This window comes from Cynocephalus volans, chromosome 5 (genome assembly GCF_027409185.1).
Source record: "Cynocephalus volans isolate mCynVol1 chromosome 5, mCynVol1.pri, whole genome shotgun sequence".
Taxonomy (NCBI): domain Eukaryota; kingdom Metazoa; phylum Chordata; class Mammalia; order Dermoptera; family Cynocephalidae; genus Cynocephalus; species Cynocephalus volans.
In genome coordinates, this window is record NC_084464.1 from 24816028 (window position 1) to 24960206 (window position 144179).

The 144179-nt window shown below is 41.0% G+C and overlaps 1 protein-coding gene across 1 annotated transcript; it reads left to right on the plus strand.

Annotated features, from left to right (window-relative positions):
• Positions 1-38199: 38199 nt before the first annotated feature.
• Positions 38200-77938, plus strand: TMEM170B (transmembrane protein 170B). Its single transcript, XM_063097988.1, has 3 exons — positions 38200-38375; positions 65195-65365; positions 77081-77938. Exons 1-3 carry the CDS (start codon positions 38279-38281, stop codon positions 77209-77211), a joined length of 399 nt encoding a protein of 132 aa, XP_062954058.1. The 5' UTR covers positions 38200-38278; the 3' UTR covers positions 77212-77938.
• Positions 77939-144179: the final 66241 nt, after the last annotated feature.

A 144179-nucleotide genomic window follows, 5' to 3' on the forward strand; every position in this document is an offset into this window, starting at 1 on the left:
AACAAGTGTGTGTGTGTGTGTGTGTGTGTGTGTGTGTGTGTGTGTGTGTGTGTGTGTGTGTGTGTGTGTGTGTGTGTATGAATATATATATATATTCTTATGAATATAATTAACCAAGTACATGTTTCAAATTCCTGTAAGAAACTACTACAGAGCAGTATTATGAAAAGAGCCCTGGAAAGAAATCAGAACACCTGGATTCTGGCTCTGGATCATCCACTAGTCAACCTGAAACCTTAGGCAAGTCATAATACTTCCAGTTATATGAGACAACAAAGCTACTTCATTGAGGTTATTATGAAGGCTAAATAAAATAACATTAATAATAATATCAATAATAATAATAATAAGAGTAGATTACAGGTATTGGGGACTTACCAAATGCTAGGCACTCCAAATTTTTATTTAATTCTCAAAGAACCCCATGAGGCAGGTCTTATCATTACTCATTTTGAAAACTGAGGAAATGAGTTTAGAGAAATTAAGTAACTTGCTCAAGGTCACACAGTAAAGTGGTATAGCAAAGATTCAGATCCAGGTCTCTCGAATAAAAAAGTAAAATTGTAAGTGTATTTCTTCCCAAATGTATATAAAATGCCTAACAGAATGTCTGACATATATTAAATAATGAAGATGTGCTAGTTCCTTTCGTTTCTCACTTGATATCCTTGGAGGTATCTCAAAGATGCTAACAAATTTAACAACCACCTAAAACATATTATGCCATTAAATCTGCATTTCCAGCTCAAACTTCCCTTGTGAAGCTCAAGAATTATAAATCCAGCTTCCTTAAGTGTCCAATGGGATCTCAAATGCAATATGGTCCTAAACAAACTCATTACTTTCCAGTTAAATATGCTCCATATGTGGTCCTAAATCAGTGTTTGCTACTGCCATTCATCCAGATGCCTAAAATAGAAATAGGAAAGTCAGGAGTTTTCTTGTAGTTCCCTAATCTGTTTTAGGTCTTCATAGCTTATGGACGTGCTTTTCATATTTCCTGGGATGATTAATCAAATCTTTCTAATCATCAAAAATTCAGCTTAAATGTCAGCACCCGTTTGGATTTTTGTAATATCAATTAAGTATTATCACCTCTGTTCAGCTGCCTTACTTTGTATATAACTCTATTTTTTTATGTTATTATACTAGATTTTAGTGACAAATTTTCATACTCTTTTCTTCCCCTACATCAAAACAATCCAGTAGAACTTTTGGGATGATGGAAATGTTCTATATGTGTTTTGTCCATTACGGTAGTTAATAGCTATATGTGGCTATTTATTAAGCACTTGAAATGTGGCTGGTGTGACTGAGGAACTAACTTCTTATTTCATTTATTTTTAATTTCAATTTAATTTTAAATAGTCATGCATGGCTTGTAACTACTGTAATACATAGTGCAGCACTAGACTCTAAGCTTTATGATGGCAGAAACTACATCTTGTTTACTTTTATCCAATGCCTAGAAATGAGCAGATCCTCAATAAATAGATGGGGAATGAATGAATGAATAAAATATTTGACAGTGCTACAGTAGGGGAAAATCTACTTAACTCAGATACCAGGCAACTACTACATAAAGGTACCATGAAAACTAATAATGATTTCTCAGTGAATAAAAAGTTAATGCAAGTAGTATTCCAGTAATGAAGAAGTAGCTTCTATCATGTCAACCCTCTCTCTGGTAACAAATATAAACTATATGAAATATAAAATACAATAATCTGAAGGCACTCTAGAGGAACTAAAGGAAACTGGAAGTAAATCTGCACTTGAGGGAAGGAAATGGCATAGCATAATTTTCCTGTTTTGATACAGCTTTTTGTCTGAGGGTGGGCCCTAGTTGCAGCTTGTTTGGTGGGTAAAATTCTAATAGAAATCCACAGTATTACCGGCTTGGAGACAGAGTTTGGGAGACCATGGTAGCTAGAAAATGAGAAGGGAAATCCTGGAAACATGAAAGCCATGGGTAGAATAGGGAAAGGGGAATTCTGTATGTAAACCAGGCCATAATCTCTAGCTAATTCCTGTACTACATATGCATGGGGATGACTCCAAGTAGGCCAGCTAGGCCTAAAAGAACTGAACTGAGTTTTCAGCTGCTCCACTGGAGGAAAAATAGGGTTGGAATTTGAGTTTGAAGTTAGATTAATTGCTGGTTTAAAGACAAAAACAAAGAAAACATCTTTGGAGGAACACAACAGAATCCAGTGTCCCTATAATGTATTCTTCATGATGTCCAAGTGATCCAAAATTACTAGACTTATGAAGAAACAGTAAAATGTGACCTAAACTCTAGGTAAAAGACAAATAAATGGAGACTGACCTTGAGATGACACAGATGTTGGAATTAGCATTAAGGGATTTAAAACAGCTATTATAACCATCTCAAGGATTTAAGGGAAAACACAGTCATAATGAATGCATAGAAAAATCTTAGCAAGGGAATTGAAACCACAAAAGAGAAACAAATGGAAATCCAACAAGTGAAAAAACACAGTATCTGAAATTAAAGTTTCACAATATTGCTTTAATAGCAGATTGAAATGAGAAAGAGTTGGTAAATTTGAAGATAGAGCAATAAAAAGTATCCAATCTGAAAAACCAAGAGAAAAGATTGGGAAAAATGAGGAGTCTCGGTGAGCTATGGGGACAGTGTGGAAAGGTCCAACATATGTGTCATCATAGCCTCAGAAGAAGAGAAGAGAGAAAATTAATATTTGAGAAAATAATGGTGAAAAAAACCCCAAATTTGGTGAAAGGCATAAATTTACTGATATAACAAACCCAATGAACCCAAGCAGGAGAAAAAAAGAAAAGGAAAGAAAAAGAAAATCACATCTAGGCACATCAGAGTCAAACTTCTGAAATCACAGTAAAGAGGAACTCTTGAAAGCAACAGTGGATTAACATTACATGAAATGGAATAATATGAATTAACAATGATTTCTCGTTAGAAACAAGGGTCACAAGAAGACAGTGGAATGACATTTCTAAACCGGTGAAAGAAGGAAAAAAGTAAACTCAATGAGGTAAAAATAACATTTGAAAATGAAGGCAAAATTAAGACATTTTTAGATAAATAAAAGCAAAGAATTTTTATCACCAGATCTGCAGTACAAAAAAATGCAAGGGAAGTTCTTTAGGCAAAAGGAATTAAACACTCAAATCTTCAGAAAAGAATGAAGTGCCAAAAACTGTAAATATTTGGCTAAATATAAAAGATTGTGGGGTTTTTCTAACTTATTATGAATAAATGCGACTATATTTGCTTTAAACCCCACACTGTATTGTGGGATTTACGTGTAACAACTAAAAAAAAGAAAGTAATGAGTCTATATTTTCTGAAAGAGTCTCATACTTTACATGAAGTGGTTCAATATTAAATCTAAGCAGACTGTGAAAAATTAAGAATTTATATTGTGATCCCTAGAGCAACCACTTGAAACAATACAAAGTGGTATAATAAAAAAGGCAAAATATCCATTAAAAAGGTAGTCTCAAAATGATTCAATTAAACCAAAATAAATTAAGTAGGAACAGAATCAAAAAATCAAACAAAAACAGATGGGACCAACAGAAAATACTAGTAAAATGGGTGATCTAAATCATATCAATAACTGGACTAAATGTAAATGAACTAAACACTTCAACTTGAGGATAACCCAATGTAGTTGCTCCACAAGAGATGAACTTTGTGGTTACATTGACATCAGATATAATAGATGCCAAGACAAAGAATATGACCAGAGATAAAGACGGACATACTACTAATAATAAAAGGATAAATTTACAAAAAAAGACACAAAAATCATACATGCATATTTTCCTCATAAAAAGGTTCAAAATACCTGAGATGACAAAGTAACAAAGGGAGATAGAGACAAATCCACAATGATAGCTGGAGACTTTTAACACCACTTTCTCAGCAATTAATACAACAAATAGATAAAAGATCTGAATAACACTATCAATCTCCTTTACCTAATTGACATTTACAGAACACCAAACCCAACAACTGCAGAATAAACATTCTTTACAAGTGCACACATAAGGATTACTACAATAAACCACATGCTGGGTCATAAAACAAGTCTTAGTGCCTTTAAAAGGATTGAAATAATAGAGACAATGTTTTATGACCACAACGGAATTAAATTAGAAACCAAGAACAATACAAGATATCTAGGGGTAGAGAATCTACATATTTGGAAATTAAACAACATGCTTGTCAATTTATGGGTCAAAGAAATAAATCACAAGAAGCGTTAGAAAATAGTTCAAACTGAATGACAATAAAAATATACCAAAATTTGTGGGACACAGCTTAGTGCTTAGAAATTTATAACTTTTAAATGCTTACCATATGAAAAATGAAAGGTATTCAATCAGGACAGTTGAGACCTAGAGGAAAAACAGCAAAGTAAATCCACAGTAAGGAGAAGGAAGTAAATAATAAACATAAGAAGAGAAATGAAATAGAAAACAAAAATGATAGAAAAAATTAACACATATATATATAAAACACTTTTGGGGACTTTGGAAAAAGATCACAATGTTGATAAAACGTAGACAGACTAATCCAGAAAAAAAAAATTACCAATATCACGAATAAATATGTGAATATATTACAGATCCTACAGATATTATGACCAACTTTATGCTAGTTAATTAAATATCTTAGATGGAATGTACACATTTCCTAGCAATACAATTTACCAAAACTGACACAAGATGAGATAAAAAAAAAATTGACCAGTTCTATATCTATTAAGGAAATTGAATTTGTTATCAAAATATTCTCTCAAATACAACTTCAGGCACAGATGGTTTCACTGGTGAACTCTGTTAAAGATTTAAGTAAGAAAAGATAACAATCTTACACAAATGCTTTCAGAAACAGAGGAGGGGAAACACATTCCAATGCCTTTTATGAGGCCAACACAACCCTAATACTAAGTCTGACAAAGACATTTTAAAGAAAGAATATTAAAACACTAGTCATGTCAAGTTGGCCACCTAGTTTGGTTTCCTTTCTCCACTACCAACAGGCAGGCTGCCCTGAATTTGATGGAGGAGAGGGCTGGCTGGCTGGGTGGCTGGCTGGTGGGCTACAATATCAAGCTTTTATGTAGCCCCCAACTGCGCATGGTAGATAATGAAATCCAATCTAGCCTTCGTCAGGTTCCTGCAAGACCTAGACAGAGGCTCAAAGTGAGTGAAGGAGTGTAGAAAAACTGACATAGAAGATAAAACACCTCATTAGTTAAGTAAACATTATTGCTAAACACTTTGAACTCTATCATTTGTGCAACTAGTAATTACAGGAGAGTTGTTTGAGATTATGCTATGCCAGCAATAATTGATTTTACCAGTCATCTGAACAATCACATCGTAGACACTGAAAATGAATGAAATATACCCAGTGGAATACTACTCAGCCATAAAAAAGAATGAAATTCTGCCATTTGCAGCAGTATGGATGCTCAGCTGGAGGAAAATCATGTTAAGTGAAATAAGCCAGCAACAGAAAGAGAAATACTGCATGTTCTCATTCACAAATGGGAACTAAAACCAAAATGAAATAAAGTAAAATAAATAATGTAATAATAATAATAATAATAAGTTGAACTTTCAGAAGGAGAGAGCAGAACTGTGGTTACTAGAGGAGGGGAAGGAGAAGGGGGAGGTGGATAATGAGAGGCTGGTTAATGGACACAAAACAGCCATTTAGAAAAAATAAGTTCTACTGGTGTACAGTTGAGCTAGGCATCAATAATCAATAATCATTGATAATTTACTGCATATTAGCAAATGGCTAGAAGAGAGGAATCAAATATCCTCACCACAAAGTAATAATTAAGTTTGGTAATAATGAATCACACATTGTATACATTCACTGAAATTGAAATTCAGCTCTGTATCCCACCAATATGTATAATCAATATGTTTCAATAAAAAAAAGAGACTGGGGGAAAAAAAAAGAAAATGAATAAAATAACTGAGTGATAGTAAAATCAGGAGACAAAGAAAAAAATGATATAACTTCTGAACATTAAAATCTTTACGTGAAGTTTGATTACTACAAAACACACGTCTGGATGAACATGAGGCTGACAGAATCGGTTGCTTTGCTTCCCACAGATTTGTCACCCTTTTTCCCCTGGGTGACGGAACCACCAAAGATTACTCAAAGCCTATCTCTTCTGAGCAGTGAGAAGCCCCAAAAAGGGGTTAATCTCCCAGAACCCTCAAGAGAGAGGCGTTCCTTCCATTTGGGAAATTAACCCCAAATTCGGGTTCTCTTCCTGCATTTATTCTCCAGACCAGGAAGTTACAGAACGAGAACACAGGTGGAGTTTTTGCTAAGTATAGTTTAACAAGTTTAACAATAGAAGCTGGTAACATTCAGTAAGACAAGCAAGGTGATATTCTATAATGCAGTTAAGTGAGTCCACTAGCAAAAGCTTGATTTTAGCAAACATTCTCTTCTTACAGCAATTTCCCTTTACATATCAATCAGTAACCTGTCTGTCTTTGAGCCAGCAACCTTGCTGTGTTACAATTCTTTATCTTACAACAGAGTCTATAGCCTGGGGAAAATTTCCTGTACTTTGCAAGGTCAGTATTTGAAACTGCAAGGCTTTGGAAAACTGGGCCCTGTGAAGTACATTTGCTTTATGCATACTCCACAAGAATCCCCAAAGGTCTCTTTTCTCCTGGTAATGTTCGAGCACTGCAGATGTGCAGGCACACGCTGGTGAGGCAGTTCTGAGAAAGTGCTTTGAGGCAATAGCAGTCAGCACGTCAATCAGTTTGAAAACACAACAGAAACAGGTGCTGCATAGGGAAGAGACAGGGAAGCGAGAGATTCCCTTCTTTTCCACTACCACTGATGATATGGTGGACACAGCAGAGAAAGAGCAATCACCAGCACTGGTGAGGCATGTGGGATGAACGTCAAGATCCGAGAGAGGCATGTGGGATTTCTGCCTTCTTAAACTGAAGCAGGAATTTTGGCTGTGAAATTTCACAGTACAATAAATGAAAAATGGGGGAATGAACAGGGAGCGCTGCTGTGGTCTGACTTAGTTGATGTCGAGTGGACTTTCTTTCAAAATGAAAGTTATGGTAATTAGACTTTTAGAGAAATAACCCCGAGAAACCTACACACTCTGCTGTTCCTCTGCCTTAAATATGTATTTGCCAAAATCAGTTGTCCGTCGTGGGAGTATCTATTGCTTTGGGAGCAATCGATGCTGTTTGTTCTTTTCTTCTGTAGATCACAGCTGCTCTAGAACTCAACAGTACAATTTCTGTCTTTTTTCAGAACAATGAACAGAAAAGGCAAATGAACTGAAGGAAATTTGCCATTCTAAATGTACAGGCAGGCATGATGCTTTTGAAATTTTTGTGGAAGTCTTGCAAGCGCTTGTTTTATGTTTAGATGGTATAAATAATGACGCAAATGTTCGATGGAATAACTTTATAGCTGGTCGAGTTTTTATTCTCTGTAGTGCACTAACAGATTTTGATTTAATTATAATCACTGTTGTTCATAAAATCTCCTGTTTTAAAAACAGAGCCTTTGGAAAATATCTCCAGGGCCACACCTGTGAAGTCTTTTTGCAGCCGGCAGCTTAACTGCTGAGCTGCATTACATGAAGAGATGGAAAAGATTTTTGTTTATAATAAATTTTGATTTGAGGAAGCCATGAGTTGGGCAACCAAATTTGATGTTGAAATGAACCTTCCTGGGAAATTGCTCAGGGATCAGCAAGATAACCTAGAATCTCAACTAATCATTGAGAATTACTATAAAGAAATACTTAGTGTTCTAACAATAAGGCACATTATTTAGGAGCTTAAATCCATTTTTTTAGAACAGTACCTCATAGTTCTTAAAAGCTTATCTCTGGTAGCCCCAGTCATAGAACAGCTTACACTCAACACCACGCCAGCGTGTACTGAAGTGACTTACTGTTGGAGGATCAAGCCAAAAATAGAGGGAAAGACATAGAGCTTCCATCCACCATCTACAAAGCTCCCTATTTGTCTCCTTTCAAGTTTTTTTTCTTACTGTCTGTGCATTACTGAAGATCCTACGGGGGCTCTCCAGTTAGCTCGGCTGGTTACAACACAGTGTTAGAACACTAAGGTCAAGGGTTCGGAGCCCCATACTGGTCAACCACGAAAAAAAAAAAAAGATGAAATAAAGAAAATTATATCACAGATCAGGATTACAGATTAAGGTCCTATGTATTCTTCCTCAATGAAGTTTGAGAGTAAAAGCTATGAAATTGGATAAAAGCATCTCAAAACACAACTAAAATATTTCAACAACCAGAGGTCAAGTAACTTTGCTTAACATAAATGTTAATATAAAATATGATCTTAATTTAATGGTGGATACATCTATCAAACTATACATTTAAATCAGAGCTTACTACAAGTACTTCAGAAACCACTGAAAATACTGAAGAGAATTATTAAAAATAGGTTATCTCCTTATATTTGATATTTGGAGGAAAGGCTATAAGGTTTATATAGGCCATGTAATCACTGAATATTTGCCTACGGGTTGTCTGTTGAATATATACATTGATAGTCTACTCTTAAATGACCACTATTTGAACCTTCATTCTTTGAAGATCTCACTTTCAGAAGATAGCATTAAAAGAACATAAATTTCTGTGTAATTTCTGTGGTTGGCACTCTGGGGATATTTTAGTTCATAATTCCATGAATCTAATTATCAGGTATTAAGTTGCCAATTCTTTGAAGAAGTAAATGTTGGGGAAGTGTGGGAAGAAGAAATATATTTTATAAAGTAGTACAATAAAGGTGTTTTAGTATGTTGCTACGAATCTTTAATGGGCAGTTAAGGAAATTACCAACAAGTAGCAGAAACAGAGATCTCACCAAAAAGAGATTTCAGTGTAGATTTTGTCTCCTTTAAGTGAGTGTAAAGACATAATTATTTGACTAGAAGGCAATCCAAAGTTGTTCCACATCTGGTTGTTGTTTACATTAATTTGTTGAGTTGACACCTTAACTGATTCATAAGCTTTCTAGCAGTTATACATTGACTGGTTTCTTTCCATAACCACTTCCACTGCCTTGTCTTGATTTATAAGAATTACCTGGGAAAAGTGGGAATTTTGTTGTTTATGAAAATAATACAAAAAATTATTGCTGTTATTTTTAGTGTCAAAAAGAAATTTCATTCAAAGTATCTTAATCTAAATAAAATGTGTTTTATTTTTTAAAAGAAAAATACAAAGCAATATTCTTCATAACCATAGATGCAAAATTCCTTAACAAAATAATGGCAAATTAATTCTAGCAATGTATTAAAAGCATGATGATATACCATGACAAAGTAGAATTTATCCCAGGAATGCAAATTTGATTTTACATCAAAAAAGTCAATCAATATAATTTATCATACTGACAGAATAAAGGAGCAACATTAACACCATAGGATTTTCTCAATAGATGCATAAAAAGCACTTGACTAAATTAAAAACTCACTAATGAATTGAGAAAAACCACAAAACTCTAAGCAAACTAGGAATAGAAGGAAACTTCATTGACCTGATAAAGGACTAACTTTGAGACTGGACACAAGGCAAATATGTTACTTCTTAATGTTGTACTGGAGGTCATAGATGGTAGAATAGGGCACGAAATAAATAGCATAATTTTTTGTCGCTGTAGAAAATTCCAAGGAATCTACAAGCAACTACTAGAACTAATAAGCAAACTAAATAATGTTACAGGTTACATGATCAATGCCCTAAAATCAATTGCTTCTTTATGTACTAGCAGCAAACAACTGGAAAAAAATTTTTTTTTTTTTTTTGTCTTTTTGTGACCTGCTGTACCGCGCTCAGCACTGGCCGTCCTTATGTAGGATCCGAACCCGCGGCGGGAGTGCTGGTGGGCTCCCAGTGCTGCACTCTCCCGAGTGCGCCACCGGGTTGGCCCTGGAAAAAATTTTTTAAATTCCACTTACAACAGTAGTTAGAAAAACATAAAATACTTGGAAATAAATCAAACAGAAGCATGTAAGACCTGCAAATTAAAAATTACAAAACACAGGGGGAGTGACATCATCCAGATGGTGGAATAGATGGTCCCCAGCATCATTCTCCTCCACAACCAATCAATTTATAACTATTAAAAAGCAAAGACTGCCAATCCGGGACCATTGAAGCTCCAGGGAAAAGGAGAAGATACCTGTGGAGTTTGTGAAGGTGGGAGAAGCAGTGGCTAGAGGGAGATGGGATCACTCCAACTGTTTCGAGCCCCAGCTACTTCAGAGCCGGCCTGCTGGGCGGTAGGAAGAAGTGGCAGCACACAGAGCAGGAGCCAATGAAAGCCTCAGCTGAACCCTTTGTGTGAAGTTGTTTGGAGTCTGTAGGAGGGAATAGGTCCTCAGGGTGCACCATATCAGCTCCCAGGCCAGTGAGACCACTGACAGGGTTCCCATGGACCCACGTAAGAGTGAGAGACCACAGCCAACTAAAGAAAGAAGCCACCCAGAGGCTGGTGAGTCATCACAAGGGACCTGCCCACCGCACAGGAAGTGTTTGGAATGCAGGGGAAAGCTGGCCCACTGAGAACACTGGGGCACAACATGGGCAGCTGATCGGCTCTCTGATTGGCACAGGCCCACTCAGTAGAGACTGGTCAGGGTCATAGAACTGCAGGGGGCACATCGTGCTGGAAGGACTCAGTCCTGGGCCAGAATTTCAACATAGCTCAGGTGTATCTGAACTCACAAGGCCTGGAAGAGATTAAAAGGCCAACAATTAAAATTTGATCCTCACAAAAAGCCTTCCCCAGAGAATCAGCAGCAAAACAGCAATTTATTTCAACCACAGGGCTCAAGTGCTGGCCCCCACAGGAAGTTCCCCCAATTAGGAATTAACAAAAGGAAACAAATTAGTTCCAGTGCAGAGTTTAAGTGGTGGTGGTAGCTAAAAATCCAACATGGAACTGAAAAAACAAACAAATCCCCTACAGACCAGAGACAAAGATCTGATATTAATCAGTAAAGGTTGAACACCACCAAAGAACCTGGTAGCAACAAAGAACCTAGAGAGGTAGCATAAAACCCAGAAGAGGTAGCAGTTTCCTCAAATGCTCAGACACAAAGATTAAAAAAGAACAGACAAATATAACACCATCAAAGAAAACAAATGAAGCACCAGCAATGGATCCTGGGGAACAGCAGTTTCATGTAATATCTGATAGAGAATCAGAATAACCCTCTTAAGGATGTTCAGGGAGTCACAAGAAAATATAGATAGAAAATTAAATGATATCTGGAAAACATTTCAGGAACACAGTGAGAAACTTGACAAAGGAACTGAATCAATTAAAAAAAAAGGAGAAATTCTAGAAGTAAAGAATACAGTATCTGAACTGAAAATTTGATAGAAAACTCCAACAGCAGACTTAATCAAACTGAGGAAAGATTCAGTGAGCTCAAAGATATAATATATGAAATTACCAAATCAGAAGAGCAAAAAGAAAAAAGAATAAGAAAAAATGAAACAGAAATACAACAAACATGGGATTCCCACAAGCAAAATAACCTGTGCATAATTGACATACCTGAAGGAGAAGAAAAAGGAAGAGACTTAGAAAGCATAATGAAATAATGGTTAAAAATTTTTCAAAGAAATAATGGTTGAAAATTTCCCAAGAATGGAGAAAGATGACAGCATCCAGATACAGGAAGTTCAGTGGTCACCAATCACATTCAATAAAAGGAGGAAAACCCCAAGGGACATCATAATCAATTATCAAAAACCAAAGACAAAGAAAGAATATGGAAAGCAGCAAGAGAAAAGAAACATGTAATATTCAATAGAGCCCCAATATGTCTTGCAGATTTCTCAGTAGAAACCCTAGAGGCCAAAAGAGAATGGGATGATGTAGTCAGGTGCAGAAGGAAAATGTCAGCCAAGAATTCTCTATCCAGCAAAACTAATTTTCAAATACAAAGGAGAAATAAAGCCTTTCCCAGACAAAAAAAAAAGCTAAGGGAATTCATCAACATTAGACCAACCTTAAAAGATATGCTAGGCCAGCCCATGGCTCACTCGGTAGAGTGCAGTGCTGATAACACCAAGGCCACGGGTTCGGATCCTATATAGGGATGGCCGGTTTGCTCACTGGCTGAGCGTGGTGCTGACAACACCAAGCCAAGGATTGAGATCCCCTTACCGGTCATCTTTAAAAAAAAAAAAAAAAGATATGCTAAAGGGAGTTCTTCATTCTGAAAGAAGACAACACTAAGAAACAGCAAGAAAATATTTGAAAGTACTAACTCATTAACAAAGTAAGTTCACAGACATGCTCAGAATACCCCAGTGTCATAGGGGTGGTGAATAAACTGCTTATGTCTGTAACATGAAGACTAAAGGACAAATCTAAGACAATAATATATACAACAACCATATAAGAGATAGACATTATTAGTCTGGCAAGTTTGCTCGGTTGGTTGGAGCTCAGTTTTATAACACCAAGGTCAAAGGTTTGGATCCCCTTACTTGCTGCAAAAATAAAAAAAAAAAAGGAGAGAGAGAGAGAGGCAATACGAAAGATGTAAATTGCAACATTAAAAAGTGGGGAGAAATGACAGCAAAGCACGGAGTTGTCTTTGTTTTTTGGTTTTTTTTCTTTTTTCTTAGATATCAGAGCTAAATTGTTATTGCTCTAAAATAATCTGTTATAACTGTAATATTTTTTTGGTAAGCCTCATGGTAACCATAACAAAAACTTATGAGATATACTAAAAATAAATAGGGAGAAGTCAAAATATACTCCTAGAGAAAGCCACTCAATCACAAAGGAAGACAGTAAAATCAGAAAAAAGGAAAAAAGGATCAACTAGATGACCAGGAAAAAAGTAACAAGATCGCAGTAACAAGTTCCTATGTATCAATAATAACTCTACATGTAAATAGATTAAATGCCCCAATTAAAAGAAACAGAGTGGCTCAATGTACTATGAAACAAGAACCAATGATACACTGCCTACAAGAAACTCACTCCACCTATAAAGACACATGATAGTTTGGATATGTTGACCCCCAAAGCACATGTCGAAATCTGATCCCCAATGTGGCAGTGTTGGGAGTTGTTTGGGTCACGGAGGGGTGAATCCTTCAGAAATACATTAATGCCCTCCCTGGGAGTCAGGGGAGGCTGTAAGTGAGTTCTCACTCTATTTCATGTGAAAGCTGATTTTACAAAGAGCCTGGCACCTCTGCCCCCTTCCTCTTGCCATGTGATCTGCTTGCACCCACTGGCTGCCCTGCTGCTTTCCACAATGAGGAGAAGCAGCCTGAGGGCTGCACCAGATGCAGCTGTCCCAGAATTATGCACCAAATAAACCTCTTTTCTTTAAAAGTTACCCAGTTTTAGGTATTCTTCTACAGCCACACAAAAATGGGCTAGTAGAACACAAATTGTCTGAAAGTGAAGGGATGGAAAAACATACTTCATGCAAATGGAAACCAAAAAAGAGCATAAGTAGTACACTTACATCAGATAAAATAGACTTCAAGCCAAGGAATGTAAAAATAGATAAGGAAGGTCATTATATAATGATAAAGAGAAAAATTCAACAAGAGGATATTACAATTCTAAATATATATGCACCCAATTCCAGAGCACCCATTTATATAAAGCAATCACTATTAGATCCAGTGGGAGAAATAGTCTCCAACACAATAATAGTTGGGGACTTTAACACCTCATCTCAGCAAAGGACAGATCATCCAGACAGAAAATTAACCAGGAAACATCAGAATTAATCTCTACTCTAGGCCGATTGGACCTAAGAGACATATACAGAACATTTCATCCAAAAGCTGTAGGATTCACATTCTTTTCAGGCAGTACATATAATATTCTCTAGAACAGACCACATGGTAGGTCACAAAACAAGTCTCAACAAATTTTAAAAAACTGAAATCTTATCAACTACCTTATCCAACCACAACAGAATAAAACAAGAAATCAACAACAAAAGAGACACTAGAAATTGTACAAATACATGGGAATTAAACATTATGCTGCTAAATAATGAATGGGTCAAAGAAGAAATCAAGAGGGAAATTAAAAAATTCCTGGAGACAAATGAAAATTAAAACCCAACATACAAGAACCTATGGGTTATATCAAGAGTAATTCTAAAAGGGAAGTTTATAGCAGTAAATGCTCACATCAAAAAAGAAAAAAGACTTTCAAATAAAGAACCTAACATTATACCTCAAGGAACTAGAAAAATGAGAACAAACCAAACCTCAAATCAGTAGGAGAGAAATAACAAAGATCAGAGCAGCAATAAATGAATTAGAGATTAAAAAAAGTACAAAAAATCTATGAAACAGAGTTGTTCTTTCAAAAAGATAAACAAAATTGGTAAACCTTTAGCTAGAGTAATGAATAAAGGAAGAGACATGACTCAAATAAATAAAATAGTAAATGAAAAAGGAAACATTACAACTGATACCTTACAACATTACAACAACAGAAATACAAAGTATTTTGTATTTATAAGAGACTACTGTGAACAACTCTATGCAAACAAACTGGAAAACCTAGAAGAAATGGATGAATTCCTGGATACATACAACTTACCTAGGTTGAATCATGAAAATTAGAAAATTTAAACAGACCAATAATGAATAATGAGATTAAAGCAGTAATAAAAAGTCTCCCAACAAGGCAACCCCAGGACCACATGGCTTTACTGCTGAATTCTACTAAACATTTAAAGAAGAACTAATACCAATTCTTCCTAAACTCTTACAGAAAATTGAAGAGGAGGGAATACTCTCAAATTCATTCTACAAGGCCAACCATTCACCTTATACCAGAACTGGGAAAAAAGAAACACAACAAAAATAGACTACAGACCAATATCCCTAATGAACACAGATGCAAAGATCCTCAGTAAAATACCAGCAAAGAGAATCCAACAACACATTAAAAAGATCATTCACCATGATCAAGTGTGATTCATCCCAGGGATGCAGGGATGGTTCAACATACATAAATTAATAAAGGTAATACATCAATAGAATAGAATAGATCAATAGAATGAAGGAAAAAAATCATGATTATTTTGATAGATTCAGAAAAAGCATTTGATAAAATCCAACACCCCTTCATGATAAAAACACTCAACAAGCTAGGAATAAAAGGAATGTACCTCAACACAATAAGGGCTGTAGAGGAAAAACCCACAGCTAGTAACATACTGAATGGACAAAAATTGGAGGCTTTTCCTCTAAGACCTGGAACAAGACGAGGATGCCCGCTTTCCCCACTCTTATTCAACACAGTACTGGAAGTTCTAGCCAATGCAATGAGGCAAGAGAGAGCAATAAAGGGCATCCAAATTGGAAAGGAGAAAGTCAAAATATCCCTATTTACACATGACATGATCGTATACATAGAAAATCCTAAAGACTCTACCAAAACATTACTAGAACTAATAAATAAATTCAGTATAGTGGGAATATACAAACCAACACAAAAATCAATAGTCTTCTTATACAGCAATAATGAAATAGCCAAAGAAGAAATCAAGAAAGCAATCCCATTCATAATAGCTATCCAAGGGGGGGGGGGGGGATACGTAGTAATAAATTTCCATGGAGGTGAAAGATCTATACAATGAAAACTATAAGACATTGGTGAAAAAAATTGAAGAGTACACAAATAATTGGAAAGATATACCATGTTCGTGGGTTGGAAGAATTAGCGTCATCAAAATGTCTATATTACCCTCAGCAATCTACACATTCAACACAATCCTATCAAAATAACAGTGACGGGCCGAGCCTGTGGCGCACTTGGTAGAGTGCTGCGCTGGGAGCGCGGCACGCTCCCGCCGCGGGTTCGGATCCTATATAAGAATGACTGGTGCACTCACTGGCTGAGTGCTGGTCACGAAGAAAAAAAAAAATAAATAAAATAACAGTGACATTCTTCACAGAAATAGAAAAAACAATCTCAAAATTTGTGTGGAACCACAAAAGACCCCACAGAGCTAAAGCAACCTTGAACAAAAAGAATAAAGTCGGAGGCATCATACTTGGTGACTTCAAAATATATGATAAAGCTGTATGATGTCATACATTGGTTTCTTTTTTAAAAAAATTTTCTGATTGATGCTATAGAATTTGTATAATTCATTTTTTAACCTAATATTAATTTGTATGCAATTTTTCTTTTTCAAGATTCCTTGAGATTGTTATTTTTGTTTCCAGGTGATATATTAGCTTTCATTTCAATATATTTTTATGGCTTTTGTAACTGCAATTTTCTGAAGACATATATTTTATCTGTAAGCTATATCCAGATTGCACTTCCAATAGTATCTATTTCTGGAGTATCTGCCAAACTCAGAATTACTCTTCTTCTATGAAAATTGCCCATTTCACAATCTACTATCCAAAATGTAACTTTAATGTTGAACAAGCATGACCCAGGGAAGTTATCATGGAGCAAATTTATTTTTGTCTTCTACTGTCACTTAGAGTTTATTTTGTTATATTTAGGTCTCCCCTGGCCTCTGATGAAATTTAGGGCGGATCACAAAACTGAGCATTTCAAAATTACATTTACATATCCTGTTACAAGAAAACCACAGAAGCGGCCTCCAGACAGCCAAATTTACAGTAGCTAATCTGTTCCATTACCATAGCTGATGGCTCAAGTTCTGGAGATCTGACTTAAGTGGGCCAATGATGCTCTCACCCAGGAATTTCAAAAGTAAGTCCAAGAATAAAGTTTATCCCTTCACATGTCCTACAACCACAGCCCACTTTGTGGACAGAAGTCCAGAGAGAGGCAGTCTTCAGAGGAGAAGCAGAAAGGAGAAGCAGAGGCTGAGAGTACTTCCTCGATTCTGTCAGCTGCCGGTTGCTGGCTTCACTTCCTTCCAGAACTCCAGTTGCAGTCCTTCCTTCGGGTTTGGTGAACCCCCTTAATCACTGCAATACCCAACTCCCAAATTATTTATTTATTTATTTTTGACAAGCTGAGTTTCTGTTAAAGAGGGTCAAATAATACAAAAATTAATATGGCTGTATCTGGAAGGTTTTCTCCCATAACCAACCAACCAACCAGCCCCATTCATGATCCATATGTTCTTGGCTTTTCCCATGGATAGAGCCGTCCCCTTATTTATTACCTCAATCTAAGGGTCAATTTCAGTTGTAAACTTAGTGTTCTCTGCACTCTTGCCAAGGTGATGAATGTAGAACTACCCAGATCATCTCGTTCTCGGGAAGCTTCAGTGTCAATCTTTTATGTATATCTTCCTGACTAGAGAGACTAAATGGTCAGAAAATGCTTAGGATTTGACATTCAGTGACTGCTTCAGGTTAATTTTGAAAATTCTAATCCCCTCATGTTATTCTTGCAAAGAAAATCAAGTTTTGTATGCCTTACTATTATCGTAAATGTAGCCAATAATTTTAATATCGTAAGAATGGAGTTCTTCAGTATTTTTTGGCTTTTGAATATCAATGAGTTGTTTTCAGAAATTTGGCTTAAGTTCAGCATAAATTTATGTGACATTCACATTGCTAAATAAAAATTTTCCGGTATTACCAATATAATTTTTATTGGTTATTGTAGTTTTAAGGGTATGTCTAGGAAAACAAAGATAGCAGAGAATTAATACAACTCTAAACTATTTTGATAATTAAGTTTTGCTTTCTTGATTGAGAAAATCATCTTCACAATTCATAATGAGGACTCTGCCTACTTTGGGTGAAATATTTTTAGCTCAGAAAAACAGAATGTAGAACATATTAGATTTCAGAAATGTGGATTCTCTGAACTTCTGTAAGAAACTCCACTCTCAAACTTGCAAAACTTTATTAAGTGAATCAAACAAAAGTTATTCAATAAGTATTTACCATTGTGCTAGGTGCTGTAGGTGTTGTGGGGGGGGGGAGATGAGATGTGACTTTTGCCCTCATTTGTCATGTAAAGTACTTAGGGAGATATATAAAGCAACAGTAAATAAAACAGATAAGCTCAAAGTGATATGTATGCTGATTTTTAGAAGTTCTGAGATGGACGAGAGAGAAATGGAGCAAACATAAACACAGAAGCTAAGAAGAGAGGACACACACACACACACACACACACACACACACACGCATAGAGTATGGCCTGTATTTCTGACAACTTTTCTGTCTTTCTCTCCTCGGGGCTCCACTGAAATAAACAGAAGCTGAAATGGTACGAGAGAACTTTCTAGATAAGGTGGGATTTGATTTGGAGCCTGAAGGAAGAGGTAAGGTTTGAGAAGATAAAGGGCTGAGTAGACAACATGAACCAAAGCATGAAGATGAGAATACATTCAGCTTTGCAGAGAAGTAATTAGCCTTACTAGAGTACAAATGCATGTTGGAAGCCATGGAAAACTACACTGGGTGGGCACAGTGGATAAAGAGATGTCAGGAGTTTCAGTGTGAAGCAGCAGAGACTAGGGAATCACTGAGCAGAGGAATAACAAGATGACAATTGGGTTTGGGGAGATTAGTTGGGCAAGGTCATGCAAGATGCATCCAATGGGTGGAGACTGGAGCCGGGCAAGCTAACTAGGGCATTCCTGTAGTAATCCTTCCATGAGACACTAAGCACTTAGGCCAGGGCAGAGTCAGTGCAAATGGTGAGAAAGGATGAGAGCTTTTCAAGGAAGAAAAATATCTGGTCTCGAGCATGCTGAATTAGAGATGATGCTAGAACTTGTTGTCTAAAGGAGTCTGGAGGCATGAAGCTAGAGCTTAGGGGAGAGAACAACATGGAGAAGCAGACTAGCATTGACTGAGGAGTCAGTGGCATACAAGTTACAGCTGCAGTCAAGACAATGGAGATTTTGGAAAAAAGGACTGTGAAGGGAGGAACAAAGAAATGTGAATTGGAAAGCACCCATGTTTAGGGCTTAGAATGAGTAAGAAGATCCAGTGCAAGAGGGAATACATAGCCTGGGATGCGAGACTCCCAGGAGTGTTGCCTGAGAATTAAGGAAGGAGAGAGGTTAGGAGAAGGGTGTTGCCACTAGTGCTGGAAGAAGCTGAATGATCAAGAAGCTGAGGACCTTTAGGAGAAGAGTTTCAATAGCAACCTGGGACCAGAAACCAGATCACATGGATAAAGGAGGGAAGGAGCGGTGAGGCAATGGGCCAGCAAACACGGGCAGAATACTGAAGTAGTCACGAGGACTGGCTCTGATGGCCCCTCTACCTGAATCCTGGTTCCGATTTAACGTGCAGAAGTTTACTGGAGTCTCAGTGCAATGAGTTGAATAATGTCCCCCAATTCATGTACTTCCCAGACCTCAGGATGTGATCTTATTTGGAAATAAGGTCACTGCAGATATAACAAGTTAAGATGAGGTTTGACTGGAGAAGGGTGGACCCATAATCAATATGACTAATATCCTTATAAGAAGAGGAGAGACACAGAAAGAGACACACACAGGGAAGACACTTGTGTGAGGGAAGAGGCCAAGACAGGGGTTACACAGCTGCAAGCCAGAGAACACCAAGGGTGGCCAGCCAGAAACCAAGAGGAAGGCACGGGACCGACCCTCTCCTAGAGGCTTCAGAGGGAGTACGGCCCTGCCGACATCTTGATCTTGAACTTCTAGTCCTCGGGATGGTGTGAAAATAAATTTCTGTTGTTTTAAGCCACATGTTTGTGGTACTTTGTTACAGCAGCCCCAGGAAACTAATACACTTCATCCTTCATGAGGATAACACATTCCTCACAGGGAGAAAGAGCACCACGACGTGAGAAATGTTAAGCACAGCATCTGTCCTATAAAAACTCAGTTGAATGTGGGCAATATATTACGTCATTCTTTGAATAATTTTGTTCTAGAAAAAAAGGAAAAAGTGATCCTAGATAAACTATGTAGACAATAAAGTAAATGTTATTTTCATTTTTGTTTCTTTCTAAACAGGAATATTTGTACATATATAAACACAGAAAATAAAAAGATCTCCAGGGAGAGGGATGGGTAGAGAGTTTAGAGATGATACATATTTTCATCAAAAACCAAATTCAGTGCAAATGAAAGATTTCAAGAGATGTCATTATAAAGTTAAATACCACATAGTTCAATAATTTCTTATCATTTAAAACTCCGAATTGATATTACCTTTCAGAGAAGACATTCTGGAAGGTTAGACTCTTATTCTAATGGTGTTACCATTTGAATTTTCTTCAAAACCAGGTTATGAACTACTCAGACAAAGGTTTCACCTCTTATGACACATCTCATTTTGATCAAAAGGAACATTTTCAAGGCTGGTCACTTAACTGACATGACATCAAATGACTTCTGACCATTTCCAAATACCAAATTCACCCTCAAAATATAAACATCAGCACCATTGAAGACATCTTTAAAAAAGTGTGTCAAATATTTATCAAAGCTACTTTTAAATACTCAAACATGAAAAAAAAATTCTGATATTAAAGGGAAATTCAACCTTGTTGGCTTAAATTCTCTATGACTTCAAACCAGGCAAGCATTTCAATATAACTTCTAAAAATATCTATTATACATCAGTATTTTCCCAGATACTTCAACAGTTAGCTCTAACTGGCTACTGTCACTGAAGGAATGATGAAAATTTCAGGCGTGTCGCTCCAGTTGACGTCTACTCAGCAATCTCAAAGTGTCCCATTTAAAAAATGGATTTATTTTTTCCTCCTCATATCTTAGACCTCAGTATACATGAGAAGGAAATGGCCTTGCTTTTCAAAGGTTTACAAAGGATAGGAAGGAATAAACAGTGATTTGAAAATGCTTAATAATCTACTCACAGCATGTTCAGCCTTTCAGGAAGGAAGGAGGATGAACAGAGGGCAGAGTGCCTTTCTAATTTGTCCCTCTTTATGTAAATTTCCCAGAGTTTCGGCGTGGGATGGGTGGGGGGGCATCATTAACAAAAGGTCACAATGAGATTTCTAAGTAATTTTTTAAAAAAATTTTTGGTAAGAACACTTAACATGAGATCTGTCTTCTTAACAATGAGATCCTTTTAAATGGACCTCTAATTGCACATGAACTAAAAATTTGTCAGTGCCTAATCTTTACCTTGGAGTAAATTAAATTCTTTATTCATCCTTCTACTCACTCTGTGCATCATATTTCACAGTGAAATACTAATCTGTACTTTATTTGATGTCAGAAATCCAGGACAAATATAAGGAAGCTAAATAAAAGGGGAGGCTCCCCTGGCAGCCAGACTCTGAGAAGTGAGAAGTGCTCCCCAGCTGCAGGGAGGAAGCTGCACTTTGTTGTGCAGCTTGTTGGTTCCACAGAGCCCTTGGCCTAATTCTGAAAGATGACACCTGTTCAACTGCTGCCCCCCCTCAGTGTCTTGCTCAGTAACTATCTGTTAATTTGATTTTAAAACACTGTATTATTCCATTCCTTTGGTTATGAGGAAAGACGGAGAAACTGAGAGAGGGAGTTGACTGTCTGCTTTAGTGGAAATAACCATTTCTCAAATTTAGAACTGGGTCACATGACCATGACTATGAGGAAGGGCATTTATCTTGTACTATTTTTATAGTTCCTTAAGCATTTATGGAATATATCTGTGACTGAGTACAGACTTCTGCATAAGAGTACACACTGATATATATATTATATAATGTATGTAATATATTTACTGAGTGCACATTATACAAGGGTACTTCAAAAAGTTTATGGAAAATTGAATTAAAAGATAATATGAATCTTCCATGAAGAACCCTCAAATATATGTTATATATAAATACATATGTATTATTATGTATGTATAGTAACATATTTGTATATGAAATATTATACAAATAATACATAATACATATATAATATCATATACAATTATTATAATATAATACATGTTATAATATATATACATACATAATACCAATACATATGTTATATATACGTATGTGTTTCTAATGTATGCTTTATTCTCCCTTAAACAGATGCTAAGGTCTTCAAGGGTAGGAAAAATATCTTCTATATTTTAACACATATGATTAATAAAATAAAGGAAAAGTGATGAAAACTATAAACTTGTACTCAATTTCATACTTTTACAATGGGCCTGACGTTCTAATTATCTTCCTAGTTACTCCAGATATATTACATTGAAGAAGTTATAGTATCTAAGATGGCATTGGAATGGCCATTAGGAAAATTTATGTTCAGAGTTTCAGTTGTTTTTTTTTTTTTTTTTAAAAAGATGACCGGTAAGGGGATCTTAACCCTTGACTTGGTGTTGTCAGCACCACGCTCACCCAGTGAGCTAACCGGCCATCCCTATACGGGATCCGAACCCGTGGCCTTGGTGTTATCAGCACCACACTCTCCCGAGTGAGCCACAGGCCGGCCCAAGAGTTTCAGTTTTTTTAATGCAACTAAATATTTCCTGTTGAATTCAATTTATGGTAAATTGCATTATGTAACTTAAGTGGACTGACATTAAGATGAAGTAGAGTGGTAGGAAACCATCCATTCTGTATACAACATAAAAAATTAGAGTAAAATGAGTAAAGGAAGGTGGTCTGTATACATTTTCCAAAAAGTGACCTTTACCACCTGCAAGATTTTTGCTTGATGGCAGCAAGGATTTTGTGGAGAGACAAGATCCACTCAATTGTTTGGGTCTGATAATAAATTTGGATCATCTAGATTTGATCAGTAAACAAAATTCACCAATAGACTTCTAGAAAATAGAATCTCTGGAAACATCAAATAGAAAAGGATGCATTCCTATCAGAGCAGTACTGGAATATTAATTAGCCAAGTTAAGCTGCTGAAACAAAAGTCCCAAAATACAATAGCTCTACACAAAGAAAGCTCAAGGTAGGTTTCAGATTAGCTGGGGAGCTCTGTGCTCTGTTCCACACATCCTTTCAAAAATCCAAGCTGATGGTGGCTTTGGCAATGTCATATATGGCTTTCAAGGACACTTTGCTAATGCAATCCTAGTGAGTCAGACAAGTGAAGGAGTATGGAGGAATAATTATGGGAGGTTTTAACACACCAGGCCTGGAAGTATCATACATCACAGTGGGGCACATTCCATGGCCACACTTCACTGCAAGAGAGGCTGGGAAATATATCTGGCTGCATGCCTGGGAAGAAAAGAAGAGATTTTAATGAATAGCTAATATCCCTGCCATAAAAGTTATACAACAAGCGGGTCTTCTATGGTTTCTGAAGATTTTGAGCTTCATTAGTTTTTCTAAAACAAGGGGCAGTTTTGGGGAGTAAAGCTTAAAGTTTGAGGATTTGTAGTCAGACAGCACTGGGATATGTGACCTTGAAAGGTTACCAGCTGCTCAGAGCCACAATTTCCTCAGGTGAAAAGAGGAACTAGTAACTACACAACCTTAAAAGAGTGTTGTGAGGGTTAACTGAGTTTCTAGTCTGGTATATGAAAGATAGAAAGTATTAAATAAATGATAGCTTTTAAGTTGTTGATGACAATTCCATTTTTCGTTTCATAGCTTCTTTTAATAATATCAGGAATGCGTCTTCTGCTGAACATAGCGTATAACCCAGATGTCTTCAAGTCTCTGGAATTTCTTGGGTGACCCTTCTGTGATGGTTAATTTTATGTGTCAACTTGACTGAGCCATGGGGTGCCCAGATATTTGGTCAAATATTATTCTGGGTGCTTCCGGGAGGGTGTTTTTGGATGAGATTAACATCTAAATTGGTAGACTGAGTAAAGCAGTTGCTCTCCCTAATGTGGATGGGCCTCATCCATCGGGTGAATGCCTGAAAAGAACAAAAAAGCTCCCCTGAGGAAGAGAGAATTCTTCCTTCTTGACTGCCTTCAAACCAAAACATCAGCTCTCCTGGTTCTCAGGTCTTCAGACTTGAACTTGAACTACACCAGTGTCTCTCCTGGGTCCCCAGCTTGCCCACTCACTCTGCAGATTTGGGGTCTTGTCAGTCTCCATAATTATGTGGGCAAATTCCTTACAATAAATCTTCTATATGCATATACAACCTATTGGTTCTGTTTCTCTTAAAAACTCTGACTAGTATACCTTCCCTTCAATTTTAATTAAACTGCTCAGAGAGCTTCAGGGAACCCATGAAGCTTCTTTTATCACCAACATTTCTGTGAATGTTTCTGGGTTTGGGAGCAGAATGCGGCTATGTTTTTTAATGGCTATTTCTCACTAAACTTGTGTATTCTCCTCAATTCTCACTCTCCTCCTGAAACTACACTTCTTCTGCCCTTTACTAAAATTTCTTCATGCCCAAATATCCCTTTTCACATTTTCACCAAAGGAAACAGAAGGTATTTGTGGAACAGGAAAAGCAGGTAACTCCCAGGTGGCACAAACCTTAGGAAATCACCAGTCTTCCCCACAACAGGGCCATGTCTCTCCTTAGGCCCTGCCCATCACCATCTTGGTGAACTGCCCTCTATTTCCCAAATCTTGCCGCTTGTTTTCTTAACTCTCATGTAAGCTCCACAGTCCCAGACCCACTTTGTGGCCCACCATCTGAAAACTCAAGATATCTGTTACTTTATAGTACAAAGACATTTCGCTCTTTTGACTAAACCTCTACCATCTGGTCTGAAGCTATCTCCTTATTTAAGAGGGTTTTTTTTCTTAAATGTACATGAAGGAGTGAGCAAAGAACAAGTCAAACCAGACACTCACACTTAGCCACAGAAAGAACGAAGAAAAGGTTTTGAGAACGTAGTTTTTCAAGTTGTGGGGTTGGGGAGAGGGTAGTTAGAGGAACAGGGCTGCTTGATTTAAATGTTATCTGGCAGGTTGCTTCTGTTTTAAGATGGCAAATTAACAGTGTCTTCCACTATAGTTTAAATTCACCCTGAAGCAACAAGGAGAATGATAAATAGAAATGCAAACTTTATATTTGATGAAATGGCCAATCCTGAACCGCTGCACTACAGTATGTGAGGCTCACCATCCAAGCAGAGGGAATTTCCAACAAGGTTACAGGAAGACCCTTGATATGGATTGAATTGTGCCCTCAAAATTTAAGTCACTGAAACTTAATCCCCAATGTAACTGTTGAGAGTGGGAAATCCTATTATGGCAATTGAAAGGCTGGGCCTTGAAGAGGTGATTAGATTTTAGGACCATGCCTAGTGAATGGATTAATAATGGTGATCAAAAGAGTGGTTCTGATGGCTTTAAAAGGAGTGCACATGAGAGTCTCTCTCTCTTGCAATGTGATACCCTGTGTGCTGAGGCTACCACCAAAGACCCTTACCAGATGTGTTCCCTGGACTTTGGACTTCCCAGCCTCTGAGACTGTAAGCAATAAATATTGTTTCTTTATAAATTACCCAGTGCCAGGTATTTTGTTATAAGAAACAGAAAAGGACTAATACAACCCTAGAAAGGATATCTGAGGATGCACATCTCAGATACAGCTAGCAGGGCTCAGCTCTGCAAGTAGAGGCAAGTCCCACCACCTCTTGTTTGGAACACTGCCAATGGGGTAATCCAGGGGATAAGGAGAGAGAGCAGAGCCAGCCATCTTCTTAGGAAGCTGGATGTCACTAAGGCTAGATGGAGGAGAGGGAATATAAACCTGCAGCTGCTGCTCACTTTTGTCTGGGAGAAGTAAAGATAACAGCTACTTTCAAATTCCAAATCCTGAGGCACTTCATTGTAAACCAGGACAGATTCCTGAGGACCTAGAACATTCCCTCTCCCCCACAAGTCTCTTGCACATGGCTAGTCTGTAAAGAACTCCTCTCATTCAGATATAAATCTTTATCAAAAACGAACTGGTCTGTGTAATTCTTTCATTTCTCTCTACATTTGAAAACTTTCATAATGAAGTGTTGAGGACCCTCTTAGGATATATACAAAGACACTACAAGAAAAAAGAATAGAAACAGATCAAACAAGAGGCTGATGAAAAACCCACACCTGAGACTTTGTTACCACCAAGGAGATGACATTATTAATTTTATTCAACAAATATTTACTACGGTATCTATGTGCCAGGTGTGGTTATAGGTACTGGGGATAAATAAGACACAGTCCCTGATCCTGTGGGGGGACGTGGCAGATGCTGCTGTTTGCCTGCCCTTATCCATTCACCCCTCTGCCTTACCAAAAGAACACTTATTTTATTTGAAGTACAATATGTCTATTTTCTAAAAACCCCACTTCCCAGTACCCATTCCATCTAGAAGTGGTCATGTGACACCTACTTTGACTGATGACATGCAAATAGAAGATGCTGGGTGTGGCTTCGGGTATATTTCTTTAAGGGAAGTGGACTCAGCCAGCATCTCTCTTCTCTCCATTTCCTCTTTGTAATTACAGTTTCCAAGAACATGAACAGGACTCTGGGATATCATGAGCACAGGAGAGCAGGCAGGAGGTCAAAAACCACATTCTAAAAATGTCTGAATAGAAAGACCAATGTATGTAACTACAGAGAAATGCTGAGTGGGTGATAGATATACTAAGTATACTGATTGGATCATTCTATAGTGTGTGTATGTACTGAAACAACAAACTGTACCCCATAAGAATGTACAATATATAAAAAAAAAAAAACTAAAGGTAAAATTAAAAACAAAAATGAAAGACCAAAGTAATTTAGTGCCCTGAAGGCACTAATAAAGTCACTGTATCAGTCATGGATGACCTGATTTTGTATGTCTTGACACTATAGAAAAGTGACAAAGCTATTTAGTTAACCTTTAGTCATTTCATATCTGTTACACATACCCAACACAAATATGAGGGTACTTCAGAAAGTTCATGGGAAATTTGAATTAAAATATAAATCCTTCCATGAACTTTTTGAAGACCCCCCGTATGTCAATGAAACAAAGATGAAAAACAATTAAGTGATGATATATCTTGTGGTATGAGTGTTATGAAAAACAATGAGGTAGGGTGAGTGTAGGGAGGGTCTCTGGGAGTAGAAGGGTGTGAATGGACGCCATCTTCTATATGATGGCTTAATGAGCTCTCTCTGGTTAGCCACCAGGTGGACTAAGCATTGAATGAAGTGAGGAGGGAAAGCATGTGGATCTCTGGGGATGGAGCGTTGAAGGCAGAGAAGTCAGTGATTGCAAAGACCCTGAGAGGGCTGCACAGAGAGTGTGAGAACAGCAGGAAGGGCAGGTTTGCTGGGCTCAGTAGATGAAGAGGGAATGGAGTGGTGTTCAGAGAGAAAGAGGGTGACCAGACCATACGGTTCTTCCAGGCCATGGTAATACAGACCTCAACTCTACAAAACTGATAAAACAAACAAAGGGCTTAAAGTAGAGAATAAGAACTTGGAGGATATGTGTCAAGACAACATAAGTATATGACACATGAGCTGGCAGAATTTGGAAATGAGGAAGAGAGAGCCAAAATGAAGGTCCAATGGGGGCAGCATGAAGGACACGGGTCCTTCAAACTTAGAGAAGGGCATGGAGGACAGGATTAAAGTATGTGAGCACACTGAAGGGCAAATGACCCATACGAAAGAATCAAAAAGAAATGATAGCTAAGGAAGATGGGCAAGGAAAATTCATACTTAATGACTCTGAAGAAGAAACCCAAACAAATGGAATGGGGAAAATATTTTAAAAGACAATTGAAAGACCAACAAACTTCATAGGAGTAAAAGAAGATTTAAACCTATAATATGCCTTGGGACAGTACTGATTCAAAATGGTTAACCCCGAGATGTATGTTGGTAAAATTACATAACTTTAAAAACAACAACAACAACAACAAAAAAATTGGGGCACCCCGGCAAAAAATATCAAGCTTCTATAAAGTTAAAGAAGATGGATCCATCTCAGCCATAGCTAATGCCAGAACACATGGAGAAATATCTGAATCTTGTCAGTAAAGACATGACTCATTAATGTACGAATCTATACATGCATTAAAATTCATAAAACTGTACATCAAAAAAATTCAATTTTAGTGTATCTTAGTTTAAAATACAAAAATTTAAAAAATTTATGAGTCACGTCTTTAGCAACTGTACTTCAGGGTCAGATCCATGCATGTACAACCCAGGGAGTAAGTCCAGATATTCATCAACAACTTTATGGGGTCGCTTTTATGAGGTCTTTTTCTGTCATCTCCCCAACAGTTTCTGGTTCCATGGGCCTCCCCTATTCAGGCCTTTGGCCAAAGAGTGGAGCTTTATTTATCCCACTTTGCAGCATCCTTCCTGTGACTGTGCCTGCATCTCATGTTAAGTGGTGAGAGAACAGAGAGGAAAAAAAGCAACAGGGTATGTCCCATCTTCTTGGGACCACACTTCCTTCAACCAGAGAAGAAACTCCCTCAGAGGTATAGCTTTGTGTAGTCCCCTATGCGACTGCTATTGCTGCTGCCACAGCCATGGATTTACTTGGGGGCTGTGACTGAGAGCACCAAGAAAAGAAAATAATACAGGGGATTTGCCCCATTCTCTCTGGGTTTTGGGAGACCCTTTTTGTGCTCTTCAAGTCAAAACAAGAGGACTTCTCCTGGAGTTCTGTCTGTTAGCACTTGTATGCACATCCAGGTTTTGTGCTGTCTTCAGTTCAAACCAGGGGATACCAGAGAAGAAAAAACAGGAAACTCATAGCCTGTTTGGTGGCACACTGAATTCTCATCCTCTTGCCCAATCCACCTACTACTCTATAGTTTTCAAAGTCTCCCCAGGAAGCAAGCAAGACAGCACACCTGGGGTCACAGGCAAGGAGCCTTGGGTTGCAGTCTCCTCTGCCTGGAAGCAGGCAAGACAGCATGCCCAGAGTCCCAGGCAAGGAACTGAAGGTAGTACCCCCAAAACAGGCAAGAGAGCAGACCAAAAACACCACTTTCATGCAGGTGGCCCACCACAGCCACCACCACAGCCATGGCTGCTGAAAAAGTGGCTTGACACCACAGCACCAGCCACTGTCACCATGCAGACAGCCCGCCATTCAACAGCATTAACACAAGGAGAGTCACCAGCAGAGACTGGAAAAAGAAGAGGACATCTCTCTCCTGAAAGCCCATTACAGAGTAATTGAAGAAGCAGCTGCTCTACCAGATGAACAGACATCAACATAGAGATAACAGAAATATGAAAATTCAAGAAAATATGACAGCACCAAAACAATAGAGTCATTCTCAAATACCAGACCCTATACAGCAGGAACCCCTTGAAATGACTGAAAAGGAATTCCAAGCAACAATCTTAAGGAAACTCAATGAGATATGAGAAGACTCTCTTAGACAACATAATGAAATGAGAAAAAAAAACCAGGATATGAAGGAGGAAATTTACAAAGAGATTAATACCTTAAAAAAGAATGAAGTAGAACTCATGGAACTGAAGGAATCACTCAACCAAATAAAAAACACAACCAGTAGCTTAAGCAGCAGGTAGAAAAAGCAGGAGAAAGAATTTCTGATCTTGAGGATAGTCTTTTTGAAATAACCCAGATGGACCCAAAAAAAAGGAAAAAATAATTTTAAAAAATGAAGAAAATCTAAGAGAGCTAGTAGGCAACCTTAAGTGCACACACATTTCAATCATGGGTGTTACATTAGGGGAGGAGAAAAGAAAAGGCATGGAAAGCTATTCAATGAAATAATAATGGAAAACTTCCTAGGTATAGGGAGCGATATGGACCTTCAGATCCAGAAGGCTCAAAGAACCCAAATAAATTCAACCCAAAAAGATCCTCTCCAAGACACTTACAGTCAAACTGACAAAGCTCAAAGACAAAGAGAGAATCTTAAAAGAATTGAGAAAAAAATGTCAAGTCCCCTATAAGGGAGTCCCTATCAGACTAACAGCAGACTTCTCAACAGAAACTCTACAGGCCAGAAAAAAATGGGATGATATATTTAAAATACTAAAAGAAAAAAACTGCCAGCCAAGAATATAATATGCAACAAGGCCATCCTTCAGAAAGGAGGGGAAAGTAGTGTATTTTCCAGACAAACAAAAGCTTTGGGAACTCAGCACAACATCACCAGCCCTACAGGAAATCATGAAGGGAGTCCTGTATCTGGAATCTGAAAACCAATAATCACTACCACAGATACACAAGAAAGAACAGAATCCACTGGGAGAACAAAAATACAAATGAGAAAGAGAAAGAAACGAAATTGTACCACCACAAAAAGCCATAGTGACAATGTAATAATGCTCCTACTTTGTTTCTGATTTTAGCAATTTTGGTCTTCTGTTTTCTTGGGCAGTCTAGATAAAGGTTTTAAAATTATGTTCATCTTTTAAAAGACTCAATTTTTGGTTTGGTTGATTTTCTCTATTGTTTTATAATTTCCTATTTCATATAGTTCTGTGGTAATCTTTGTTATTTCCTACTCACATTTGCTTTGGGTTTAGTTTGCTCTTCTTTTTCCATTTTCCTAAGGTTTCTTGACATTACTGATTTGAGATTTTTCTTATTTTTAATATATGTGTTAACAAATATAAATTTTCCTCTAAGTACTACATGAGCCTTGTATCCTATAAATATTGAGATGTTGGGCTTTAATCTTTATCTTAAAGTACTCTCTAATTTCCCTGTGATTTTCCTTTTCACCCATTGTTTATCTAGGAGAGTGTTGTTTTATATCTACACATTTGTGAATTTTCTAAATTTCCTTGTGTTATTGTGGTCAGAGAACACATTTTCTCTTCTTCTTCTTTTTTTTTTAAAAAAGGAAAAATTTAAACAGACGAAAAAGTTTTATGGATTTTCATCATTTCTCAATTCTATTTTTCCATGAACTTTTTGAAGTGCCCTTGTGTCTATAGTCTGTTTTACTGATTTTTTATGAAATTTATGTTGTTAAACTTAGATATTTAATTTCTATTCTTGATCTCTTTTTATTAAAGGACTTGTTGATTTGTTTAGAAATTAATTTGCCTTTGAAAAGTTTATTCATCTTCCTCTGTTGAAATTAATATGATATTTGCATGCTTTTGGAAGATTTAGAGATCAATTTCAAATAATTGTAGAGATTATGAAATGAAATATGTAAATTTTAATGTTTTACATCTCCAGTTTTTGTGAAAATTAGAAGCCCTACTTTCTACAGAGTATTTTGTTACTTATCTGTTATTCTGTTTATGTGCTCACTTGGAGTGATAGAGATTACCACAAAATAAAGAAAACAAAAACTAGCCCTTATAAATTATAAGAAACACACTAGCAGGGCCGAGCCCATGGCGCACTCGGTAGAGTGCTGCGCTGGGAGCGCGGCAACGCTCCCGCCGCGGGTTCGGATCCTATATAGGAATGGCCGGTGCACTCACTGGCTGAGTGCCGGTCACGAAAAAACGACAAAAAAAAAAAAAAAAAAAAGAAACACACAAGCAAAGCAAAGCTTTCATACCAATGAAAAACTTGTTTAAAAGAAGCAATGAAAATAGAAATAATAATAGGATACAACTAATACCACATACCCATTGTATCAACAAATAGGAATGGTCTAAATTCTTCTATGAAAATGGAAATCTCATGCTGGATCACAAAGTCAAACTCAACAAAAGAACTCTTAAAACAAAGTGATTCAGAAAAGGTTAGGAATGGACAAAGATATACCAGGCAAATGCAAATAAAAGAAAAGCGGGAGTCATGACTGTAACATTAGACAAGATTAGATTAAATTTAAAAAGCATTTTATGATACAAATTAAGATTTTTTTAATTAAAAAATAAAATCATAATTAAAGTCTTACATACATGAATATCTGTTCATAGATATTCATAGAATAAACAAAAAACATAGAATAAAAATTCATAGGGCCAGCCCGTGGCTCACTCGGGAGAGTGCGGTGCTGATAACACCAAGGCCACGGGTTCGGATCCTGTATAGGGATGGCCGGTTGGCTCACTAGCTGAGCGTGGTGTTGACAACACCAAGCCAAGGGTTGAGATCCCCTTACCGGTCATCTTTAAAAAAATAAATAATAAATAAAAAATAAAAAATAAAAATAAAAATTCATAAAGCTCATACTACAAAAATAGTGGGAGAAGCAGGCAGAAATACATTACATGTAGAAGACTCATCTCACTCATCCTGTGTTAGACTGCATTATTTGTTCTCTATCTTTTGTTGCTCTCACCCATCCACTCTTGCCATCCTTCCCTGTAGGCAGAAGATACTTCTGTATCCTATTCACTTTGGGCTTATTAACCATACAAACACTGCTTCTGCCAAAGCAATGTGAGTAATGTGTGACATGGACCATATCTGAGCATAAAGTTTAAATGCACCTGCGTGGTTTGGCCCTGCCCCTCTTGTTCCTGCCAGAGCTGGGATAAAGGGGTAAGGAAGGGTCATGCATATGCAGGGTCAGATTATGTTTTGAATTAAAATTTTGCTATTTTACTCATCATAGATTTTTACAATAATTTAGAATTTTAAAATATTGCACTAGAATATTATTTATATTGATAACTGAGATTTTTGGAGTCCCATTAAATTTTGCAGGCAAGGCAAGTACCCCACTGTGGCCCTGGCTCCTTCTATCCCTTGCAAGTAGCAAGTACTCAGGGAGTGGCTACTTTTTCAGTCCTGGGTCTGAAACGGGAAGACCTGTGCAGGTGAACTGAGCTGAACACAGCAGATTGCAGCTGAACAGTGGCTGATCTGCAGTTCTCACACAGGACGAGCAAGGACTAAGACTTGTTGAAACTAATGGAATTTTGAGTTTCTTTGTTATACAGTATGGAATACTGAAACTTAATGTACAGCCTCTGACAGATCTAGTGGACAAAAATAAGTAAGATTATAGAGGACCTTAAGTAGCATAATAAATATGATAGATCTTCTTCATATATACCAATGCTATTCCCTAAAATATAGAATACACCTTATTTTTTATGCACCCACTTACCAAAATTAACCATATAATGGGCCACAAAGAAAACTTCAGTAAGTTCCAAAAGGTAGAAATAGTATGGATAATGGGCCGAGCCCGTGGCGCACTCGGGAGAGTGCAGCGCTGGGAGTGCGGTAGTGACGCTCCCGCCGCGGGTTCGGATCCTATATAGGAATGGTCGGTACACTCACTGGCTGAGTGCCGGTCACGAAAAAGACAAAAAAAAAAAAAAAAGAAATAGTATGGATAACAAAACTGTAATTAAACTATCAACTGCTAACAAATATAGAAACCTTTCTCCTCAAAAGCTGAAGATTAAAAAAGAAACTCTCTTTTAAATAACTTCAAAGTAGAAGTCAAAACTAAAACGGCAGCATTTCTAGAAGATAATAACAATATGAAATGTTAACAGAACACCACATATAAAAAGCTGTAGGATACAACTATAGCAATGCTCACTGTAAATTCAATCTCAAAAACTTATATTAAGAAACCGGAAAGAATAAAGATAAGTGAATCAAGCAGCTAACATAAAATTTACAGAAAATAACAACAAAGTAATTTGAAGAAAATCAGAAGAAATTGATGGTGATTAAAACAAAAAAAAGTGAACAAGTATACAAGGGTGCTTTAAAAAGTTCATAAAAAAATAGAATTAAAAGATAATATGAATCTTTCCATGAACTTTTTGAAGAACCCTCTTACAGAAAAAATGGAAAACTGATAAATCTAAGACCTAGTTAACTGGAAAAAGAAAAAATGATTAGCAAATATAATTAAAATAAAATCAGAGAAAATATAAATTCACAAAATAAGCGATGTGTTGAAGATGTTAAAAGAATTGCAAGAGGCATTGATCAAAAATGAAAATAATTTTTAAAAATGTATTAAATAGATAAAAATGGTTAAAAAAAATATGAAAAGAACCAAAGAAGAGAAAAAAAACCTAAATGAACCAACAGCCCAGGGGGCGGGGCGAGATACTAGATTAGAAAAGTTGGCAAAGAGCTGCCTTCTCCAAAGCATTGAGAACAGTTTCACAGTTGAATTTCACCAAACATTTAAGGAAAAGATAAATACAAATAAGAAAAGCTTCCTAATTATTTTGCATAAAGCCAATGCAACACTGACTGGAATAAAACCTAAATTACATAAGACTTTAAAGAGAAAACTACAGATCAATCTAACTCAGTATTGATGACAAAATTCTATTAAACAATTAAGATACAAAATTAAGTAGCATGTTAAAAGAATAAGAGATCATGACCAACTGGCATTAATTCCAGAAATTCACAAAAAGCGTCTTAAGAAATATATTGATATAATTCACTATGTACACAGAACCAAAGGAAAAATAACATGGTAATATCCACAGATACTAAAAAGACATATACATACAACCATTTAAAATAAAAATTCTTAATAAAAGAGGAATAGATTAAATCTTCTCAACTTCTCCTAAATTTACAAATTTAACATTATTCCAATGAAGATATAACCAATAATATTTTTTGGAATTAGGTAGCTAATTTTCAACTGCCTCTGGAATAATAAACATTCAAGATTAATAAGGAAAAATTATAAAATGGACTAAAAAGCGGGAATTATCTTAACAGATGATAAAGCATATTGTACAATTAAAAAAAATAAAAACAGTGTGTGCTAACACATGAACAGACAGTTAAATGGAACAGAAATGAAACTCCATAAATAAACCCAAGTATTTATAGGAATTTTGCATATGATATAGCAGGTATTTTAGGTCCGTGGAAAAATGATGGATGATTCAATAAATGTTTTGGGACAACTGTGTAACCTTCTAGAAAAAAATCAGGATCTCTACTGAACTCCTTAAATTAAAAAAAATTTGTTTCCCTTCCCCTCATCCCCCCCAAAAAAATTCCAGGTGGACCAAAGGTGTAAACATAAAAAAACAAACAAACAAACAAAAAAAAAAACAAAGAAAGCATAATATTTCTAGAAAATACATAGGCGACTATGTAGGGAATATATTTTAAAAGCATAAGAGAAGCCTCAGATATCATAAGATAAAGACTGACAACATAAACATCAGAAATTTCTGCATGACAAGAAAAACTTTGTTAAAAAAGTTAAAAGACAATTGACAAACTGAAAAGATTCATACTAAACATGTCACAAATGGTTCATTTGTTAAATATATAAAAGCGACTACACATATTTTTTTAAAAGATAAATTACCCAAAAGAAGAAAGAGCGAAATTCATAAAAAGTCTCTAGAAAAGGTAATCTAGTGTTCCTATACACATGAAAAAAATGTGTAATCTCACTTAAAATCAGTAAAATAGCATTTTCCCCATTTTGTTCTTAGAATACGTTTCCTTATTTTAGCTTAATAATTAAATAATTTATGAATCTAATCTAGTGTGGGTTATGTATCATGAATATTCAGGTGGTGTTTAATCAACCCTTACTTTGTTTGGCCTTCTAGCTGTAATACAACCAGGTTCGATGCAGGGTAATTTTTAGAGATGATTTTTTTAGGGGAGAAACTTAGTCTCCTATATTGCCAAATACAGGATTCTCTCTGTGTGTATGATTTTATCGGAATCTTTTTCTTTTTATCCTCACATTCCGACTTCAGAGTATAAATTCTCAGGATTCAAATGGCATTATGTATTCTCCCTTTTTAAGACCGTGGTAATGGGCAGGGAGCTATGTTGGGCAGAGGGAGTGGTAGCTGGCAGAAGATGGAAGGCTAGTGTCTTGCACCCACAGGTAGAGAGAGGGCACAAGAAGGAAGCGGAAAACGGAGGGAGAGGCACAAGCTGTCCTTCCGTCTCGAACATGCCCCTGATCCCTAAAAAATTTATGGAGAACAAGAAAAATGCTGACTTATCTATGAAGGGCATGTAATTATTCATTCAACAAATATTTACGGAGCATCCTGTGCCAGGCACTGTCCCAGGTTCTGAATGTTTAAAATGTATGCTATTATGTTTTAAATAATAGTGTGTAATCATCAGAACCCCAATCAACTCCATGTAAACTAACTAAACGTTCCTGACATGAGAGTTTAATGAGCTCCTGCTCAGAGAGTTTGCTATGAACCTTTCAATGACTATGGTCATATCCCCTAACATCACTAATCATATAATGCCAAATCCCTTAATGACACCATTAGATAAACTGCACCTCTCCATCCAGAATCTTAAAGTTAGGAAGTTAATAGTGAATTAAGAAAGATAGTATGGCTGCTAGAAAGAATAACAGACTAGGAATTCAGAAACTAGATTCTGAATTGCTATAGTATCTGTCAAGTCACTTAATTCCACAGTCAGTTTTCCTATTTGTAAAATAAAATGAATCAGAAAAATGTTAAATCCTCTTTTATGGCTGATATTCTATAATCTTTTTTATTGAAAAATAATTTATTATACATATTTGTGGGGTAGAGTTGAATATCAATACCAGAGTACAATGTGCGATGATCAAATCAGGATAATTAGCATCTTCTGATAATCTATAATCTTAAATTAACAAATCTAATTAAATCTAAATTATAGGAGGAAGACAAACTCTACATTATGAGTTTTGGCTCAGTTCCTATTAATGATGAAAACATTTCCCTTTCCTCTGCTGTGACATTAAAAAGACAACACATATAAATTTAAAAAGTATATAGTATGAGTGTGTAATTATTATTTTTTAAGTGATCACCAAAAGTACCATTTTACAGGAGATTCAACCCTTCAGTGCTTTGCCAAATATACTTGATGATATGGCTATAGGATGTATTTCTTCACTTCCCTTTGCAAATTTTCCTACCAGATGGCAGAAGATTTGAAAAAAGAGTTGGGGCGGGGCGGGGAGCCGCTGGCCAGTGCATACTTATGTTATCGCCAAAACTTAATTTTTGTTTCAAACTTCAAGCAGGAGTGTAACTTGCTGTAGCTGGATTTTAGACGCTTCCTCGGGCGTTGGACATAAAAGACAGCAAACCATGGGGGAAAGATGAGTTTAAATCCTGGGGTGGGGGAGCGGGGGAGATAAGATTTACAATTTAGATAAGAGGAAGACCACCCCAAAAGAGCTAGAGCCTGTGATGGCGCTGAGGATTGGGACACCGGCCCAGTCCTGCGTCAACAGACGATTTCAGACCCTGGAACCACGGGAGGCCCAAGTTCTTGCTCCGGGAAGAAGGACCGGTTGAATGGTAAGGTGAGTCCATTTCTGTTTTAGTGGCTTTAACATATATTCTGCAAGTAAGTGACCTATCCAGATCACTTGACTGACTTAGAAAAAAACTCGTAAATTAATACATCAAAAGGTTGAGATTTTTAAACCATTGAAAAAAGTTGTCTGCAAACATCCTTATCAAAAGCGAAATGCAAACATCGGGAAGGCAAATATCTGAACTGATACAACATGCACCTCACCACGGCGGGTCAGGACTGCCCCGCCAGCTTCGCCCCGGCACCGCCCCGCACCCAGGGAATCCAGCCGGCGGGGTGCTGGAGATCCAGGTTTCCAGGGCGCGCGCCCGGGGTCCGGGGGCGTGGGGCGTGGGGGTGGTTCCCTTGGAGAACCCAATCAGCAACGAGGCTCGGCGGTGGCGCCAGTGACGTAGGCCGCGCTTTCCTCCGCCCCACTGCGGGCCGACGCTTGGTGCCGTCAGCTTCGCGAGCTGGAGCGCGAGGGGAGAGGGAGGAGGGCTTTGGGGCTGGCCGGCTGTCGGAGGGCGGCGGGTCGCGGGAAGGGCGGGAGTGAGCATGCGCAGCAGCTCCGGGGAGGGCGGGGAAGGAGGGGCTGGGGAGGCGCGCGCGCGCGCGCACGAGTGGCCCGCCGGCGGCCGCGGGTGGAGGGGGCGGTTCCTCGAGTGTCGGCCACCCGAGGGCGGGCGGGCGGGCGGCCGGTGCCGCCGCGGCCCTCGCCGCAGCCTCCGGCCGGTCCCGCATCTCCTCGTCCTCGGGAGGCGATGACCCGGGCCCCGCAGGAGGCTGCACCTGCCGGCTGCCCGTCACCTTGGGCCTTCCGGCGTGACCTCGGCCTCCTAGAGTGTTCGGCCCCCGCGGCGTGGCGCTGCCCCTGAGAGGGAGCGGCGGCAGCGGCCTCCTCCGCCCCGAGTCCTCGCTGGGGGGCCGCGCGGGGACAGCGCCCGGCCCCCTCCCCTCCCCCGTCCGCTGTCCTCAATGTCTCCCCGGCGGGGAGGGGGCTGCCTGGGAGACACGCTGAGCGGCTCCCCCCTGGAGGCCCGTCGGCGACAGCAGCAGCGCCCAGCCCGGCGCCCCGCAGCCTCCCCCGGCGGCGGCGGTCTGGAGGAGCCGCGCAGCCGCCGCCGCCGCCCGGCGCCCGAGGAGAGGGCGGCGGGCGCCCCCCGGGGAAGATGAAGGCGGAGGGGGGCGACCACTCCATGATCAACCTGTCGGTGCAGCAGGTCCTGAGCCTCTGGGCCCACGGGACGGTGCTGAGGAACCTCACGGGTAATTGATGCGCCCGGGCTGGGGACCGGGGTGCGGTGCCGCCCCTTGCCTCCTTTCTCCGTGCAGAGGAGGGGAAGCGCTCCTCGCCGCTCCAGCCCCGTGCGCGCCCCGCTCGGGAGCTCACGGCCCCAGGTCCTGGCGAGGAAGGAGTTAATCGCCTCGACTGTGCGCGTGTTCCGGGGGCGCCGGCGCCCGCCACCCTCTTCCCTGAATCGCCGGGGGGATCGTCCACAACCCCTGCCTCCAGCCCTGCACGGGGAGGGCTCCAGGCGGCCCTGCCCCTGTAGTACGCGCGGAGTAGCCTCAGTGCTAGGACTTGAGCACAGTTAGCTTTTATTTCATTACACTCCTCCCCTCCCCCTTTCTCTCACACCGCTCCTGGCTGTTTATATATTTTACTGGTTTAGCTTTTTCTTTCTCACAAATCTGAAACCAAATGCAGGATTTACATTCCCTGCTCACAGTGATCGGTTTGCTTCGACAGTTATTTTTTTGGCAATAGAGGTGACTGCGTAGATTATAGTGGGTCAGGAGCTGGGCCAAGGTCTAGTTCATTCTAAGCATTTTAGCGTTATGTATCTCCTCCCCCTCCCATTTCCTTTTGTCTGTCTCCTGGTCTCAAGCTGCTGCTTCGGTGACATTTGATAATTTTGTGTATTTCCCTTCATTCGTCAAAGCTATCAGGAATTGGACTTAACTACATTATAGTAATATCAATTTCTGTTTATTAAAGTGAGCACTAATACATGTAATTTTTAAAAAATCTAATTTGTAGCTTTGCTTTGTGAAGTAACTTCTGGTTTTGTTAATGTGGAAATGCTCATATTATAGTCTTGAGTTCTGAATTTTAAAAATTTCTTCCAAAGTGTAGTATTTTCAAGAAAGAGATTCGGTTGCAATTTGGTGACTCCTCAGTGCCTGCTTTTCAGCAAAAATACTAAATATACTCAGAATTTAATTCTTGAAAATGTATAGGGCAGTTAATTTCAGTAGAACATTAATATTTCAAAATGCATTTTGTCTGACTGTTAGGAGTATTTTACAAATACAATCTGTGTTGACAGGATATACGAGTGCATATAAACTGTATGTATAAAATATGGCATGATACAGAATTCAGGTGTTCACAGAGAAAAATTTATGGAATTATATACCACAAGGACAACATTAAGGACACTGGTTTCCATGACTTTAGAAATTACAATTGAGGTAGATTCTAGATTGATTCATGGTATCTTCACTTTATGTGATGGTTGCAAGTCAGGGACATGTTTTTATAGTTGTGAAAAACTAAATATAAAGAAAATTTCATGATGTAGTTGAATTTAGAGATAGATTGCTTTATCTTACTTATGTATTTACTTATATTTATCCACTGTTTCATGTTTCAAAAATATGTTATGTTTGTTAGAGTGAAATGAAAAATAAGGACTTAATAAGAATATTTATTTGTGTATAGCTCGTCAAAGGTTTTTTAGAGAAAGTTAGCTTTGGGAGCCATAAAGTAAATGTAGCTTACTTTTTGGCCGGATTTAACAGTATTTTAATCATTATAATGGCTTACATTTCCACAAGTCAACCGTTACATTGATAATAGTTGTTATTGACCCAGAGTTAGCTCCAGTTATCTTCCATTATGATCTTACTACTTGTCAGTTGCTCATTGGACCTTGCCATTTCATAAAGGATATGCCAAACATTCAAAACTAGGACTGATGTAGGACTGCGGTAGGACTAAGGAACAAATAACTAGCATCTGAATATGCGAAATTCTATGTGTCAGGGTAAAGATACAGAAAGAAGCAGATTAGAAATACGCTTCCCCAGCAGGTGAGTGTACAACGTGAGGAACCACATCTTTTCTACAACGTAGCTGTCTAAGTGTTAATAATCTGATGTGGTTCACTGTGGCTTTATCCATCCAGTGACCTTAGTGATCCCATATGTAGCTTAATCATTAGTTAAGACATGCTACCTACAGTGCCATTTACATCTTAGTCTATTAAAAAATAAGCAAGCAAACACAACTCTTTCTAAAACAAGACAACTACTATATATTGAGGGCCTGCTATGTATTAGGCACTTTACATATATTGTTTCTCATATTCAGAATAACTCTTCAAAGTACATTTATAAAGAAGTTCAAAGAGACAATTAAGTTGCCCCAAATAATATAGCTAGCAAATGGCTAAGCTAGGTTTAGACTCAAGTCCTTGCCTGCAGAACTCCTTCTCTTTACTGTGCTACTTTAGCTACTTCCACTTTATTCTTACAGGTGGAATTAATTGTTTGCTTTATCCTGCTCCTTCTGCTTCTTGTACATACTTCTATTGTTATAGTTTTCAATTACATTAGAATTTTTATTTGTCTCCTAGAATGAGGGTGAGGCCATTGTCTTATGTTTGAATTCTTGCACCCTAGTATTATAGTACGTGGCACATAGGAAATACTCAATACATGTTTATTGAGTTGAATTTTTAAAATAATATTTAATAATTGCATGATTTAAATATGCATTTTTAATGCATATCACATTGTTTTTCAGCTATATCTCTTAGAGTGAATATGCTGTTAATGAGAAATGAGAAATGAGGTGTTTAATCATTGAAGCAGAGTATCTTGCTTAAATCTAATAGCTAATAAGTGAAAAACTCATTACCTTTTTTCACATTATAAAACATGCTATTAAGTCAGATGGCATTTTTGTCATCATAATAAACTTGCAAATGAAATAGTTAATAGAAGCATAGTATAGAACCAGACCAACTTGGATTTAAGAAATGACTGAAGGATTTGCAGAAATCTGGCTAATAGGAATTCTGGCTAATCAAGTACCAAATGAAATGGAAATGTGCTCTCATTTCTGTTTGTTTTTTAATACTAACGGGTGTGATATTATTCTTCTCTTTGTATCTTATCTCATAGGCAAAGTGGGAAAGTAGATGGACCTTTTTGTCTTAGAGACTGACCTTTAGAAAGTGGTCTTGTGTATGTATTACTTTGATAGAAATAAATTTTTTTAAAAGTAATAATGAGAACTAGAAACATCGCTACATTTTAGAGCTAGAACTGTCATTTTAGGAATACTGAAATATCACTCCATCAGTGAAATGACATGGCTGGGATCAAACAGTTATTTAATGACAGAAGCAGGACTGTCTCCTGACTCCGTTCTGTGCCTTTCCCTTCTATTTGCCCTAGCTTCTTAACGTATGTAGGTTTGAGAAATGGTAGATCTTAAGGTACTTAAGATTAGTCTGGTAAATATTTGCCCCAGTGACCTTGACAGTGAGAATGGGACTAATTTGTCTAGCAAATAAAAGATACTGAAAAATGTAAAATATTATTGAATGAGAATGCTTTCTAAAATTTTGAGTTACCATTACATTTGTAAAAGTTAGTGATCCATAATTTTATTATCCAGTTTTAGAAATCCTACCAAGTTTGGCCTGCTATTTTTCTTTCTCTTGTGTATTAGCCTGTTTCTGTTGCTTATAACAAAATACCTGGAACTGAGTACTTTGTAAGAAAACAAAATTCATTGCTTGCAGTTTCGGAGCCTGGGAAGTCCAAAGTCTAGGGAACATATCTGGTGAGGGTCTTTGGCAGTGGCTTTACAGCAATGCAAGTGTTTCACATGAAAGAAAATGGCAGAGCAGAGAGAGAGCTCCTCATGTGCTCTCCTTTTAAAGTCCGCAGAACCATGCCCATGAACCTTGTAACCATCAACTTAACCACCTCTTCAAAGCCCCACTTTGCAATTACCATAATAGGATTTCCCACTCTCAGCAGTTATAGTGGGCATTAAGTTTGGGGGAGACATTGAATCCAAGGCGTCTTAGAAGACACTAGTGTGAGGATTCCGTGTAAAGCAGATTAATCCCTGAGTCCCCATCTCTCTTGCTTAATAATCATTCCCAAAGTTCTCTTCTGTATCTGTCACTTCCCCAAATGTGTGACTCACATGATACCCAAATTGTTTAACTGTGTATAGGTTATATGCTTCTTTGGTTTACTAAATTTGAGCCATAAATAGTTTCTTTGTTTCTCAAATAGTTTTTCTTTCTTTGAATATGTTCTAAGTTCCCATCCCAAATATAAAATTATAGTCAATATTGTGTATACTTTTTCAGTTTTATAGGTAACTCGGCTTCTTAAAAAAAATCTACAATTAAATGTATTATTTTGCTTTATTTTTATTTTCTTCAACTACTTTGGCTCCCAACTTTATATTCTGACCCATTTACAGAATTTTTACTTAGAAAAAGGCAGGGTCCTTCAACGGTGGGTAGACATAGAGCCAGACTGGTGTTGGGAAAGGGATAATTGGTCCCTTGGAAAAAGGCAAAGGCTGCTTCAGGCTGGTTTCTTCTCTCAGTGTCAGAAGCAAAAGTAGGAGCAGATGATCCCCTCTTTCTATTGGTAATAAGCACTGGGAGGCTGGGAATTCAAACTGCAATGAAAGTTTAAAGTCTTTTCTGTATATGTGTGTGTGTGTGTGTGTCTATATGTGTGTATATATATGCTTATTTGTTTTTTAGGATATATGTACACATAATAATATGTTTCCTTTTTAGACTTCGATTGCTAAGCCATTTCAGTGTTGATATTGTGTCATAAAGAAAAGAGAAAGAAGGACAGGAGAGTTGGTGTCTAGTATACATATTTGGAATTGTTCACACTCACACAGGTAAAGCCAGTACCTTCCTTCAGTAGTGCTCCCAAAGAGGCGTGCTTCTGTCAGCATTACCTTGTGTTCTAGTTGACCATTAGGTTGAATTCCTCTTCCTAAATGCTCTATTATAGGAGGTGAGTTTATATAGATAGTTATTTCAAATCTCCACTTAGAGTTATTTGTGTTTTATAAATGTAGCCCTGAAAAAATATACTGCTTTTCAGTATTTGCACCAGAACCCTAAATTTACTTTTCCTGAAATGTATATGAAAAATTCCTTACCCTTTCGTGGTACAGAACCAATTAATAAGTGCTGATATGATTTGTACTTCATAGGATTTAACTTCCTAGGAGGCTTACCTGTATATCTTATTGAGAATGAAGGTGCTGTAATTTTTTGAAAATCAGAGTTGTCATCAGATTTTTACTTTCCTAATTCCCATCTCATTATCTTTCAATCAAATTCATATCCTGTGACAATACCAAGTCCAAGGTCTAGGTGACATTTCTTAAACAATGTAATTTGTGGACAAGTCTTGGGACTGCTTAAACTATGTGTTTGACCCTTTAATAGTTAACGGTTAGAATAAAAATTTATTTGTTTTTGCTTTGTTTAGTAATCTAAAGAAAGGTCCAGGAAGGTAGGATAATTTATGAAGACGAGTCAGAGTTACTAGGGACATTTTTTCTGTAGAAAAGAAACCTAAACAAAAGAGGAGGGAGGAAGAGGGGATGGCGATGAGGACGAGGAATTGGAACTAGGGAAGGAAACTGGAATTAAGAATGATCAGAGGTAAGAGGAGAGCCCAGAGAGTGTAGCATGTGGGACTTATCATAGTATCTGATGAATAATTTTAATGATGGCTGTCTTTATTGAACACTTACTATGTATCAGGTGCTGTGTAAGGCATTTTGCATGCATCTCACTTCCCATAATTAAAGTGACCATATAATTTATTATCTTATTTAATATATGTGATTATATCTGGTGTGACAGGCTTACCATGTATTTTCAATGACTAAGTATTTTAGGATTAAAAAGATCATAGAATAAATGGTGGCAGTAGCAACATTTAAAAGAGGTCTCATAAAATCCCATCTAGTAACCTTAGCAAAATAGATTAAACCTTGAAAGAAAAAGAGATTTTTCACCAAAGTTCTTGTAACGAGGAAGAACTAATTTTTTCCCCGAGTCTAACTGCTTGTGTTATAAATCTTGGAGTATAATCTAGGAGCATAAATGTATGTACTTATTGTAGTAGGACTTGGAAAAAATGAAAATAGTTTTGAAAAATGTAGATTACTAGATTAGCTTATTAACATATTCCATTATTGGCCTTCATTTGATGTGCTATCCTATGTATTTAAATGTACATCAGTTTTCTAAATTTGTTTTTCATAATTCCATTATGGTTTATATAATTCTTACATAAAACATTCATACCCAGGATTTTAATACTGAGGAAGGAGAGTGATACATTTCCTTTTTAGAAGTTTAGCTTTTAGTAGTTAACATTTCTAACACTCTTTAGTGTGTTGGGCATTGTTCTAAGAACATTACATGTATCGTTTTATTTGATCCTCACAGTACTCCCATGAGGAGGTACCATTATTAACTCCATTTTTAAAAGTGAAGAAATAGGCACAGAGAATATCTTGCCCCAGTTTACAGAGTGTGTAATTTGGGACTTAAAAAATGATCACTGTCAATCCAGTTTAACAAATATTTGAGTAACTACAATGGAAACGGTGCTGCTGTGGATACAAAGGTAAGTAACACATGGTGACTGTTTTCAAGAAGCTTGCATTCTAGTGAGTATTAACTTGTAAATCTATGAATTAGTTATCTATTGCTGAGTAATAAATTACCCTCAAAGTTATCAGTTTAAGAAACAATTATTTTCTAACAGTGTCTTATAGTTAGGAATGCTGGTTCTGACTCAGGGTCTTACAGTATTCCAGTCAGTCAGTCAGCCGGGAGTGTAGCTTTTGTAGACTTGACACAACTTCAAGCACATTCATGTAGCTGTTGGCAGGAGAGTGAGACCTTTCCATAGGGCTGCTCAAAACATGGTTTTCCCCAGATAGAGAGAAATCCAAACAGAAGCCACACAGTCAGGTTATCTTGGAAGTGATATACTGTTATGTCTGCTGCATTCTATTGGTCATGCAGACCAGCTCCGGTACATTGTGGGAGGGGACTGCACAGGTTGTAGTGGGGATCATTGGGGGCCTCCTAGAGGCTGTCTAAGACCATCTTAAAGGTGGTTATGGAGAGAAAGGAGTGAGCCTCTTAAGGGAAGACTAGAGGCAACATAGAGGGTGAGGGGATGAAATATCTGTAAGAAACAGGTGACTAGAAAAAACGTTGTATTGATACTTAGAGGAATTATATTAAATAGCAGTATCTAGCATTTTCAAGGGTTAATCTTGATATTTCTTGATTATTAGTCATGTGCCTGTCTCTGGTAAACACTAAAGAACCAAAATGAAAGTATCAGGCATGACCTATAAGGAGCTCAGTGGTCTAGAAAAACTAACTAATGTTTAGATTAAGTAGTTCTTTTATGGCTTGTTGAGTTCAGGGAGAAGCAGGCAATGGGATTTTGGAGACAGTAGTAGAGGAAGAACTTGTTTATGGGATGGTGGGTGAACTAGAGGACAGTCCTAAAAAGACTACCAGGACTTGATTAAGGTGCTGCTCTTGGATGTCTGTGTCTAGGCAAAGCTGTTTTCGTTAGTAATGTGAAACTGAATTTTCATTATAAAATTCTCTCCCTCTCTCATCCCCTACCATGAATTACTTTAATCTCTCATGGTTTCTAATCTTTGCTGCATATCAGAATCACCTGGGGCTGGTGATCCAAGGCCCTAGTCCATGTCTATGGAATTAGGATCTTTGAGATCAGGGTCTAGGAAGCTACATTTTAAACTAGATCCTCAGGTGATTTTCTTATTGAGAGCTCAGGGATTGGGAACACCTGATTTGGAAAACATTAAGTTTTTTTGTAACCAAATTTGTAGCTTATGTTGTATTGTTTAGTAAACATTAATATGGGGCTGGCCAGTTAGCTCAGTTGGTTAGTGCACAGCCTTATTATGCCAATGTCACGGGTTCGGATTCCCGTACTGGCCAGCTGCCAAAAAAAAAAACAAACAAAAAACAACTTAATATGGGATATTTAGAGTAGCTAAAGACTTATTAAAATTTCAATATAAATGACTCACTTATTTCTAAGAGGATGATTATGATAGCCCAGTTTCTTAAAAAGTGACCATCTTTTAACAGTAGAGGATCATACTAAATTTTTTTAAAACATGTTTTCTTCATCTATATGAGGTGTTAGCCATAGAGAATTATCCTGTTTAAATAATAGTATTTTAAAAATTCTAAATGGTTTAGTTATATTAAATCTGCAGTATATGGGAGAATTAAACTTTAAAGTTGTATATGTAAATGCATAAGTGAGCAATGATGGGGATTTCCTCACCTTGGATAATTGAGTTCTGCTAGATTTCTGTCTATAAATAGAGCATAAAGAAGCAATAGTATCCTTGAATTATGAGTCAAGAAACTGAGTTTTATTTTTGACTGTCACTAACTAGCTTTTTTACTGTAGACAAGTAACATATTTCCCAGGCCTCGGTTTCCTTATATATAATACATTCTAATGTCAGCAGTTTTCATATTGATGTTGCAGGTAAGCTAATCTAGGTATTTTACAAGTTAAGAAAAATGTTTTGAGATTTTACTAGGAGTTAAGAAAAATGTATTTATTTGCATATAAACTTTTTTTAATCTTTGAAGTTAAGCAATATTCTTTTTTTTTTTTTTTGCAGCTGGCCAGTATGGGGATCAGAACCCTTGACCTTGGTGTTATAACACCACTCTGTAATCAGTTGAGCTAACCATCTAGCTCCACAACTTTTATTTTTGTAAGTGGGGCATCTTCAAATCTTTAATGTGCTTGTTGGAGGGTGAGGTTTAGAACCAGGAAAATCTTTGTCTCTGATCACCTCTGACCTCTTAGAATTAGGCCTTCTTGAAAGTTGTTTTAGGAAACTGGATTTAATGCCTCAAGATCCCTTCTAGTTATGAAAGTATCTCTTTTTTTCAGTCCCAATGTGGCCTAATTGCTTCCTCAGGATTACTGTCTGAGTAATATTTAAGGCATGACTATTCTGACCTTGCTTTGCATTACTTGCTCAGTTTTCCTTGTTGTGCTTTTATTTCCTGATCTGTCATTCATTTGGTTCCTTATTTAATTTTAGGACTGCATTATATTGAGAGTTTTATAATAAATTATGCCCACTGATATAAAATGTTTGTTTTTCAGCATTCAATATAAATATCCCTTGGAAATAATAGATCATGAGCGTAGTGTATTGGATTATGTCCCCCTCAAAACTCATTGAAGCTTGAATTGTGTCCCCCAAGTTTTATGTATTAGAAACTTAGCCCCTACTGTGTTAAGAGGGTGGGAAATCCTATTATGGTAATTGAAAGGTGGAGCCTTGAAGAGGAGATTGGATTGTAGGATGGTGCAGTAGTGAATGGATTAATAATGGTGGTCAGGAGCATGGTTCTGAGGGCTTTGAAAGAAGAGGAGAGTCTGTCTCTCTCTCTGCTTCCACCATCTTACAGTGTGAGACCCCTGGGTCACTGTCACCACCCCAATAAATTTCATTTTCTTTACAAATTACCCACTTCCAAGTATTTCGTTATAAGCAACAAAAATGGACTAATACAATGAGATTATAAAATGTTTTACCCGTTCTTGAGAAGATTTATTAGGGTCAGTGATTCAAAAAAACATGTTACTGACTGTTACTATTGTTTTGCATGACATGTGTAATTTAAGATACTTGAGGGCTTAAAAGTATGTAATAAAAATTGAAACTATTGTATAATTACTCTGTTATAATTACATCATAGATTCAATTTTTGACATTTAACCTCTATACTTTTATGTCTGAGTAAAAATCACCTGAATCATCATTGATTAATTACTTAGTTAATCAATTAAGAGGAAGTACAAATTGAAAGGCATCTTTTAGGCAGATAGTGCAGTGGCTTAAATATAGAGGAGTTTTTGAACTATTTTAAGTAACTTTAATCTGATTTCTTTAAAACAAATGTATTGTGATTGTTTTAAATTAAAAACCTGTTTATTTAAAGAAATTTCTTTTATTCTTCAATGATGGGTATTATAATTTACAGTTTGAAATTATATAATTAGCAAGCAAAAGGGTAATTTAGTTTATGTGGATAATAAACAGTATTAACATAAGTTTTAAGAGAGGCAGTATGTTAAGCAGCTCTTGCTTAACGTTTAAGTTTAAAACTAGTGTTTTGACTCTCTTTTAAGAAGCAGAAGCAGACAACTGATAAATAAGAGTGTCTACAATAGCTTTAACTTATATGTTCAGTAAGGTTGCAAGTGGACAAATATGAGTACAGCAATTTATTTTTAAATCTGGTTGAAATGTTAGAGTGATTAAAAATGAGAAAAATGTCTTTTATGTTTACCTTCATTTTAACCTTTGTTGTTGCTCATTTCTTTGTGTAGAGTTAAGTTTTCATCTAGTATCATATTCCTTCTGTCTGAAAAGCTTCCTTTAATATGTTTGGTAACATAAGTCTGCTGGCAGTTGATTTTCCCAGCTTTTTTCTTTTTGCCAAAAATGTCTTCATTTAACTTTCAGTTTTGAAAGATATTTCTGCTAGATATAGATTTCTGGCTCATGGTTTTTTCCCTTTCAGTATTTAAATATGGCACTCTTTTGTCTTGTAGTTTGATATTTTCTGATGAGAAGTTTCTTTTACTTTTTACCTTTGTTCCTCTGCCTATAATATGTGTTTTTGACTGCCTTCAATATTTTCCATTTATCTTTGGTTTTCAGTCATTTCACTATGATGTGTCTGGGGGGGGGTTGTTTTATTATTTATTTTTGATTCTGGGGGTGGGGTGCTTATGGATCCTCTGAGAGCTTTGGATTTGTGGTTTGATGTCTTCCATTATTGGAAAATTTTCAGCTACTGTCACTTTGAATATCTTTTTTTCTTCGTTTTCTCTTTTTTCTCCTTTTGGGATTGCAATTACATATATGTCAAACCATTTGAAATTGTTCCATAGCTCTTGGATGGGCCCCTCTTCCTCCCTTTTCCACTTTTTTTTTTCTCCTCTATTTCAGTTTGAATAATTTCCATTGGTCTGTCTTTAAGTTCACTGATTCTTTGCTCAACTGTGTCAAGTCTGTTGGTGAGCCCATTGAAGGAATTCTTTATTTCTTTTTTTTTTTTTTTTGTCTTTTTCGTGACCGGCACTCAGCCAGTGAGCGCACCGGTCATTTCTATATAGGATCCGAACCCGCGGCGGGAGCGTCGCAGCGCTCCCAGTGCTGCACTCTACCGAGTGCGCCACGGGCTCGGAATTCTTTATTTCTGATATCATTTTTTTTTTTTTTTGAAACTTCTAGCATTTCCATTTGACTCTTTCTCAGAATTTTCATCTCCCTGCTGAAATTTCCCATCTGTCCATGTGTACTGTCTACCTTTTCCACTGGAGCCTTTAACATTTTAGTGATAGTTCTTTTAAAGTCCCTGTCTGGTTGTTCTACAGTCTGGTCCATCTTTGAGTGTGGTTCTTTTGATTGTTTAACTGTCTGCAGTTGGTTGTTTTTCCTGTTTTTGAGTGTGTCTCAATTTTTTTATCGGATGCAGGACTTAGTGTGTAGAACAGTAGAGATTGAGATATATAGTATTTATGCCTGGAAATGGGCTGCTGCTTCTGTTAAACCAGTAATATGAAGAGTTGATATAATCTACCCAGGAGTTGAACTGAATTTGCATTTTGTTGTTGGTATGATTACCTTCACTGTACCAGATGCTTCACATTCTCTAGAGGTGCTGTTGTTGCCTTGTGCTTAGGGTGGGAGCTGGATGCGTCAGGGTTATTCTCAGTGTTAGTGCTCCATTGTAATCTTTTAGCCATATCTGCACACTCGTGCCTCTGAAAGGGTCTCTGTCCATGCACTTCCCTTCCCCCATTGGTGGACTGCTGTTGCTTGTTACTTGGTGCTGTGCTCATGATGGGGGCTGTTCTGGTGCTGTTTTAGTCTTAGACTGTGTAAGGGAGTCTCAGGGATAGGTCTTTGTCAGCATTCCTACCTTTCTGAACCATGGTGGCCAAACTCTCCCTTGTATCTGGATTGGTCTTGGGCAGGCGTTTCCTGTTCTTCCCTTGGCAGTAACAGACCTTTGCTTGGAATAGTATCCTGGGTCCTTGATGGGTTTTTGCTCCTCCCCCAGGAATAGAGGTATTTTCTTCTACCCTTTTCTAAACTGGAGCTGCAGTAGATCTTTGCCCGTCACCTGAGGTTGACAGGACTTGCTGTTCTCCCCCAGTGACTTAAAGCATCTGCTTTGAATAAGAGAAGGGTTTCAGGAAGCAAGCAGTGCTCTCTGTGTTTTCCTTAGCAGCCAGTGATCACCTGCTGTCAGCCTACATCTCGAGTGGTGGCTCTCTGCAGTCTCTTGCCTACCACCCAGTCTTTTCTAGGGAGCACTCAGTAGAGACCCATGGAAAAAGAGTGTGCAGGTAGGTTAGTGAGTGCTTCCCTTGTGTGTTACTTGTGTCAGCTACTCAAGGCTGACATGTTAACCCACACTTGGTCTTTAACAATCTGTGAAAATTTTAGCTGGTTTTTTCTTACCCTCTTGTATGGTGCCCATCTCCTGCTCCTGTGCTTCCCCACAGGTGACACACTTTATATGTCCTCTCTCTCCTTGGGGGTAGGGCTTCTTCCTATTTTAATTCAGGTTGCTTTGTTGGTTTGTAACCTCACCTCACTGGTGGGCTAAGGAAAAGTTATAATTTTATAATTTACCCTTTTCTCATTGTTAGGGTGGGAGTGACATTCTTCGCAGCTTTCTATATTGTAAATTCTGATTAAAATTTAAATCTAATAACAAACCTGTTTTAGTAATCATAGATTTTAAATTTGACAAAATAAATTATGCATTTAGGAAGAAAATTGTGGACACTACAAACTTGTGTGTCTCATTTTTAAATACTCATTTTGAAGATAATGGTCAATAATGTAAGTTACTTACTCATTTTTAAAACAATGTCAGTAATAGAAATGTATAGGTAATCTGCACTTTTTTCTACATGACATTTTCCTGCTTTTAGTTTCGTTACTTCTTGCTTCTCACTGACATTTGAACAGTATGGTAGATGGTCTAAACACTTCTACACTTCTAAACCTAATAGCATTATCCTCTGTCCAGTGGTCCCTACCAGAAATCCAAGAGGCCAGACGTCACTTTTCCCTCACCTCTGTTATCCAGGCTAGGCTGTCAGCAAGTCCTTCTAAATATTTCTCAAATTATTTTCAATCCTTAGGCCAGTGCCTATGTCCAAGCCTTAATTTCTCTTTGGACTCTTGAAATCTTCTAATAGTCTCTCATCTTCTTCCAGTCCCACTTTTCCATATGTACCGGGGTAATATTTTAAAAAGGTAAATCTGATTGCATAACTTTCTTATTTAAAATTTTTCATTGAATCCCTGTAACTTTCAGTCTTCACAGTAATTCTTCATTCTTTAGAGTCTATAAGCCTCTCCCTTTCCCCACCAAAAGCTACTCTGGCTCCCGTGCACCACTGTAACTTACCACCTCATTGCTCCATATCTTTTGGCCTTAGCCAAACCAGAGTTCCTGTAATTTTATATTCTCTATCATACATAATTCCATGATTTGAACATCACATTTTAGAGCAGTGGTTTCTCATTCTTGGCTGTGCATGAGGATGAGAAACTTTTAAATCTGGAAAACTTCTAAAAACTCTGATGCCCAAGCTATATCCTAGACCAGTTAAATCAGAATTTCTGGGGGTGGTATCAAGCCACCATTTTTTTAAGGATCTTCCAAGCAACTGCAACATACTCTTGCTAAGGCTTAGAGTGACTCTCTTCCCATACCCCACCCTAATCACATATCCAACATGTTTATTATTCGGTTAAATCCTGTTAATTTTTAAAAATTCAGTTGTGACAACCAGGGCTGATGAGAGTTATAGTTTGGGAACAGAGCTATTTCTAGTATTGTTTAGAGGCTGGTACAAATCATAACTCTCTTGCCTCTTATCCCATCAAAAAGTAAACAAACACATTGCAACAATGCAGGCAAAATTTAAAGTTTAAAATGAAGGTGATAGAAAGCCTTGAGTGGGGAAAAATAATGAAAGGACAGGACTTTCTGAGATGTGCCAAGAAGGTGTATTCCCTTCCAGTGAATTAAGGTGACTGTTTGCATGAGATGCTTCAAAGTTTTTGTTGTTTTATGTATTACATTTTTTAAATGTTTGTTTTTTATTTTGTTTAGCACTAGTGTTAAGGAACAAAAAGGAGTTTGCCCACCCATGCGCAGTCCAGCTAAAAATAATAAATCTGTATACCAAGATTCGCTCTAGGAAAGGTTAGCATTTATTGGAGGGGTGCCAACCAAGGAGAGCAGGCCAGCTAAATCCTCTACCTGAACTCCTTAGAGGTTTAGAATTATAAGCATTTATATGGTAAAGTTTGAGAGTAGGGAGTCTGGGGGTCATGCCGGATTTTGATTGGCTCGTAGTGCAGTCAAGCATAGCTTCGTTGATCTCTCACTTGGCTTCTCAGGTCTGGTTAGTATGTGCCTAATAGCAAATCTGCAGCTCCAGGATATCTGGAAAACAGCTCTACGCTTATGTACATAATGTCATCTTGCCCCATAACCAAAGTTCAAAATTCAGACAAATGCATGCTAAGTTAGCCTTTAAGCTTATCTTATATTCTTCTTTTTATTATTGAAAGATAATTCATTGTACATATCTGTGGGGTATTATGTTGAATATAAATGCCAGTGTGCAATATGTAATGCACAAATCAAGATAATTGGTATATTCAGCATTACACAATGTTATCATTTTTTGTGGTCCTTTACCAATTTCTCACTATCTTCCCTCTCCCTCCCCCTTTCCCACCTCTGGCAACCTCCGTTCTGTTCTCTCCTTTTGAAACTTCAGTGTATTATTGTGATTGTTATATCTTTTTTTCTTCATTTAAAAATTTTTATTTGTTTATTTTTTTTAGCTCCCAGTTATGAGTGAGGATATACAGTATTTCTCTTTCTGTACCTGGCTTATTTCACTTAACATAATTTTCTCTAAGTTCATCCATGTTGCTGCGAATGGCAGAATTTCATTCTTTTTATGGCACAGGAGTATTCCATTGTGCATATATACTACATTTTCCTTACATAGTCATCTTGGCAATAAATTAATAAGTAAGTAAGTAAGTAAATAAGTAAATAATCAAGCAAGCAAGCAAGCTGCAGTAAATGTGGGAGTGCAGTTATGCCTTCAGCGTGATGATTTGCATTCCTTTGGGTATATACCCAGCAGTGGGATTGCTGGATCATATGGCAGTTCTATCTGTAGTTGTTTGAGTAATCTCCCCCCACTGTTTTCCACAATGGCTGCACTAATTTACATTCCCACCAACAGTGTAGGAGGGTTCCCCTTTCTCTGCATCCTTACCAGCATTTGTTATTCTCTATCTTTTTTATAATAGCCAGTCTAAGTGAGGTGAGATGGTATATCAGTGTGGTTTTGATTTGCATATCCCTGATGTTTAGTGATGTTGAGCATTTTTTCATGTGTCTGTTGGCCATTTGTTTATCTTTCTTTGAGAAATGCCTAGGTTCAGCTCCTTTGCCCATTTTTTAATTGGGTTTTTTTTTTTTTTTTTACTGTTATTTGACTTCCTTGTATATTCTGGATATTAATCCTTCGTCAGATGCATGGTTTGCAGATATTTTCTCCCATTCTGTAGGTTGTCTTTTCACTCTGTTAATTGTTTCTTTTGCTGTGCAGTAGCTTTTTAGTTAGATATAATCCTTTTTGTTTATTTTTTCTTTTGTTGCCTCTGCTTTTGGAGTCATATTCATAAAATCTTTGCCTGAAATATTTCCCCTATGATTTCTTTTAGTAGTTTTATACTTTCAGGTTGTATATTGATTTTTGTATATGGTGAGAGGTACAGGTTTAGTTTCATTCTTTTACTTAAGGATGTCCAGTTTTGCCAGCACCACTTATAGAGGAGGGAGTCTTCCCCATTGTATATTCTTGATGCCTTTGTTGAAGATCAGTTGGCTGTAAGTATGTGGGTTGATTACTGTGTTCCCTATTCTGTTCTATAGGTCTGAGTGTCTGTTTTTATGCCAATACCATGCTGTTATGGTTACTATAGCTTTGTAGGGTAATTTGAGGTCAGGTAGTGTAATGCCTCTGACTTTATTTATTTATTTATTTATTTTGCTCAGGATTGCTTTGGCCATTTGGGGTCTTTTGTTGTTCCATATAAGTGTTAGGGTTGCTTTTTCTGTTTCAGTGAAGAAATTTCATTGGTATTTTGATGGGAATTGAATCGAATCTATAGATTGCTTTGGGTAGTATGGGCATTTTCACAATACTGTTTCCAATCCAAGAACATGGAATGTCTTTCCATCTTTTTGTGCCCTCTTTAATTTCTTTCAGCAGTGGTTTGTAGTTCTCATTTTAGATATCTTTAATCTTCTTGGTTAAATTTATTCCCAGGTATTTCATTTTTTTTTTTGGTGACTATTGTAAATGGTCTTGCTCTCTTGATTTCTTTTTCTGCTACTCCATTGTTGGAATATAAAAATGCTGTGATTCTTGCATGTTGATTTTGTATCCTGCAACTTTGCTGAAATCATTTATCAGCTCTAAGAATTTGGTGGAGTGTTTAGGTTTTTCTATAAATAGGAACATGTCATCTGCAAACAGGGACAGACTGTCTTTGATTTTGTCTTTTCTAGTGTGGATGCCCTTTATTTCTTTCTCTTGCCTGATTGCTCTGGCTAGTACTTCCAATACTATGTTAAATAGGAGTGGTGAGAGTGGGCATCCTTGTCATGTTCCTATTCTAAAGGGAAAGTCTTTCAGCTTTTCCGTATATAGGATGATATTGGCAATGAGTTTGTCATATATGGCTTTTATTGTGTTGAGATATTTTTCTTCTATACCTAATTTGCTTTGAGTCTTTATCATGAAGTCATGTTGAATTTTGTCAAATGCTTTTTCTGCATCTACTGAGATAATCATATGGTTTTTGGCCTTGATTTTGTTGATGTGGTGTATCACATTTTTGACTTGCATATGTTGAACCATCCTTGCATCCCTGGGAAGAATCTCACTTGATCATGGTGTGTAATTTTTTGATGTGTTGCTGTATTCTGTTTGCTAATATTTTGTTGAGGATTTTTGTGTCTATGTTCGTCAAAGATATTGGCCTGTAGTTTTCTTTTTTTGTCATATCTTTGTCTGGTTTTGGTATCAGGGTGATGCTGGCCTCATAGAATGAGTTTGGGAGAATGGCCTCTGTTACAGTTTTTTGGAATGATTTGAAGAGAATTGGTGTTAATTCTTCTTTAAAGGTTCAGTAGCATTCAGCAGTAAAGCCATCCAGTCCTGGGCTTTTCTCTGTTGGGAGACTATTGATTACTGCTTCAATCTTGTTGCTTGTTATTGGTCTGTTCAGGTTTTCTTTGTCTTCTCAATTCAGTCTTGGTAGTTTATATGTGTCCAGAAATTTATCCATTTCCTCGAGGTTTTCAAATTTGTTGGTGTACAGTTGTTTATAATAGTCTCTAATGATTCTTTGTATTTCTGTGGTATCAGTTGTAATGTCTCCTCTTTTGTTTCACATTTTTGTTACCTGGGTCTTCTCTCTTATTTTTTGTTAGTCTAGCTAATGCCTTGTTTATTTTGCTTATCTTCTCAAAAATCCAAGTTTTTGTTCCACTGTTCTAGTGTATTGTTTTGGGGGGTCTCTATTTCATTTAGTTCTGCTCTGATCTTAATTATTTTTTTCTGTTTAGTAATTTCAGGATTGGATTGTTCTTATTTTTTTAGTTTTTTGAGGTGCAGTGTTAGGTTTATTTAAAATCTTTCTATTCTTTTGATGTAAGCATTTATTGCAACAATCATCCGTCTTAGTACTGCTTTTGCTGTACCCACAGGTGTCTTTATTTTCATTAGTTTCAAGAAATTTTTTAATTTCCTGTATGATTTCTTATTGAACCCATAGGTCATTCCAGATCATGTTTTTTAATTTTCATGTATCTGTATAGTTTCCAAAGTTTTGCTTGTTATTGATTTCTAGTTTTAATCCATTGTGTTCTGAAAAGGTACTTGAAATGATTTCAGTTTTTAAAAATTTGTTGAGACTTGATTTGTGACCTAACATGTGTTCTATCCTGGGTAATGTTCCATGTGCCGATGAGAAGCATGTGTATTCTATAGTTGTTCTATAGATATCTGCCAAGTCCAGTTGGTCAGAAGTGTGGTTTAAATCCTGTTTCTTTGTTGATTTGTTGCTTAGATGATCTTCCAGTGTTGAGAGAAGGATGTTCAGGTCTCCAACTATTATCGAATTGGGGTCTGTCTCTTTCTCTAGTTTAATAATGTTTGCTTTGTATATCTGGGTGCTCCGGTGTTGGGTGCATATATAGTTATGATATGTCTTCTTGCTGCATAGATCCTTTTATCATTATATAGTGGCATTTTTTGTCTCCTTTTATAGTTTTTGGTTTAATGTATATTTTATCTGATATAAGAATAGCTACACCTGCTCATTTTTGATTTTCATTTGCATAGTATATCTTTTTCCATCCCTTCACTTTTAGTCTGTTTGTGTCTTTACACATGAGGTGAATGTCTTGTAGACAGCATGTAGTTGGGTCTAGTTTTTTAATCCAGTCAGTCTGTCTTTTGAGCGGGGAATTTAATCCATTTACATTTAGGGCTGTTATTGAAAGGTATTGTCTTACTCTTGAAATTTAGTTGCTTTTCTTATGGTTGATTTATGTATCTTTTGTTATTTTCTTTCCCTTTTATTGTTTGTCTTCAGTGTTTGTTGGTTTTTTGAGGTGTTATGGTATAGTTTGTCTTTCTCATTTGCATATCTGCTCTAACAGTGGTGTTTGTTCTTTCTTGTGTATTTATGGTGGTAATTATCATTTTTTGGGTTCCAGGTGTAGGACTCCCTTAAGGATTTCTTGCAGAGCTGGTCATGTGGTGGTGATCTCCTGCAGCTTTTGTCTGTCTGGGAAGTACACTATTTCGCTCCCCTTCATTTCTGAAGGATAGTCTTTGCCAGGTATAGTATTCTTGGCTGACAGTTTTTTTCTTTTAGTGCTTTGAATGTATCATTCCATTCTTTTCTGGCCTGTTGGGTTTCTGCTGAGAAGTCTGCAGTTAGTCTGATGGGGACTCCCTTATAGGTGACTCGACGCTTTTCTCTTGCCATTTTGGGGATTCTCTCTTTATCTTTGAGTTTTGACAGTTCGACTACAGTGTGTCTCAGAGAGGACCTTGGATTGAATCTGTTTGGGGATCTTTAAGCCTCTTAGATCTGGAAGCCTGTATCTCTACCAATACCTGGAAAGTTTACCACTGTTATTTCATTGAATATGTTTTCATTGCCTTTTCCTATCTCCTCCCCTTCTGGGACACCCATGATTGGAAGGTTTGTGTGCCTCAGGTAGTCTGCTAGCTCTTAGATTTTCTTCGTCTTTTAAAAATTCTTTTTTTTTTGGTCTGCTTGGGTATTTCAAAAAGATGGTCTTTAAGATCAGAAATTATTAATACCACTTGCTCTAGCCTGCTGCTTGTACTCTTCAATTGTAGTTTTTATTTAGCGGAATGAATCTTTAAGTTCCAGGAGTTCTGCTCCATATTCTTTTTTATGGTATTTATCTCTTTGTAAATGTCCTCCTTCATGTCCTGCATTGATTTTCTGATTTCATTTTGTTCTCTGAGTCTTCTTGTATCTCACTGAGTTTCTCAAAGTTGTTACTTGGAATTCCATTTCAGACATATCAAGGGCTGGTATGGGGCCTGGTATTTGAGAATGATAGTATTCCTTTGGTGGTGTCATGTCTTCTTGGCTTTTTATATTTCTGGTATTGCCATGTTGATGCCTAGTCATCTGGTAGTTGCTTCTTCTTTTACTCTGGGGTGGCTTTTGAGGAGAGAGAGTCCCTCCTGTACATTTGTTATATATTGCCCATTGGGTGAGATGTTTTAGTTTTGATTCTGGATAGACTCAGTAGTTTCAGTAGTTCCAGGTAGACTCAGTTGATCCAGGTAGATTCAGTAGTTCTGGGTAGGTTCAGTATTTCCACAGGATGCCAGCTGGGGCTACATGCACTGCTGGGCTCACACAGGTAAGTGGGGTCTGTGTGGGCAGCTGGGGAGGCTGGGGCCACACAGGTGGCTGGATGGCTGGGTCCACATGTACAGGTGGGGCTATGCAGGTGGCTGTGGTGGCTGAGACCATGCAGGTGGCCAGATGTCTGGGGCTGCATGAATGGCCAGGGTGGCTGGGACCACGCGGCAGATTCTTGGCTAGGACCATGAGGGTGGGTGGGGCCGTGCAGGTGGGTGGATGACTGGGCCCAGGTGGGCAGGTGGGGCCACACTAGCCACTGGGTGGTTGTGGTCACATGGGTGGCCAGAGCCCTGCAAGCAGTTGGAAGTCTGGAGCTATGCAGGTGGCTGGAAGGCAGGAGCCATGGAGGTGCCTGGCACTCTGCAGGCTAGAGGGGTCATGTAGTGAGTTGCACTGCACAGGGTGAACTCCTGTGTAGGGAGAAGGGCAGCACCTCTGGGGCTAGACAATGGCACAGGTAACCAAGGTGGTGTTGAGGGTGGGCTGAGGCAGGATAAGGAGCAGGATTACCACTGAGAATGCTCATGGCAGAGCAAATTCTTTCTGTCTCAAGGGAGAATTCCTCCTGGTTGATCCTGGTTTGGGAGACATGGTGGTAGCTGAAGCTTCATACCTCTTCCTCCTGTATACCACCATGCTTGGTTTTCATGCTCCACAAGATCCTTACCAGGCTCCTGCTGCCTTCCCACACTCTCCAACTGATGCTGTCCTCCGTACTTAGCTGTCCTTTCCTTGCTCTCGTCCCTTTCTGTGGGAGGATAGTGTGTTAGGCACCTTTAGTTTGCCATCTTGTCCTGCCTCCACTTAATTTATATTCTGCTAGACAAGCGTACTCCTATTTCTGGGGATTTAGCCGGCAAATTTGCCTTGTAAACTTCCTCCAATGCTGAGGCCTGCTCCAACCCTAGGGGGAAAAGTTCAGAGGATCAGTTATGGTGATCCTGCTACTACACTAGCAAAGTCTCCCTCTGGCTTCCCCCATTTCATTGTTACTAATTGCTGGAAGCTTCGATTAGGTAGAGTTCAGGTAGAAGAAAACTGTGGGCCAGAGTGTTCACTTAGGCTGTGAGGCCTAGACAGTTTAAGAAAAGGCCATGATGTTCCAGTCCTGTCCTTTTAGTAGTCCATTCTTCCTCCAAGGCTCTTGGACATCTGTTCTTCTTCTGGTCCTTAGTATTCTGCACTTCTCACCTGAACTGGTCCAGTAGGTTTCATGTGATTACCATTAGTGATTGGGACATTAGACAGACTTGCTTATCTAGAGTGGATCAAGATCGTTAGAGCCCTGATCCTTGACATGGTTATGTTGATCTATCATGTAATTCAAAATAGTAGTAATAACGTGAAACCTAACATAACTGTAAACATTCTCAGCCGAGTTCAGTTTTTTCTGTGATAAATAGTATGGCTTTTAAAAAATAGAAAGAAACATTAAAGTAAATTTGAATTTTGGGTAGTTTGTTCACGCTTAGTCTGCTTAAGGAATAATCTTGGGCTGGTCAGTAGAAGACCATTTGAGATTCTATTTTAGTTGTATGATTCTTTTGATATCTTGGGTCTTTATAAAACATTAAGCTTAAAATTTCCTTTTCCTGATTATTAGGTAAATTTATTGTTGAGGTCAATAGCTATATATTCAGTAGATAAACAACACTACCTTTTATAATGTCAAATAATCCCTTGTTCATGGCATTAAATATAGTCAAGAAATTATTCCCTCTAATTGTATTACAAGGACAACAAAGGAAAGTACTTTTGGGGGGGTAGATCTGATAAATTTATGTAAGTGGGCTTGTAACCAAATCCAAGTCTGGCTGCCTGCCCCCAAAACAGAAGCAAACCACCCCAAAATAAAATTGTTGCTGAAATAGGAAGTTAGCTTTACTCAGGAATATCAGTAACCTGAAGGAGATATTAGGCTAGCCCATCTCCCTGTTATGAAGGAGAAGCCCAGACTAAAACCATTGCAAAGACTCAAATTTATTGAGGGGTTTTTAAGGAAGAGGTTGAGGGAATGGAAAGCAGGAAGGGTGGATGTGAGCTGCAGGGGCTACGTGTAAGGGGCTGGGTATAAATTCTCATCAAGATTCCGTCTGGCTTCTGTTCTCGTCCTTGGCATTATCTTAGGGTCCTGCAGGATTTTGATTTGCTTCAGGAATCAGCATCACTTTATAGATGTCTTCCTTGGTTTCTCAGGGTCTGGATAGTAGTGCCTTATGGGAAGTTTGCAGCTCCAGGCTATCTGGAAGAGATTTACATTTATGTAAATGTCATACTGCCCTATAACCAGGGTTCAAAATATCAAATAACCATGGGAAAAGAGGGACCTCAGAGAAGAGCATGCTAAGATAAAAAACTTTTTAAAAAATTTTCATACAGTCTAGGTGGTTTTAGGTCCCAACATGACTTTAGTCCTGCTCACTCCAACAGGCTTAGGATACAAGGCAAATCGTTGAGTTGGCTTATTGAAGAGTATGTGGCTGAAGAGTATGTGTTGCATAGCTTTTCCTGTCTCAGAGTAACTTGTGAAAAGAGCTCCTTGGATGAAAATACCCTCCCACCCCCGCCAATATTGTTACTCTGTTATATTCTCAGTTGGTTAGGTTCACTTTGGAAAATTATATCTTTTCATATTCAAATATCTTCTGAGCAAGTTAAGATTTTCTATCTTTAATGCATTTATTATAAATTGAAGCCATTTGTTTTGGAGAGACAGTATGAAAGCACTATTTCCCTGAAAGCTGAAAGAGAAAAACCTCTAAAAGGCAAGCTTTGCCTATTTTTCCTTAATTGCCAGCATCTGTCTCTTAAGCCATTTAGAAGCATGCATGGTCCTTTAACACACATTGTAAAATATATCAGATGTTTCTTCCTTGAGGTGATTTGTCTCTTCCTCGAAATGATTTCAAATGATCTGAGTCCATTCTATGTACCAATTTTTAAGAATTTGGCAGGATGAAGATCATTTTTAAAAATATCTTTGTATATTAAACTTTTTATTTTGAGATAATTGTAGGTTCACATGCAGTTGTAAGAAATAATACATAGCTTATGAACCATTTATCCAGTTTACCCAATGGGAACATCTTGGAAAACCACAGCATAATATCGCAACTAGGATATTGACATTGATGTGACCCACCAACCTTATTCATATCTCACCAATATTAGTTGTATACTTGTACTTTGGTGTATATCTATTTCTGTACAGTTTTATTGCATATGCATCTGTCACCAAGTCAAAATATGAAACAGTCCCATCACCACAAAGATGTTGCTCGTTTATAACCATACCCTCCTTCCTTTTTTTTAGAGAGTTTTTGTTTTGTTTACAAACTTTTAGTAATTGATGTTCTTGACTTAAAATAACTATTAAATTTACATCCATACTTTAAAATTTTTTAATCATTTAAAAAAAATTCTGGTAAAAAAGACCTGTCTGTCAAAATACACTCACTGTTTACTCTAATAGAGAACACTTCTGCGACCAGATGTGTGGATTTTTTTTCCACACCAAGCAATCTCCAGGACACCAACTGGATGTCCTATGCTATTTAATTCAATTCTGACACTATTTACACAGAGTCTGATCCCACAAAGTTAAGGGCTCAGTTCCACACTACTGCTCCCACTTCAGATGCAAGTTGAAAGTCTGGCCTTTCCATACTTCTGACCAGCTATAGATCAGGGGGTTCTCATGATCACATTTCAATTTGTTAGAATGGCTCACAGGACCCAGGGATCACTTTACTTATTTAACAGCCAGATGAAAGAGACTCACAGGGCAAGTGTTGGGAAATAGAATAGTTTGGTCAGGGCCCTCACCTCGGTCCGGTTGGGTGTGATTTTAGCACATCTGTTGTAAGCAAATTGTGTGTGTGTTTGTGGAGTTAGTGCACATGTGTGCCTATGTGTCTTTTTACTTTTGTTGCTATTGTATTCTTGGGGGGGGTGGGGAGGGGGGGAGAGAGAGGAGTTTTAGTGAAGCAGGTGGGTGGGCATCTGCCTAGTGTGTCCACCCTGCCCAGCCATGCCTTCCAACCTATGGCTCCAAGGACCTTTTGGCCAGTTACTTAGCTCATAGACCTGCACATGAGGGGTCTGGTGACCCAGCCTGGCGTATGAAGGGTTTGTGACCCAGTCTTTGCATGGGCTTGAGGGGTCTGGGAGCTCCAGATCCAGCCCTAGCTCAACAATCAGCCTAGTTGGTGCAGGATTACCGGCAGGTGAAAGAGCCTGACAACTGGCATGGTTGCCTAGCCAGAGCACCACAACCAGTATAGTCATGGTTGTGGAGCTAGACAATTGGCATCACCAACAGGATTTCAGACATTAGTCATGACTCCATAATTGGCGTTCTGAGCAGGATTCCAGGCCTTAGCCTAGCCTCACAGCAAGGTATGGTTGGGGGGAATCTCAGAGCTTACAAGCCCCCTCGGCATGCTGCTTTCTGAGTGCCTCCAGTGTTCAGCAACCTGGGAGTTCATCATTCATAGTTCACAACTATTACAGAGCCTGGTCTACAGAGCCCCTCAACTCCCCTTCCTAGAGATGAGTGAGTGGGGTTGAAAGTTCCAACTCTGTAATCACCTGGTCTTCTGGTGAGCAGCGCCATCCTGAGGCAGTATAAGAACCCCACCCTAAGTCTCCTCATTAGCATAAATTAGGATATAATCAAAAGGGGCATATTAAGAATAACAGAAGATTCTCCTGTCACTCAGGAAATTCCAAGTGTTTTAGGAGCTCTGTGTCAGGAACTGGGGACAAAAACCAAATATATGTCTTATACCACAACATATAAAATTTACCATTTTTAAGTATACAGTTGGTAGTGTTAAGTGTATTCGCATCATTATGCAACAGTTCTCCAGATCTTTTTCATTGTGCAAAACTAAACTGTATACCCATTAAACGACAGCTCCCCTTTTCCCCCTCCCCTAGGTCTTGGCAACCACCGTTCTAATTTTTGTTTCTAATAATTTAACTACTTTAAACACCTCATATGAGTAGAATCATGTAGTATTTGCCCTTTGTGACCGGCTTATTTCACTTAGCATAATGTCCTCAAGGTTTATTCATGTTGTAGCATGTGACAGGATTTTCTTCCCTTTTAAAACTGAATAATTTCCAGGGCCGGCTGTGGCTCACTTGGGAGAGTGTGGTGCTGACAACACCAAGTCAAGGGTTAAGATCCCCTTATCGGTCATCTTTGAAAACAAACAAACAAACAAAACAATAATTTGCTGTTGTATGTATATACCGTGTTTTTTTTATCCATTCATTGGTTGATGGACATGTGAGTTGCTCCCACCTCTTGGCTATTGTGAATAATGCTGCTGTGAACAGTTTGAAATTTGCATTTAGTTCTTCTGGGTATATACCCAGAAGTGGAATTGCTGGATCATATGGTAATTCTATTATTAAGTTTTTGAGGAACTGGCATGCTGTTTTCCATAGCAGCTGCACCATTTTACATTCCCAACACTGTATATCTATACTTTAGTGATGTTTGGATAAATAGGTTTTAACTCATCCATTTTTTTCCTCTTTATTTAATGGATATTTTATTGACTTTTTTTTTAACACTTGATAGAGAGTGAATACTTAGCACAAGTAGTAGATGAGATACTTTGCATTATAGAATGTTTGCATACAAAGGATGATCCTCAAGGTGACATCTAAATAGCACTTTCAGCTGTAAGTAACAGAAACCTTACCTGAACTAGTTAAAATTAAAAGAGGGATTTTATTACAAGGAAACTGGGATGTTACATTGAATGTAAGGACTGTAATGTGGCAGGGCCTTAAAAATCACTGGAATGAAGGACTTGGTTGTGTCTTGTCTTTTGATGGATCTATTTTTCTTTCTTCCTGTATTGTGGCTTTCATCTTATGATGATGAAAGGGCTTCGCAAATCCTGAGCCTTTCAGCTTCAGCCACCCAAAGACCTGTGAGACTTAGCTGGTCCCAATCCAGAATTCTCAGGAGAAGGGAGTGATTGGCTGAGCTTGGATCAATTCCCTGCCCTATTGTACTTCACCACGAGTATGGTCAGGGAGTCAGAGTCAATGCAAAGACATAGCGCAGTATCTGTGGGAACTATATGGAGTGATTGGGAGGCAGCAGGGTAGCCAGAAGGAGAAGGGATGAATGTTAGACAGAACGAAAGGTGTGCTTGTCCAGTGTCTATAAATGGAGACATCAATGAGCAGTTGATTGAGGACACACTGAAGGAAGAATAATGGAGCTTGAAAATTTCCCAGTAAGGAGTATTAGAATGACCAGAGGCAAAGAATTAAAACAAAAAGAAAAACAAAAACAAATTCTGACTGACTTTTTAGTATATGAAGTTGAGGACCACAAAGGGAATTGCCTGAAATTCTTTAAGTCATAAAAGGTAAAATCATTGACTGATTTCTGTAATTATTTGAATTAGGGGCTGGTTTTAAAAAATATGTTAATACTGCTATTTAGTGCAGAAAATAGAGAATTATATACCAACTGCAAACAATTAACTTCTATAATTTATTCCAAGAAGTTTACAAATATATTAGGGTTTATTAGACAGATTGATGGATGATAGCTATATAATGGGTACATTTAGAGGAAATTAGAGTATAGCCTTCACCTTCTGAAGTCATGGAGGGGATTTTTTCTTCATGAAACTTTAGTGATGATGATAATCCTTATGATTTATTTAGTACTATGCCGTGTCAGGTACTGTGCGAGGCCCTTTTATATGTATATTTCATTTAACCTTCCCACAATCATGGGAGCTCACTATTTGTTAAACAGAATTTTCTAAGATGTACTTCAATAGAATGACTAACACTTTGCTTTACCTTTCAGAGATGTGGTATTGGATCTTCCTCTGGGCTCTCTTCTCCTCTCTGTTTGTCCATGGTGCTGCAGGAGTCCTGATGTTTGTGATGCTCCAGAGGCATAGGCAGGGAAGAGTAATCTCTGTCATTGCAGTCAGCATCGGATTTCTGGCTTCTGTAACTGGAGCGATGATTACTAGTAAGTTGATTTTGTTTTGTTTAAGGACATATTTTATATGTTTTGGTAGCTGTATTCTTATTGTAAATGTAACATTAGCGTAATCTTTTATGTAAAATATTTTTCAGCACTTTACACACTCCACATAGAAGGTAAAGATGAGTTTATTCATTGAACAGATAGTTGTAGTTCTACTGTGTGGAGACTCATTATGCAAGGTATTGTGGGAAATAGAAAAATCTTTAAAAATTTGCAAATGGCAAAGCAGTTAGATGGGAAAATTTAGCTTCCAGTGATTGTAGTTTCTGCTTTGAAGCCTTTCAGTATCTAGTAAGGGAGAAGGATAGGCACAAAAATATGACAGTGATAATTTTTATATGAAAAGTGAAAATATAGCCCTTAGGTCCTTGATGTCATCTGCCTGTGACTACAAAATAAAATTGCACTTTAATCTTCTTACACAGAAATTATCATGACACAGATTTCCTCTGGCCTACTAGAAATTAGCCATGTTAAACTGTCCTCTAGCAATTTGCAAGTTTTCTGCTGTGCTGCCTCATGAGCATTTCATACAAGTCCTCAGGTTCATTCCCTGTGGCCTTTTCCTCTGTGACTCTATACTTAGGTCCCAACTCCAGCAGTGGCTTCAAAGCGTTAATTGTGGTTTCTGTTGCTGCTAGTTGAACCAAACTTAGATGCATCCTGTAGAGACCAGAGGGGGCCACAGCTGCTTCCTTAGTATGGTTGTACCAGAAACTGGCAGCTTCTCTATGCTGCTACTGATTCTATCACTGCCAATGAATAATAGAGGCTTATATTGCCATTCACTTCTGGCCTACTTCCATATGTCTGGGGCAGCTCACTGCTACCACTGGATCTGTTTCAGGACTCGTTGAGAGGGGCTTCTTTCTTATTAGTCGATTCTTGCCTCAGAGATAAGAGGAAGGCCTTAATAGTTCAAAGACCTCCCTCCTTTACCTTTTCTAGAATGATTGACATTCCTTGTTTTGAGAGGAAAGCTGTGTTCCCATGTCTCTGGGTGAAAGAAAACAAGCCGAAACGCTGGGTACCATTCAAACTTTATTAAAGGAGGAAAAACCTGCTGGGCTGCGCTCAAAATGGGGGAGAGAGGGCAGGCAGCTAGAAGGAGTACATACGCTTATATGGGTTGGTGGGCACAAAAAACGCAGGTGGGGAGGGGGAGGTGGTGTTGGTTCATAGGATCAGGTCAACAATTGCTGCTGGTGTGGTGGGTAGGGGTGACGTAGTCAAAATGGGAGGTACCTCCAGACCTCTAGGCCGGAGTGGAAGGGTTTCTTTGTCTGGGAAACCACGAGGTAGAGGGTTTCTTTGTTCAAGGAAACCACAACGTAGGGTAAAAGACTGGTGGCCATTTTGTACTAAATATGGCGCCAGTTGCGTCTGTGATGATGTCACTTGCATCCAAGGTGGCGCTGGCCACGTGCAAGATCTATCATTCCTGCCTTTTAAGTATAAGAAAAGGGGAAAGGGGGCAGAGGTCTCATTCTTCTGAAGCTACTTCCTGCTGAAAGTGGGTGAGGAGGAAAAATCTGGCCACACAAAAATGCCGTCATCCTGTCATAGGGTGAGATATTCTAAAAGGAGAGGTTGACATTTATGTTCCATGAACAGTTTGGTTACCTTTTGGTTGGCCAAAGCCTGCATATGATCTTGCAAAAAATTGGAAAAACACCGGAGAAGACAAGGGCCAAATAGCAGGAGAAGTCCCAGCATGGTAAGGGGTCCCAGTAGGGACATCAGCTAAGGGGTCCATTTCCATAGCTCGCTCCACTCTTCCCAAGAATTGGTGGTAGCTTGCCTCCTTTTGGCCATTTGGTCACAGAGTTTTGGCGCTATATTTCTAAAAATGCCAGATTTATTGGTATAAAAACAGCATTCTTCTCCTAAGAATAGAGACCTCCCTTTTCTGCTGTTAACAGGTCTAATCCTCGCCTGTTCCTTTAAGACAACTTCTTCTAGGGAATCTAATTGGTCTTGGAGGGTTATCATAGTTTGGGCTACCTGTTCAATTCCATCAGCTAGCTGTTGGGTTACTTTATGATAGTAAGTTGTTGAGGTAGTTATGCCTCCCACTCCTGTTCCCACTCGTGCCACTATGCCGAACCCTAGGAGCAGGGGAATAACCTGAATAGCTTGTTTCACCTGAGTATGAGCCATCAGAGGGATCTCTAAAATTTGGTTGCCAGGGACAGTGTTAATTTGGGGTGTTAAAATTGCTAAGGCACAAGTTCCCATCCAGTTCTGTGGAAGGTATTGGTATGAAAATGGCCCACAAACAAAGTAGACCCCCTTCCAGGAGCTACAGGTGATGTTTGTGTTATCTCTCGGAATGGTCTGGTTGCAGTCTTTTACTGTGAGATTGCCCACTTCTTTATTGCCAGTAAGATTTGTTAGACACCCTACCAGCTGAGTTAAAGTGATGTGGGTGGCCACCAGTCCCAAGAGGACTGAGGTATGATTGTCTGTAGGCCAGTTAGACAGATTGAAGTTAGATAGGGGTGTAGCCTAGTATTGGGGAAGGGTCAATCGCAGGCAGAGCCAGCACCCCTCCTGCTAATGAGGGGGACGTATAATTAAGCAAATGGCGGGTGGCATTGAGGAGCTATATAACTTTGGGGTCTATTTGGGATGGATATTGGGGTCGAGGGAGCCGGAGAGGACATCAGCTTGGCTGGGTGGGAGTAAGACTTTCAATGACTTGTTTAATTTGTTTTTGGTGTGTTTCATCCTGAAGCCCTCCCCCATTGCTATAACCTAGGTGTGTGGTTTTAGTGAAACATACGTATTTGCCTCTTGGAGGGCACTGGGCTCCAGCAGAATCCCACTTGGAAAGAACCATCCAGTAGTTCCTTTTCTCATGGGAACATGATGTGGCTGTGGACCTATCCTACCAGGGAGCTGGAAGATGTGTAATAGCTGTGAAACTAGTTTGGACAGTCCCATGCCCAAGTCTAGCCAGTGCCTGTGCACCGATCGTCCATCCCAACCCAAAGATTCTGACCTGGGAAATGCACCGTGTGCTTGGTGAAGCAGAAACCTGTGTTAATGGCGAGAGCTGCAAAAACAGGAGGAAAAATGTGAGGGTGGGGGGACTGAGAGAACACAATAGAAAAAAGGAGTAGAGGGCAAATTCGTAGGGGTGTAATCACATAGGACGCCCTGCCAGGCTAGCTCGGTCACCCACTCAAGGATGTTATCCATATAAAGGGGGCAGGCTGGGATCCATCTTGGGTTAGATCCTGAATAAATGATGTGAAGCAGGCCTGTAAGAGTGAAAGGATAACTGGCGGGGGAAATATCATCTCTTTTGGGATTCGGGCAGAAAGAGTTAATTTAAAAGGTACATTGACTCAGTGAGATTGCTAAGAAACATCCTACTGACAGGAGGTATAGGAGTGCCAGGAGAAATTTTTCTACGTTGCTGCAATCTCTTGGGGCAGTGGACGCCAATCCTATGGCCAGTGTTAGGACAAGTAGTACAATAAAGGTTAGAGACATAGGGTGGCATATACTTATCATGTCCCACGATGGCAGCAGGTTGGGATCAATCTTGGAGTGGCTCTTGTACGAGCGAGGTAGAGTGGGCCTGTAAAAGCAAGATGATTGTCGGGAGGGGAGATTATTTTTCCTCTGGAATTGGGGGAAGAGTGGAGGTCCTGGAAATTTTTAATTTTGTAGGTCCTAAGATGGACGAAGTATAAGGAAATGTTGGATTAGGGGTTGAACAGAGGGACCCCTCTGGGTTGGTGTGCATAGATTCATTGGGTGGAGCCTCAGGTGCTAACTTTACCAAAGATAGGTGGTACCAAGAGGTCTTTCCAAGTACCTTTACCACCGTGGGTGTGGTGAGAAGTACTGTATAAGACCCCTCCCAGCACAATGAGAGGGACTTTGGGATCCGGGTTTTAATGTATACTTGTTCTGGGCTTAGTTGTAAATTTGAGGGAGCAGTGTGGCAAGGATGAGGTAGTAAAAGGTTGGCTTGTTCACTAAGAAGGTCCCTAATAAGCGAAAGAGTAGGGAGATACTGGCCTAAAGGTGATGGGCTAGGAGGTAGTGGCATAAGGGTGAAGGGCCTGCCATACATGAGTTCAAGTGGGCTGAAGCCAGTGGGTTTATGCGGGGCAGCCCGTAAGTGAGATATTGCCAAAGGGAGGAGCTGTGTCCAGGGAAGATGAAGCTCCATGCACAATTTCGTGAGGTGTGTTTTAATGAGATCATTGGCCTTTTCTACTTTGCCGGACAACTGAGGCTGATATGGTATGTGAAGGTTCCACTTGATGTTTAGGGTTTGGGCTGTGAGTTGTGTGACTTGGGAAATGAATGCCAGGCCATCGTCTGACTGCAGGCTGGTGGGTAGGCCAAAATGGGGGATTTCTGAGGTGAGAGCTCGTGTCACTGTGGCTGCATCCTCTGAAATGGAAGGGAAAGCCTCTACCCATCCTGTGAAGGTATCTACTAAGGTTAAGAGGTAGTGCATTTTCTTGTGGGGAGGCATGTGGGTAAAATCAATTTGCCAGTCTTGGCCAAGAGTACAGCCTCTAGCCTGATGGGTGGGAAAGGATCGGATCTGGAGGCCACCCTGATTGGAGCAACGGGAACAAATTGGGCAGTTTTTGGTGATTTGTTTAAGTAATTTGGTCATCTGGGGATAACGGTATAAAGGTTGGAGGAGGTGTGACAGGTGTTCATGGCCTGTGTGGATTGTATTGTGGATATCTAAGAGGATTTGTTTTGCTTGTGTCTCAGGGAGAACGTAACGACCAGAAATAACATACCAGCCGTCTTTTTTTGTGTGCCCCAGTTCTAGGAGGCGGTGTACCTCTTGAAGGGTGTACTGGGGTGAAGGTGTAGGGGTCATAAGAAGAACCTGGGTAAGAGAAGTATGGGGATCTGATGATTGAGTGGCCTGTTTTGCAGTAAGGTCTGCTCGTTTGTTATCCTGAGCTATGGGGCTATTGGAGGTCTGGTGTTCCCTGCAGTGTATAACTCCGACCTCCTTTGGAAGCTGGGCAGCCTCAAGAAGCGTCCTGATGAAGTGTCCATTTTTTATGGGCCCTCCTTGGGTAGTCATAAATCCTGTCTCCTTCCACATAGCTGCACAAGAATGAAAGATGGGGTAGGCATATTTAGAATCCATGTATATGTTGACTCGTTTATCATTTGCCAGGGTGAGAGCTCAGGTGAGGGCAACAAATTCTCCTTGTTGGGAGGTGGTGTTAGGAGGAAGGGGAGCAGCCTCGATGGTTTGTGTTAAGCTTACTATGGCATATCCCACCCAGGGGGCTGGTGCAGAGGTGGCTCTCTCATCTATGAACCATGTGTGTTGGGGCCCTGTAATGGGGTGTAGTGAGATGTGTGGAAAGGGATCAAGAAAAAAATATAGGGCCTCCATAGAATTGTGTTCTGTGGGCTGAGATTGCCTTGGGATGAGAGTGGCTGGGTTCAAGGGAGGGCAAGGTTTAAAGAAAAACTGAGAATTTTCAATGAAAGTAAGGTGGATGAGTTGTAGATGGGAGGGAGAGAGAACTGATATTGCCTTATGACTGACAAGGTCTTGAAGATGGTGGGGGGAACAAATAACTGTTTGTTGTCCAAAGATTAATTTAGAGCTTTCTTGTGCTAGAATGGTGGCTGCTGCCACGGCCCGTAAGCAAGGGGCCCATCCCTGGGCTGTGGTGTTTAGTTGTTTTGAGAGGTATGCAACTGGGGAGAAAATATCTCCTGCCTCTTGTCCCAAAACCCCAACTGCCAATCCTTGGGTCTCGGTGACATATAGAATAAAAGGATGACACAGGTTTGGGAGAGATAGAGCTGGGGCTGTGACCAGAGCAGGCTTTAGTTGCTGGAAGGGAGAATGAATGGGCTTTGTGGGATCTAAGGGAATGGCGAGATCCCCTTTGGCTGCCTCATAAAGTGGCTTTGCTAGCATGCCATAATTGGGAATCCATAGGCGAAGATACCCTGCAAGTCCTAGGAAAGAAAGGATTTCACCCTTTGTGGTGGGGGTAGGGGGTTCAGAAATTAGACTCTTGTGATCTACCATTAACTCTCTGGTGCTGGGAGTAAGTTGGACTCTCAAAGAGGTGACTGAAGGGGAGGAAATTTGGGCCTTGCTGGGGGACACTCAATATCCCTTGGAGGCTAGGAAATTAAGGAGAGCAGTAGTGTGGGCCTGTGAGTCCTCATATGAGGGACTACATAGGAGAGGTCATCTACATATTGTAATATAGTGCTAGAGGTGGGCAGAAGTTCAGATAAGTCTTGAGCTAAGACTTGGCCAAAGAAGTGGGGGCTATCCTAAAACCCTTGGGGCAGGACCGTCCAGGTGAGTTGTTGGGATCGATGTGTGTTGGGATCAGTCCATGTGAAGGCAAACAAGTCTTGGCAGGAGGGGTGAAGGGGAATAGAAAAGAAAGCATCTTTGAGGCCAAGGACTGAAAAGAAACGAGTCGTAGGAATGGTATATAGGAGGGTGTAGGGATTGGGAATGACTGGGGTTATGGGGAAAACAGCTGCATTAATGGCTCGGAGGTTCTGAACCAAGCAATATGAGCCATTGGACTTCTTCAGTGGGAGGATGAGTGTGTTGTATGGTGAATGAATGGGTCGCAAAAGGTTGGAGGAAAGGAGTTTATGTATGATGGGCTTTAACCGTATAAGATGATTGAGAGCAATGGGGTATTGAGGTATGTTAGGAAAAAGAGAAAGGTCTTTTAAAAGAATGTGGATGGGGAAGTGATGAGTGGTGTTGGAGGGGGAAGATGTAGCCCATATGATCGGGTTGACCAGGTTAGAGGAAAAGGGAAAGGTGGAGTCCCTAGAGTCCAGGCCTAGGGCGGCTTGGGCCAATAACAGCAACGAAGGTGTTTGATCATATAAGGTTAAAGTTGCCCTGAACTTTGAGAGAATGTCCTGCCCCAATAAAGGTGTAGGGCATTGGGGCATAACCAGGAATTTATGTGAAAAGTGGGTGTGGTGGAGGGTGCAGGAGAGGGGTGGTGTCACTCGAAGGTGGTATTTGGGTCCTGTAACACCCACCACGGCAATAGAGAATGAAGTGGTGGGCCCCAAATATTTGGGGAGAGTGGAGTAAGTGGCCCCTGTGTTGATATTAAAAGAGATCAGCTTACCTGCTATGAGGAGAGTTACCCTGGGCTCATGTGTGGTGGTCTCCAAGGGGGCCCTCGAACCCTGGGCCTCGTCAGTCCTCCTGGGCAAAGCTAAGAAGTTCAGGCAAGGACAGTCTTACCGGTGGGGCGGGGATTGGCCCACTCCCTCTCTGGCGAGCGGGACAGCCGACCTCCCAATGACCCTCCTGTTTGCAATGTGGGCAAGGCCCAGGAGGGGGCCTAGGGTTAGGACAGGCTCGAGCCCAGTCACCCGGTTGGCCACACTTGAAACAGTTGCCAGGTGGCACATTTCAAGGTTTTGATATGTGAGCCCTTTGGGTAAGAGGGTCCCCGGATGGCATCGGCCAGAAGCTGGCATTTGGCCTGATCTCTCTTGTTTCGCTCCTTCTTTTCCTCCTCCTTTCTATTGTTAAAAACTTTGAAAGCCAGATTGAGGAGCTCTCTCTGGCTGGAATTGGGGCCATCTTCGAGTTTTTTTAGTTTTTTCCGAATGTCTGGGGCAGACAGTGATAAAATGGGAATGGAGGAGAGCCATCCCAGCCGGGGAAGAAGGATCTGTGCAGGTATATTTTTGTAGTGTCTCTCACTAGGGTTCTCAGTGGATCGTTGGGTAATTTCTCTAAAGCTATCATAGTTAACCGATTTGTGGGTGAGTTTTTGTAAAGCAGAATGTATATGGGTGACCGTTTGATCTCGGAGGTTACAGTCCCCATGTCTGCTCTGATAATTCCAGTTGGGGTCAATACGGGGGATGGCTTCAACACCTGTGGGCAGTCTATTGTTTTGTGCATGCGACTCGTCTGCGTGTTGTTGGGCCACCACCCAGACCTGTTCTCGAACCTCAGGCAAAAGGTTTGAGACAGAAACTGCTGCTTCTGTGACAGAAACTATCAAGATCTGTTAGGGTGGCCAGATCGAAGGTGCCATTTTCTGACCATTGGGATCCGTTATCGAGTTTATATCTAGGCCAGACTTGATTACAATAAAAAAAGAGCCATTTGGGTTTTATATCTCCTTGTAGGCTGAGAGGTCATAGATTAGCCAAGAGGCACCCAGAGGAGTAGATCGGGAGGGTCTGGTCTGAGAGGATCCCATGCTGAGGGGGTGAGAAAGAGGAGAAGTCCCAGTAGAAAGAGGGTGGGTGTTCTGTTGTTGTTCTGCCCCCTTGGACGGAGGGCAGCCACTGGTATGAGGGCATCCCTTGTAATCGGGGCAGGAGAGGGGTTTTCTCGGCCAGGTGCCTGGTCTTTTGCAGGAGACTGTAGTTGTGGACAGAGTATCGAGAAAACCCATAGGAGTAGATGGGAAGGACTCCCCTAACTCACCCCAAATGAAGCCGGTGGTGGATGTGTCAGGCTGAAGTGGCAAAGTGAAAACGAGAGAGTTCTGGGGCATCTGGTCCAGCAGGTCTGGGAAGGGCGGCCAGGAGCCAATCAACCTTAGAGAGGGGATCAGCCGAAGGTCTTGCCAAGACCCTTCCCGGGTTTTGGCACCATAATGAAAGAAAGTGAGCCAAGATACCGGGTACCATTCAAGCTTTATTAAAGGAAAAGAATCTGCCAGGCTGTGCTGAAAGTGGCGGGGCAGCCTGGGGCTGCCTTCAAAATGGAAGACAGCACCAGGTGTGGGGGTGGTAGAGCTTATATAGGGCACCGAGGGTTGGCTTATACCATCAAGGAGGGGCATTATGCTAATATGGAAACTATGAGACCAGGGTGGAGAACTGCGCCCTTGCAGAAGCAAAAGGGTTTCTGTTTAAGACAGGAGGCTTCTCGTCAAGGGAAGCGGGGAGGGGTTTGGTGCTGGAGTGGAAGACAAGGCCGGTGGCTTTTTTGTGCTTATTGTGTGCACAATGGCGCTGGTCACTTCCAGAATCCATCAGTCACGGCAGTGGGTTGGGAAGTAAGGAGTCAATGTTGAAGTATGGCAAAGGACAAAAAATACAAACTAGTTATTTTTCACTGTGGAGGCATACAAAGGCTACATGAAGGGGGCTGCCAGTGTTTTTGATGTGGGCCACTGTTGTAATTGTGGAACCATGAACAGAGGAGGAAGGAAGAAGGAACAGCTTGTTCAGAAGGTGTAGGGTGTGTGCGCGCGTGCGCGCGTGTGTGCGCGTGTGTGCGTGTGTGTTTATTGGCATACATTATTATAAAAGTTTGAAGAGCATCAGAAATTTAATTCTACTGTGTATCTCTAACGATATGTGTGTATGTATAACCCACTTTCAATTCAGTCAAGAATAAAATAAGCCAATGATTTTAGAAACTGCAGTGTTATAATTTAAAATCCTTAAAAATATGTCTGATACAATTTCAAGTAAAAATTGTGTCCAGGTTAAAAATTAGGCATTTAAATTTCTTCTAATTTTCTGATCTGCAAACAGTTGAATTAGAAAACTAAGCAATGTGAATAATCAGCTATATTTAGTTTCTTAATGCAAGTCGTGTTAGCGTGCTCATAGCTGTCTATTCAGTTCAGCAAACAGTTGCTGACTATATTCAATAAGAAGCTGACTGAATATGGGTATGTATCTATTATATTTTTCTTCTTAAGTTTCTTTTCCAAAGTAGAGTGATTTTTCATTTTGGTTAGTATTGACAGTATTAGAATTGGGAGAAACTAGGTTTTTATGTAATGCCTAATTCTAGCTCTTTAATTTTAGCCAGTCTAAAGGTGTAAAGTGATATCTCATTGTTGGTTTAATTTGCATGTTTCTGATTACTAAGGAGTTTGAGCGTCTCTTCCTGTGCTTATTATATATTTAGGTGTTTTTTTTGGTAAATTGCTTCTTTAAATTCTGCACTTTTTTTTTGGTGCTTTTGTTTTCTTCTTATTAAATTACAGGTGTTTGTTATATATTAGAAATATTGATCTCTTGTTGGTTTTGGACTTTGCAAATAACTTGTCTTCGTCTTTTATCAGTTATCTTTGTGATGTCATTTATTGAGCAGAAATCTTTAATTTTGATGTAATCAGCTTAAAGTGTTTTTTGGCTTACGGTTTATAATTTAGGGTTTTATTTAAGAAGTTCTCTGTCACACCAGGGTAAAACATATTCTGATATACAGTCATGCACCTCATAACAACATTTCTGTCACTGAAGGACTGCATATATGACAGTGGCTATACCATATAGCTAGATGTGTAGCAGGTACACCATCTAGGTTTGTGTAAGTTCACTCTATGATGTTTGCGCAAGATGAAATCGCCTAATGATGTATTTCTCAGAACGTATCCTGTTGTTAAGTGACATGTGATTGTATTTTTTCCTGTTAATCTTATAGTTTTACCTTTTACATTAAGGTTTTTAATTCATCTAGAGCAGGAGTCAGCAGACATTTTCTTAATGGGCCAGATAGTAAATATTTTAGACTCTGTGGGCCAGTGTCACAACTCTTCATCTCTGCCGTTGTTAGGCAGCAGCAGGCGTAGACATGTATACATGAATAGACAAGGCTTATTCTAATAAAACTTTATTTACAAAGCAGGCATCCAGCATTTAGGCCATAACTTACCTCCAGGACTACAGTCCACCTTTGTGTTTTGTGTTAGATAGGATCTCAGGTAGCTTTTTTCCCCCCTCCCATATTGTAAATCAATTTTTTACCACACCATCCACTAAAAAAAAAAATCCATCATGTCCTCACTGAGATGACATTATAATTTAAATGTTTCATCCTTTATAATTTCTGAATGTACTTTTAAAATTAGCAACAGATACCACATTATTGTATATAATGTATTAAGATGAAGTGTTAAATCAGATGGGCTCTAAGATTCCTCGTAACTCTGAGATTCTCTCATTCTGGGAAATGTGCATTATCTAAAAAACTTTTTCTAGAACAGACATGAAGTTCATCTTCCATTTTTATGAGATGTAAAGTTACTAGTCTCCAAATAACTTACAGTTTGATGCTTTATTAAAAAAAAAAGTCAGTAAACTGGCGCTGGCTGGTTAGCTCAGTTGATTCGAGTGCAGCCTTGTAACACCAAAGTCAAAGGTTTGGCTCCCCATGTGGGCCAGCTGCCAAAAAAAAAAAAAAAAAAATCCAAAAACTATTTTATATGTAGATAGTGGAATGCATTAGTCAAATATTCTTATATTAAGAATTAATTCATTTTACTCAAAAAAGATAACTTTAATGTTAAAAATTTATTTAGTAATTTAGAAATTACATTAAGTTGTGCCATTTTTCTGCATTATCATTTATAAGTGTCAGTATGTTGTATGTCTGGCTAATTGAATGCCCAGGTGAGCGGTCACGATAATGAATTATTCATTTTTTATGATTATATTTGGTATTAAGTATGCAGCATATATTCTAAGTATATATCTTTTGGTTAAATAGAAAAGGCTGGTTTTTAATTATGTGGTTAATTGTGGAGTGATAAAGGGAAACTTTTACTGACCACATGGAAGCTCTTCATAGAAAATTTATAGAGTGAGAATGAGTGATGACTTGCTCTGTTTTGATAAAACAAGCGGAGATCTTGAGTTACAGTGTGTGACAGAACGAGTGCATGTGTCATTCCGCCTCTCTCCTGGTTTCTCGCCTAGGTGCAGCAGTGGCGGGCATCTACAGAGTAGCTGGGAAGAACATGGCCCCTTTGGAAGCACTGGTATGGGGAGTCGGCCAGACTGTACTGACATTAATCATCTCCTTTTCAAGAATTCTCGCAACACTTTGAGGTTTCTTTGGGAATGTCTTAATTTACATAGGGAAACAGATGTACAGGTTCCCTGAAAATGGCATCGTTAACCAGTGCAAATAAAGTTGTTCAAGAATGTGAACCAAGCAGGAGAAAACAAAAGGAAGACCTTGAGCTGTGTGGAAAGATCGCCCTCTGGTGTTCGAGTGATTGCACTACCGCACTGCACCTTACGTGCCTCCGTCCCAGGCAAGGTGCACTGAGACCCTATGGAAGCTACAAGAAAAAGCACCTTGTTTAGCTGCCAATCAGGTTAACATTGGTGTTGAAATCATCGTTCTTAACAGTGTTGTGTTAAGTTACCAGGGACGTTTTGAGGAATTTATATATGTGCCAAACTCCTTTCTTTTTGTTAACATTGATCATGTGACAATTTGCAAGTGTAGATGTAGATGAGTGCTGTGAACATATTTGACATGAATTCAGGTGATGTAGTAAGATTTTTGTTTTGTAATACTAAATCCCGTATGAGTGCTACATACTGAATCATTTAATATGAGAGAAATTATTTGGTTTTTAATGTTGAGCATTTCTGGGGTTTAGGGCTTTAATGTGTTTAGGCATTATTATTTAATTTATGTCGAAAATAACAGTCTTCTTCATCGAAGACTAGCTAAACTGTTTTAAGGACTCAAAGTAGATCTATAGGGTGCATACTTTTCACTAACTTAAATAACACCCTTGTAATAATTTCCCTCATGCATAAATTTTCTATTTATTTATATGAATTCAGAAACCTTATGCGTCACACACATTGATTGTAGTTTGTCATCAAAATATAATTTGAAAAGTTTCTTAAAAATTTTTTAAGAAAAAAGTCTGAAATGCATGTTGCATTATTTGTCCCTTCTAAAGAAAGTTTTTGCCTAGTATCTCATGGAGAAAACATCTCTATAACTAGTATCTCCGTGGGATTATATTACTTGTTGCATATATCTTGATTTTTGACAAAACATAAACAATTTTCCATTCTGGAGTTTTAACTGCATTTAAAGAGTGGCCTAAATTAGGCTCTGGAAATAAAAAGCCTCATTTATAGATAAGTAACAAGTAAGTTATATAGGAAGTACAGTAATAAACTATCTTACTTTGGATATGTGGCAGTCATAGTTTTGCTCACTAAAAATTGGGGAATATAGTGAATAATTTTAAAATTTGACAGATAATCAGTGTATTGATAAAGTACTGGATATATATATGAATGGTTAATTTCAGTTCAGTTTTTGATTTATGTTATGATTTAAGTTTATTTCAGTTTATAAGTTATGATTTAAGTTTACTAGAATATATGATGACATTTAGTAAAAATGGAATTGGCCTTCGTATAAAACATTTTAAGAGGTTTTGGCAATATATAATTATTTATAAGAGTACAGGAAGTAGGGGGAACACAGAGTCTGGTTGAATTGGTTTCCTAATGAGATTTTTTTTGCTACCAGCTGCAGTTATAAATGTGCAAACTCAAAGGAAGAACTATTGCAGAAAATATGAAGTTAAGGATAGTCCAAAAAGTAATCTGGCATCCTAGCCTCTCTCTTTATCCTAATTAGTAAAAAAGTAGGTTTCTGTTAGGTCCCATTCAAATTTAAGACCTTTGTTATCCACACCACTTTTTCTCCACCAAAAACCATAATATGTCAACAATTAAATAATGAGAAGTTGGGGATGGGATACTTTTACAAGTATGGAAGCCAATTGTGGGGATTTACTAACACCATGGCTCAGAAATTTGTTTTGAAAAAAAACCCAAACAGTAAGCAATTATGCATAACTAGAGATCTTTGAAGTAAATCTTACAATTTATTCTTTTTATTATGTTCAAGCCTGAAATTATTTTCATGTGTTCTTTATATTCCTGATTTTTTCTCAAATTAAATTAGGCAGAACTTTTCTAAGTCAATTTGATTTCTCCTTTTCTGTTAGATTTGAATTGTTTTCTTCCCTTACTTTGGCTATTCTATCAGTAGTTTAAAGCATTCATATTCTTCCAGAGTAATTACCAATAACGTGGCAATTGTTTCAAATCTACAGGATGAATATTTTAGCATATGGTTACTTTATGATTTAAGAAAATTATCTATCATGGTAAAGTAAAATGGAGCCACATGGTTCATAATCCAAAATTAACCAGAAGACAATTTGGACACATTAAATATATGAATGCATGGACCAAAGAGATTTAAACTCCTGTTTTTACTCTAGAATGAAAGTGTAATTGAATGGTTAATAATTAGTTTGCAGAGTGTCCTGTAGTTATCTCATTATCAAGTTGCTTTATATTATGAATTAGGGGTGGGGTGCGTGTGTGTGTACATACTTTTAATTTTAGGAGTGATTTTTGGTTTCTTTGCCTTTTTCAGTTATTTCCATTGGGACTTTGTGCAACTGTCACTTTTTTGATGTTTTGAAATGCAGTTGAATAGTGTGAATTAATGAAACTGTCTTAATAGCTATTTATATGCTGAGATTTTTAAAAAGTTAGTGGTTTTCCTAAAGAGACAAGAAATGTTTAATGATATATGTATACACATATGTATCATTATATACATATATAGAGAGCTGCTATATATGAATGCAGTGTAATTGGAAAGCTTTTGTTCAGTGAACACTTTCATATTCTAGTGGAGAATTTGATATATTTATTTGTTCAGTTGAATTATCTTTTAAATAAGTTAGGGGATGTTTGAGATTTTTGCATTTTGGGAAAATTTTCCTGGCTTAATGTGCTGGAGACTCTTGTTTGGGATATGACAAAAGCCCTTATTGACATATTCGGGTCACACTTTCTTAAAATTTATACGTGATTTAGGAATAAATTTTCTTAGTGACAATTGCAAGAAGAAAGGGGGAAATCCTCCACAGTTTATTTTAAAATGTTTAGTAAAATATTCCTGAGCGTGAACTCAGTTCCCCCCAAAAGGAACTCTATAGGCCCAAACTAATTATTATTTAATATTACTGGTCAGAAATGTCCATAGATTAGAGTTACTCAGGGGGCCTCATAGAAGCTACAAATAATGCTTAAAACCTTTAAACGATGGAGGGACAGTTCCATTGGTTGCCTAGGATAAGGAAAGTCTTAACTGATGGCTATATTCAGTGTTTGCAGCTTAATTACTCCTATTTTAGATCTTAATGTTTACCAAACAGTGTTATAGTTTGTTACCCAGTATACTTTCTTAGTATTTGCAGCATACATTTACACTGCCCAAAAAAGTGTAAGGGTTTTTGTTTGTACTTTAAAAGGGAGAAATAAAGAAATGAATTGGCCTGTATATCTTGTATTTGTGATGTAAGGAACAGGGGTAACTTAAAATCAAAGAATGTTGTTAGAAAAGAGTGTTTAGAGAACCTGTGGGGCTGCCACATAATGTGCCCAGGATGACACATGCAACTAATTCAGTTCTGTAAACTTTTTTTTTGCGGATCTACTATATACAAAGTGCTATACCAGGTATTTTCCATAGTAAGGACAAGGATGCCCAAAATGGGATTCCTGCCCTTGATTCCACCAAGGCTTGCAAGGTGATTTTAAATCCTAGAAAGGTTGGGACACCATTTTGCTTCCTGATTCTAGTTGAAAGTTCAAGTCCTGTTTTTTCCCCCAAATTCTGATTTTCCCAGTTTATCCACTAAATAGAATTTCAGTAACTGAGATATCATTGCTGTGACATAGGGAAGAGGATACTAGACTCTACGCCAGCAACATAGATTTGAATCCAGACTCTGTCACTTGTCAACTTTTTGATCTCGAGCAAATCATTTAACCTCTCTGAGCTTCAGTTCATACTCTGTAAAATGCTTGTTTTCTTTTTTTTTTTAGGCAGCTGGCAGGTACAGGGATCCGAACCCTTGACCTTAGTGTTGTAACACCCATACTCTAACCAACTGAGCTAACTGACCAGCCTGTAAAATGCAATTAATAAATCATGTTGTTATTGTGAAGATTATGTGAGATTGTTCATGAATGGAAAAGCAATATGTATTTGATAGTAAATGATCAATAGATAGTCATTAAAATTTTTTTAAATTACATTTTGCAATACCAATTGAATATATTGTTTTGTAAAACTCACCTATTTTCTTCCATTTCCATTTTTCTTATATATATTTTAAGAAGAAAGCTAAAATAATTATCTTTTAATCTTGCTTCCTTCACCTCCTTTCCACTCCTTTATTTTTAAAATCAGCAGATATTTATCTAAGAACACTTTCAGTTGGCAGTGGTGGAAATGGTCAGGGCAAGAATTAAATTCCAAGGTCTGTTTACCACTGAAGAAAATAGGGAAAAGATTAGGGGTAGCCAGCATTCACCCCTTCACCTTATCTTACTTCTCTTGGATTCATTCAGCTAATGTTCCTTGAGTCTCCAGTACATGCAAATTCTTCTCCTTACTTTAGGGATGAAAATGTGAGTAAGATACAGCCCTTCTCTGTCTTCTCCATACATCCACCTTTCTTCTGCCACCCTGGGCACTTGGCTCTGCAGCGCAGCCCAATTCTGCAGGAATAGAGAACTGTTGTCAGTGTCTGCTAGGTCCTTCCTTCTGTGGACCAAAGGTGCTTAAAGCCCTAGTTATTGTTCTGTTTGTTTGTTTAACTTAAAAGGATATACCATTATTTTTAATTTATGTCCATTTTATCATCAGGAAGTAACAAGATGCTAAGAGCATCTTCTGAAATATTCTTAAACTACTTCACTCTTGCTATTACACGTTTTTCTCTCAGAAAGTCTCCATCATAATCTCTTCAGTCGTTATTTATTTTGTGTTTAAGACATGAGGAGTGTGGAAAATTACTGAAGAAATTCCAGTAGACTTAAATTGCGGAAAAGTTTGGTAACACTTGTTGGGGAACTGAATAAATTACTATTTCTTTTAACAATCGGTGAGACTCTTAGTAGTTAAAATTGACTGGTAATCAAATGGTCTCATAATCTCTCTTAACTTCCTGTTCTTTTTATGGAAGGAGACTCTTCATGATAAAACGGGCATAATTTGATTAAAAAATTGTAATGTTTTTCAAATGTATGGTACCTTTAAAGGGAATCTTAAAGACAGGAAGAAATGTTAGAGGGTAATGCACAAAGACAAGGGCATATTTGACGAAGTACGCTCCATGATGTGAACCTAATTCCCCCCCCCTCTGTTGAGACTGTACACTACACTGTATGCGTATGTGTGCAGTGTTTACATGATGCTGTGTGGCTGTATTTGTGAGGCTTCACCGACCAGGCGCATTTGGAAATCATGTTACATTCGTGTGTGTGTGGTGGACGGTGTGCTCTCCTAACTTAGGGATCTGTGTTCCGTGTAGGCAATACAGTGTTGTTAAGGAGGTTGCTGAATTAGTTACCTAAAACTGTATCTGTGAATTTGTTTGGGTGAATTAACGCTTAATATGTTAAGTATTTTAGTAAATGCAGAGACGTACCGGTTAACACTTGATTAAATTAGTGGAAACACTCAAATTTGTGAGTGAACCGAGCTATGAACTGCAGCCATCTCTTCCCAAGCTTAAGGGACTCACTTTCACATCTTTACATTCATTGCACAAACGTGAACTTACACAATAACCCTTTCTTGATTTTGAGAACTCATTTAGCAGTTTCTTAAAAATCTTTCTCTCCGTTTCATCCAGATATCATATGTTAGAGTTTAAACATATATACAGTTTGTTGATAGAATCCGAAGTGCTGGTCAGATGAGAATATTCTTAACGCTTATGGTTATGCAGCTATAATCTTACTGAAAAATAAGTACTATAGGCAAGTCAGGAAAGCATGAACCTGTTACATATTTTTTTTTAGATTGTATGCTGCAGCCATATATATGTATTGACTGTTATATATATATTCCCCTTTTCGGGAATGTATTTAGGTCTGTAACTGAAACTGGAAAGCAGTGTGACATAAATTCATACAAAGAGGAACTGTAATGCATAATGATCTGAATCCCGTAACTGTAATACTTTTCCTCCTAAATATATATTGATAATTACTAAATGTCATCACTTTTTTCAAGTACTGTTTGAATGGATGTTAACTTGAGTGTATTAGTGATGATGCAGAGTCCCTTTGTTTTCAAACTAAAGTATTTGCACATCATCATTAAGTATCTTTGGGATGGAACATTTAAAAAGTTTTCTCCGTAGAAACCAAATAGAGACACTTGTTTGAATAGTAATAAAAATGATTTATTTTCAGTACTGGATGACTTGATAGTCTAATTGTTGACATTTTCTTAGTATTTGTGATATTGTATGCATTCACGATGGAGGAATTTTTAAAAATTCTAGCCCTCACAAATACACATACACATTCAGACATAAGCTGTACATGTTTAGATGAACAAATATGAAATTCCACAGTATATTTTGTTTTAGCCATATAACTTGATAAAATTCATATGATTCTACAATAAATATTAGCCCCTGACTGTAGTCATTTTGGAACAAGGGTATCATCTTTATCTTAAAACTAGTTAAACTGTCTTATTTAAATAGCAAAATTAGGGCTAGCTGGTTAGCTCGGTTGGTTAGAGTGTGGTGTTATACCACCAAGGTCAAGTGTTTGGATCCCTATATTGGCCAGCTGCCAAAAAAAAAAAAAAGTGCAGTTTACCTGATAGGTATTAGGGACTCGCTTTCAAATTGTGTTAACTCTCAGACAACTGAAGAATCATTTAGGAAATCACAGCACAGTTTTTAAAAAACTAAATGATGCCTTAGTGCCTTGAAAGTTAAGATACTTTTGCAAAGTGGATTTAGTAAGACCCAGGATTGGCACTGATGAATTGGTTTTGTACATGTCACCTGTGACTGGGATTCAGAGTTTAGGAAGGGTGTCACTGAAACAAATTTTAGCTATCAACTTCTCATGGTTCAATATAAGACAGTTACTTAGCCATTGATAATGACAGTTGATAACTATTTTCATTATATTTTCATGATGTGGTGTTTTTCCCTATTTTTTCTTTTTCCAAGTAAGTATGAAGTGGGGGAAATGTAGTTAAGACAATTAAATGTGGGATTTTAAAATTTAGTTTTGTTGTAAACTAGAGCTTCTAGTGTGAACAGTGTTAATTTTATACTGTAGTATGAGGGTAGACACTTTATGTAACCCTTAGAAATATGTTTACCACCAGGAATTTATTTTTACTATAGGACTATTAAATGTACTGTGAAGCTTAAAGACAGGAAGAATAAACGTTGGAGGGGTAATACACAAAAACAAAGTCATATTTGTTTTTGCCTACGTGAAGTACCCTACATTATGTGAACATGATTTTCCCCTTCTGTTAAGACTATACACTGTATGCATATGTGTACTGCATGTTTACATAATACAGTTTAATTTTGAGGGGTTATTTAAAAAACTATGTTTATATATAATGCCTAACAAGCTGTAAATATTGTATACTATTGATTTTTAATTTTATATAAGCAATTTTTTATTTCCCAATTCATGTACAAATCTCATTGTGTATATAGCATAATTTCCTGGAGAACACAGTTTTTGCAGTGAATTTTAAGTATTTTAAATTGCAGTAAACATGGTTAGCCTTAGAGATGTTGATCTTTATTTGAAATTATTTTTCACCACTCATTTTCTTCAAAGGGCAGCAATAAACATATGCAAGTTATTTTTGATTATAGAAAGCTGGTCTACAAAGACAAAGATCTAGGTTCCAATACATTGCTTTAAAGAAAAGATGCACAATTAATGTCATCCAGTGTCTAATCACAGGACCATTTCTGGGGTCCATACGTGGCTCTCCTCTTTGTAATATACAGGGTGAACTCTTTACTGAAACACACAGAACAACTGTTAAAAGTAAATCCAGCACTTAAATGTCATTATACAGAATTTATTGGATTAAAAATTTGTAATATACAGTATTTTAATAAGGTTTCTGTATTCAATTTCATGCACTTATATATAAATAAACCTGTCTTTAAAAACTTTATGGAGTGTTTGCCTCTTGATGAACTATCATGTCTACTCACTTGAAAAGAAGAAATGTCTTCTCTTGCCCTTTTGTCGACTTTCCTGGGCCAGTTTTACCTATGGATTTCGGAAATAATGCTGAAAAAGTAAGCAAGAAGTCTAAAGACAAATTTGGCTTAGTTTATAGATTTGCCTAGGACCAATTCTGGGCAACATAAGCATCTAATTCTGAGAATTATTGTTTCATGCTATCACTTTTACTAATAATGAACTACCATTTATTGAGTGCTTATAGACCTGTTAGACACTTCATATGTATTCTTTAACACTTAAGATAAGCCTTCAAGTTATGTGTTTTATCCCTATTTTATAGATGAAGCATTTGAGATTCAGAGAAGGTGGGAAACTTCCCAAGGTCCTACAGCTGATGATTGCTGAGCTGGGCTTTTCTTGCTCTATTACCTGTGTTTTTTTCCTACTATGCTGTATTGGTTTCTACAGAGTATTCCAGCAGCTAGATGACATTATGGGAATTTGAAAAATTATCAACTGAGAATTTGAATTGTTAAATTTATTCATGTTTTGAATTTTTAGGGGTTTCTGAGAGGCTCAACTACTATCCTTCCTGAGAAGAAATTAGAGTTGACAGTGTACATGTTACAAACCTGCTGGAATCAAAATGGGCTTAACTTTAAAAATTGTGCAAGCAAAATGGGTGTAAACATTTTTTCACATACATTGATATATGAGGGTACTTCAAAAAGTTCATGGAAAAATGGAATTAAAAGATAATGTGATTCTTTCCATGAATTTTTGAAGTACCCTCATTTATTTCACATAACTATCAAATTGAAATGTATTTCCTTTTTTGTGGGTAACTTCCTCATTCAACCATAAGAATTAATAAATTATTAAATGCATTTCCTCCCTGACCATGAGTCTTTAAAAAATTCTTGTGCAAAATATAAATCTTGAAATATTTTTGTAATGTTTTTGTAATAGGTAAGCTATCTTTGGGTATTTTAATATTTGCTGATCCTTGAAAGAAGTCACTAAATTTTAGATTTATTATCACCTACATGGGACAAGACCAGAGGGGAAGGTAATCTAGAAGAAATATGCTTGGGTCTTACACTGAGCACTGTGATGGCAAGTGAGTCCTAATCAGACTTGTGGAGGAAGAACATCTCAGATTTACTGAGTAAGTACTTGTGTCAAATGTGTTTTGAAGTCAAGTCCTCATTAATTCATAAAATGGTACCAAAAGTTTGGGGGTGCAGAGAGGAAAGTGAACAGGACCCATGGTAGATATTTGAGGAGTAGAAGTTTCGTTCATATCTAGCTTCTAATGGAAACTTAACAGAAGACTCTATCCCATACTACTGCTCCTGTTTATCTGCTCTTAATTTTCCTTTATTTGTTGTCACCAGACATTCTTCAGTTTTGTGAATATTCAGGCTCAGAAAGTTCTGGGGACTGATTCACAAAATGTAATTGCATCAGGTGGTTTTCTTGCAATGCCAGAGGTCCATCACTAGATGGTGGACTGGTTCTATTTTATTTTTCTCCTGCTTTTGGCTTGGTCATTAGTCTTATCTATGAGCCCAAATTAACTCAGTCTGTACTTTTGGATTCATTCCCATAGGATAAATCTAACATTAATTTATTTTCCTTGAAAGAAGTACTCGTGGGTAAATTAAGTATGAGGAAAATCGAGGTTTCTGTGTGTCATCACTAGCCAATTTAACTTTCTGAATAATGTTAAGATACAGTATTTAGGGTTGTTTGCAAATCAGAAAATCACACTAGTTGTATGGTTTTGGTAAGTCATTAATCTAGATCTTGATTCATGTATTTTTCTTCAATTCCAATTCAATGCACAATGTTTATCTAATAGCCTATACTTTTAAAACAACTTTTAGTTACATAGTTGATCAACTTGCTGGGATAAAAGGGAATAATACATCAATCTAACACCATCAGTCTTGTATCATGAGACTTGGTTTTAAACTACTGCTCTGCCTGTTAGTATTTGAACTTGACCAAGTTATTTAACTTGTGTGATACTCTGGTGTCACATCAGTAAAATGGGAATAATGTCTCATGTTGCATTTAGTGTGTGATCAGCGAATATTCTACTTTGTCCCATTGGCCTCTTTCATTGTCTGCGCATAGAAGGATGATACAGTCGTAGGCTTTGCGACAAGTTTTGGTAGTAAGTCCAGATACCTCTAAGTCAGAGCCAGGTTCTGTGTCCCAACAGAGCACAGTGCATTTTTAGAGAGCATTTGTTTCAGATTTAAACTGTCCCATTGAACCATGTGGTGCTATTGCAACAAAGCCTGCTGAGGGAATTTTTTAAAAACATACTTCAAGTGGGAAAAAGCCTGGTTAGAAAGCAGAATGGATTAACTTGCTCCGCTAGCAAATTCCTTGCATTCTCTGAACCAAATATGTACAAGACAAGGAAGCCAAAGTAGCCAACATAAATTAAGTCCTCCTGAAAATGGTTATGACTTGACTATCAGCTGTGCATATAGTCATCAGCCACCTCAGATCCTGTTGCAAATTGGCTTCTCTGCCTTGTTTATTGTTCTACAGAGTGAAACTGTAGTTCAGAGAAGAAGACTTTAGAGTTTGTCTTTAAAAGCACAGGTTTCATTGCATATTTGTGTGGCCTGTAGCAGCCATGCAGACAAACATGCCCGTGCACTCAGGGTCTTAAATCAGGACTGAACTTCTTAAGAGACCAGAGAAGTGGACCAAACAAATTTTCATAAAACTCCACCTTCTCTGTCCCTTTTGCTTACTTTTTATGGGAATTGGTGTCAGTGGGTGATGCACAATGTGATACAAGAAAACATTTGTGTTATCTTTGATGTAGAAAATAGGAGAAGGTATAGAGATGAGTGGGAGACATAGTAGGGTTGAGGGAACAACAATTGTGAGAGGTCATGACTAAAAGCCTTGTGCTTGTTACCTGTGCGGAAAAGGTATGAGACCCGGGTCTTCTCCCGGGTTCTGACCCCTTGTACACATGAGACCTCGTGTTGGACCTAATCCCCTAAGCCAATTTCTTCCCCAATAAACATGGAAATAGATTATCTCCTTTTGTCTTCTTATAAATGTTTAATGGGACAAAATCACTATAGGCTTGTCATTCTTGGACTTTCTTAGGCCAGGACCAGTTTGGCATCATGAATTTGACACTAACCAGGTCTACAGTAATTCAAAGCTTTAGACCATCTCCAGATTTCTTATTTGTTTAACTTGTTTAACTTGGGGATATTTTGCAAGGTGAATGAGAAGGAATGAAAATTTCCAAATCTAAACTATAACTCCTGGGGCCAGCCCCGTGATCGGGAGAGTGCGGCGCTGGTAGCACCAAGGCTGTGGGTTCGGATCCTATATAGGGATGGCTGGTGCGCTCGCTGGCTGAGCGTGGTGCTGACAACACCAAGCCATGGGTTGCGAGCCCCTTACCGGTCAAAAAAAAAAAAACAAAAAAACTATAACTCCTGGTTGTGTGTGTGTGTGTGTCTGTGTGTCTGTGTGTGCGTGTCCCCATAAGTGCCTGGAAACATGTAAAGCCTCTATTTCTCACAGAGTAATCATTGTAATAATGTTGGTATTCAACTTGTTCTCTCAAACCATTTTCACATCCATAATCTAATTTTATTCTCATGATCCGTTCTAATTTGGGAAAAAGGTAAAATACTTTTTTATAAAAGGCATTTACTTGGTTAGACAAAGGTCTTTTATGAGACCTAGACAGCTATTTGGACAAATGCCAGTTCTAAGAGCAGACCTGAGGTGGCCACAGCAGCCCAGTCTTCTGGACTCAGGGAATCCTCAGAGGCTGGGGGGACCCCCTTGGAAACTCATCACATCCTGAGTAATCCATGACTAGCTCATTCTCTTGCCTTATTCTCTTAAGACTTAAGACCTTTTAAAGAAAGAATGCAGAAAGACTCAAAAGTTCATATGAGGTCTCGCTGGGGGTTAACCTGTTTTATTCTATCAGGAATATCTCACTTGTGGTGGGCAACTTCGGTCATAGGAGTAGCACCAGTGTCAATAACTTGCTCACACGAATACACGTGCCATCATGTTCCATTAAGGTTTTTCAAGATTTAGCTCAACTAAGACTATTTCTTTCACAAATAAAACAGAGTGATTTCAGGCTCTTGTTTTACCTTAGCTAGTTCAATGCACACTATCAATTACCTGGACAAGAAAATTTGCCAAGTCAAAGCAAAACATTGTCTTCTTGAATATTTTGAGTCCAAGATGGACAGAAGAAAAAGGTGTACTTTTGGTAGCCAAGAAGCGGGAAGCTGTGTTTTAGGGACTTCTGTCTCCTAGAGCCTGAAGAATGTCTGCAGTGGGTTTGTTGACTCTGATGGAAAAAATGGACCGCGGGCTGATGAACTTCAGAATCAGGTTCAAGTAAAAACACTTGATATCAGGAACCTGTTTGTGGCATTTGAGACTGTATTGGGGAAACTATTAAAAGCTTGAACTGAAATTTAGATTATGATGGTGTCCATAAATAAGGACCAGTTCAACATTATGTCAGTTCTATAATAGAAGAGACAAGGCAGAGATAATAAACCGGCAAATAATCCAAAAAGAATTTTTTGCTTGACACTGAAATTTGTATTGCTTTAGAAGTATCACTTTCTGTTTTAGAGCATTTCTGCTTCAAATGTATGTAAACTTTGTCTTTGCCTACCATCTCTGGGGGACAGAGATGGTCAAGTGTCAGAGGATTTTTTCACATGCAGTATAGATGGAAAATTAAGATGGATAAGGTAGAAAATGTTTTTTTCTTTTTTAAAAGAACTGTCCCAAAAGTTAACAAAATAAGCTCTTCAAATAGGTTCTGTCATGAAAGCAGGATTTTTTCATAAGCTAAAATAAAGACAATCAAGCTAAAAATAAGGATTGATTTATTCTTAAATATCCATCCATTGTTTTTAATTCTGGAAAATATCAGATGTCAACTTGAGAAATATATAAAGTCATTTGGTAGGATTCCAATTTTATGAGGTTTACCTCAAAGAATTCTATGGCTGTTACTAATCCAGTCTGTTCTCATTCATTTGTCCAAAACTACCAAAAATTCTAGCTCCTAACACAGTGATAAATTTGGTAAAATAAGGCCCTATCTCTCCCTCTCTAAAATTTTCTGATCTTTCCACTTTTTAAGCCACAACATAACGTGGAATCTCTCTAGCGGATCTGTGGTCTTCTGGAAAGCATTTGCAAGCATATTTTAAAGTTCAACCTGATGTTCCCATCCCAAAGATCTCTGGCCCATCATGCTAAACCCAGACTGGAGTTTTTTGTCTTTTGGAGGCTGGCCTGTATGGGGGTCCAAACCTTTGAACGTGGTCTTATCAGCACTGTGCTCTAACCAACTGAGCTAACCGGCTGGCCCTGTGAGTTTCCATGCCTAAGTTTTAACCTAAGTTTCTAATTCCTGCTGCCCAGTGTTGCTCCTCTCTAGCCCTCCAGTGTTTGCTGGCCTTCTGGTTCCTCACCCTCTGCCTGGCCCTATGATGTCATGTTTTGCAGATCTAATGCCCCAAAGTTCCTAACTTGCATGTCCTTCCTTGTCCTCCTGGACCCAAGCCCCCAGGCTGGCACTTGCTACCATGGCCCAGGCTCTAGGTAGACTATGAACGTGGGACCCTCATAAAACCCAATGCTGCATCTAGCCAATGTCAAATGAGAGGTGATAACTAGATGTCACAGCATCTCAGTGAAGGGAGAGGCCCCTGGGGCCTGGGAAGTTCAGGGACAGTTTCACAGATGACTTGGTAGAAGGACAGGCCTTGAAGGGTGTGTTTCTGCAGGCAGACGTGGTGGCCTAGAGAGAAGAGGAAAAGTATCGATGTAGATACCTCAGGTGGAAGGGCAACTTACAGACAGCAAGGCTCAAGTGAGGGACAGCAGAAGGCGGGACCAACAGGTAAACAAGCCCCAGCCAAGAGCCTGGAATGCCAGAGAATGAATTAGGATTTTATCTTAGAGGCAGAAGAAACCTGCTGAGACTTCATGAGAAAGAAAAGTGCACCTCCACCTGAAGTGAAAGGGAAGGCAAGCCTGTCATCTGCTGTCACGTCATCTCAGTGTCTGCTATCTCGGTGTTTCGGGAAAGAACAAGGGGTCCCAGTCAGAATCCTTGGTCTGACTCCTAGCACCTTTGCTGCTTTTGAGCTGTGTCCTCTGGAGAACGTTCCCTCATCTCTTCGAACCTCAGTTTCCTCGAGTATGAAATGATTTCAAAAGCTACCTCCTCAGGTTGTTGTGAGGCTTAGGCAGTGCAGCCCTGGTACCTGTGACACTGGAGCACACAGCTGCAGGTGTAGGTGCGATCATCTGCGCTGTCAGCAGGGCGGCTTCCCAGTGACACAGGCAGGCATGCTGCCTGGTGGTTGCATGGCCTTTTCCAGAACCCCCGAGCCCACACCACCTGGATTGTCTGCAACTGAGAGGATGGTGCTGCTAAAGTAGTTTTCCTTCTTAACTTGCATTGCCAGTGTTGTGTCAACAGACAGGAGTAGGCACCTGGGCTATGTCTCGGACACGACTTCTTGAAACCCAATCTGCCCTGTCCCCTCCTGTGCAAAAAAAGCCAGTCAGAGGTAGATGAAACCAATTGACCCCAACCTGGCAGTTTGTGCTGAGAGCCCCAAACTGAAAATTCCCTTTGTAGTTTCTCTTTCTTCTTTTTAAAGTTAATTGGGAAGGGGAATGCCTGATGGGAATTCGCTGCAATGGCTCTAGATGGACAGGACTTGGGGCCCAAGGTGTTAACAAATAAGTAAAAGCAAGCTTTAATATTTGTGAGAGCTTATTTTAAACTGTAAGACACGAAGCAAGTGGTTCTTACTAGTCCAACATTCATGTCCCTTGATCTATTGTTTCTGTTCTTAGCCTCTTTTATAAATTTATTTTTAATAACCCTCCCCTACCCGCACCCCCAGCCTCTCTCCTCCTGGACCGAAGGCGCCATCTTGCTTTCTCCCCACGTGGTAGCTCTTCCTTCTTGTGTCCGCTGGGTGTGTAGTCTCTGGCCAGCCTCTGCACATGCCACCTTCCCCCAGCATGACACCCACAGCCTCCTGCAGGGGAGGCTGCACCTGGATTGGGTTCCTGGGGAAGACTAGAGTAGGTTTTGAGTCATGGAGGGGGAAAAAATGAGGAGAGGGAGAGGGAGGGAAGGGGAGAGAGAGAGAGAGAGAGAGATTGTTGGGGCAAAGTCTCAAAGGAAGGGAGAGGGGAGGAGAGGAAAGCCTTGCCCTCGTAGGACATCTCTGGACATTTCTTCCAACACGGAACAAAGGGAGGTGAGACTGAGTGTGGCTGTGGTGTCGATGCAATGTCTACATTGCATTGTTAGGAAATTCTACACTCGTTCAGCACCACCCCCAACACACACGCTCACAGTGGCCAGCAGCACTATTCTCCTGCCCTCGCCGGAGCAGGGGCTTCGGAGGCAGGACGTCCCGTGCTGGGTGAGAGACTCTTGCTGTTGGCTCCTGTGTGCCTGCTGGTTATGCATTTCCTTCTTATGGGGACTGGGGTAATCTTCATAAAGAGCATTTCTAGTCCTACATTTTAATTCTTGGGCTGTCCCAGAAGCCCAAATTCTCCGAAGATCTTTAAAGGCTGTATTTTACCTCTTGAACCTCCCTCCCGATCAACCCCACTTAGAGTGAAATTGCGAATCTTTCACATCAACTTGATACTGATGGGATTGTCAGAATGTCTTCTTGGATTTACAACTATGTGTTAACAGGCTTTATGTGCTAAGCAAGAAGTAAACTAAAAATATCTAAATCAATAAATAATTTATGGAGCAAATAATTTGTTCATAGTATAAATTGGTGGCAAGTTTCTCACAAATTATCTCTGCAGTGAGTAAATCATTTTTCTTTGTTTTATTAAAAACACTAAATAGTTTAAAGCTGCCCTAAGACTTTTGGGATACATTATAGCCATATGTTATGAACTTTAGATAACAATATCATACCAATGCTAAATATCCTAATTTAATCACTGTACTGTGCTTATGTAAGAGGATATCCTCTTTCTCAGGCAAACACCAGTATATTTGGTAGTAAAGAGGAATGATGTATGTAACCTACTCTTGAATGGTTTAGAAGAATAAAGAGATCTATTATCTATCTATTTATTTATCATCTATCTATTTATCTATAGAAAGTGGTAAAGCAAAGAGGCCCAATGTTAAAATTTGGTTTACCTGGGTAAAGAGCATATGAGTTCTTTGTATTATTTTAGCAACTTTTTGGTAACTTTGAAATTATTTCAAATAAAAAGTTAAAATATATGTGCATACATATATATACATATATATTTATAACACACATATATAGTATGGCTCCATATTATATATGTGTATATGTATTTATGAGACACATGTATAATATATCCGTATTTTAAATTTAACCTTAGATTGAGATAGTTCCAGCTGGTACTTATACTCCAAAGCTGAGTGATTCAGTTAATTCTAGTTTAGGATTTTATTTGAAATCTGCAGTATGTATTTCGGGCAGCTGCATCCTGACCAGGCATGCCAGTAAATGCTGGAGCCTTGAGAGAGAGTCCCTGAGCTCCCTTTGCTGAGCCCAAGTTTGGTTTCCGTGACTCCCTGAGCTGCCTGATTTTCATGGAGTGACAACAAGCTGAGCTCTGTCTCCCTGCACCTCCAAAATGCAAGCTAAGTAGTTTGTTTGCAAATTGCTAAAGACAGCCATTAGGTTATTTTTACACAAAGACTTCTAGGTAAACAAGTCTTCAGAACCTCGAGATTCAAATGAGTGAACTGATGTAAAAGTCACCTAAAATGATAACCGCTTGCTGCTCCTGGTAAGTCAGAAAGTGCTCTGCGGTGGGCCACGAGGTGAAATGTGGAGATTTTTTTTTTTAATTAATTAACTTTTCAAATGGACACACACACACACAAAATATATATATATATTTTTTGGATTAATATATATATATATATATTCATTGTGTACAGCATGACTTTTGGTATATGTATATGTAGTGCAGTGGCCAAACCAAACTGATTAACAGGTGCATTACCTACATATTTTTTTGTGGTGAGAACCCTTAAAATCTACTCTCTCAGAAATTTTCAAGAATACACTATAATGTTACTTACTATAGTCACCAGGTTATACAATGGGTCTCTTGAACTTATTCTTCCTGTCTAACTAAAGTTTTTTACCTTTTGACCAACATCTCCCTAACTCCCCTGCTATGGGCCAAAAGTGTCCCCCAAGAGTCCATGTGCTGGGAACTTAATCCTCACTGTAACAGTGTCAAGAGGGTGGGAAATCTGGTTATGAAATCTGAAAGGTGGGGCCTTTGAGAGATGATTGGATCATGAAGACTGTGCTCTTGTGAATGGATTAATCCCATCATGGAGTAATGAGTTATTATGGTTGTGGAGTGGTGGCTTTATAAGCAACATGTGGGAGTGCTCTGCCACTCTCACCATGTGATACCCTGAGCCACCTTGGGACTCTGCAGAGAGTCCTCACCAAGAAGAAGGCCCTCACCAGATGCATCCCCTGGGCTGTGGACTTCCCAGCCTCTCAAACTGTAAGAAATAAACCTTTTTTCTTTATACATTGCCCAGTCTCAGGTATTCTGTTATAAGCAACAGAAATGGACTAATACACCCACCTACGCTTGCAGCCCCCCCAGCCTCTGGTAACCACCATTCTACTTTCCACTTACATGTGTTTTTAGATTCCACATATAAGTGCAATATTTGTCTTTTTGTGCCTGGCTTATCTCACTTAGCATAATGTCCTCATGGTTCATTCACGCTGAAAGATTTCCTTTTTCTTAAAGATTTAAGATTTCCTTTTTCTTAAGTCTGAATAGTATTCCCTTGTATATATGTGTGTGTATGTGCGTGTGTACATATATATGTGTGTGTGTGTGTGTGTGTGTATATATATATATATATATATATATATGTATAAAGTCTCACAGTTTCTTTATTCATTCATCCATCAATGAACACTTAGGTTGCTTACATTTCTTGGCTATTGTGAATAATGCTGAAATGAACATGGGAGTGCAGACATCACTTTGACATACTGATTTCATCTCCTTTGGATATATACCCAGGAGTGGGATTGCTGGATCATGTAGTAGTTCTATTTTTAACTTTTTGAGGAACCCCCATAGCATTTTCCACAAAGGCTGAAACAAGTTACATTCCCACCCACTGTGTGCAGGGGTTTCCTTTTGGGAGGTGAAGACTCTTGTCCTGATCCTGTCCCTTGGGAGGGTTGGGACTTTCAGCAAATACCTTCACGTCTCTATCTCAGCCTCCCTGGCTTTGTCCTCACCTTGTCCCACCCGACCCCACCCCTCCCTTCCCTTTTCCTCTCTTCTCTGTACTGTAACTGTGGTAGGAGTCAGTTGCTGTGAGAATCTAGAAGACAGAACAACTGACCCTGAGCAGGTAAACTTCGAGTTGCGTGTTAAAGAATGAGTAGAATTTTGCCTGGTATAAATATAGAGAAAAGAATGTTCCAGAAGAGCACATTGAACAGGGCTCTGCCATGTCTTAGCACAAACAAGAAGTTCTGCTAATAGGAATTCCAGGTACCATTTGGGAGTACCCCTTACATGGCTCTACATGGCACACAGCGGCTGTTTATCTTTGCTGGGGGTAGGGATTTACTAAAAAAGAACTTCAGCCCCTTGGCCTAAAATATCAAAGAAATGTTTGACTCTTTCTTTAAAAATAAAATCTTTCTTCCGGTTCTTCTGAAAGTCACTGATAAGACCAGAGGGGGTAAAGCAGGGAAGGAAGGGTGAGAAGACAAACACTGGCACCAGCGCCTGGAAAATGAGTCCCTGTGGTTGGAAAATGCTCCAGTCATTTCTCCCAGGCAGGACTAGGAGCAAAGAAACCGTGCAGAAAAGCGCATGGAAAATCAGAGCGAAGTATTTTTAGCTGGCTGACCTTTTAGTAAGAGTAGTATCTCCTTTAAAAGGAAAAATTATCAAAAGAATGTTATGCTACGAATACTTGGAAGGGAGGCCGGAGTGGGGATAAGCCAGAGGTCAAAACAGACAACTTGTGGTGTACATTTCTGGGGCCCAGGTGCCCAGGAGCTCATCTCTCTGAACGGGATGGTTCCAGAGCTTTGCTCTTGTATGTGGGGCAACCGTGTCCCCTGCCAGTTCCAGTGTGTCTGTGGAACCATTTCTGGATTCCCCAGATGTTCCCAGAATGTTCTCTCACTGGCTCTGTTTCCTTCCTCTTTCCTCTGTCCCTCCTTTCAGTAGTCCCTAACTTCATTCTTTTGTACCTGGGGAAATTGTTTTGCCAGAATAAACTCTAAGCTAACCCCACTCTGTGCTCTGTGAAATTTTCTGATAATAGATTCTTTCTCAAAATATTCCACTGTCCCCCAAATAAAGTCAGCTCTTGGTAATACTGTGGAGCATACAGGGCTGTGTTCTGTTTGGTTTGGTCTGGTCTCTCTCTACCTCTTCTTCTTGTAGGCTTCTCATCTCTATTTCTTTCCCCTCCCATCCTAAAATCCCAAGGGCCCAGGTGTCTTGTGGCCTAGAAGTTCTTACCGCAGTAGTCTGTCCAGTTCCCTTCTCTTCTCTGTATTTCAAAACGGCCTGTTCCAGGGACCTTCCACCACTGTCACCTCGTGGGATAGGTGATGGGGGCTACTTTTTAGGAATAAGCAGGGGGTCAAGCCAACACACAAAGGACCATGTTGACTGACCTCCCTCTTTACTTTGCTTCTCTTTCCATTTTGGTTCCTCCTCCCAGCATTGTTGAGGTATGATTGACAAATACAAATTTTATATATTTAAGTTGTAGAACACGGTATTGTGAAACGAAACCACCCTTTAACTAACCCATCCATTATCTCACCTCGTTACCATTTCTTCCCATTTTGAGTTTACAGGCACATCTCTAACAGTGAGATAGGCAGTTCCAAAGTAGTAACGCGTTTCCAGCACGCACCCAATGATACCGCCAGGTAGGGAATGCCCTGCTCTCCCTTTGGCGTCGGCTGGCTCCAGCCATGCCCTGGGTCATGACTCCCAAAAGACTCACAGCTGGATAGGGAGAGTGAGCTGCAGGGTTGAAAGCTGGACAGGGGAACAGGCGTCAGGTGACAAAGGAGGAGGGGCGGAGGAGTGGGCAGGATGTCCCTGCAGAGAGCAGTGTGGTGGTCTGACTTGGCTGCTTGCGACAACTCTGGAAATGGATATCAAGTTTTTCCCTTTTCTCAGAAAGTCTTGGTGAACTCAGTCTCCCCTGGACAGTCAAGGCTGGGCTGTTAGAAAGCAGTAAGGGTCCAAGGCCTGCATACTTTCATTTAAGGGCTCTGTGAAGTCCAGACCTCCTGTGTATGTTATCAGTCTTTCTGTTGCAGCCAGAGCAGGATTTCCAAACCTTTTTCACTCTTGCCAAAGCCCAGTGCCACCCCTACTGCCACCCCCTAGAGGACCCCCTCAGTCAGCAAATGATTTGGCTCATCCCAGTGGAGGCCCCCAACATCTCTCGCCATCTCCAGTGTCTCAGTCTTCACCTGTCCTTCCTCCCTTTCCTTTGAGGAACCCTGTATTCCTCTTCCTCTTGGAGACGAATGTCCCCTTTGTCCCCAGCCTTGACTTTGAGTCCTCCAGAAATCGCCATCGACGCCCTCCCATCCCTGTGTCTTCGCTTTCTCATGCCCTGAATCTGTCCCCCCACCAGGCTGTGGCCAGTCCCGCGTCTCCCTAGCCTGCTAGACTGGAAGAAGAAAGCTAACCCTGAGCCTTGCTGGAGCTGCCGCCACGTCTCCGTCTCCCCTCCAGCAGTGGCCTGTCCAGCACGGGGACCCCCTCGCCCGCCCCCCTCCAGCTTGGCATCCCCCACTCGGGCCTCCCTGCGCCTCCCTCCAGCGGCACGTCTCTGTCCTGCTTTTTCTTTTACACTTTAGATCATTCTGTTCTCTTTCCTTTGCCCTCTTGCTCCCTCTTCCCCCTTCTCCTCCCCTCCTTTCCAAATGCACCCTCCTGGCCTGCGCTCCATCCTCTCTACATACACACTTTTGAAAATTTTTTTTTCACTTCTACCGTCTTCACCTGTCACCCCTGTGAACGACATCTGAATTGGCACTTCTAGATGTTACCTTTCTCCCACACTCCACACGTCCCTCCCTCCCTTCCTTCCTATGTCCTTCCTTCTTTCCCCCACGTCCTTCCTCCCATCTGTTCAACGGTGTTCATGGAGCGTCTTCCAAGGACCAGCTACCGCGTCATAGGCCCTGCAGGAGCAGCCACAGCAGAGCAGGTGGGTGCTGTGCTGTGGGCGCCACAGGGCGTCACGGAAGCACTTGCAGGGACACCTCCACCCGAATGGGGTGGGGAGGAAAGGCTGCCCCCAAGGAAGTGGCATTTAGAAGGAGATCAGGAGGAGGTGGAGGAGGACCTTGCAGACCAAGGGTGGGAAGAGTGCTCTGGGCCGAGTCTGGAGGACCCAGCGAGGAGGCCTGTGCATTCCTGCCACCTCCTCACCTGTCACGCACAGTTGCAATCACATCTCCAAACTACTAGGCATCTCCTAGTGACAGACGCTTCAAGCTGGACAGGTTTTAAACTGACTTAATCTCCTCCCAGGTGCCCATCTCAGGAGAAGCCACGTGGCTGGTGTCCTTTCCCCCAGTCTCCGCACATCACACCCGACTCACCCGCACACCGGCCCTCCCTTCGTGCCGCCTGTCCCATCCTCCCTTCCGCCGTTCCCAGGAGGAGCCTCTTGTTCCTGCTGCCCCTTCACTCTTGGCCGAGACCTGCAGTCTGCTCTTCATTCAGTGAACCCACAAGTGTGGGCTCAGCAATGTCTTCTGGAAGTGCATCGTGAATCGTATCGCTCCCTTCCTCAAAAACCATCCAACAACTGCACAACAGTGTGCCCAGCTCTGGTGTTGTACGTTTTCACCATGGGATCCAACCCAGATTTCAACTTTGTCTTCTCACAGTGCATCACCCAGGTATGGTCCAGGCAGTGTGCTGTGCCCGCTGAGACACAGCCTGCTGCCACCTGCAGGCTCTGCCCCAGCCGCTCCTCTCCTGGGACACCCTTCTTCTTCCAGTCTCCTTATTTTTAAATTTGCATTTTAAAAAATCATGGTAAAATACATATAACATAAAACTTACAATTTAAACCATTTTGAAGTGTACAGTTCATGTCATTCACATAGTTGTGCGACCATCACTGCCATCCCCTTCCAGAACTTTTTCATATTCCCAGACTGAATCTCTACCCATTAAACAGCAACACCCATCTCCTTCCCACCCCAGTCCCTGGCAGCCGCCATTCCACTTTCTGTTGCTGTGAATTTGATTCCTTTAGATACCTCAGATAAGGGGAATCACAGAGTATTTGTCTTTTGCATCTGGCTCATTTCACTTAGCAAATGTCCTCAAGGTTCATCCTGTGTCAGAATTTTCTTTTTAAGGCTGAATAATATTCTATTGTATGTATATACTGCATTTTGTTTATTCATTCATCTGTTGATGAACCCTTGGGTTATTTTTACCTTTTGGCTACTGTGAATAATGCGGCTATGAACATGGGAGTATAAATATCTCTTTGAGTTCCTGCTTTAAATATTTGTGGGTATATACCCAGAGGCAGAATTGCTGGATCATATGGTAATTCTATGTTTAACTTTTTGAGGAACTGCCATATTGTTTTCCATGGTAGCTGTACCATTTTACATTTTAACCAACAGGGCACAAGGATTCCAATATCTCCACATCCTTGCTAATACTTATTTTTCTCTGTTATATATATATATAGTAGCCCCCTAATTGGTGTGAGGTGGTTTCACAGTTTCCTCTCGAAAGTTTATATTCTTTTAAAATTGTAAGACTGGTCCGAAAGCGCAAATCTTACTTGTTGGGAAGGCTCATCTCGCAAAGACCAGGAGACAGAGATCGTTGCAATCAAGCAAGAGGTTTTTATTCCAGCATGCTGGGGTTGCTCCGTCTTCAGGACAGAAGCGGCCCTGAGCTCTTAACACAAGCACTTTTTATACAGTTTGGTAGGCAGACTTTGGCAACAGGATGAGTTGTACACAGCTTATTGGTCATCTGAGGTGACTTTTAATTTCGTTGGTGGCCTTCAGTGGGGTGGTACACAGATGAGGAACTGGGGAATTGACCAATAGCCCACCCCTTTGGCAGTTAGGCCATTCCTGGAACTGGGTGAACTTTGGGCTCTTTGGAAAGTCCCTTCCCCCTGGCAGTGGAAAGTCCTTATCTTCTGGTAACAGAGAGTCTTGAGCCCCTGGTAGCTGAAAGTCCTAAGTGCCTGGTAATGTTTACCCAGAAAGGTTGGGGGTTATCTCTACCTCTACAAAATCAGTAGTAATTTTTGTATCTTTATTACTTCTGCTAAAAACAAAACATACTCATTAGAGTGAATTCAAAGATTCACTTAAAAAATAATAAGATCAAAAAATGAAAACATCCAGGCACTAGAGTGATAGTAAAATCTCCATGCTCCCCTGACCCCCAACTCTTTCCCTGCCCCCAAATGTTTTGATGTCTTGCACACCAGCTGCACCCTGGAGGTGGGGATGACATCAGTGGGCATGCACCAGCCCAGCTGTGCCAGCTGTCCACGGTATGTCCATTCCCTTTGGCTACTGCCTGTGATATTTAGAATATCAGTCCTGCCTAGGAGTCTTTCCTCCTGGATACCTCTGAATCTGTAATAGTACAAGAGAGAAGAGGTTCTGGGGCAGCAGCCAGGAGCCAGGAGCCAGGAGAAACAGCCAACCCAAAGGACTTTTCATTTGGTTCCTTCAGTAAGAATCCCTTCTTTAAGACCCACTCACAAGGCCCGGGTGAAGGAAGCCCACCTCCCATCTTCTTCCTACTCCTTCCTCCCAGTGGAAGTCATTCCTCCTTTGTGCTCCTCCAGCACTTTATTTGGGTCTGTAATCACACACTATTATTACGGATAATAAGCACTTTACCCTTTGTTATACTTATTCGTGTCTATGTCTTCGCCACTGCAATGACTGATGTTTTTTCACACTCTTTAGTGATGGCCAAAGTATCTTGCATGTAACAGGCATAAGACACATGTTTACTGAATTCACCTGAATCAGGACGATGGCTGCAGGTGCCATGGCCCAACTTCACATCTGTACTCACTGGAGCTCAGGTGTAACTAGAGCTACTGCAAGGATGCCTGTGTGGGTTTCGGTGGCAGCAACCATGTGCCTAATGATCTGTTTTGCAGGGACAGGAGGTGTTGATTGGAAGTCTGAATCTGGTCCTGCCAATTAGAAATGAAACAGAGGACTGCTTCTTGGGGTTTCCCTGCCACCAAAGTCACTTCCTGAGACTGGGTCTCTCTGCAGAGGGATACCTGGAGGAGAAGCTCTTAGAAGAGAAAATGGTGATGGGGAGATCTGCTTTCCCTTCTGAGATCATTCCCATCAAGCACCACCCTACAGGCCTCACTGAGGCTGAGTGCCGAGAATCCTGGTTGGAATTCAAAGCCACCACGTTCTAGTGTGTGTCCATTCATCCTTGGTGTTAGTGGGGTTGTTGTTGGCTGGGCCTTGAATTCCAAATGTCTTCAGCTGCCTTATCCAGGAATCTGTGGAAGAGACATCAGAATAAGGATCCTAGCCTGGAGAGCCAGGCCTGAGTTCTTAGCTGATAAGACAGCAGAGTGTGGAGTGACAGAAGGAAGTAAAAGAATCAAGAACTCACTCTTCTACATTGACAAGTAACCTGAGGATTGTGGCAGAGCTAGATGTGTAGAGCAGGCTACCTGGGGGTGAACGCTGTCTGTGTAAGGGAGGAGAAGCTGTCCACACCGGATAGTTGGTGGCTCAGCTCCACGATGCCACCAGGTGGTCCCGGGCTGACCATATAGTTGAGAGGGGTGCTTTTCCCCAGGATAGCCATGAGAGAATGTTTGCACTTGCGGTGAGGAATTGAATCCCATGGAAAAAGCAGTAACACTAGGATGACTTAAGTTAGCAGGTAAAGTAGGAAAGTGAGGGAAGGGACATGGGGGAGGGAAGAGGCAGATGGCTCAGAATCTGTGCTTTGGGTGCTTCATGGGATTTTTGTCGTGGTGAGAGGCAGGAGAGCTCCAGCATCTTTTCACTATTACACTCCCTAGACCCTGCCTTGTCTTTTAAAATGTCATCACAAAGGGCTGGCCCCATGGCTCACTCGGGAGAGTGTGGTGCTGGTAGCACTGAGGCTGCAGGTTCGGATCCTATATAGGGATGGCTGGTGCGCTCACTGGCTGAGTGTGGTGCGGACCACACCCTGCCGAGGGTAGCAATCCCCTTACCGGGTCAAAAAAAAAAAAAAAAAAAAAGGTCATTACAAATATGTAAAAGACTCTGGAAGAATATAATAGCATAAAAACCCATTCTTCCTCTGAGCCTAAAGCAATCAATTGTTATCAGCTTCCAGAAGCTTCCTTTTTGAGTATTCCATTAAGCAACGCATCACCTTTGTTTTTAGGAACTTGGAATGAATAACAGACCAGGAAGAAGTCATCAGAATGCCACAGATAGAACTTCTTGATCACTGGGGAAGCTACATACAGAGCCATCACCCCCAGGGACCCTGGGGCAGAACAAAAAAATGGGGTCTCATTTGAGCCTTCTAGTCAAAAGTCATCTGTCCTTGGCCTGGCTGCCCAGAGGGTGGGGTGTACAAGGAGCCATCGGAAAGGAAGCAAACAGGATTGCATCATTACTGTTTTGTTTCTCCTAACACCTTTCTTTATCCCCACTCAAGTTGGGGTACTTACAAGCACCATTTGTTCTAAATCAAAGGAAAAAATACATCTGTTGTGAGTTCACCAAGTGCCTGACTCAGTTACCTGACACTGGGATGGCTTGCTTTCTGGGATGCCTGGAGCTGTACTTGTTCCTTTTTGGGGCGAATGCTTTGTGTAGATAGACATAAACAGCCAACTAGTCTGCAGGGAATAAACCCCACAGCTGACTTTTCTTTCTTTGGAGCTACATTCCTGCAGAGATAAATATACAGAAAGACAGACAGATTATAAAGGAGGAAGGACGCCGTGTCAGCGTGAGGGCTCCAAAGAGAACAAAAAGGGTTATCGTGTGCAGAGGCTGAAAATAGAATTTAAAGCTACCAGGACTGGGGAAACAGTCGAGGCCTCCCGGGGAACAATCTGCAAAGAAAACCTGAACCATCCAGGAAAACAAGCTCTGGGAGAGCTGGGTGAAACTGAAACTTGAAAATCCATTTTTGAGAAATGTCATTGGGCAGAGAGAAGGGAGGTCACTACTATAAAGTTTTTGTCCTGGGCAAGGCACCCTGGCCTTGGACAAGAGGTTTATTTAGCAGTTGCCCTCAGTTTAATGCAGTGTAGCTGGGGCGGGTGGGAGCTTTACCGAATCAGGCTCTTGGGTCCCAAGGTCCTAGAAATGAACAATGTACCCAGCAGTAAAGCAAGCAGTGCTTTATTAAAAGAGGAGATAGACTTATGCATAAGGGAGGTAGCTACAGTACAGCTAGCCCCCCGAGGGGAGCTGTTCAGGGTCTTTGATAGGGAAAGGAGTTAAGGGATACAGGCCAGGGTCACTGGAGGTGGTCCCTTCTGTTCTTCCTGGTTGCGTCATGGGCACATACTCAGTTAAGGCTTTGGTCCTCCCACCCGCTCAGTAGGTCCAAGATGGTGGTGGTATTCATCATTGTCACCCCAGGAGGGTCATTGTAGTGGTCACCTTGAAGCTTTGTGTGCATGTGGGAATTCTTAAAGGAATCTTAAGGTTAACCTGTAACAATTTTTACAATTACTGTAAACAAGCCTTGGGGAGGGGTTTTGCAACTCAGTGAATATCTATTCCCCTCTTAGTCTATTTTATCAGGGTGGGTCATGGAGTAATCATGAGCCCTGGGGGGTCTTATGACTGAAAAGTGGAAAAGTAGCAAAGTGTCCTCTGCAGGGAAAATGGAGTCAGTTTGGTTCACAGGCCTAGCCTCTGTCTCAGGAGGGTGGGGTGGGTCTTTGCAATGAACCATCCTACGGTTTCAGACAGAAAGACTGTAGTATAGCTGCTGTGGGGCAGCATGTTTCTAAAACAATATCTGATAATGTTAAATATATATATATATATATTTTTTTTTTTTAAATGAGATGTGCCTTCTCTACCCCTTCAGTCTTTTGGCAAGCTTGCTAAAATCCAGTGAACCCACTCAAAGCTGTCTACTAGCCACGTGTGCTTTTATCTTGTGCAGTATCTGTTCCTTTGCAAATCAAGCATCTAATGAAAACCATGCTGAAGAAAGGTCATTTCTCGTTTTAGAATCTATTTCAATGGATAGTTAACCTTTGAGTCAACCGACTCTGTACCTGTGTTCAACTCCTCCCCCTCGCAGTCTCTCCCATTTACCCTCTTAATTAGAGTACATCTTGTTTACAGTGCACAAAGCTGGTTTACGATCCAGTTGGCCACTCGCCCTCTCCTAACAGAGAGGCGCTAAGAATGGGTAGCTGTGGGCGCAGCCGGTTGGATGAAAAAATTAAGGGAAGGAAGCTGCCCTCTAAAAAACCCTGGCCTTCGGATTAAAGTAATCATTAAGCCATTATGTCTGTTAGGAAGATCTTTGGGCTTGCCTGCAAACTTTTCCTATCCAAAGCCCTCAGCTGGAGATTCCAGCCTAGTACCTCATCATCAGTGTGCCAGGGTGCCATGCCAGGATTGGCCTCCACCCCAGGCAAAACGATTTAAATTTTAAACACCTGCCGTCTACCTGCCTCTGCTTAACATTCATTTTCAAGGTGGAAGTGACCCCAACAAGAAGTGGGGCTGCCTGATTCTGAGTTTGCCTTTGAAAGCCAGAAATGATACTCCTTCTCAAATTCTATTCCGAATTGAATTCCAAGCTATCACTGGCTATAAATAGGTTTGCACTGGCTTCTCTTGTTGCAGTCGGTAAGGATGGCGACTTATGGTTTAGGTAGGAGTGGTTCTCATTCTTAACAAGATCTTTCTTTTAAAGACATGAAATATAGAGCATGCTTCACTCTCCTCCCCCAACAATGCCATAAAAGGTCCTCACAGGCGTATGTGTCTTTATAACATGTACAGATCCCCATCCACAACTGCATGGAGGTGCATCTTACTTAGAGAACCCAAAGATAGTTCAAGGCTCTCACTGGCCACTTGCCTACTTAAAACAGAGACAACCTACAGAATGGAAAGGCGGTGAGACGAGATTGTGCAGTTTGCATCTGACTGGGGGTGGGGCAGGTGGAGGAGTTGGGATAGGGATTTAGTAAACTGGTGGAATTTAAGGTCTCAGCCCAAAAGGCATCCCGTCTTGCTCCTGCTGGACCTGGTCTCAAACCTGGCTCCAGCTCTCGAGTCCAGCTCTCCAAGGCCTCTTTCTATACATCACAGACTATGGAGCGAGCTGCGAAATGAGTTGTGTTTATTTTAGAAGGAATCTGAATGTTGCCAGGAAAAGGCTTGCTGAAGTGCTGCAGAGTGTCTGGTAGAAACCGGTGTTCAGTGCGAAGAGCAAAGGTGGCTCCTCCCCAGTCTTTCCTGGCTGTTCCGTGTGGTTCTTGACCTTGACCTCAGCCTCCTTCATTGCTCCTTCGTCCAAGTCCAGAGTCTCTTTCGCACCAGCGGTCTTGCCAGCATTGTCAGGAGGTTTGAGGTGGTGTGAGTTTCTGCCCCTGGGAGAGGGACCCAGAAATTCGCAAAATCTCAGAAGAAGGAGCAAGGAAAGATTCGAGAGTCTCTGCAGCTGCGTCACACCAGCGGGGAGATGGGAACTGGTCCCTTCAGGGAGCCTGCTTAAAAGATGCCTGAGGGTGGAGGCCTTCTGGGCTTGTGCAGGAACTCATTCACATGGTTCGAGTTCTTCTGCTTGCCCTATTATAATCTATCCCGTTTGACACCCCGACGCCTCTTTGGTCAAATCTTAATTATGTGTCTGTGAGTGTGAGCCGTCTGTCTTCCAGAAAGTACCCCCCCCACCTCAATACCAACCCACTATTCCATTTAGGTCCAGGCTGACCAGAAGTTTCACTGGTGCCTGGTAAATATCTGTTGCTTCTGAATTTTGGAAATGAGGGTAGATGTGTTCATTCATTCAAAATTAATCTGTGGTGTTCAGTGTATACCACTCAGTGCTCCCTGTGCTTTGGATACAATAGCAAAGTTGTTGCCTTGAAAGCTTACATTGTAAGGGAGAGAGGGGAGTGTGGGAGACAGATTATAAGCAATAAGGAAGTGATAAGTTACATGGCATGCTAGAAGTTGTAAGTGCCATGGAAAGAATAGAGCAGGAACAGGGGGATGCAGCATGCAGCTGGGATGAGGGAGGCAGGATTGCAATAAGATTTGCAAGTGCAATTTTACTGAACCTGTGAGAAAAATGACAAATGAGAGTTTTTATTCCTTCTTATGAAGATTGGGTCTTACCCATTCAAATAAGTGTTGGGAGGTACACACACACACATGCATGCACACACACGAGGCAACTTCAAAAAGTTCTTGGAAAAATGCAATTAAAATACAAATCTTTCCATGAACTTTTTGATGTACGCTCGCATATATACAATCATGGGTTGCTAAACGACGGAGATATGTTTTGAGAAATCTGTCATTAGGTAATTGCATCTGTAGGCAACTGTGTTGTATGAACATCATAGATTGTGCTTACACATGCCTAGGTGGTATAGCCTACTACACACCTAGGCTGTATGATATAGCCTGTGGATCCCAGGTTTCAAACCTGTGCAGCACGTTACTGTAATGAATACTAGAGACAATTGTAACACGTTGCTAAGTATTTGTGTATCTAAACATATGGAAGCATAGAAAAGGTACAGTAAAAAATGCAGTATTATAATCTTATAAGACCACCATCATATATGTGGTCCATCACTGACCAAAACATTGTTATGTGACTCTGTGTGTGCAGAATTAGATTCTGCTGATATTTATATTTATTTATAAAATAATATTAAGAATGTTTTTTTATAATTTTATAATTATGTACATTTTATATGTACACCACAAATATAGCCATTCATATATATATATATATATATATTACAACTTAAAAAGATATGCCTTTAAGGAGTTTTGATTTGTTTTAAGTCAGGTAGATAGGTAGAGTTTCTAGCTTCCCCCAAAATCTTTTTGTTTATTCAGGAAGAACTTCCTAACTTGACCAATTTACATCTCTTGGTAACATGAACCTTAGAAGCTTCGTCCTGTTTTTGGCCTGTCATGCTGATCGGGCTTAAAGCTTCTGCATGCTGGACCTTCAGCTGAGGATGGCCTTTGGGAACAGTGAGGGCTCTGGACCTGCGGTTGGCACGGCCAGGTGAGACTCACGCTCCCCTGGAAGGAGGAGTGGCACTGGGGGCAGGCTGTCTCCAGCACACTTTGTACACTGTATGCCTGCTCTGAAACCCAAGGCAGAACATAAGTGTCTGGTTTCTTTGAATTACTAGGTGCACAAATAAGCAAATGGGGGATAAGGAATGTCCAGTCATTGTTTGAAGATTTTCTGGAATTTGGAGCATTGTTATTTTAGTTGTTTAGAAAAGGCTTTGGTTGCCTGTTTATCATATAGTGCAGGCTCATGAATAACTTCCTGGGGGACTGGGCCACATTCTTGATCCCGTTGGCGTCTCTTGCCCAGCAAGGCTTATTCAGGACGTCTTCCCAACATCCTGTCTGAGAATGACCTTCTTTTCTCCGCTTACTAAGCTCCGAGAGTCCTTATTGAAATGACCTCCTGCACAGGAAGGCCCGCTGTGGCGCCTGGCAAGAGAAAACAGCCCTGGTTTCTAGGAAGTTACACACACACACACAAACACACACACACACTGGAAAAGGCGAAATGTGTGTATTCCTCTGTGGGTCTGATATGGAAAACCAGCAGACATTCCAGCAACATACAGAACAGAGGTGAAGGCAGGTGCAGGGACACAGCTGGAAACCAGCGACCACAGCAAGCCACAGCTGCAGTGACCACACCACGCTGATATGGACACTGAAATTCCCTGTGGGCGTGAGGGGAAACCACGTGTGTGTCTGTGCGTGCACTCAGGCTTAAAATTACTCCCTGAAAAGCATGCAAAGCCCTCAACATTTAAGAGAAAAATAACACTTACCATTTAAAAAGAATTTTGGTCTTGCCGAATATGTTCTAAAGCTGTCAGGATTTTTTCCCCTACTTTTAAAAATAATACCAGCGAGAGCAATAGAACCCTGAAGAAAGGGGCAGGTGTGTTCCTCCAATTCGTTCTTGGTCTTAAATAAGAACTGCTTGAAGGTAATAAGGAAATTTAAGAAGCAGTTTCATCCTGGCAGAATGATAAAATTTTAAGAAATAGTACCTTTATAATTATCGTGTACAAGACATTCATCTTATAAGGACTCTGATGACCGAAGAGTTAAGTGCCTTGTCCCTGGTTCTAATGCAGAATTTTGATTTCCACTTCAGGGTGTTAGACATGCCACAGCCTCCCTTTCTCTGTGATCAAAGCCAACATTATGGGGGCCCTGTGCTCAGAAGTGTCCCACACCTGTTTCAAAACTCTGTTGTTGCCATCTTGAAATCCTTCATACTTTTATCTCTGAACTGGTATTTTGCATGCAAACTCCAGTAGGATAATGGTGCACGTGAGCTGGGTAGTTGCACTGGCACTCGCAGCCCATTCACATGTAGTGTTTGTGATACCCTGTGAGCTCAGAATTCTGGTGGACCCATAATGTGCAGGAGTCTAGGGAAGGCTCAAAGCAAATACCAGGTAAGCTGTCTGTGTTGGAGTCAGGTGGGGAAGGGGAGGAGGAGGGACGCTGAACACCCCAAGAGGGCACACTTTCCATTTAAACCAGAACTTGCTTTGAACGAAAGAAGGCAATTGTGTTCTGAGAACACAAGTGACCAAGGAACCTTATCCTGTCGTTTCTTACTCAAGTTACCTGCCTGAATTACCCAAATACTTATCCTGAAAATAAAGACATAGACTGAAAGAAAAAGAGAGGGCAACCAAGAGTTTTTTCTTTTCTGTTCTTTCTTAGTTGTCAGTCAGCCAAAGGAGGCCTATTGGTAGAATGTGTGTGTATCAAGAAGTGGACTGGAAGGAGTTGGGTTACTTTCGTGCAGTACTCCCACTCATCTAGGAAGAACAAAACGCATAGGCATGCTTGAGTTACAACATGTGGATTATGTAATTTTAGCGCTTCTGAATATTCATTAAATACTCATATTTGCATTTAAAACTGACATTGTACAATAAAAAGATGAACGGTAAAATGGTTAATAATTTAGAATTTTAATTTTTTACTAGAATGACATTAAATACAAATTTTTAAAAACACCATCAGTTGAGAGACTGCAGAAAAAAGGGAAAAAAAGCTGTGTATTACAGCACCTTTAACAATATATTCTTCCCATGCTTTTAAACAATTTTTATTTTGCATTGAGCTCCACAAAATATGTAGCTGGCTGTGCTGGTAATAAATACAAATTTCTGCAGAAACACATAACATGGTTGTTAGGCTCAATCCTGGTCATAGATTTGTATAGCTCAGGTCCACTAGTTCCATACCGCACTTACTTAGGATTCCATGTTAGTAATTGTCTTTATTTAGATTTCCTCAGAAGCATAGCCAAGTTAAGGATTTGAGTGGAAGTAGTTTATTTGGAAAATGATTCCTGAAAACACAGTAGGGGAGAGAGAAAGACAGGTGAGGAGTGAAGAAAGCCAATTAATGGTGCACTGTCAGGCTGGTAACCACTGTGGGGACTGCAGCTAATTTCTGCTGTGGAGCTCTGGGAGACAGTCTTATTCCAGAGTGACCCCAGATCACTCTGGAACAAGGAAGCTGGAGCATTTATATCCCAACTCTTCATCCACCATTGGTGGAGGGCTATTCTTGGAGACATTAATTTGCCATCATTTCTGGCTTGTTTTGCTCATGGCCAGAAAAATAGCCCTAAAGTAGAGAGTTGCAGGTATGAACAGGGTATCAACAGCGCCTATTGCATTAATCAAGTGATAAAAGATTCTATACAGACTGAATATACCTGTTAAAAAGATTAGTGAGACCCCATGGCATAAAAAAGGCATATAAAAAACATGAATCTTTGCTCTGCCTGGGTGAGATTTCAGAGAAAAACAATCGGTAGAACCCTTATAGTTGTGTCTTGAGATCAAAGTCTTACACATTACGCATGAAGTGCTAATGGTAGGATTTACATGCATAGGTAATTGGGGAATTTATTTTAGACATGAAATCAACTTATGCAAACAGTTAACATAGGAAATATGTCTGGATGGGCTGGTGAATCCTCATGTGTACATGATTTGCTTTTTGCAAATGCAGGTACACTTGTAAAGCATAATGTTTGTGAAATGATGTTGGTTCAAATTAATGCTATTTAGAGGAGGATGTTACTCTAAATCTATTCGTTTTTAAGAGTTTACATTAAGAAGCAAAGTGTGAGTGTGTGTGTGCATGTACTCACCTGAGCTTCATCTGAGACTTTTTATAGATCAAACAACTTTTAGGGTTTTTTTTTTTTTTTTTTTTTTTTGGTTTTTACCATTGTGTTCTGCTGGGTCTGCGGCTTGATTTTACTGTGTATACAAGCTAATAAGTTAGTCTGTTACTGTTTCATGGATTCTGGTGGAAGCCACAAGACTCCTGGGCCAGAAATAAAGGACTCTAGTCATTACGTCACAGCAAATATCATGTTACTTCTCACCAGAGCAACACAATACAGCCTCTATGAAAGCCCCTCAGGGGGTTTGCTTTGCATCTAAGAAGCACTGAGCTTGGAGGAGCCATCACTTTTGTGGCAAGCAGTAAACAAGTCTGCTATTTGTTCAGGGAGAGGCATTATCTCACTTCTCAAGGTTACCAGCTGCATAAATAACCCTAAAGAATTGCCTGGGTAAGAGAATGGCAGGGCCTTGCTGCATTGGCACACCAAGTAAGAGGTATAGGAGATACTAAAATATGTACTATCATACATCCATACATTTAAAAAGAGAGAAGAAAGCATGAGCATATTAAGGAAAAACATGAAATTGATATATTGAAAAAAAAAAAAAAGACCTGAGTCAACCATTTAGATATGAAAAATACAATGTCTGAGATAAATTATCCTGGATGGCATTAACAGAAGATTAGATATCCTGGAAGAAAACATTGTGAAATTGAGGACTTAGCAGTAGAAACTATCCAAAAGGAAACACACAGAGGGAAAAGAGTAGCAAAGATGTATAAAGTACGAGTGAGTCGTGAGACAACCACAAGTGACCTCACATACATATAATTGGAGGTGTAAAGAATGGGGACAGGAGGGCAAGAGTGCCAAAGCCTGAGAAGGTGGACAATGTCCAGGGCTGTGGAATAGGGCAGACAGCAAGCCCCTGGGTCAAGTGGGGGAAATTGGGTTTGGCAGGGAGCAGTTTCAGGAGAAAGCCAGGTTTGAGGGGGCCGAGGAGGGGAGTGCATGAGCAAGAAACAGAAGCAAGGCCATGTGAGCCAAATGGAGATGCCGGGAAGATCAGAAAAAGGCCTATTTGGGAAGACCAATTGCCCATCATTTCTGGACTCCTAGATTTCAGAATGTTTTTAGGAGGAGACACATCTGTGATGGTAATCACAGTGTTCTGGGTTGAATTGTGTCCCCCGAAATTTGTGTGTTGAAATTCTAACCCCCATTACCTCAGAATGAGACTGTAGATAGAGTCTTTGCAGAAGTAATTAGGTTAAAATCAGGTCACGAGGGTGGGCTCTAACCCAATATGACTGTCTTACAAGAAGAGGAGATTAGGACACAGATTCACACAGAGGGAAGACTGTAGGAAATTGTAGGGGAATTGTAGAAAAATACAACTTTAATATATGCAGTTTTGTAACAAATGCCTGCTAAAAACATTTTAAGTAAAGCAGCTTCTAAGGGGCCATACAAAGGTCAGGTTGGCCCGAGCACACTAAACATTCCAGGAAGGGAATGACCCCCCCCCCCCCGGTTCCAGGAACTGACTAGTTCCATATCTAAAGGCCACCTGGCCAGAAATGCGCTGTTCCTTATCGGGGTACCAGCCTGCTAAAGCCCACCTGTAAATCTAAAGGCGCCACAAATCTGTCAGGGTACCAGGCTGCTAAAGTCTACCCATAAATCTAAACACGCCACAGATAACCAACAACTCATCCTGTCACAAAGATCTGTTCAGAAAAACTGTATAAAAGGTGTTTGTGCTGTAAACTCGGGGTCGCTTCTGTCCAGGAGACTAAGTGACCCCAGCATGCTGGAATAAAACTCCTCTTGCCTGATTGCAGCGGTCTCTGTCTCATGGTCTTGGTGGAATGAGCCATCCCTGCGTGTGTGGGATTTGTGCATGGTGCACGGGTCTTAAAAGACCACGTGAGGACACAGAGAGAAGACGACCACCTGCAAGCCAAGAGAGAGGCCTCAGGAGAAATATGCCTGCCCACACCTCAATCTTGGATTTCCAGCTCCCAGAACTGTGACAGAATAAATTTCTACTATTTAAGCCACCCAGTCTTTGGTACTTTGTATGGCAACCCTAACAAATGAATATACACGGTTAGAAAAAAATTCACCAGGAAAGAGTGAAACTGAGTTCCTTGCTATAATGGACACTGTAAGAAATGATGAGAGATGAGAAAACTAGGGCATGAACATGGGGCAAATCTGTAAACCTGGCTCAAAACTGGCAAGAGTTCGGAAGGCCAGCGCTGCCATTTGGTAGATTTGTGACCTTGGTTATGTTATTTAATCTCTTGGTGCCTATGTATCCTCAAGTGTAAAATGAGCTTCAAACATCCTGTACATTAGAGAGATGCCCCCAGGATTAAATGAGGGAGTACGCGCAACGTGCTTAGCACGCGGCAAGTGCTCTCTGTCAGCTCGTCTGCTTGTTCTTCTGCAGGCAATAAAAACTTCTTGAGGGCCAGCATCATGTATTCTTCTGCTTTTGAAACAAACTGGAAGCATTTGTTGACTGTCAGCCTTTCACTTCAAGGAACCAAACCTGTAGGAAAGTAAAATTCTAGTTAGTGCAACCAGACACAAGAAGAAAAGGACAGGGGCAGAATGTGAGACTGTTTGGTTGAAAGCTTGTCACGTGCCAGGCACTGTGTTATACTCTTGATTTAATAACCACCTCATTTTCATCTTCTACAAAGTTATGAGGTAAGGGTCTTTGCTTTATTTTTAAAGATGTGAAAACTATTAGCCAGAGTGGTTAAAAGATTTTTCCAAATCCTGTTGCCAGTAAGCCATGGAGCAAGAATCAAACTCAGGTATGCAGACACCAAACCCATTTATGCAATGACTGTTAGAATAAAGCCTCCTCTTATTACCTTCCTAATAACCTTGCGAAGCAGATGAGGAACTGTTGCTAATACCATTTTATATAGTAGGAAAATATGACCCAGGAAATATTGAATCATGCCAGTACACACGCAATGTTAGATGTAAAGTCAGTTCTTGAATGCAGTGATGTTTTGGGGGGCTACTAATCTGGTGACATTTAAATACTTAGATACTGTTTAGATATTCAAATTCTCAATAAGTGACTCTTGAGATGGTGTCCATGCACTGTGGGTAGATATGATTTTGAAAGAAGTTTTGGAATGCCATTTTTCCTGTTTGGGATGAAACACCTGTTGGGGTCAGCCATGATCTGGTGGCAGCTGGAGCCCAGCATGGGTCTGGGGGTCAGAAGACCAGGATTTTGGCTCTGGCTCTGCCACAACTTGGCTGGATGAACTTGGACACTTGGCTCGTTTTGGCCATGAGTTTCTCACCTGTGAATTGGAGAGATTGTGCCTAATGATTTCCAAAATCTGTTAAGAATCTGATTCTGTGAAATGGAACCTCTGGTTGGCCCTAGGAGACTATTCAGAAGCCCGGAGACATGTGGAGGTAAAGGTTTGCCCCCTGTTGTCTCAGAAGGACCCTCCACCCTTCACGGGCAATGCCTTTTTATGGCGGGAATTGCAGGAAATCAACGACACAGACAAAACTGGGAGGCAAGTTCTCCTTAAAGTTTCGGTTACAGGAACAAACCTAACAAGGACTGAAAGGAATCCAACTTGCACTCTAAGGATCAGCAAGTACAAATCCTACAAGAACTCCCTGGCCACAGAACAGAGAGTCCTAGAACAAAGCCTGTTTTGATCCTTTGTCTTGGTTGGGGGTGATACCCTATCTCCAGCACAAGCTACGACGCTTGCATTCTTCGCACGCCAGTAAGAAAAAAGGAAAACAGAACCACGTCGTTTGGTTAGTTTTGGCATGCACAATTCAGGGTAGGAAATGCCCTTGGATTCTGGCTGGTCACCTAGTATTTAATTTTTTAATAAGAAAGTTGGTTTCAAAATAGCAGGGTTCTCGTTGCAGGGTAATCACAAAGAATGAACATCCTGGCATTTGGAACAAACATTCCAGCTCATTGGCATCACAGCTCTTACTGTAATATCAGCAATAACAGCAGTGACAACAAGAGCTAGTGTAAGGCCCCTGGGGATTCCCCAAGGGAAGCCTTTCCATTTATGGTACAAGACAGTAAAGAAGCAGGGATCTGATGCTGAAACCTAGGCAGTTTTTGCTTGTTCTAGCACTTTTTAGTTATTCTAGTGTTAGGATTAGTGGGCCTTAACATGAACCTGACATAGCCTCGGTGGCCCTGGCACCATGCCCATCAGTTAGTTATCCAATCTGGCTTTGGAGTTCACTGTGTGATCTTGGGATGATCTTGGACCTAGCTTCGGGAAGCTTCTGACTTACTGATTTGGGGTTCGGGTAGTTGTGGGGCTTCCATGTTCTGATCTTTAAATCAGAAATCATGACTATGATAACTGGTCTATTGATGGTCTGGGCCCTTGTTACCCACAGTGTGGTCCACAAATGGGCAACATCGGCAGCCCTCGGGAGCTTGTTAGAAATGCCCGACCCTAGCAATACTGAATCAGAACCTGCATTTTAACACCATCCTGGGGTGATTCATTTCCACGTTTCCGTTGGAGAAGCTCTGTGGCACAATACCTGAAATGAGGATACACTGTCCTGCACATCTGGTAGACAGATTAACTATTCACTGGCCCAGGACAATTTGGTGATGAGAAGAAAGGACTTAATTCTGAAAATTCAGTGGACACAATCAAAACCTTTTTGTTTCTGCTCTGTGGTATTATCACTTTTCATCCAAAAGGAAAGATGTCTTTCCTTTTAAAAAAAGTATTTGAGAAAGAAAGCTGAAACAATTCACAAAAGGGAAAAAGCACCCTTAATACCATCCCTTAGAAACAAATAAATAAGTGTATATCCCCCTGCCACTTATCTACTCCCACTCACAAAATTATCCACTGTTAACCAGTCTTACTTGTATCCTACCCGAGATACTCCTATGCTTATATGTTTAGATGTATTCTATATGTGTGTGTGTGTATATATATAGACACACAAGTATATATAAATATGTATATATGAGGGGTCTTCAAAAAGTTCATGGAAAATTTGTACTATCTTTTAATTCCATTTTTTTCATGAACTTTTTCATATACACACACATACAGTCAACCCTCCATGTCTGTGGCTTCCTCATCTATGGATCCAACCAACCATGGATTGAAAATATTTGTGAAAAAATGTGTCTGTACAGAATAGACATTTTTCTCTTGTCATTATTCCCTAAACAATATGGTATAACAACTACTTACATAGCATTTACATTGTATTAGGTATTATAAGTAATCTAGAGATGATTTAAAGTATATGAGGGGATATGCATAGGTTATACATATATATGGTTTATATAGATATACACACACACTAAAAATTATTCTTAGTGCTTGTTTCTCTATATGTTTTCTAAATTAGCACAAAGGAAACGTATCAGCAGGAGCCTCTGAAAATCCTTCCGTTTTAAGTTGGCAGCTCCATTTGACAAGCATTTTGCTTGGAGAGGGGAGCTGCTGCTCCCCTCTCTATAAAGTGAGACTGACATGAACCAAATGGAAGTCCAGGGTGTCAGGCAGATGTCCAGCTCTCCTTGCTTTCCTTCCTGCCCTCGTCTGTCTTCTCTGCCAGCTCAAGCTCCATAGAACATGTTCTCAAATGACCCATGTCCTCCTGGGGTTTATAAGTGAGACCCAAACACAGAGGGCAGGGCCAGCCAGTATCAGAGACCCTCAGGCTATGCTGCTGGTGGAGTCAGGGAAGAGTCCGGGTGGTCCTGCTGCCAGGAGGGGGTCATTTCTTACCAAATGGTTTCTGATGACTTTAACATTTTTTTGTGTGTTTTAAGCTGGAGGTTTTATTCCTTCTTGGAAGACTAGGCCATAATTCAGTTGAGGTCATTATTTTCTAATTCTTGTCTAGTACGTATTTGAAAAATCCTTTACTTAGCTTTTTTGGTCCACTTACAATGTCATTGTTTAAACTTTTCTAAAAAAAACAAAGTATACTGACTTAAGTCATGGTCTTGGAAGATTTGAGGCCCTGTTGGTGGCCAGTACTTTCCTGCTCTAAAAAATCTCATCTGAGGACATGACACAGTCATAAATCAAGGAGACTGTATCCTTTCTTCTCAAATGTGGGGTTTGGAAACAAAGGATTGTTCCCCTTCTGGGACTCATGACCCATGTTTCATTGTTTGCATTTGTATTAATTTCCTACTCCTGCTTTAACAAATTACCGCAAATTTAGTGGCTTAAAATAATCTGTATCTTACAGTTCTAGAGGTCAGAAGTTCAAAATCTGTCTTATTGAGCTAAAGTCAAGCTGTCAGTAAGGCTGGATCCTTGTGGAGTCTCTAGAGGAATGCCTTGAATTGAATGTCCCCTCAAAACTTAATCCACACGTAACTGTTGAGGGTGGCAAATCCTATTATGATAGTTGAAAGGTGGGGTCTTGAGGAAGTGATTAGATTGTGAGGACCATGCCGTAGTGAATGGATTAATCCAGTTGATGGTGTAATGGTGGTCATGGGTGTGGTTCTGAGGGTTTTAAAAGGAGAGTGTAGGAGGAACTCTCTCTCTGCTCCACCATACTGCCCTGTGAGACCCCTGCATCACTGTCACCAACAAGGCCTTCACCAGATGTGTTCCCTGGACTTTGGACTTCCCAGCCTCCAAAATCATAAGCAATAATTTCATTTTCTTATAAATCACCCAGTTCCAGGTATTTTGTTATAAGCAACAGAAACGGACTAAGACTAATACAGGGAGACCCTCACCTCTTTCAGCTTCTAGAGGCTGCTGCACTCCTTGACTTGTGGCTGCATCTTTCTAACCTCGACTTCCATCACCACATCTCCTTCTCTGATTCTGACTCTCCTGCCCTCTTTAAAGGCCCCTGTTGGTTACACTGGTTTACCTAGATAATCTAGGATTATAATCTTGCCATTTAAAAATCCTTAATTTGATTACATCTGCAAAATCCCTTTTGCCATGTAAGGAAATACAGTCACAGGTTCTGAGGATTAGGATATGGACATCTTTAGGGGGTCGTTCTTTTGTCTACCACAGCCTATAAGGCAAAAATACTAAAATTGTGACCCTTCAGCATGTTCCACCAACTAGGGGAGATTTTACTTATTGCCTACAGCTTGAGCTGCTTGGAATCATACCGCAAAACAATCACCAGACACCTCCGAGAAGGGAGGCAGAACAATACTTTTGTTAGAGCTTAGAGATGTGTTTTTATAAGCACGGAGTCAGTACGAAGGACTGAGGAGTTAGAAAAAAGGGACATGGAGGCTTAAACAAATGTAATCATCATTACCTTTATTGTTTACTGAACTTTCATGTCCTAGGCACAGTGCTAGGCACTCTGCATACATTGTTTCATTTAATCTGCACAACAGGCTAGCAAAACAGCCATTGGTGTCTTTGTTTCAAAGAGGAAGAGACTGAGTTGAACAAGTATGATGGGCTCTTTGCACAGCTTCCATCTACCCAGATAGGTGCCCAGGGACCACTGCCTGTCGGTAGAGATGATATTTCTGAATGTGGCTTCTCATGACTAGAGATACCTTCCCTGAAGAAAGTGTTCATAGCCTTCCCAGAACCTTCCACTGTGGGTAAACCCGGTCTTGCCCTGGAGCTTCAGCGGAATGAGTCCAGCCATCATGAAGAATGATGGTATTTGTCCTGCTTTCTGAGGCATCACTTACTACGACCCCCACTCCGTCAGCTGGCCAGCAGCCTGTTGGATCTGCTTGGCTCTGATTAGAACAGAAACCGTAGAGTGTCTTAATGGCCGGCATTCAGGACGCTATTAGCAAATACATTCATATTTGATTAACATTTATTGAATACTCGTCATGGGCTGTGGGTTGAGCTGGTTTCCCAGCATATAGCTCAATAAGTATTCGGTGGAAATGGGGGTGACACTAGCACACGCTTCTCCAGTAGGTAGGTGGCCAAGTGGCTTACAGCGATGGGGAGGACATGAAGGTCTGGCCACTTGCATTACTCTCTGACCTGCAGAAGGAGAACCAGATGACTGGATCCCATCCTATTTTTCAGTAATTTCACCTCTGATTCTCTAGTCCCAGGAAAGGCCAGTTTCAAAACATGTGTCTGTCTATTGTCAGGCTAGCTCCTCCTGTCAGAAATAGAGGAAAAAGAAAATAGGAAGTGGAACCGTAATACAGCAATTTAAGCTGATTTCAGCCGATCTTGACATTGCTCAGATTATACCCAATTACCAGTGTGTTGGAGCCAGCCCAAGCTGGTTCTTGAGAGCCAATTCCTTGTTCAGTGGTTCAGTGACATCAGATTCAGAGCTTGAAATTGGCCATGGTGGGGCTATTTACATTACAAAAATCTGCAAACACTACAGATGGGGGCTTTCTTTGTTTTCTATGTCCTTACCTAAAGAAGCCAGTTTATCAGCTTACCACTTACTCCAACAAACAACATTTTGTGTGAAGGATAACCATAACAATTAAAACTAGTAATCAATTAATTAGATAAAGAAATGTTAATATTTGTTAGCATTCATAGTTTGGTAATGCTTAAAAGAGCAATATCTTAAAGTCATAGATCTGTGTTGTAAGAGACAGTAGAGATTAACCAGAACATTTTTCCATTTGATATATGAGGAAACTGAATTGACCCTGAATCGGAAGACTTCTGTCCCATTTTCCTTGGCTGATCCCATCCAGATCAACCTGGAGATGTTTTCTGTGCTTTTCCCCAATTTCTTAGCTCACGGGATTCAAAGATAGTCGGTATCCTAGGGACAGGGTATTGAAAGCCTCATTGTGGTAGGGGTTTGGGGAGGGAAACAGAACAAGGGAGGAAATTCAGGATGTAGGGGTTTGGGTGGACATGTCAGGGACAATGTGGCTCTGCCCAGACTTGTAACAATTAACAAAGAAAACAGGTTTTTTCCCCCACAAGTCCTTTAGTCATTCCAAACCTCCTCTGCATGTCAAACATGGAGATCCCAGGCCTAGAGCTGGGGTCAACCCCCGGCCCTTATAGGACCCTGAGCTACAGAAACACCCATGGCACATGCGTGGACATGGTGTCTCAGAAAAAAGCGAGGGCAGAGGAGAGTGTTTTTATTGTGCCAGTGTTGTTCAGGAACCTGTCCTTCCACGACTAACCAAACCAAATGAATTAATATGTTTTAAAAATGAATATAAGCAGAAAATCTACCACCAAACAGCCTGCAGGAGGGTAGGCTTTTTGTGATTAGCGTTCAGAGAAGAACATAAGACTGTTTCTTCTGTTGACTTTCCCCTCCTGTGCGGCTCTGCTGGCCTCAGCCCCACACTGAGCCTGCTGAAGCATGAAGCTGGTGAGGTCAAGCATCTCATAGGGACTAAATCACAGATGTCACTTTTCTTCTTCAAGTCCACAAGCTGCTGAACCTTGTAGAGCAAAGGTTACAATGGTAGTTTTTGGTGATTACTCTGTGTTCCTGGGAGCAGATTTCTCTCTGCATGTCTCTCTGGATTGCACATGCCTCCTCTCCCCTTCAGCCCTGGACCATCTTATAATGACCCTTGCAAAAATAAATGAACGAAGAAGATCATGTGATTAACAGTTTACATATGAACTCTGGCAAATTCTAAAAGCTGAGTTCTTGTATCCAACAATCTAAGGTGAAGCTGGCTACGTGTATTTTGCATAGTAGCAGCTGGAAATGGGGTTTCTGACTCTAGAAGACCCCACAGCGATGGCTATAAATGAGTGTAGCAGGTACTTCCAGCAGTTTTTACTAGGCTCTAATGCTCCCTCCTACAAACTTCTCAGTCATGGCTTCCAGGCAAAAAATGACGAAAATGAACCTTCTTTATTCTTGATCCAGGGCCCCTAGAAAGAGTTTCCAGAGCTTGGCTCACAATGGAATGCAAAAGTTAGAGGTAGGGACATCAGCAAGATTCCCACATCATGAGGCATGGGCAGGCCTGTGATAGTGAGAAACCTGGAGAGGGAGGGAGAGAGGAGAGGCATGCGGACAGAAAAACGGACAGGATTTTGTAACTGACTAAAGAGAGGGATTCAGGAACAAGAAAGAACCAAGTACTCTGTGACTTCAAGGGTTTGAGCCTGAGCCATGGGATGGTGGGGTAACCATTGACAGATGTCGGAAGATGATTGGTGCTAGAGCAATAAGAACATAAGGGAAAAATTCTTGGATGGCACTTGTATTACTAAACGTGAATGTGGTGACATCAGCCCATGAGACAATACCATAGTTAACTCCCTAAAAAGAAATAATAATTAAGTATTGACCTACAGAAGGCAATGGTGCTGAGCGCTGAAGAAAGCAAAATAAAAGAGTCTTTCCCCACCTTCTCTCTTCTTGGAGGCGGCAACCATTGACAGATTACTACTGCTGCACATTTATTACTTCTTGGAGCAGTGTTGGTGGCCTCCCAGAGGAGTTCCTCCAGCTGAGGAGACTACATGAAAAGTTCTACTCCAAGGAAGTTTTATCTTGAGTCATTCACTTATTCCACAAACACTGCTTGAGTGTCCTGTTGGCCAGGCAGTTGGGCAAGGCCGTGGGGGGACAGGGTAATTGTCAGTCAGTCCCTCCATCATTGGCACACTCAGCAGTCTCTTAAGACTTTGGTCTGGATTGGATGCTTGTTAGACTGCTCTGGCTGCCATAACAAGGTAACTAGGACTGGATGGTTTAAACAGCAGAAATTTATTTCCTCATAGTTGTGGAGGCTGGAAATGCAAGATCAAGGTATCAGGGAGGCCTCTCCCTGGCTTGTAGATGGCCCTGTTTTCCCTGTGTCTTCACCTGGTCTTCTCTCTGTACATGTCTGTGTCCAATTTCCTCTTGTTCCAAGACACCAGTCACATTGCATTAAGGGTTACCCATATGACCTCATTTGACCTCAATTATCTTTTCAGAGGCCCCATCTCCAAATACAGTCACATTTGGAGGTACTTGGAGGTTAGGACTTCAACATATGAATTTAAGGGGGACATGATACAGCAAATAACAGACTGTTCCCTGCATGCCTGCCTTGCCAGGGAATATTCTGTGTAACCAGCAGCCCCCGCCCACCTCCCAGTCCTGAGGAAGGCCATCACATGGGCACGGGAAAGCCAACATATCTAACTATAAAGACCCTCTGACCGAGAAGAAAACCCATTCATGTCCTGAGTTGTCTGCCCCTCTGCCCAGGGATCTGTGCATTTTGTGTCTTGAGACCTGTAGACAGAATAAGAGGTGATCTGAGTTTTCAGCTAACACAGATAAAGTGGTTGGTGTGGTGTGGATGTTTATGAAGGGGAAGAGCTACTGGCTGCAGGTGTGCCAGACGCCTCCCCTCGGCCCTCTCTCCAGAGCACGGGACACTGGGGGGACCCTTCCTGCCTCACTTAGGACCTGCAGGTTCCTCCACCTCTGACCAGGTGCCGAGATCACAGCCCTTTCCCTGCCCGTTTCTGATGCCTCTGCTCATTTTGTCCTTTTCAGTCAAGATTCCCTGCTGTTTAGTAAAACATAAGACAATACTTGTTGGGAAAATGAAACAATTTGGTCAGGCTGCCCTCGACTCAGAGCTGGTTCAGGGTGGGTCGGTAACATTGTGTGTGTGGGTGGAGTACGTGCGCCTGCGAGGTGGCGCCACTTTGGCTGGTTTTTACTGCCTCCAGCGCCCGCACTGCATGGCCGTGTTTTTCCAGACCTGCAGCTTCCAAGGACCGTTTGGCCGGTTACCTAGCTCAGAGACCTGCGTGAAGGGGTCTGGTGACCCAGCCTGGCATGGAGGGGTCTGGTGACCCAGCCTGGCGTGTGAAGGGTTTGTGACCCAATCTGGGAATGGGCTTGAGGGGTCTGGGAGCTCCAGACCCAGTCCTAGCTCAACCATCGGCCCAGTTGGTGCAGGATTACTGGCAGGTAAAAGAACTGTGACAATTGGCATGGTCATGTAGCTTTTACAATTGGCCTCACGAACAGGATTATTGGCTCCACAATTGGTGCTGTGAGGATTCCAGGCCTTAGCCGTATCTTAACAGTAGCCAGATAAATTGGCGCAGTTGCTCAGGATTATGCCACATTTGGGGTAGCCTGCAACAGGACTCTGAGCAGATACAGGAGCCGAAAGCCCTTGGAAGAAGGAGGAAATGTGGCTAATTGTGAATATGCTGTGCCCTGTGGCCACCTTTCTGCTGACTGGGACCTGGTTGCTGCACACTGTACTGCAAGGCAGCATAGACCAGGCACTTTGGCAGAAAACCCTTTGGGAGGGGATGGAAATGTGGCTCTCCTTGAGCATGTGGTGCCCGGTGGCCACTTTTCTGCTGACTGGAGCCTGGCTTTTACTTACTCTGCTGCAAACTGATCGAGAGCTGAAGCAGAAAGCAGAGTCATTGGCAGATGATGTCCAGCTACTGGCAGATTCGAGGCAGAAAGCAGAGTCATTGGAAGCATGGATAAATGTCCTGGAGGACGATGTGCAGCGACTGGCCACTCCTGCCCCTCATACCAGGGAAGACGACCAACCCAATGGTAAGTTGGGGGAAAATGTGCATCTCCAGGCATGACCTGTTGTGCATGAGAAATTGAGGCACGAGCAGCCTATGGGACTGGACGGACAACCGGTGGGTGATCCAAAGGTGACTCAGTTCACCACCTATGTCCCGTATACCCAGGTTGAACTGGTTGACTTGGGGAGACAGTTAAGGCAGAAACATGGGGAGACTCTGGCTGCTTGGCTGTTGCGGTTATGAGACCTAGGGGTGGATGGTGTAATGTGCTCTGGTGAGGAGGTGGAGAAGTTGGCCTCCATCACCATGCACCTGTCCCTGAGGCAGCGGCTGCAGAATAGCCACAGGTATGCACAAAGGCCAGGTAATCTCTCCTTGATGGACTGGGTGAATGCAGCTACCTGAACCATGTAGGCAAATGCTGGAGAACTGCCCAAGATCGTTAGTAAATGGCAAATGTATGCTGAGCTTGTCCAAATCATTCAAGAGCTGGGGATGCGGCAGTCCATGTTTAATGTGAACACTCGTGGCCTGGACGACGAGAACTTTATAGGCAGCATGGGAGACATAGTGCTGCGAAATGTCCCATCAATGTCCTTTGGGTCACTGATGGCCATACTGGCCCCATACATTAGTCATCCTGTACATGAGGTAACGACCATGATAGCCAGCTTGGGTGAAGCAGAGGATAGAAGACGAGCAAAAGGGGTCTGAAAGGTGGCTAAGACCAAACCCCCTAGAAGTATTCAGGATTTTATCCTGAGGGGCCAAGCAAGACTAGCCATAAGCAGATGTGGCTTGACTTGCTTGCAGCAGGGGTTGATAAAAAGAAAATTGACTGGTAGGCAAATGCAGTTCTGTTTGCCTTGTGGCAGCAATTGCGCCCTGAACAGCGTTTCACCAAATGTCGGGAAACAGGTAGCAAGGTATGCTCAGTGGATTTAAAGGACTTTTTGGTTGCTCCTGAGGAGGTGGATAAAATATTCCATTCTGATTAGGGAGCAGGCCAAGGTACTTGTCTTTTGGGAGCAGGCAAGGACCAGAGGCCTCATGTTGAATTGGCAATACATTGGTCGAGGACTAATGTGCAGCGTGTTTTGGCATTTGTGGATACAGGTGTAGAATGTAGCCTGATATATGGCAATCCAGATAAGTTTCCAGGGGCCACAGTTTGTATAGATGGCTGTGGAGGACATACTACTGAGGTCAAAGCTGTGTCATTGCCATTGGGCACAGGAAGATTTCCTCTTCGTGTGTATACTGTATATATGTCTCCTGTAGCTGAGTACATCTTGGGTATGTATGTATTTTATGGCTGCACCTGCAAACAACAGTTGGAGAATTTTGGCTGTGAATATGGACAGTAAAGCCTGTGTTATGAGGATATGCTAAACATGACCCACAGGTGTTACCCAATCCAAGATGGGTAGTTAATGTAAAGCAGTATTGCCTACCAGGAGGACATGCAGAGATAAGTGCTACTATATTGGAATTAGAGAAAGTTGGTATTATTTGTCTGGCTCAGAGCCCATTTAATGCTCCAGTATGGCCAGTGACAAAGCCTGTTGGTACCTGGAGAATGACTGTAGATTATCGAGAACTGAACAAAGTAGTGCCTCCTTTGCATGCAGCTGTGCCTTCAGTTCATGACTTGATGTATCAGCTGACAACTCAGCTGGGGATTTATCATTATGTATTGGACCTTGCAAATGCTTTTTTCTCCATTCCAATCTCGGCTGATAGCCAAGATCAGTTTGCCTTCACATGGGAAGGAAGACAGTGGACCTTTCAAGCATTGCCCCAACATTATCTGCATAGCCCAACCATCTGTCATGGTTTGGTGGCTGGGGACCTAGCCAAGTGGACTAGGTCCAGCACAATTGATGATGTGTTACTAACCTCTGATTCTCTTGCAGATTTAACCCAGGCAGCTCCAATGCTGCTAAGTCATTTGGAACAATGTGGGAGGGCTGTGAACACAGCCAAAGTGCAAGGACCTGGGCTGTCAGTCAAATTCCTGGGAGTGGTCTGGTCAGGTAAGACGAGGGTCATCCTGCAAGCTATTACAGATAAGATACAGGCATACCCTTGACCCACAACGGTAGCTCAGTTACAGACATATTTGGGACTTTTGGGGTATTGGAGAGCTCTTGTACCCCATATGGCCCAAATGGTACACCCACTATATGCATTGACAAAGCAAGGAGCCCTCTGGGATTGGACTGAGGAAGTAGAACAAGCTTATCAGGCTACAAAAAGGGCAATACAGCAAGTACAAGCTTTACAAGTGACCAACTCCACTAAGCCGTTTGAGTTAGATGTATGTATAACCCAGGAGGGGTTAGGATGGGGTTTGTGGCAGAGACAAGACTGATTCCACACACCTGTAGGATTCTGGTCTCAGCTCTGGAAGGGTGCTGAAATGCACTACACCCTAATAGAAAAGCAGTTAGCAGCTCTGTATTCTGCCTTGATGGCCACTGAAACTATCACAGGAACTGCCGAAGTCCTAGTAAGGACAACATATCCCATACTAGGTTGTCTGTGCACGTGGGCAACCAACCCTAAAACAGGTGTATCTCATACTCCCACTCTGTCTAAATGGGGAGCATATATAGAACAAAGGAGCATTGTGTCAACAAGTCCTCTGTCCAAAGAGTTGCAAGCTGTGCTAGGCCCAGTAGAGGTTGTGGAGGAAACTTTGACACAACCATTACCCCTGGAGGTGGAGGCCACACCTTTCCATGAGGGACAGGGACCTATCACAGAGCAAGCTTGGTATACAGATGGCTCTAGCATGGGACCTTCAGTATCATGGACAGTGGTTGCTGTCCAGCCCTTAACAGATACCATGTGATATGAAAATGGTACAGGGCAAAGCAGTTGATGGGTTGAATTGAGAGCTGTATGGATGGTGATAAAGAATGAGCCCAGGCCATTAACCATCCATACTGACAGCTGGGCTTGTTCAAAGGTTTAACACTTTGGATCTCTACTTGGAAATATCAACAGTGGATGGTAGGCCACCAGCCCCTGTGGGGACAAGCCATGTGGCAAGAGTTATGGGAATTGAGGCATGAGAAAGAAATAACTCTTTTCATTTCACAGGACACTTTCCCTTAGCCAGTCCAGGAAATGATGAAGCTGATGCCTTGGCTAAGGTAAGATGGCTGGAGAGAGCCCCAGCTACTGATGTAGCCCAGTGGTTCCATTGATAAACGCAGCATGCTGGCAGCAGAACCATGTGGATGGAGGCTCAAAGATGGGTCCTGCCTATAAAATGGGAAGATGTAGTGAATGCCTGTCATGCTTGTCCAGTGTGTGCTCAAGAGAGTCCACACCCCTGGCAGGTGCCCCATACAGATAGATGGGCAAATAACTTGAGGAAGGGTGCCCCTGACTCGATGGCAAGTGGACTTTGTTGGACCACTGCCAAGGTTGGAGAATTTCAGATACATCTTCACTGCTGTTGATACAGCTACTGGTCTTTTGTTTGTATGGCCTTGTAAGGCCCCAGACCAGGTAAACACTGTGAAGGCATTGAATAGTCTTACAGCTATGTATGGCCAGGCTATAGTTATAGAAAGTGATAATGAAACCCACTTTACTGGACATGGGGTTCAGAGGTGGGCCTCCCAGTTGTCCATTCAGTGGAAGTTACATGTCCCATATCATCCCCAGGTGGCAGGAATGATTGAATAGTACAATGGCCTTTTAAAAAAGTGACTAAGGCTATCTATTCAACCCCCATCCCTGAAGGGATGGACACGAGGATTATGGCCAACAGTCAGAATTCTAAATGAGAGACCTCGCAAGGGCAGACCCTCTCCAGTGGAAGCTCTGTTGCATAGGGCTGCAGCACCTAGACAGCTGCAAATCACTACTAAAGATAAGCTTTTGAAACCATGATATGGCAAGAATGGAAATATTCTCTTACTGGCCCCAACCTGTTTGAAACAGGGACAGACAGTACAATGGGAATGGGCTTGGAGAATAAAAGCCCCCCCGCCCCCCCATATATGCTGGGTAGGTTTAATAGGGCCTTGGGGAAAAAGATTAGAGGAAGGCTTGCAAGTTTCACCTTGGGTGACAAGTACCTGGCCTCCTCGAGTAAAGGTGACATGGCCTGGAATGGATGAGTGCTCTATTCCAAAGGGCACATTTGTGTTATCATTAAGGCCAATTATGAATTCCCCTATATTGTTCCATGTAGAACCTACAGATCCAACAGTGTTAGCAGATAAAGTAAGGTATCATAAGCCAGGTAAGATACCTAATCCTGCAACCATCCTTTCTCAGGATGGCAAACTGGCATGTATCTTACCAGAGGGGCGAGAACTTCCCTTACTGGTACCAATAACTCTTCTGTCTTTTTGCCCGTAGTGTTCTGGCTGCAGGCACTGCGCCAGAGTCGCGTGATTAATGTGTCGGCCTGCTGAATATGCATTGAACTGCCTATAAATATGACTGCAGGATTTGCATGGAGGATCACACCAATGGTTACTACTAACCGGACATATGCAGCTGACCGTTAAAAGGACAGAACTGCAAGCCTTAAGGCATATTGAATGAACATTATGGAAGATTATGGATATGTAGATTGTACAGCGAGGGACCCTGAAGGGGTGGATTGTTGGGAAAATGAAACAATTTTGTCAGGCTCCCCTCACCTCGGAGCCAGTTCAGGGTGGTTCTGTAATATTGTGTGTGTGGGTGGAGTACGTGTGCCTGTAAGGTGGTGCCACTTTGGCTGGTTTTTATTGCCTTTGGTGCCGCCCTGCATGGCCATGCTTTTCCAGATCTGCAGCTTCCAAGGACAATGTGGCCAGTTACCTAGCTCAGACTACCTGCTTGAAGGGGTCTGGTGACTCAGCCTGGTGTGTGAAGGGTTTGTGACCCAGTCTGCGAATGGGCTTGAGGGGTCTGGGAGCTCCAGACCCAGCCCTAGCTCAACCATCGGCCCAGTTGGTGCAGGATTACTGGCAGGTAAAAGAGCCATGACAATTGGCATGGTCATGTAACTTTATAATTGGCATCACAAATAGGATTATTGGCTCCACAATTGGTGCTGTGAGGATTCCAGGCCTTAGCCGTAGCTTAGCAGTAGCCAGACAATACTCAAGACTGACTTTTATAGTTGTTTCCATTTCTGTTTAATGTGACAGCAGAATCTTTCCCTGATTGCTCTTCTGGACTACATTCTGACTAACTTTCTCTAGGGCTTTGATATCCATCCCACCCACTTGGCACTTGCCATAGACTTCCTAGTGTAATTACAGATTCCCTTTCCCCCAAGTCACACTAGCTCTGTGGTCACGGGAGCCCTTGATGCTTGGAGGCAGCACCTTGCCCCCGTGACCTTCCTTTCACTTCTCTCAGCATTCTCGAGGGCACGTCCATTGTCTCTCAGCAAGAGAAGACTGTGGGAGAGGGCAAGAAGCCTGGCAAGAGCAAGGTGAGGGTCCCAGCAGGACATTTTGGAAAGCTCCAAAAGATGACAGAACAGGGCTCAGAAATAGAGGCCAAGACAGAAGTTCAGTCACCTGCAGTGCACAGTGGACTCAAGATCAGGAAGTTGTGTGAAGAGGTGGTGGAGCCAGAAAGGGTCATTATGGGGTTATGGGGACAACGGTGGGGAGGAGCCTGATCTCTGGGGCTCAGGAGCAGCCTAGGACCCTGTTTCCCAGGTAGTGACATGATTTGAAGCCCTGTCACGCTGGAGGTTGGGAGGCATGTAGAGGAAAGGAGGGGAAGGATGAGAGGAGGAGGACCGAGTGTACTTGATGCTTCCTATTAGGAATGTTCTGGAACTTGGGGCAAAACAGTCAGGCGGCTGGTCAGGTAGGAGATGAATGGTGCATGTGGTTGCTGTTTCTGCTTCTCTCGTGGGCTTGTCTGCTGCTGCTTGCACCTCGCTCCTGCAGCTCTGCCTCTGGAGGATGGGAGGACATCTCAGTAACCACAGACCCTTCAGGGCCCAAAAGGAAACTAAAACTTCCCTTTTTGCAAGGATGTGGACCAGTTACCCAGGGCTCAGTCTTAAGATCATCTGAGTAACACTCTTGGGGTTTGTATTGTAGCTCCCAAAAGATGTATGTCCCCCCAGAACCTCAGAATGTGACCTTAGGTGGAATAAATGCCTTTAAAGATGAAATTCAGGCAGGGATCTTAAACTGAGATTATCCTGATTTAGGGTGGACCCTACATCCAACATGGAGTGTCATTACAAGAGACAGAAAAGACACAGAGACACTGAGAGGAGAAGGCCGTGTGGGGAGGGAGGCAGAGATTGGAGTGAAGCCTCTCCAAAGCCAAGGAACATCAAGGATTGCCAGAAGCTACCAGAAGCTACCAGAGAGACATGGAACAGATTCTCCCTCAGACCCTCTGGAAGCAACCAACCCTGCTGACACCTTGATTTTGGACATCTGGCCTCCAGAACTGTGAGAGAAATACATTTCTGTTGTCTTAAGCTACCCAGTTTGTGGTAATTTGTTGCAGTAGCTCTAGGAAATTAAGGCAGGTTTGTCCCTGAAAGTTCCTGATCGTCTATTAGGTCTGTGGCTCCTCTGGCACTGTTAATGGGGGCACTATGACCCCCACTGTAATGCTTATTCTGAGTTTCTGTGTTGGTTGGCCCTTTACTCTTTCCCTGGCAGAGCTCTACAACAGAGAAGTCTTTCCTAGGAAGGCTTAGGAAAACAGATCTCCTGGGGCTGATCCCAACACCCCCGGGAAGGTAGGCACTCAGACGAGGCTCCTCGTGTGGCACCTGCTGCAGATAATAATGTACAATTGACAGATTTCAAAGTGTTCTCACAAATATTATGTTTTTCTCAGAGCAACTCAATAAGGAGGCAGGTCAAGAACAGTTACCTATTTTACCTAGGAGAAAACCGAAGCTTAGAGAATGTAGAAGTATTTTTCTTTTCCCATTATTTGCTAATATTTTTATGATGGAATTGGAGGGGACCAGGTTCTTTCTTTCTCTTGCATCAGTAAGAAATGTATCTGGCAACAAGTATCAGAAATATTGACTAGTGGCGGCTCCAAGAATTAAGGGTTTGGGGCTGGCTGGTTAGCTCAGTTGATTAGAGTGCTGCCTTGTAACACCAAGGTCGAATCCCTGTACTGACCAGCCACCAAAATAAATAAATAATAAGGCTTTGTTTATCTCACAAAATAATATTTGGAGGAGGCCAGGACAGGGCTGATACGTGGCCCAGCCATAGCACCAGGGACCAGGACCTTCTGTCTTAGCACAGGGGCTCCCCTTTACAGTTGTTTTCCAGTGTGGTGGCGGCACCTCCAGGCTGCACAGTAGGGAGAATGGGAAGGGAGAGGGGAAAAAAAAGATAAGGTAGAATGTAGAGTGAAGGGTTTCCTCCTAGTAAGGCTCTGCCCTTTGGTTTTAGAAGGGGCCCCCTCCCCAGTGACTTCTGTGTCACATGGCAGTTTGCTTCCCTAAGGAGAAAAGTAGGAGGGAGGGTGGATATTGGTAGACAGTAAACCATATTGCCTTAGCCCTATTCCAATTGTTGGGCTGATTATAAAAGAGGAGGCACCTCATGGCATGGAATTGAAATAGAGCTCCCTACACCCTCATAACATACGCTATCTGCTTCTGTAGAACTGCTTGCTTAACCTAAGTAACTCCATTTTACCCCAGTCTGACCTGCAGACTACCCCCGCTTCTGCGTGAGAAACCACTGACCTTCTCATAGAAAAAAAAGCCATTGCATAGAAACAGGAGCCACACACAGTGAATTATTACATGGGAACAGGAACCGTACACGGTGAACTATTACATGGGAACACACGCAAGGAAAAGTTGCATGCTTGATGGCTCTAACAGCTCATTCTTGGCTTCTGTGACCTCGCTCCCTAGCTTGCTTTGTGCACCTGGACAAAACTGTGTGCCAACGGGATGTGGTTTTTGCCTTTAAAAACCCCACAAGACCAAAGCCTGGGGCTGTTCTCCCTTGGTTGCTCCTTGAGAGACGGTTGCTGGCCAGCTGGAGTGAATAAACTGCCCTTTTCTGCACGAGTGGCGTGTAAGTGCATTCTTGCGGGAGGGTGCCTCACATCAGGATATCAGGGAAGGCCTCCTGGGTGAGGATGCTTCATTTCACTTGTGAAGTCTTAGAAAGAGCTGGTCACCATGACTGTTCAAAGTATTAATAATAGTCAAGGTAACTATAGTAATAATGATGATCAAAAGAGTTGTCAATATCCATCTGCTCATGAGACTCTTTTTGTCTAATCTTTAGCAACACCGTATATTAGGAGGAAACAATAACAATAAATATTTTGCTAGCATTAATGTGAGATGCTTGAACCTGTGACATTTTTAACCTCCAAAGAGAGAGGAAGCAGGGGGAGCATTAAAGGGCAAATATTTTTGATATCTAGTTAAAAATTAGTATCTTATCTTCTTAGTTCATTAGAACAACAATAAAGTAGTATGAAAGCTATTTTGTTTTCCACCCAGTGCTGTAATTTGCTTTGCTGTGAAAATCCCAGACACCAAACTGAAATGCTGAAGAAAATTTGTGCTCCAAAATTAACATCTCATCCTTCTGAAGACCCATGGTGTCTTAGTCCATTTTCCTCTGCTATAACAGAATACTGCACACTGGGTAATCCACTCCCATGGTGATGGCATTAATGCATTCATGAGAGCCCATCCCTGAAGATATAATCACTGCTTAAAGGTCTCACCTCTTAATACTGATACTATGGCAATTAAATTTCAACATGAGTTTTGGCAAGGATATTCAAGCCATAGCATTTGAGAAGAGGCAAAAGACACTCTGGGCACACGCTCCTGTCCCTATCAGTGACAACCTGCCATTCTGCCTTTGTAGTTCACAGATGCCTAAGTTGTGGGAGGTGGGTGGGTTCCAATTCTTATCTCCAGAGAAAGACCATTTCTTGGCCTCTGAGCAAAGGTGTGTTTACCATGAGGTCCGTGAAGCTTAAGTTTTAGGACTCCTTGCTTGCAGGGCCCCCTCTCTGCAAAGAACTCTATCAGTGTCTTCATAAGTCCTATGTTTCTGAAAATTTGTAAGAGGAATCTTTCCAAACGCTTTTTCTTAAAGAGGGCCCCCTAAATTGTCTAAAGTGCAGGATCCTCCTGGGATGACGTGGTGAGCAGATGCTTCCCAGTCTGCAACAGCACTTGCCTCTCCACCTCCCTGCACCCTGGCCCCGACACGACACCCACCACTCCTCTCCTTCATGGCGGCATCTGCACCTCTCCAGGCTGGAAGCTCTCTGGGCTAGGCTGCGTAGGCAGTCAGTCCTCCACCGCCGAATTTGGGGTGCTTTCACACTAAAGAGGCAAATACAGCTGCTCTTTGGAGAGTGTTGACGAAAGAACGCCAGGTAGGAGAAATCTTCATTAAATGATCAAAAACCAGGCCAAATGTGTGTGTGTGTGTGTGTGTGTGTGTGTGTGTGTGTGTGTGTTTAACATGAGTAAGGTCTCTCTGGGAAACTTCTTTGAAACCCCAGGCTAGGGGCAGGTTGTCCCGTCCCTGTGCTCCACACATTCTGATCCTATGGATCAGACCTAGTTCATTAGGATGACACGATCTGCTTACATATTTCTCCCCTGTGCTAGTCCATGAGCTCCTTGAGGGCGTTTACCTTTTATCTTCTCTATGCCTGGGACCGGACCTGTCCAGAGTGGCTGGTAGACAGGCTGAAGGACTAATTGCTAAACCATTCTCTTCTCTTCCTCTCCCTTTCTCTCTCCCTTCCCCCTCCCCTTCTCTCTCTCTCTCTCTCTCTCTCTCTCACACACACACACGCACGCACGCACGCACGCACGCACGCACGCACGCGCACACACACTCCCTTCTCCTCAAACAAGTAGTTTAGAAGGAAAGGGGCTGAGCATCTCTCTGGTGAGGCTGCTGTGATGGGACCTCCCTGTACACATCATCAGCCTCCTGAGTAGCTGCTCCAGGTGATCACTGACAACGCTTGATTTTTAGGAAAATCAGGCAAGGATTTCTGTCCTCGCCTAAAATCTCCCCATCAGAGCTGTGTTACTTCAGGTGTGAGAGTTTCCCATACTTGAGTCCTACTTTTAAAAAGTAAATATTCTGCCTTAGTTATCCACTGATGCCTTAGTGGGATGTTCAGAGAAATGAGACACAGGACACCAAGAGGACTGGGGACAGACAGGGAAGAGAGGCAGCAGCCAAGGCAAATGCTTGCTCCATGCATGTCCTGGGGGGCTTCTCAGCTTTGGGCAGGTGAGGCTCAAACCCCCAAAGCACCCAACCCTGGCAGACACAGCCTTCAGCACTGCCTGCCTGCTGGGGAGCAGGCCTGGGGCTGGAAAAGCCAGTGGAGGTGAAGGTGAATGCATGGACTCCTGTGCACCATGTTTGGCTTTTCTGATGCTCACCACTATCTGGCATCTATGGCACATGCATCTCTGAGCAAGCCCAGTTCAGGAACGCAGGGTAGAGGGGCTGCTATCATCTGCCCAAGGAGAGGCTCTGTCAAGGGGTCAGGAAGTCAGCACGTATTTGTTGAGATCTGTTATGTGCCAGGTATATGCTAGGTCCTAGTGAATCAGACCACGTATATCACTTTCTCTGGGTCCTACAACTTCCTAGCTCACAGGGTGCTGCCGAGTCACCCGAGGCAGGCCAGAATGACACTGGGAAGCTGGGCAGGAAAGCCAGAAGCTGGGGATCAGAGTGTTACAGCTTAGGCAGAGGAAATTTATGTCAGGCCAGCTCACCGCCCATGCAGTCCATGCCTAACGACCTTGCAGGCAATCAGTGGTTGTGACTGCCCTCGGCACACGTAAGAATAACCTGGTTTCTGACTTTTATTTGATCACAACTCTGTCCTCTGTGTCTGCTCAGGTCTTATTTTCTGACCATAAAGCAATATTGTCGCTCAGCAATCAAAACACAGAGAAAAACTAGTCCCAGAAACTGTGAGAAAACAACCTGTAATGATATGTATTACTTACGCCTGTGACTCCACCAGATTGTGGATTTGTTAGTCTATTTTGGGTGCTGCCCACACAGCACCCTTATTTTTATTTCTGTAAAGCTGGAATCAACCTTACTCCATAGGATTTTCATGAAGATTAAGTGAGATAATTGACTTTTAGCACAGGGCTTGGCGTATTGTTAGCCCTTGTTGTAATGTACCCAGTAGTGTAGTTAATAATTCTGTTTGATATAATTACTAATGAAAATTGCAATACACCCAAGGAGGGCATATTGAAGGGCCATCAGGGGAATTTCTGAATTGATGTAAGATTTTCTTGATGGAGCCTGATTTGACTGGCTTGCCCATTTCAGGGATTTCCAGGGGTTCAAAATCAACAGCTGCTGAGTGACACACTTGTAGGCCATTGTTTTCTCTCAGGTGTGTGCAATTTGAATGCGGGAGACAGAACCTTTCTTTTTCACTTTCTGGGAAAACTGAACTCTAGCAGCAGATCTTGATTGTCTGGACAAAGTCACCATCTTGTCCATTCCCAACACCCCTGAACCCAGCAAGGGAGGAATATCTTATGAAATCTCCTTCCTTTTAGGAAAAAGGTTGGAGAGAGCCATTTCCTGCTAGCTCTGGCCAGTAGCCCCCTGCCTGGAGAGCAATAAATTCCAGAGTCCCCCTGCACATTGCCACTAGGGACGGCTTCAATGGGCCTTGGCTAAATTAAAAGAATGTCATGCTGCTTGAGCTCAGGCAGGAGCAAAGAAGGACCCTCCACAGACAGCTGTGTGTTCTGCCCGGTGGGCAGGGCCAATGTATAGTGATCTGGTTTGTCACCAACTGACACGCCCCTCAAAGCCCTGACACCGAGCAAGCAGGTAGGTGTGAATGTCTGGGCCCAGCAGCATCTCCCGCCACCACGAGAGCCTGTCCAGACTCGAGGGCTTTGACCGAAGTGTGACACATTCGGCCTTGAGCCTGCCTGCCTTTGGCTATCACGATGATCCTGGCACATCTTTGCTTTCGTGTCCAATAGGTGGTTGCAAACATAGAGGCCGAGAATGGTTTTAGTTAAAGCCTAACCCTGATTCCTCATTAGAAATGAAGATGAAAAGAGAGGAAAGGGACTTTCTTTCCCTCAATTATTTTTTCCTTCTAGTATCTATTAATTTCCAGCTGTGTGCCAGGCACTGTGCTGGGCACCAGGGGGAGTGCCAGGTCCTGCAGCTGCCCGCACAGCCCTGTCTGGGCTCAGTGGTCTCCACTGTACTTGTCCCCTAACGAGGCTCCCAGCACCTAGTTTCCTCCCTTTCTTTTTAATATTAATTCTGAAGCAGACTATGAAAATGTCACTGATTTTCCAATGTGGCTGAAAAACTGTTCCCAAAGAACAGTTCCAAAAATAACCTGAACAATGACAATATGGTTTGAATGAGCCCATAGCCTATCCTGATGACTACTTGGAAGGACACCATTCATTTGGGGACAGGAGTTCTGGTGAGTTTGTGAATAAGCAAAATAAAAGCTGAGTCTCTATACCTTATTAGTCACACCTGGTACAGGTCAAACCCCTGAGGGATTCTGGTTGAGCTGAAGACTTCTTTGGGGATAATTTTTTTTTTTTTTTTAAATCTTTCCCTGTTCCTCAGTTTTCTTATTTATTTATTTATTTATTTTTTAAACTTTTATTTTGTCGATATACATTGCGGTTGATTATTGCTCCCCATCAGCAAAACCTCCCTCCCTCCTCCCTCTCCTCCCTCCCCCCAACAATGTCCCCTCTGTTTGCTTGTCGTATCAACTTCAAGTAATTGTGGTTGTTATATCTTCTTCCCCCCCGTTTTTTTATTGTGTGTGTGTGTGTGTGTGTGTGTGAATTTATATACTAATTTTTAGCTCCCACCAATAAGTGAGAACGTGTGGTATTTCTCTTTCTGTGCCTGACTTGTTTCACTTAATATAATTCTCTCAAGGTCCATCCATGTCGTTGCAAATGGCAGTATTTCATTCGTTTTTATAGCTGAGTAGTATTCCATTGTGTAGATGTACCACATTTTCCGTATGGGGATAATGTTTTAATCTGCAACATGCTGATCATTAGCTGGTGCTAAGAAATCTTTTGTCACATACTTTTAAGTTGCAATCATATTTTAATATCAGGAGTGGGTTTAATTTTTCATAGAAACTTTAAAAAATAACATTTATTTTTATTAGATATTCAAATTAAATTAGTAATTCAAATGAACTCCAGAAAAATTTAGGAAAGACAGATAAGCAAAAAGAAGAAAGTAACCTCCCCTGTGAAACAGTCCCTCCCTACTGTTCTTGAGGTTTCTCTGTGATGTCAGTGTGCATGTTTGAGTTTGTGCCTTTGTGTCTATGTGTGTATTTCTCTGGGGTCTCAGGTTGAGTTTAAGAGGAACTTGATGTGTTTGGCTGAGCTAGGTGGGAGAGGCTGGCCAGACTCCTGTTTGCTCGAGGAACAAAACTGTCTCCTCTGAGAAGAGACAGGCCCAGGTGAGGCTTTGACCCAGAAAGGGAGTGTTAGCTGTGCTGAGGTGGGGGTCCCAGGTTCTGGGGTCCTCCCTTCACTTGGTTTGCCCCCTGCCCTGTTCCTCATTGTTTTTACTGCTTGGACTCCCCTGGAGCAGAGCAGAACCAGTGACCTTGTGACAAGCCTGATGGGAGGTAACTCCAGAGACTCCAGAACTACTTGGAGGGGACCTCAGAGGGCTGGGAGTCCCACAGTAGCAAAGGGGACGCAAGGCCAGAAATGTTAGTAGCTATCACTAAAGTGACGCCAGCACTTCATGGAGCTGGGGTGATTGAGGGAGAGGTGGGCGTTTTGTGTGCACGGGCAGGTATGTGTGTGTGTATGTGTGTTCGCTTTTAACAAAATGGGCTCAGACTGCACTGTTACCTTGTCATGGGCTTTCCCCATGTCCTGGGAACATCTTTCCACGTCATTCTTCTGTGTCACGTACAGTCCAGCAGCATCCGGCAAGGAGACGGCTGCCTTTGCTGAAGAGGAATTTAGGAACATTTCTGTCTGGCTCGGGCTTCTCTGGACAGTCACCCCCACATGAGGCAGAGTGGGTTTTTGTGCTGAACTCTCCCTCTCCTCGAGTCCCTGCTGCCCAGTGTCCCTCACCGAGACCTTTTGCTTCCAGCAAATTACTTTATTGCTTCCCTTCCCCTCTCTTTAGTTTTGTGGAGTCAGACTTTGTAAGTTACAGAGTAGCCTTCCTGTCCCCCAGGTAAACAGTGGGGCTCTCCTTGCCTTCTGTCTTTTTACTGCCCAGTGGTGAAGCTGCTGATGTGTCAATGAGAGCTGGGGGACAGAACCCTTCTTTGTCCTCTCCCAGACCCTGTCTACCAACTGCCCGGCCCCTCCGTCTTTTCCTCTTGGTACTGTGGATACTGGGTATGCTGGTTTCCGTCACTGTCGCCTGAGTTAAGGTGTCCTGATGATTTCTTCCAGAAGGGCCAGGCTGGGGAAGGTGGGGGAGCCAGGGCCCTACGGAAGCACACGGAGAAGATGCTTGTTTGTCCTGGGATTTAAGATTCACTGGTAACTGTCATGTACAAAAGCACCCACGTGCAACATGGAGGGCTCAGGATGTGGACAGAGCAGAGTGCAGGAGGAGCGTGGTGCTGTTTGCTGTGGTGGTGGCGACTTTCTCTCCACAGGGACATTCTGCATCTCCGGCAGCCCTGGAGAGCCCTGAGCCCCCTGGCAGAGAGCCGAGCTGTGGCCCAGTGGGAAGATGCGGCCAGATCTACCCAACAGGGCAGGCTAGCCAAACGCCTTGAATGTTAGGACATGAACCAGAGCTTCCAGAAAGTCAGACCCTGCTGCTGCCACATTTCACTTGAAAAGGTACAAGTTCAGGTTACCACGAAAGCCAACAGTGGACACTGTCAATTTCAACACTGCCCCCAGCTTTGATAGTTTCATGTCCCCCCAAGACCCCACAATGGACACCTTGGGTGAGTTGCTTCACCTAGTTAGGTCTCAACTTTCTTATCTGTGAAATAAGGCTTGCAGTAAACACTCCTTGAGGCCTTTTTCCACTCAGAAGTTCTCTCCTCCCTTCTCCAACCCCTCCTCATCCTCCAAGCCTGTTCTCCTGGGTCCCCTCTGCTGACGCACTCCAACTTTCCCCTGGAGCCTGGGTCAGAGGGAGAGTTGCCAAAACCTTGGAGGTCCACCACCCCCACAAAGAATGAAAACAGGGTGTTGTTCGGAAAGACAGAGAGGAGGAGGAGGAGAGTAATTAAAGCTAATTATGGAAATAACAAGTTAGAAAGATACCCTAAGAGGAGAAAAATCCAGACCCATCGCTTGGTGGTGAGGAAGTCATTCCAGTTTGGAAGTTCAGGTTCCCCAGAGGGGATTGGGGGTGACTAGGGAGGGTTGGAGAGCAGCCAGCTGTTTCTCATTTTAAGCTGCAGCAGTATCACCAACTGTGTGAAGAGCTGGAGACGAGGGTAGAATAATACATAGAAGCCAGCAGGGCAGACCCCGTGATGGCAACCTCATTCCTCCTAAACCAAGGCCGCTTCTCAAATTCCTTTCTCCTCAAGTGTAAAGAGAGCTGGTTTTTATTTCCGTCATATATGAATTACAAATACATTAAACATGACTTCCTAGAGCATATTGAGCACTGGTCATCAGTTCACGGATGTCCTAGTGCTGCACTGGATTCAGGAGATATTTTAAGAAAGACAGGACTTTGGCAATTACCTAGACTTCATTGTTGAAACTTCTTAAAATGGACTAGGATCCAGATAGTCCCAGGAACATAGAGGAAGTAGCTCTGCTGGGCCCAAAGCACACTCCCCTGCAGCAAGGCCTAAGACTTCTATGGGAAAACCCTGGGCTCAGGTCAAGCTCAGTTTCAAACCCCTTGTGGAGTCCAACCTCCTCATTCAGAAGCATTCATTGAGCATCAGCCATATGATCATTTTGGTGTTTAAAAGAAAAAAATAAATATGGAAAGTCGGGCATTCTGTTTGCTGTCGCCTTTAGCTGTGCTTCTATTAAGTCTGACATGAATTCTGGTGGGTTAGGTCTTCTCAGACCCCCAGGCAGGAGGCTGAGTACAACGAACAGTTGGGTCTTTGGCCCTCCTGCAACCGGCACTTGGCAGCTATTCCCAGAAGAGTTCACGGAGCGTGTTGCAGTCAGGGGGTCATGGAGGAGACAGATGACCGCAATAGGAATAATCTAGGAGACTGAGGACACAAGGGTGGTCTGAATTACTCCTGGCCTGCAATCTTCCTTTCTAGTCTCACTCCCTAAGCCAAGACTTTCCTCTCGGCTCTTGGATGAGTGTTGCCACAGCCCCCAACTGGCTTCCTGCCCTCACTCCCTTCTTTCTACTGTTTACAAAGTTACTCTGAAGCAACAAAAATCTTAAAACAAATCCATAATCCATAAATTAACAGAGCTGCTTGTGGAGAGGTAAAGAGAGAAAACTTTTACGCTGCCACACTGTCTATGCTAGAGAGCTAAAATTTCTTAGCATTATGGTCGGTCAGTGTCCTTCAAGATTTGACTCATGTCAACCACGTGGGATCACCTGCTTTGTACTGAAAACACCATGCTCTTTCACACCCCTGGTGGTACTAGTGTTCTTCCCTCTGCCTGTAACGCCCTTCCAGCTTCCTTGGTGACCCCTTCCTCACCCTTCCAGACTCACACAAACGTTTGTTTCCTCTGTTATAGGCCCTTCCTGGTTTCTCCAAGCAGAATTAGTTGTTCCTTTATCTGTGTTTCCACATATGGTGTACTCATTCTTCTTTCCTACCAAACATTACTCTAATTCTCTCTTTCTGTGCCCATCTCACTCACCAGGCAGGAGAGACATAGGTCAAGGCCAGCGCTCTACGATGCTGTATCCATGGTGCCTAGACTATGGTAGATGTTCACCAAAAAATACATATGTTGAATAAATGAATGGTCGTCTCAGGCATGAATCCAACAGAGATACAGTCAGGGATTATTTCTTTGTTAAAAAACCCCTAGAGACTCATGCTTTACCTTATAGAACTTTGCTTTGGCAGCAGAATTTAGAGATTACCAGTTTATCACAGACAAAGGGTAAAAGCAAGCCATGAAACATGACTTTTGTTGCACCACCAGCACCTTCGGTTCAGATATATGTGTGTTATGTGTGTCTGTGTGTCCTTACATGCATGCGTGTACATGGGTGATGTGTGTGTGCATGTCCTTTGCTGCCTGAGGATGCTTTTCTTTTGAGATGCTCTCATCACCTGGTTTCTTCCAGGGCTCTTTCCCTCTTTTTGGTAGAGGAAGCTTCCATTTTCCTCTTTGCTTGGCCCTATAATCCTCACATGGAACATTTTTCTAGACCCTTATAAACTGGGTCATTGGCAGTGAACTTTTCCAACCTCTTCGAACTTGTAATTGGTAGAAATAATTCTGAATTCCAACAGCAGATATTTTTTAAAAAATATGAACTCTTCAGTGTGATACAGCCTCGTCCACCCCTTCCCCACCCCCCATGCATTTAATGGGAAGAAATGAAAAGCTATATTTTTGTTCACAAGAAACAATAGGCAAAATGAAGATGCAGCTATTTTTCTTTACCAAATTGTTTCTTATTAGAAAATGGAATATGTAGAGGCATGGCAGTTGAGGACTGAATTGTGAGCCAAAAAACTTTTAAAAAATTCCTATTTGACAGTGACTGTAAGAGGGCGTTTCTTGTGAGTGATGCACAAGACGGACTTCACAGATCTCCATTTAGTGCTTGTTCATAGAAACACAGCCTGAGGGTTTGAGAAAGAGCCCAAAGGAGCAGTAAAGAGTCAGAGACACAGCATCCAGGGGATAAGGGGAGAGAAAAGGCCAAATAGCCTCCAGGTAGGAGGTCAATTTCTGCAGCAAACTACTTTATAGCTTTCCCTTCAGCCTTTATTAGACTCATGGTGCAGTTAAAATGATTGGGGACATTTTGACAGAGTTGCCCTTTTCCATGAAGAGACATTTCAGAGCTGTGTGCTGGGAAGTCAAGGGCTGTAGGACAAAGTGACAGTTGTAGCTTTGTTAACCAAAGAAGAGCCCAGAGAATGGGGAAGTCATCCGAGGACTGGCAACCCTGTCTCCCCCACTCCCTCAAATTCTGAATTTAAGGAGCCAGTGGAACCCCGACAGAATCAGCAGATCACAGAGTGGAGGCGTTTTCCCTACTTCACTTGATTCCAGAAGGGATTCCTACCTTGCTGGTGAAATCAATAAGAAATGAAAGTGGAGCCAGGAGGCCTTCTCGCACGTGTGTTCATATCCATGCCATTTTACATAAAGATGGACCCAACTGAGATTGCTTCTGCTGGATCTGGCCTGGTGGGAAGACTTGGCTTCAACAGTTTTTTAAACTTTGGAATCTAAAGGCAGGAAAATGAACTCTGCTCTCTTAGAGGCCCATCATATCACCCCTTGAGGCTATTCCCCATTACTCAGCGAAAGAGTACAGCAGGACAGATGGAAGTGCATTTTGTTAGCGAAAGAAGATTAAGGAGATCTGAAACTCTGTTTGCAAATTTGTACTATTCTTCTGAAAATTCCTGCACTCAGAGTAAAATTATGGTTTCCTTTGCTGTGACCTGTTTTGATAGAATCGTAGAAGGTCATGGCTGAAAAAAACCTTAGAAATCAAACAAATCCCTCATTTACAAATGAGGAAACTAAGTACCTGAGAGGTTAAACCCAAGGTCACTGAGCTTATTAGTGGACCTGGGGAGAAAACGAAGAGTTGCCTTTTCCTTAAGGAGATCCTGATGGCTTCATTTCACGGGTGGATATTGTAAGTGCTTTTGTGTGGTGACACCAGCACTTTTTAGTAGAAAAAAAATTCTTTGAAATGTGAAGCCAACTCTTCCCCCTGCCAAGATATTTAAAAAACAACAGCAATGAGCTAGGACATCTGTCTATCATTGGGAATTTGGGAGGCAAATATTTTCACAGAACCTAAGTGTTTAAACAAACACGAGTAGCAAATATGGTCTCAACTCCAGCTGAGCCATTAAAACTTGGACAGAGAAGCAAGGGAAAATGGAGAGTGTGGAGGGGAAATTCAGGGCTCGAGGGTTCCTGTATGGATTACATAAAAAATGAAGTTAATACAGGTTCGGGTTTTTTAAAAAGACGTGAAAGCTTTGTGCCATCACCCCATGGTCAGTGGCTTTAACGAAAGCGTATGAACTTACAAGTCTCTCTTTTGGAGTGTAGGTTCATGGTGAGGAATTGGCAGAGTTGGCCACATGCTCAGAGCATTGGACGACCTGAGCCAGGAAGAGCCCTGCTTCTCCCCTGCAGGGCTGGGGTGGGCTCAGAATTGTCAGGTGGCATGCATTGGACCTGAATGCTCTTCAATAGCTTCAAGCCAGGACTTGATTAGGTAGGTGGGTTCCTGGGCAGAGAGAGGTCACGGATAGGAAAAATGCCAACATGGAAGCAAGAACAGATAGGGCCAGGCTGTTAGAATGGAGTAAGAAAAGAGGGAAGCAAGAGCTGCAGCAGAGGGCTTGGCCCAAGTTTGCTCCTGATGTGTGTTCGTGGGAGGGTGGGCAGGAAAAGGCCAGGTCCGGGCAGGTAAATTGGGCTTTTGGCTTTGAGTGTTTAAGCACTTTCCAGGTGAGAGGAGGGTTAAGGGGAGGGTCTTCCACCTGCGTGATCCTTTGTTTATCCTCACATACCTTTTCAAAAAGTGTGCCATGAGCTCAAGGTGGCTGGGAGGGCTCACTTAGGAACTGATGGAAATGGGAGCCTGCGGGATAACTGATGTCATCTGACCCCCATGGGGCGTGTCTGGGGTTCTGACACTACAAGCATTGAAATAAACCTAATCCTCTTCTTTTTAGAGCATAGCTGTCCTCTTTGTAGAAAGGGGGGCAGAACTCTTTCCTACCCCTTTTGAAATACTCTTGACTAGATATGGGAGGACTGTCTCATCTCCTCTAAAGATTTAGAGATAGTGGCAAACCTAGGCTTCAGGTTTGTGAGGAATACTTAAGGGAAGCAAAAAAACCCAGCTTCCCCAGGCAGGTGCAGCCATTATTGAAATTGTTATTAGAGATGCATTCATTAGCATTCACCGCGGTGCAACTTTTTGTTGTTGTTTAATGTGAAATACTGCTGGAGATAAACAACGTATGGAATCACTGTTGCTTCAGTGTGAATTAATTCACTAATTCAGGAGCCCAGGGCCCTATGACAGCTCTGGGCGAGGATGGAAGGGGAAGGAAAACTCAGAGGTTAAAAGGAAGGGACAGCGTTTGAGAGGGGAGAAGACACACAAGGCAAGGTTTACTGATTTTCTGTTGCTCCAGAGGGCAGTCCCGGGAAACAGTGTTGCTTGTCTGGTTCTGATAAGATGCAGAAGGACATGAACAGACTCAGGTACGAGGTGACGTCTTGCGTGTCCAGGCAAAGACAGAGGATGGAAGCCTGTCCTCACTGTGGATTGTATTGTCATTGCACAGAGTCGCCATGCATTCACACAGTAATTCACAATTTCCACTTTGCTTCTGTAATTGCTATTTTGCTTCCTCCTCAGAGTACTGTTTGGAGCAGGGAGGAGCACTGTGAGAGCAGCAGATTTTATGGAAGATAAAACTCAGCGGCTCAGGGAGGGCGAATCTTTTTCTTAATGTTCGAGTTCCCCTGACCACCTTGATGGATTCCTAGGAGATTTAAGGATGAAATTGGTGGAGGTGAGGCCCATAAACTCTCTGAAATGGTATTTAAAGTTTATTTCTTGCAGGTGCATATGTGCATTTTTACTGAAGAGATTTTCATTACATTCTCCAAGTGACCCTTGAACCACAAAAGTTTAAGACCGTTAGGCTTTTCAGTCTGTAACTAGAGACATATGGAAAAGCATTGCCAAGCACAGCCCTTTTGGAAAGAG

What these genes read in the sequence shown, in the direction of transcription:
- TMEM170B (XM_063097988.1), top strand. Translation starts at nt 38,279, where the DNA reads ATGAAGGCGGAGGGGGGCGACCACTCCATGATCAACCTGTCGGTGCAG. An exon ending in GGTGCTGAGGAACCTCACGG is followed by an intron (nt 38,376 to 65,194) that starts GTAATTGATGCG and finishes TTTACCTTTCAG; the next exon opens with AGATGTGGTATTGGATCTTC. An exon ending in AACTGGAGCGATGATTACTA is followed by an intron (nt 65,366 to 77,080) that starts GTAAGTTGATTT and finishes TTTCTCGCCTAG; the next exon opens with GTGCAGCAGTGGCGGGCATC.